Source organism: Coenobita brevimanus, chromosome 103 (assembly GCF_032717465.1).
Source record: "Coenobita brevimanus isolate Jiangsu-jjx chromosome 103, ASM3271746v2, whole genome shotgun sequence".
Taxonomy (NCBI): domain Eukaryota; kingdom Metazoa; phylum Arthropoda; class Malacostraca; order Decapoda; family Coenobitidae; genus Coenobita; species Coenobita brevimanus.
The window spans coordinates 6020172-6164350 of NC_137056.1; the positions used below are offsets into that span (position 1 = coordinate 6020172).

Genomic DNA, 144179 nt, shown 5'->3' on the forward strand with positions numbered 1-144179 from the left:
GAAATAAATGCAAAAGAATGACGGGAAGAACAGACGGAAGAAAAGAAGGAAGGAAGGATAGGGGATGGAGGCAAAGCGTGAAAGAGGAAGGAAGGAAGGAAGGGGTAGGAGATCCTGAAGTTGAGAGAGTAAGAACGAGAAAGGAGGAAGGATAAGAAGAGAGGAGGAGGAGAGGAAGAAGTAAGAAAAGGAAGAGGCGTAGAGGAAGAAGAGAGGAAAAGAAAGGAGAAGAAAAAAGGAAAGAGTAAAAGAAGATGCAAGAAGAGGAGGAAGGACGAGAATAAGAGGAGATAGAGAGGAATGTAAAACTAAAGAAGAGGAACAGAATGAAATTAATGAAGAAGAGTGAAAACCAGGTAAATCGAGAAGGCAGATTATGAGCAGGAGAGCAAACCTTAAAAAGAAAAATAAAGCAGGGAAAACGAGGCAGAAGATAATAATGGGGGGAAAAGAATGATAAATAAAAGTGAAGACCGTAGAAAAAGGAGGAAAAATGGTGAAGGAAAAATTAACAGGAGAATAATAATAAAGGATATAATAGAAATAATAGAATAAAGCAACGATAGATAGGAGAAAAATAAACACGGGAATAATAAGTAGGGAAGTAATAGAATAAGTAAAGCAACGATAGATAGAAAAATAAACAAGGGATAAGTGATGGGGGAATGAAATATAAAGGAAAACATTTATTGAGGAAGAAAAACCTTGTATACGTGGGAGTGTGGTAAGAGAGTGGTGAGATTAGCGTGGGAGGTGAGTCTCAAGGGCTCAGATGCGTAGGTAGGAAGAAGGGATTATCTGGGAGAGTGAGAAGGCTTGTATATGTGGGAGGTGAGAGAGAGTGGGAGTTATATGTGTGGGAGATTTGGTAGGAGGGATAGGGTATGGATGAGTATAAATGGGAGGGAACGTATATGGGAGAGAGGTAGGCGGGAGAGGTATTTATATGGGAGAGGATGTTTATAAATATTTGGGAGTGGTGGGTTAGATAGGAAGGATGGTTGTATGGGAGATGCACTTTGGTATGTGGGAGGGATGTGTGGGAGAAATATTGTATGTAAGTAATCCATATGTGGGCGAGATGGTTATGTGGGAGAGAAAAATTTTATGGGAAGTAATCTGTGTGGAAGAGGTAGATGGGAGTCAAGTGTGTGGGAAGGGTAGGTGATGTGGGAGAAAGTACACCAGAATGTGGGAGAAAGCATGTATGGGAGTTACCATTGTGTGGGAGAAGTGGGTTAGGTGGGAGGGGTAGTTACATAGATCAATGTCTATGGAGGAATGTGTATGTGGGAGTGGGAAAGTATGTGGGAGAGGGGAGGGAGACAGGAGGGAGCGAGGGAGGCATGTGGGAGAGGGGTAGGAGGGAGAGAGGTCAATGTGTGGGAGCGACCTTGGCTGACTAGGTTCATGAGATTTCCTGACTCATGACACTGCCTGACCTTCCCTTGCATCTGGTGAGAGAGAGAGAGAGAGAGAAAATGTAACCTGTAGTACACACACACACACACACACACACACACACACACACACACACACACACACACACACACACACACACACACACACACACACACACACATTAAGCAGATTGTGTATACCTTAAAGGAGACACCGTAGCCTAAGCACGGACTGTATACTTAAAGAAAAGAATAGTTTAGTCCCTTCAGCACGAGACGCCCTTTACCTTACTACGAATAAATAGAAAGAAGAAACAGAAAAAAGAAAGAAATAGAAAAAGAAAAATAGAAAAAAGGGAAAAATGGAGAAAAGAATTAGATAAAAGAAACAGAAGAACGTAAGAAATAGGAAAAAGAAAGAATTGGAAAAAAAGAGAAACGACAGAAATAGAAAAAGAAGGAGCTATACAAAAAAGAAAGAAAGAAATAGGGAAAAGAAATAGAAAAAAGAAGGAAAAGTAAAAAAAAAAAGAAAAATATAAAAAAGAGAACAATACGAAAAAGAAATATATAAAAAAGAAAGACCGAAAAAGGAAAGAGCAATAGAAAAAAGAAAGAGAACGAAATGGAATAAAATAAAAATTGATAAAAGATAGCAAGAAAATGAACAAAGAAAGAAATAGAAAAAAAGAAAGAAAAGTGAACGCAATAATAATGTTGGCCACTTCAGTATGGTGCCGCATTTTTTTAATTTTTGCTATTTTCAGACGATTTTGCTCAGCTGAAGGAGGATTTATCGCTCCCCCAGGCTGAATAAAACCGTCTGACAATATCAGGAACAAATTAGTAAAGACTGGAGTTGACTGACTGAATCCGGTGGCTTTTTTGTTTTATTTTATTTTTTTAGGGGAATATATTCAGCTTTGGAGGGACTTTTCGGCTTGGAAAGTTTAGATTTTCCCTTCATTAACTCCTTCAGTACCAGAGGCCTTTTGAAGTAGAAAAAAAATCGCCGGATGGAAGGGATAAAGTTGGGTTTTTGCATATCCAAGCTTTTAGATATTTATTTTTTTTATATATAAATATACGCTATATTTATACACATATATTTTCTGGATTATGTACTAGAGATGTGTAGAGATTTATTTTTATGTGTACTTCGAGATACATATACAATTTTACCTGGTATATTTACTTCAAGTTCTGATATTTATATGTACGTCCAGGTATATTCATTTTTTTTAATTCAAGATCTGATGTATACTACCGAGGAGATCAATTTTGGAAAGACGTGTCATATTGAAGGCTGAATAGAGAATATATTTTGACGCCTTTTTTATGTACGGAAGTTAAGATCTTATAGACACCCGGGGATTTTGTAATTTTGAGATTTATGTACTGCTTGCGGTTTTATATACACTGTCGGCACTTTGAGGGGGCGTGAGAATGGAGGTGATGAAGAGAGGTGAGATGAGACGGGTTATCAGATATTGTATTGGTGTGTGTGTGTGTGTGTGTGTGTGTGTGTGTGTGTGTGTGTGTGTGTGTGTGTGTGAGAGAGAGAGATTGTCTAGAAGTGTCTGTGAGTGAGGTGGAGGGGGGGAGGGAAAGGGGAAGACTGAAGATTAGATGAAAGGATGGGGTGAAGAGGCATATAAGTGAAGAGGATGTGAGTTGGATAGAGGTCGGCATGATAGCAGAGGGCAGAATTACAAGGAGGCGATTTGTTTGTGACTGTCTTTTCTGGTATTAAGGCGTCTTGCAATAGATATAGATAGATAGATGGAGGGGAAAGGTCTCTTGGGAGGTGTATTTATATGTAAATCTTAAACAGGTTTTTGTTAGACTAATTTTCAGCAATAAATTCATTATCAAATAGGTATAATTCTGAACCGTAATGGACCTATAATTACCGACGTTGGACCCTTAATTACTGATGTTGGACCTATAATTACCGATGTTGGACCTGTAATTACTGATGCTGGACTTACTGTATAATTACTGATGTTGGACCTATAATTACCGATGTTGGACCTATAATTCCTGATGTTGGACTTATAATTCCTGATGTTGGCCCTATAATTCCTGATGTTGGACCTATAATTCCTGATGTTGGATCTGTAATTACCGATGTTGGACCTATAATTACCGATGTTGGACCTATAATTCCTGATGTTGGCCCTATAATTCCTGATGTTGGACCTATAATTCCTGATGTTGGATCTGTAATTACCGATGTTGGACCTATAATTACCGATGTTGGACCTATAATTCCTGATGTTGGATCTGTAATTACCGATGTTGGACCTATAATTACCGATGTTGGCCCTATAATTCCTGATGTTGGCCCTATAATTCCTGATGTTGGACCTATAATTCCTGAAGTTGGATCTGTAATTACCGATGTTGGACCTATAATTACCGATGTTGGCCCTATAGTTCCTGATGTTGGCCCTATAATTCCTGATGTTGGACCTATAATTCCTGATGTTGGACCTGTAATTACCGATGTTTTTATGTTTTATGAAGACCATTTTTTTTTGCCGTAAACAGTAAATTGCAGCATCTTTACGGCTTAGAATTGAACTCATTTTTATTTAATTTTTTTTTTATTATTTCAGATTTAAGCTAAGAATAACTTCCTATTCTTTTATCTATTTCCTGAGATAACATGTATGTACGCGTAGATAGATAAATTACGGTAGTAGATAAAGAGATACGGTAATAGACTTGCTGTGGATCGATAGATGATAGGGCCAAGGTGGATAGATAGAATATAGAGTCAGGCTAAGCAGATAGATAATAAGAGTTGCTTTGGACAGACAGAAGATAGTGAAGATAAACAGATAGATAATAGAGTTGCTTTAGATAGATAGAAGATAGAGACAGAGGGTTAAAGAGTTACCCTTTCAGTACAATGACGTTTTTTTTTTGCTCCCGCTGCTCCCCGATAATTACATTCCGCTAAGGAGGCAACGCAAATGAAAGAAAGAAAAAATAAAAAAAACATGACCTTTAACCCTTTGACTGCGATGACGTCTTCTAATCTCTCTCTCTCTCTCTCTCTCTCTCTCTCTCTCTCTCTCTCTCTCTCTCTCTCTCTCAATGAAATCGCCTGGAGAAATACAAGGTAGTCCATATATAACCCTCCCCTTATACTGTTGGACGATTTCTTGTGTCCTGCATTACTTACTCATTTCCTGCACCCACTCCTGCAGACTGAGCCATCGCCACAATGCACAAAAACCAGGTGAGCCAGGTGGATCCCTAATCATGGACCACCTGTATTTAAGACGCTCTCTGGCCGACTTAACCCCTTCACTACGACGGAAGGAAATATTTAGTGTTATTGAAGGCTGTAACTATTTTCCCCCCCCCTTCGAAAAGTGCAAATATTAATAATATTTTGTCTGGATATGGCAGGGGTGGAATATAGAATGGATGATAAAGTAATATAGAATGTGTCATTAAGAAATATAGAATGCGTCATAAATATAGAATGCGTCGTAAAGAAATATAGAATGCGTGATAAGGAAATATAGAAAGTGTCGTAAAGAAATAAAGATTGCGTCGTAAAGAAATATAGAATGCATGATAAGAAAATATAGAATGCGTCATAAAGAAATATAGAATGTGTCGTATAGAAATATAGAATGCGTCGTAAAGAAATACAGAATGCGTCGTAAAGAAATACAGAATGCGTCAAAGAAATATAGAATGCGTCGTAAAGGAATATAGAATGCGTCGTAAAGAAATATAGAATGCGTGATAAAGAAATACAGAATGCGTTATTGAATTGAAAGTTTGGTGCCTTAAATCGTCCAAAGTTAGGATAAAAATAATGGTGACGTCAGAGAGAGAGAGAGAGAGAGAGTCGTCGCACCGAAGGGATCAAGGTGTGTGTTGTTGTCTGAGGGTTAACCTGTCCTGTCTTGATGTTTTTTTTTTTTTGTTTATTTATTTGTTTTTACGCGGGTTTGTTGTCCTTGAGGAGACGTGTGTGTGTGTGTGTGTGTGTGTGTGTGTGTGTGTGTGTGTGTGTGTGTATTACTATTGAGCATTGATTTTCGGATGAGGCATGGTGTGAAGGTGAGAGAGAGAGAGAGAGAGAGGGTGTATGACGTCAGCCATCACCCTGCGTCATACTGCCCATAGACGGTAAGGGGGGAAGATACGGGCGTAGAGAGAGAGAGAGAGAGGTCCTAAATGTTTAAAATGTTGCATAGTTATATTGTTTTGTGTAAGTGGTATGGTTGAAAAATACTGAGAGAGAGAGAGAGAGAGTAATGGAGAAAACAGAATAGGGAGAGGAGGCGAACTTGAGGGAAAGGGGGAATGGGAGAGGGAAAGGTTAGAGGAGAGGAGGGGAGAGAAGGGGAAAGAAGAAGGGAGGGGAGTGGGAAGGGGAAGGAAGGGAGTGGATAGGGAGGAGAGGGGAGGGAACAGAATAAGAAAAGGCTAATAGGGGAGGGGAGGGAAGTGAAGGAGAAGGGTAGACAGGAAAGGGGAGGGGAGGGGAGGGGAAGGGATGGGGAGCGAGAGGAATGAATAGGGGAGGCAGAGAAGTGGATGGGGAGGGGAGGGGAGGGGGAGAAGAAGAGGGAAGGGCAAATAGGTCATTTAGGGGACATGAGGCCCAGAACCGTAAAGGGGAGGGAAGGGAGAGAAGAAGGGAGGGGAAGGGAAGGGGGAGAAGAAGGGAGGGGAGGGAGAGAGGGGAAGAAAGTAGAGCGTAAAAGGAAAAAAAAAAGGAAATAGGAGAGGAGAGAAGGAAGGAATGGGAAAGGAGACAGTTTAGAGGAGGATGAGAAAGACAGGGAGGGGAGAAGAAAATAAAGGGAGGGTAGGGAAAAGGCGAGGGGGCAAGGGGAGGGGAGGGGGGAGTACTGGGAGGAAAGTAAATAAATAGGGGAGGAGAGAAAGACGTTAAAGGGAGTTTTTAAAGTAGTAGGATAGGGAAGGGAGGAAGTGGAAAAGGGAGGAGGGAGAGAGCATCAGAAATAAAAGGGAGTGAATGAAAGTGTATGGAAGTTAGGAAGGGAAAAGGGAATGGGGAGAGTTAAAGAGGAAGGGGAGAAAGGAATTTAGAAGAATAGGGAGGAAAGAAGAAAAAAGGGCGTAATAGTAGATTAGGGAGAGGGAAAGAGGAGTAAGAAAAAAAAAAAAAGGCGAGAGAAAGGGAGGAAGGAAGAGAGTAGGTAGGAAGAAGGGAGAAGGGAGGGAGAGGGGGAGGGGGAGGGCAGAAGGCAGTGTGGGGGTGAATAACCTCTTTCACTCAATGGCTTTTTTTTGGGGGGGGGGGGTCAGAACTATCAGACAATTTTATTTAACTCTCGAGAGGCCCCTAGTAGTGAAGAGCTGAAGTAGGAAGGGAGAGAGAATGAACGAAAGGGAGAGGAAGGAAATGGAAAAGAAAGAAGGGAATGGTAGAGGAGAGGAAAGAAATAGGAGAGAAGGAGAGGGAGGGAAGGAGGCAAAGGTAATCACAAAAGAGGAATTAAGGAAAGGGAGATTAGGATGGGAAGGGGATGAAGATGTAGAGAAAGGAAGAGGGGAGGGGAAGAGAAAGGATAGAGGAGGGAAAGGGAGTAGCCAAAGGAAGGAGGGCGATTGGCAGAGAAAAGAATTAAAAGAAAAAAATAGTTAAAGTTGTACAAAATGAAAGATGAAGTAAGGAAAGTAAGAAAAGAAACTGAGCACATGAAGAAATAAGAAGGAAAGGAAATGAATTAGAGAGAAATAAATAGGAAAGGAAGAAGAAAGGACGGAAGAAAGAACAGAGAAACAGAAGGTTGGAGGAAGTATAGAAGGATGGGATAGAAAAAGAACGGAGGAAGGAAGGAAAGGAAGGAGGAAAAGAAAAGGAAGAATGAATGAATGAAGAAACATGGAAGTACAGAAGTAATATTTAGAGGAGGAACGAAGGCAGGAAGCTAGGAAGGGAGGAAATGGGAAGGAAGAAAAAGGAATGGTTTGAAGCAGAAGTCGACAAAGAGTGACGTAGATGAAGAAGGAAGGTAATTAGTATAGGTAAGAAAGAAGAAATGATGGAGAAGGAAGGAAGGAGAATGTAGAGGGAATGCTGCTTGGAGACAGGGAGAGTCGGAGGAAAGTCAAGGAGAAAAGAGAAAGAGGAATGAAGGAAGGATGACAAGATATATATAGAATGAATGAGAGAATGTAAGAAGGACTGGCTAAGAGGAAAGGATGGAAGGTGAAAGCTTTAGAAAAGAGGGAAATGGATAATTGAATGAATGAACGAAAAATGGTCAAGAAAAGAGGAGGAGGGGGAGGAAGAAGAAGAAAAAGAAGAATGGAACAAGGAAGGAAGAATGAATGAATGGAAGAAGGGAGGAAAAAAGAAGGAAGTATGGATGAATGAATGAATGAATGAAGGAGGAGGACCCAGCATTACATCACTGGGAGGGGAGGGGGGAGGGGAGGAGAGGGGGAAAGGCGGGGGCAATGAACAGATGGGGAGGGGCCAGGAGAGAGAGGGGGAGGGGAGGGAATGGGAAGTGATAGGAGGGAGGAAAGGGAGAGAGGGAGGCGAAGGAAAAAAAGAGGAAGTAGAGAGGAAGGGGCATAGATAAGGGTAGGGAGAGAGAGGAAGGGGACACGAAAGAAAGAAAGAAAAGAGGATCAGATGGAGGAAAAGATAAAGAGGGAAATGAAAGAGGAAAGGAAGTAAGAGAATAGGAAAAAAGAGGAGCAGCAGCGAGGGGAAATAAGGAGAAAAGAGAGGGGGAAGGAAAAGGAGAGGAGTGGAGGAAGAAGGGGAAGCGACGAGAAATAGAAAAGGAAGGAAATACGGTAAAAAAAAAAAATGGTGTGGTGAGAAACAGAATTGTATAGATAAATGGGCATTGAGAACACAAGAAAAGGATCATATAAATAAAAGAATGAGGATCACATAAATAAAAGAATCACAAAAGAAGGGATAACATAAATAGGAAAGGATCAGATAATAAAAATCGCATAGAAAGAATAAATAATCACACAAATCGAAAAGGATCACATGAAAAAAAAAAGTTTCACGTAAATAGAAGAGGATCACATAAATAATCATACACATTTTTAGTGTAAATTTAGACTGCACTGAACCTCATTACCCATATAGAAGACCTAGTTATATAAGGTACACGTATAGTGGCTGCGCTGCGCCGACCCCTGCGCCTGCTAACACCCGATGGAACCGTGCCATTTTAGGTCCTCGATCCTGTCAGCACATTCTTACGTAAATTGGTCTGGTACAATTTAGTGCCAAAATCCGTTCGTCTCTCCAGAATTAATAAACACTTGAATGTGACATGATGGACGAAGGTGTATATCATCATCATCATCATCATCCAACTGTAAGTGATAATGTACCTCTGTCACCCTGTCATTTATGCATCTATTACTCCAACGATGAGAGAGACGGGAGAGACGATACTATTTCTGTAACTGACTCTACATTTCGGACATACCTCGCTCTCCTAGTTAGTATCGAAGCGCGAGCACTCTTGTTTTACACCTCACTCTCCTGGTCGGTAGCGAAACATGAGTACTGTGATTGATTTCGTTCAGCCCTGGAGCGGCCCTAACGACAGGTGTATAGGAAGTCAGCAGGAACGGAGGGACGTGGCAGGATTCGCTGTGTTGTTCAGGGCTCAGCAAGTGAAGGGAGGAAATGGGAAGGATGAATAAATAAACAAACAAACGAGTAAGTGAGTGAATGAAAGAATGAGTGAATGAGTGAGTGGGCAGGTGAATGAATAAGTTAATAACTAAATAAATAGGTAAATGGAGGAATGAATGAGGAGGAGGACTAGGAGAGAAGCATGACATCACTTACAAGAGCAACAGTGACAAGTAGAGAAGCCCTGGTGTCCCCCCTTCCAACACCACCCACTTCCAGACCTTTGCATGTCTGTGTGCATTTGCTTCTTCACTGCAACTAGTCCTTTGTAGTTTAGTGTAGAGAGCTTTGAAGGATTGGTAAAGTAAGGGAGGGGTAGGTGGAGTAAGGATGAGGAGGGTGAGATGAGAGGGGAACGGGGTAGGGGGGAGGATAGGGAACGGATTTAAAAGAAGAAAGGGAAAGCAAGGGGAATAAAGGGGAAGGAATGGTTAAAGAAGGGAAGGTTGGGGCAGTGATAAAGAGTGGGAGGGGGAGGGGGAGGGGCATTGATGAGCGGGAATAAGGGGGAGAGGCAGTAGTAGAGGGGAAAGGGGTGGGACAGTGATGAGAAGGGGAATGGGAAGATGCAGCGATGAGAGGGGGAAAGGGGGAGAGGGAGGGGCAATGATGAGAAGGGGAAGGAGGAGGTGCAGTGATGAGATGGGGAAGGGGAGGGGGCGTTGATGAGAAGGGGTAGGGGAGGGGGCAATGATGAGAGGGGGAAGGGGAGGGGCAGGATCCGGGGCGTCTTTATGGGGCAGTAAAATGTTTAAGGGAAAAGTACCGGGGTTACTCCACTTCAGGCTGGCGGGGCGGGGTATGGGGGACAAGGAGGGGCGGGGCAATATGAGGAGGGGGGCAGGGCGAGATGAAAAAAGGTGGGGCGGGGCAGGCGAGATGAGGAGTGGAGGGGTGGGGAGGGATGGGGTAGAATGAGATAGGGGAGAGCTACTGAGGGTGGTACGGGGCGGGGCGAGGCGGGGTGGGCGAATGGGACGAAAAAATGGGGCAGGGCGGGGCGGAGAGTAACCCCTTTAATCCGATGGCTATTTTATCCTTACTACCGCCAGACGATTTTATTCAGCTGACGGCGGAAGACCCCTCGTACTGAAGGGGTTAACTGGGGCGGGGCGTAGTAAGAGAGGGGGCGGGGCTGGCAATTGAGGGGCGGGGCAGGGGGAGGGTGGGGGGAGGGGTAACAATAGCAGCTAGAGACGTAAAGAAAACGGAGATCCGGTTGGGCTGGAGGAGGATGCGCCGCCTCTTCACTACGGTGACGTTTTGCTCTACTTCTTACAATTCTGTCTCAAACCTCTCTAATTCGAAAAAATAAATAAATGAAAATGCCCTGAGCTGAATGAAATCGTCTGAAGTAGAATTGTTAATATAAAACCTCCATTTCCTTTTTCATTTCAGACTTTCTCAGAAGGGTTTTATTCTTTCAAGACGGTTTTTATTCTCAAGACGGTTTTATTCTCAAGACGGTTTTATTTTCTCAAGACGGTTTTATTCTCAAGACGGTTTTATTTTTTCAAGACAGTTTTATTCTCAAGACGGTTTTGTTCAGCGTAGCCAGGCCTCGTGTTTAAAGGGTTAGTGAAGGCGGTCTGTAGCACCAAGTTGAGGGAAAGATAGATAGATAGATAGGTGGGTGGGGGCATGAATATAGATGGGTAGTAGATATAGATACAAAGTAGAATAATAAATAGATAAACAGGTTAGTGGATGAATATAGATGGGTAGTGCAGATAGATACATAGAGATAGATAGATATGTGGGTGGATGAATAGATAGGTGGGCAGTAGACATAGATACAGGAAATAGATGTATAATTAGATGGATGGGCCATTTTGGATATACAGTAGATAGACAGATAGATATATAGATAGATATAGATAGATAGATATTCGCACCACATACAAACACTTTCCTCACAGAGATGGGGTTAGGGCAGTGTGTAACGGGGTGGGGTGGGGTGGGGTGGGGCGTACTATAGATTGCTAACAGTGGGTGGGGCGGGATGAGGCCGACTATTCCTGACTAGGGAAGGAGCGGGGCGGGGCGGGGCGGGGCGGGACTACAAATTGGTAACCAGGGGCGGGGCGGGCCGTCAAGTGGGGCACTGCGTAAGGCGTAGCGAAGGAGTCGGATGGGGTGTATGTAGGGCAGGGCGGGGGGAGGGGAGGGGGAGATGGATGGATGGGTGAGGGAAGGGGGAGGGAGAGTGGATGGGGAGGGACGGTGGGAGGATTGGGGAGGGGATGAATGAATGAGGAAGGGGAGGGAGGGAGGAGAGGGAAGGGAAGGGGTGGGGAGAGAATGAATAACGAAGGGGAGGGGAGAGAGTGGAGGGAGATGGATGAAGAGAGAGAGAGAGAGGAAAGGAAGGAAGGAATGGAGGAGGAGGGATGGAGAGAAGGGAGGAGAGGAGGGAGGGAAAGGAGTGACTGAGTGAGGGAGAGGGGTGGGAGGGGAGGGAATGAATGAGGCAGGAATGGAGGAGGAATGTGGGAGGAAGGATGGATGGACCGGGAGGGGAGGGGAGGGGAGGGGAGGAGGCGAATGGATGAGGAAGGGAGGGAGGGGAAGGGGAGAGAGGGGAGGGAAGGATGGAGGGAAATTAATGAGGTAGGAGGAGGGAGGGAGAAGGGAGGGGAGAGGAGAGTGAAGGGAAGGAATAAGGAAGAGCGGACAAAATTAGGATGGAGAGAGAGAGAGAGAGAGAGAGAGAGAGAGAGAGAGAGAGAGAGAAGAGGTAAATAAAAAGAAGAGAGAGAAGGAGGAAGAGAAAAAACAGAGACAAGGCAGGATTGAACGAAGAGAAAACGAAAAAGTAGGAAGGAAGAAAGATAGAGATCGCCAAGATGGAAGGAAGTAAAACAAGAAAGTAAGGAAAGAAGGAAGGAAGTATGGATAGATGATGGATGGACGGAAGGGAAGAAAGGATGGTGATTGGATGGTATGGAATGATGGAAGGATGGATGGATGGATAGATAGATGTATGGATGGGTGGAGGGGTGGATGATTGAATGGATGGAAGGAAGGAAAGATGGATGGATGGATGGAAGGAAGGAAGGAAAGATGCAGCGGGGAATTAATGGATAGAAGAAAGATGAAGGAAAAAATATAGAAGAATGGGAAGAAGATAGGAAGAAAGATAAAGAAATGAAGAAAAGAATGAAGGAAAAAAGGGAACTGAGAATAGAAGGAAAGGGAGATTGAATAAGTAGACAGAAGGATGGAAAGAAGAAAGATGAGGAATGAAGGAAGATGAGAAAAACAGAAAAGAAGGAAGGAAAGGATACGAGAGTGAAGGAGGATGAAGGAGGGGAAGAAGAAAAGCTGAGGAAGGAATGAAGGAAGGGAGGAAGGAAGGGCGAATGGGATTTTGAAGAATGAGAAGCAGAAGAAAAAAAGGAAGGAAGGAGAGAGTAAGAAAAGAGAGGAAGAGCGATGATGAGAGGATTAGGGTGAGACAAGGGGGATAAATAAAGAATGAGGGAGGTGAGGGGAACGGAGAGAGAGAGAGAGAGAGTAAATTGTTGATTCCTCCCATTACTCATTCTCTCTTCTTTTATTCACCCTCATCACTCATTTCCCCCTCCCTCCCTCCCTCCCTCTCTCTCCCCCTTCCTTCGTCTCCCTTTTCTCCTCCCCAACTTTCCCATCACTCCTTCCTTCTCCCCTCTTTCTCTCTCCCTCCGCTCTTTCTCTTCTTTCCTGCTCACTGCATACCTCCCTCTCTCTCTCTCTCTCTCTCTCTCTCTCTCTCTCCACTTTCGTATCCTATCTTTGAACTCCCCCTTCCCCCTCTCCTCCCTACCTCTGCCTCTCTTTCCTTTCTCCATCCCTATCGCTTCTCCCTCCCACCCCAACTCTCCTTTCCCCTACACCAACACCCTCCCTTCCTCCACTACTCCTCCCCCTCTCACTTGGAATCCTACCTCTTCTCTCCTTCTCCCCTTCCACCTCCCATTCCCTCTCCCTTTCCATTTCCCTCCCCTCCCCTCCCCTCCCCTCCCCTCCCCTCCCCCTCTCTGTCTTCTTCCCTCTCTTCCCCTCGTCTCCCTAACTCTGCTTCTCCCTCTCCTTCCAACTCTCCCTTCACTTGCATCATGACTCCCCCTTCCTTCTTTCTCACCCTTCCCATTCCCTCCCTTCTTTCTCCTCTTCCTCCTTGTATCTGTCTTCCTCTCTTCCCCCTCTCCCTCATACTCTTCCCTCCTCTTCCGCCGTCCTTCACCTGAACAAGGCAACCAGTCCTCCCCCTCCCTCTCCATGATCTCCTCTCTCCCCATCTCCTCCCTCTGTCCCTCTCTTGCCGTATTCTTCCCTCCCCTCCCTTTCACGTCACATTTTACACTCTCCCTCCCCCCTCCCTCTCTCTCTCCTCCTCCCCTCCCCAATCCTTTTTCGCCTCCACAAAGTAACAAGCCTCCTCTCCCTTCCCTTCCCTCCCTCACTCCCTTTCTCCCCTCCTCCCTTCTTCCTCCCCTCTCCCCTCCTTCCTTTCTCTCCTCCTCCCCTCTCCCCCTCCTTTCACCTGCACATAGTAACCAACGTCTCCCCCCTCCCTTTCCTTCCCTTCCCTCCTTTTCCCTCCCCTTCCTTCCCCTCCCCATTCACGTCATATCCTGTGTGTGTGTGTGTGTGTGTGTGTGTGTGTGTGTGTGTGTGTGTGTGTGTGTGTGTGTGTGTGTGGAGACGGATGTAATTTTTATGAATGAACTCGTAAAACTCATTGTGATATTTTAGTGAATGAGGGACTGAGTCATTGTAGGCTAGTAGTGAATGGAGTAGGGGGGATGAATGTATGATTATTTATTTATTTATTTATATATCTGTATCTTTATTTATTTATTTATTTATGGTGTTGGTTTTTGGTGTTTATCTTTATTTTGTTATTTGTGTATGATTGGTTTGGGGTGTATGTATTGTAGTTATTATTATTATTATTATTATTATTATTTTTACTACTACTACTACTACTGCTACTACTACTACTACTACTGTTTTTTCTGTTGCACACGGCTTTGTGAATTATTATTATTAATAGTGGTACTGTATTAGTATTAGTATTATTACTACTACAACTACAACCACCACCACTACTACGACTACCACTACTACTACTACTACTCTTACTACTACTACTACAATTACAACTGCTACTATATTTTCTGTAGCACACGGCTTAGTGAATTACTATTATTATTATTATTATTATTTATTATTATTATTATTGGGGCGCTTAGTTCTCATCACCGTCATCATCATCATTATCCTCCTCCTCCTCCTCATTATTATTATTATTATTATTATTATTATTATTTATTCAGGTAGTTTCTCTTCGTATTTAAATCCCTTCAGGTATTGTGGCGTTGAAAGGTCGTGAACCGATTTACCTTTGTTGATACCTGCGCTCTTTGATGTCACCTGTGTATTTAGAGAGAGAGAGAGAGAGAGAGAGAGAGAATTTTTGTTTCGCATACGTCTGCTTTTGTTAATTTTCGTCGTTATTTCCCTCATGATAAGGTGTACCGTGAATTAATGTATGGTTTATTTGTATACTTCGTTTATTTGTATACTTATATGTGTATTTACGGTATACATCCTGAATCATACACATCATACATATATTCATGCTTTACTGCCTTTATTTCTTGCTAAAGGCGATGTGTTTTAGTGATATTTATTTTTTTAGATTTGTTTGGATTTGTTCGTAATTTGTCTTTATATTTCTAGTTCTGTTTAGTTTATATTATTTTTCTTATTTATTTATTTATTTATTCTATGTCGGTAAATGGCCTGGTTTTATGAAGGGAGTTGTTGATGTAAATATCTTTTAGGAGGTAGAATTATTATTATTATTATTATTTTTATTATTATTATTATTATTATATGATGATGATGATTATTATTATTAATTGATGATAGTAATATTGGTTGCAGTAGTAGTAGTAGTTGTAACAGTACGGTAGTAGTAGTAGTAGTAGTAGTTGTCTTCGTACCGTATATTATTTGTGTACTGTATATATTTCGTGTTTATATCTTTATATGTCACTTCGCCTTTTCACCTGTCAGTCACACATGAGATTAAAGTCTACAGGTGTTCAGCTCTCCCCTCTCTCTCTCTCTCTCTCTCTCTCTCTCTCTCTCTCTCGTGTGTTTTATCGTCCTTAATTGTTCTTGCCACTATCGGACTGTTTTATTCAGCATAGGCGAGCGCTGTAGTAGTGAAGGGGTTAACTAAGGCACAATTAGTCTCTCATTATCACACTACTCTCCTAGTCAGTCTCACTATATTTACATGGCAAGTCAACCTCATTCTATTTTATTTTTTTTTTTTTTTTTTTTTTTTTTTTTACACTAATGTAGGTGGTAGCGACCATCATCCACTCACTTGATGTTGTGCTGCCTACTTCTTCCTTCACCTTTATTTATTTATTTTTTTATTTATTTTATTTTTTTGTCGTCCCTCTCTTTTCCTATTTCTCCCATCCTTCCTGTCACTTTTTTTTTTTTTTTACTCTCCTTTCCTTTTCAGGTGGCTTTACATTGAGTGACAAACCAAATGGTTTCCTGTAAGCCAGGAAACCATTTATAGCGTTGGGTGGGAACCATATATCCAACCGATACGTGTTCCTCACGTGTCAGCAAGTGGATTGGAGGAGGATTAGTGCCCCTTCCCGTAAAACAACTAATAGTGCCCCTGCCCGTAAAACAACTAACTCAAAGAAACGACCACCCCTTATGGGATTATGGAGTCTGGCTGTAGAGAGGTTGACAATAATGTCAAGCTCGACATCACACCACACCACACTACACTACACTACACACCATACCGCACCACACCACACACTACACCACACCACACCACACCACACCACACCACACCACACCACACCACACCACATCGCATCGCATCATATTCTTCTGTCATCCAGCCATCGCCAGGCTATTATTTCCAGTAGTGAGTGAGTTATAGGAGCCAGAGTGCTAAATAATGCCATCTGCTATAATGTTATTCTCTCTTTTCAGGTAATATGTCATGCGGTGCGATGGGCTACAGGTGTAAGTACGAATTTCATCCCCATCCTTAGTCATTTACCTGTTTTGAAGGTTTGATGGTTGATATGGTTGATCAGTATCGGAAGAGTTTTTTTTTTTTTCCCTTGTCCCATGTTCCCTAGCTTTACGATTGGGGATTTCGTGACAGTGAGAGTTGCAGGTTGTATTGAAGGGGGAAAATTGGGACTGAAAATTGACGACTTGGCATTGGGGATCTGGTTGTAACATTGACAGTTGGAAGTTATATTGTAGGGGGAAGATTGGGACTAAAATTTGAGGACTTAACATTAATGATTGTCTGCATTAATAATTCTCGTATAGTTAATATGGGTTAATTCATTGTCAGGTTATCTATAGTTTTTCCTTTATTTTATTATTTATTTATTTATTTGTTTTCTTTTTTAGCTGATTAAGTATAGGAGTCTTAGAGTTAATTTCTTTTAACCCGTTAACTGCTCTATACAGCCTGGGCTGTTCCGAGTGCGACTGCTCAATACAGCCCTGGTTGCGCAAGTGAATTTCGAATATAGTGCCATGGTGGCCAAGGCCGACCCATACAAGCATGTTTGAGTCACCGAAATCGAAACCGAAACCGAAAAAGAAAATGAAAACCATACATTCCAATAGGGAAGCAGACACTTCGATGTTCATCCATGGCTTTACCAAGGTAAATACTGAGCTAATATTTCGTTACTATATACTTTGGCATGTGTTCTGTCAATTCCTAAGACAAAATTTGGCCTTTGGGAAATTTCATTTTTACCCCTATGTCTGCGCAACACGGACACCTCCAAAAAACCGCCATGTGCAGTTAACGGGTTAATCAATAAGGGAGATGAATTAATAAGTTTGAGATAAAAATTTAATTGTGTCACGAACTTGTGAAAAAATGTTTACAAGTTATATTTCTCTCCATCGTTACAGTGACGTAGTGTTTATTAGCGACCTCCTGACGATTGTATTCAGCTTAAAGACATACTGAAATAAAGGGAAGACGTATGGAAATAAAGTGTTAATAGAGACTGTTTTAGCGCCCTTCGTAATAAATAATAAATTTTCCTTTATCCATGAACAAAAGCGTCTTGTGGTAGAGAGAGAGAGAGAGAGAAAGAGACGAATTCATGTAGTTAAAATAATGGGGAAATAAATGGAGCTAGTCTTAGAAATTGCGGGAAAAGTAAGAAGGGTGTTGTGTAAAGAAATAGTGTGAAAATAAATTAGTTATGGAGAGTTGTGGATGATAAAGCAGTTATAAGGTTGTGGTAATAAGGGGTTCAGTTTAAAAGCAGGGAAAATAAAGGCAAAATAAACCAGTCTTGCTTTATTAAGTTGTGGAAAGAGAGGGAGATATAAATGAAGAAAATGTGTAAAAATAAGTGAGTTATGCTGAGGTATGGAGCGTAAAGCAGTTAGAAGTGTGTGGGAATAAAGAATTGTGTTCTAAAGATAAGAGAAAATAAAACAGTTATTTTTAGTTGTGGATATAAAGCAAATAAAGGATCGGGTGAGAAATAAATGGGTTGAAAATGGTGTTTAAATAATTCGCGTGAAAAATAAAGGAGGTAAATAAAGAGTTGTTTTTAAAGACCAGAGAAAATAAAGCAGTTATTTTTAGTTGTGGAAATAAAGGGATAAAAATAAAGGACCCGTGTGAGAAATAAGTGGGTTGAAAATGGCGTATAAGTTGCGTGAATAATAAAGGAGGTAAATAAAGAGTTGTTTTTAATGATCAGAGAAAGTAAAGCAATTATTTTTAGTTGTGGAAATAAAGAGATATTAAATAAAGGATCCGTGTGAGAAATAAATGGGTTGAAAATGGTGTATAAATAAGTCGCGTGAAAATAAAGGAAGTAAAAATAGTTATGTTAAGAAACTGCATGAAAAATAAAGTTAAGTTAATGGAGTTGTCAGAAAGATTAACAGTGAGAAATAAAGGAAAATAAAGGGCTTGTGTGAGAAATAACGGAGTACAAAGCAAAGGATGTTAAATAAAGAAATTGTGAGAAGGTAAGTTGAAAAAGAAGGAGTTAATAAACCAGTTACGTCAGAAGTAAAGCAGGTAGAAGTAAAGGGTATTAAATAAAGCAGTAAAAAAATAAGAGTTTGAATTAAAAGGTATACTGAGATGATTTGCTGAAAGTAAAGGAGGTGTATTTACATTTAGGGAAAATAAGTGAAATTGTCTAAAGAATCTATGTGAAAAATAAAGAAATAAAGAAAATAAAGAAAAAGTCGTGTAAAAGATAAATGGGTAAAAACTAGAGGGGGAAGGTAAAAAAAAAAAAGTATGGGAAGTAAGTTTTAATAATTAGTTGAATAAAGGAGTTGTTGGGGGAAATAAGGGAGTTTAAGATGTAAGGTGTTTAATAAAGGAGTTGTGAAAGAAATACAGGAGTTAAAAATAAAGACATAAACAATTTGTGTGGTGAATAAAGAGTGAATAATAAAGTGTGTAAAAGGAGTTGTGTGAAAATGAAGGAGTCGTGCAATAAATAAAGGAGTTAAAAATAAAGTGTCAGGAAGAATTTGTGTGATGAATAAAGAGTGAATATTAAAGTGAGTTTAGTAAAGAAAATGTGTGGAATATATGGGGGTAAAGTAGAGGTGTCGTGTGGTAAATAAAGGAATAAAAAAAGTTGTGTGAATAAAGGAACAAAATAAAAGAGGTGTATGATAAATAAAGATGCAAAATAAATGATCAATAAAAAATAAAGAGGTGTGAAAAATAAAGAATGAGAATAAAGATGTTGCGTGAAATATAAAGGAGTAAATTAAAGAGCTGCGTGTAAAATAAAGGAGTAGTGTGATAAATAAAGCGAGTTATATTTAGTGTTGGGCCTGTTTACCGGGGGCTTGAGTTTGCCTGTGAGGAATGATGGGAGTGGGAGTGACAGCTGAGTTAGTGGAGAGAGAGAGAGAGAGAGAGAAGGGGGTAGGCAGGTAGGGTGAAGCAGAGAGAGTAAGGGTAGATAGGTAGAGTGAAACAGGAGAGAGAGAGAGAGAGAGAGAGAGATTGGAGGGGGACGGGAGAGGAGAGTAGGGTGAAGGAGAGAGAGAGAGAGAGAGAGAGAGAAGGAATGGTAAAGAAGGAGAAAGAGAGATAAAGTGAAATTGAAGTGTTTTATATAGCTAGTGAAGTTGTATTGTTGCTGATAGAGTTAGATTCGGCACAAAGAGCACAAAGACGAGGAGGAGGAGGAGGAGAAGAAGAAGAATGAGTAAAAGAAGAAGAAAAAAAGGAAGAAGAAGAAACATGAAGAAGAAGAAGAGGAGGAGGAGGAAGAAGAAGAAGTAGAAGACCTATCAACACCTATCAGCAACGCGAGAGACAGCCAGGTAGACTACTCAACACCCATTCTTCCCTACAGCATTCCACACCTTTTGAGAAGAAGCACTGAAAATCACCTTGTATTCTTGACACTGGAAATATCATCAGTCTTTTTATTCCACGGCCTTACACGCCATTGGATCCTTCGTACAGACAGACGATTTTATTTTATACATAACCAGTAACGGTGAAGGGGTTAATAAGTCCCTCAGAGAAAATTATAATCTGTATTCAGTATAGTGGCCTGATTTTTTTCTTTTATTTTTTCATTTTTTTCCAGACGATTTTATTCAGCTTCAGTAGACATCTGTGGAGTGTTGGAAAATCCCTCCCAAGTGGAGTACAGTTCTGTGATGGTAGGAGGACGATAAATAATAATAATAATAATAATAATAATAATAATAATAATAATAATAAATGTTATAATATTGAAGGTTAAGTGGTAGGATGATGTCATCGGGCTGAAAGGGTTAATTAGATACTTCCTGAATATTGACCAGGTAATATTTAATAACACTTTGTAGTACTTGCCCACTATGTAATCCTGTAGGACCAGTTTGTATATACTAGACTACAGAATTTACATTTATAAACATTACATATGTATCGTTAATCCCCACTAAACTTGATATCGGTAAAATGTACACTATTACAAGTACTCATTTGCCTAACATTGCATATACTTACATACACATTAACCTTCACTCATGTACACTTGAGCACATGTACATAGCGACTTTATAACCACTTACCTTTGCTTGTAATATATATGAAAGCGTAGAGTCGGTAGTTAGTTAATAGGTTAGATTTGCTAGGCTGGTTAAAACTAGATATTGCTGTGTGTGTGTGTGTGTGAGAGAGAGAGAGAGAGAGAGAGAGAGAGAGAGAGAGAGAGAGGTGAAATAGGGAAAAGAGAGGTAGAAAAGGTAAGGAGAGCCAGGAGGTAGGGAGAGAAGGTAGGTTGAAGCAGGAGGGTGTTAGAGGTAAGGGGAGAGTGGCAGAATGGAGAGGGTAGTAAGAGAAGAGAGACAGTCGTAGGAGCGTGGTAGAGGGAGGTAGGGTGAGGCAGGAGAGAGGCAGATGGGGAAAACCGAGTGAGAAGGGAGAGACAGAGGAAGGCAGGGTGAGGCAGAGTGAGGAAAGGCCGAAGTGGAAGAAGAATGAGAGGCAGGCGAGGCAGGAGTTAGGTGAAGGGTGTGTAAGCTAGTGTATGTTGAGGCACGGTGAGGCAGCAAGGGGTGAGGCATTGTAAAGTTGCAAGGAGAGAGAGGCAGGATGAAGCAGCAGGGTTGATGCAGGGGTATGAGGCAAGGGTTGGGGAAGCAATGGGTGAAGTAGGGTGATGTAGGAAGGGGAGAGGCAGAAAGGGATATGGCAGTAAGGGTGAGGAGGCAAGGAATGAGGAAGCAAAGGGTGAGGCTGAGTGATGTGGGACAGGGTGAGGTGAGGCAGGGTGAGACAGAAGCAGGGTGAGGTGAAGCAGAGGCAGAGTGAAGAGAGGCAGGGACAGGATGAAGTGAGGCAGCGGCTGGGTGAGGTGAACCAGGGTGAGGAAGAGGTCAGGGTGAAGTGAAGCAGGCAGAGGCAGGGTGAGGTAGGCAAAGGCAGGATCAGAGAGAGGCAGGGTGAGGCAAGAAGAGGCAGAGGCAGGGTGAGGCAGCTTTAGGCAGGACAGTAGCGGGTCCTCTTGACTCTCCTTATAGATTTTGGAGTATTGGGGAGTGGGGGGAGGGAGGGAAGGGGGGGAGGATAGAGATGGAAGAAGGGAGGGAGGGGGAGGAGGAATGGAAAGGGAGGAGAGAGGTAGTGGAGGGGTGAAGGAGGGGAGGGAGGGAGTGAGGGAGGAAGATGGTGGAAAAAGGGAGATGGAAGGAGGAAGAAGAGGGATGGAGGGGGAGGAGAATGATAATGGAGGGGTGAATGTGAGGAGGGAAGGAGGGAGACTAAGACAGGAGGGAGAGATAGGAGGAAAGGAGAGAGAGGGTGAAGGAAAGAAGGGAGGGAAGTAGGATGAGGAGAGAGAGAAAAGAGGGAAGGGGAGAGGAGAGGGTATAGGGAATGGAAAGTGAAGGGAGGGAGGGAGAGAGAGGGAATAGAAGTGTGTGGAGGAGGAAAGATGGTAAATGAGAGAGAGAGAGAGAGAGAGAGAGAGAGAGAGAGAGAGCAGTTATATGAGGTAAGTAAAATTATGGTAAGGTCTGCTGAGTTAGATTAAGTTTTGTAGAGTAAAGTCGGTTTGTTTTTACCTTGAAATATTAAGTCCAGGTTGCTTGAAATCTGATGACCCTTAGTTATGAGGTAGGAATGAGTCTCCTTGGTTACTAGTCAAATCCACCATCCAGTCTGACTTCACTTGGCCAACCACGGAGCTGATAGGGGTTAAAGATCCTTGGTTAGAACGAATGGGCTGCAGGTTTGAGCCTTAGTTACCAGTCTCCTTGGTTACTAGTCAAATCCACCATTCAGTCTGACTACACTTGGCCATCCATTGAAGTGAAAGGGGTTCAAAGATCTTCGTCTGGATATAAGTTTGATTAGACGTAGGTAGGTTAGGCTAAGATAGATTTAGTTAGAAAAAGATGGGCTGTAGCAATTTTAGGTATGGTATGTTTGATTTAGGAAGGGTTAGGTAGAAAGTGAGGCAGGGTAGATTTAGTTATGGTAAAATGGGTTAAACGTAGGTAGGTTAGAGGAGGTCAGGGTTGATTTCTGTGCTTAAGTTTGTTTATATATAACAGTAGGAGAGTATAGTTAAATCTAGTTAGGAAAGATAGGATACTGTAGCATTTGTTAGTCTGCTGTAAATTAGCCTAGAATTTCCTCCTCAGAACGATGACATCTAGTTTCTTGCTACCTCCAGACGATTTTATTCTTAAAGACTTTGGTAACTGAAGGGCAAGATATTTCCTTCATTAACCTCTTCAGTACGAGGGACGATTTCTTGCTCTCGGAGTTTATCTTGGGAAAAAGCACATTACCTATCGTAAAATCAGCTTCCAAGAGATAAGGTGTGTTAAACCGACTCCGTGCCTTCTTTAACCCTGCACAGTTGTTGACTTCATTCACGGGTTTTATTCGCCCCTGTGTAGAGTATAATTCTCACATGTGGGGAGTCTCCCCATGTACAGCTCTTCTCAACAAGGTGGAGTCAGAGGCTTTTCATCTCATTAACTCTCTTCTTACTGGCTCCCTTCAACCTCTGCCTCGTCCCCGCACTGTTGCACCTTTAACTCTTTTCTGTCACTACTTCAGTGATCACTGCTCCTCAGAACTGTCTGCTTGCATCCCTCCACCACTACGGCGGGCGCGTAGCACCCGTCTAGCAACAAACTCTCATACCTTTTCTGTCCAGCTCTCTAATGCAAGAATTAACCGTTACTCCCAGTCCTTCATGCTTGCAACAGGTCAACTCTGGAACTGTCTCCCTGTGCCTGTATTTCGTACTGCCTATGATCTCTAGCCTTTCAAACGCAGTGTGTCCAGGCATTTCGAAATGAACGATCTTGTATTTAGCTGTCTGTTATCTTGTTTTTTGTTTTCTCCTGAAGGGAACAATTTGCAGGCTTCTGGCTCTTGGTTCCCTCTTCCTTACATTAAAAAAAAAAAAAAAATGTTAGCTGAAAATAAAGGCTTCTCGATCTGTAGGGGTTAATTGTGAAAAGTATGGAGAGAGAGAGAGTCGTGTAGAGCATGGTGTTTTGTGTGTGTGTGTATGTTTGTTTGTTGACTTATACCCACTGTTTGTTTGTCTGTGTGTCAAGCCTCTTCCAACCTCACCCCTTCACCCTCACCCTCATCCCCACCCTTCACCATACTCATCCCCCTCACCCCAACCCCGCCTCATCCCCACCCTTCACCATACTCATCCCCCTCACCCCAACCCCGCCTCATCCCCATCCCATTAGTTTTTCTACTCTTTTCCATCCCTTCCCATCTCCTGTCCCCTTCTCCTCTGACATCTTCCCTCTTTTCTACTTTCTCTCCTTCCCTCCCTCCATTTTCTCTCTTTCCCTCACCTCCTCATCCCTTGTCCTCTCTCCCCCTTTTTTTTTTTCCTTCCTCCCTTTTTCTCTTCCTGAATCATCTGGACTTTTTCTTTTTCTTTTCATATCTCTTCCATACCCTCCTTTCCACAACTTCTCTCGTCTTTCTTCTTCCCTTCTTCTTCACCACCCTTCTATTCCCTCCCTACTTCTCATTTCCTCCCGTAACCTTTTTCTCCTTATTTTTTCTCTTTTCCCTTCCCCTTCCTCCTCTGCCACAGTCCTATCCTTGTCTTTAACGCATAGGATAGTTTAGTTAATTACAACCCAGCATACAACAGACAGACTCAAAAGGACCGATAGATTTATGCCTGTTTGCTTTCCTTTATAGGCTCTTCCCTTTGTACTCACTTTGTACTCACTCATCTCCCCTCTAATTTTCCCCCTTTCCTCTCCCCTTTTTCTCCCTTTTTTTTCCCTCCCTTCCCCTACTCTTCCTCTCACCCTCTTTCCCCTCGTCTTGGCCTGACTCCTGCCTGCCCCCTCCTCCCCTCCCCCAACCCCATTTTTCGCACCTATCATACTTTTTTCGTCCCTTCCCCTCACTTCTTTCCCCTCTTTCATCTTGCGCTCCCCCTCTCACTCAGGTTCACATTTTCACACTCGCTCCCTTTTCACTTTCTTCCTTTACTTCTGCTCTCCCTTTCTTGTTTTCCCTCCCTTTATCCCCTCCCCTCCCTCTTTCTCTCTCTCCCTCCTCCTCCTCCTTCGCATCTTCACTCTTCCCCCTCCCCTCCCCTCCCCTCCCCTCCCCTCTTTCAGTTTCCCTTTTTCTTTCATCTGCCTTTCCCCTTTCCTCCTCTTTTCACTATTTTCCCTCCTCTTCTCCTCTCTTTCTTCTTTCTTTCCTCCTTTCTCTCACAGTTACTTTCCTCCTGTATATCCCCTTTCTCCTCTTGTGCTTCTCCTCTCTTTCCTTCTCCAATTCCCCCATCTTCCCTCCTTTACTTCCTTCTCTTCCCTATTTCTGCTCCGTCCTTCCTTCTCTACTTTCCTCTCTTCATCATCCAGCTTCCTATCTCTCATCTTGTACCCTCCCCTTTAGCATCCAGCAAACCCCCATGCCCCTTGTTCTTCCACCGCCCCCCCCCCTCTCTCTCTCTCTAAGAAGTGAGTAATGTCGGTATATATACACACACACACACATATATATATATATATATATATATATATATATATATATATATATATATATATATATATATATAGTTATAGTTATAGATAGATAGATATAGATATATACCGTACATATATATACGGTATTATATGTATATTATATATTATATATTTATGTGTGTATGTGTGTGTTCTGGCCTTGTTCATGTGCTAGTAACGAAGTGGCAGGTGTTTTAGTGTGTTATTTTGTTATTAATGCGTTGCGTCCTTGTGTTCTTACCCCGTTTTGCGTTCTGTGTGTGTTCGTGTTTTTCGTGTTCACGCTGGTGTGTGTGTGTGTGTGTGTGTGTGTGTGTGTGTGTGTGTGTTCAGTACTTTTTCTTCAACTTCTAATGATGTGACATTCTACTCTTGTTTTATCCTTGTTCATGTGTTCCGTTCTTCATCATATGTTATGCTGTTCATGTGTTCTCTCTGGGATGTCCGTGTCCGTGGGTGCATTAGTGAGGGGGTGCCTGGTGTTAGTGAGTTATCCCCTGCCTTGATTTATGGCTACTCTCTCTCTCTCTCTCTCTCTCTCACACACACACACACACACACACACACACACACACACACACACACACACACACACACACACACACACACACACACACACACACACACCCTTCTTACAACGTGTCTTTCCCTATACCCACACCTGTCACTTCCTACACTTACTCACACACACACACACACACACACACACACACACACACACACACACACACACACACACACACACACACACACACACACACACACACACACACACACACACACCTACCCTTCTTACAACGTGTCTTTCCCTATACCCACACCTGTCACTTCCTACACTTACTCCTCCCATCCCACACCCACACCTGTCCCACCCTCGCCACACCCACACCTGTCCCACCCTTCCTTCACCCACACCTGTCAGCCTCTTACCTTTTCTTCTCACCCGTCTCACCTTTCCCCTCATTAACTCACCATACCTGCCCTCTCACCTGGCTGACCCATCTTTTACCAACCCTCACTTTTCTCCTTCCTCTCCTACCTTCATCCATTCCTCCCTTGTTTTTTTCTTTCGTTTCACCCCCATTTTTTTTCCTCTCCTTTATTTTTCTTCCATTTTCCCCTCCCTTCCTCCCTCTTTCTCCCTCCCTTCTCACACTTGATTATGTTTTTACGGTAGAACTCCTATTATCTCCACTTCTTGCGGAAAACTTATAAATTGCCATCATTTCTTCCCCCATCACCTTCCTGTATTTCTTCAACCTTTCTATTCAGCTTATTTTCCCTTCTCCATTTCTTTCATCTCCTTTATCACTCATTTCTTTCCCCACTATGTCTTCCTCCCTCCTTGTCTTCCTCCCTCCTTGTCTTCCTCTCTCATCATTTGTGTCTCCCTATATCTGATTTTTCCTCATTTCCCCCTCCTTTCTTCCTTCCACTTTTCCTTCCTAGATTTTCGTTGTCCCATTTCTGTCTTCCTTCTCTTACCCTTTTCTTCTTCCCTCACCTGCCCCCCTTGCCTCCCCCTCACCTGTGTTTACCTATCTCCTCAGTGTTCCCTTCACAGTTTTATCCCCCTTTTTTCGTTCTCCCTACCTCACACCTTTCCCCTCCCTCTTCCTTCCTCTCTCCTCTACCCCCCCCCTCCCCTGCCCAGCCTTCCTCCCTTCGCCTGCTCCCTTTCTTCCCTCCCTTTCACTTGTCTCTTCAGTGTCTCATTATTTTCCTACCTGGTTTATCCGTTTTCCCTCCCCCCCTCCTCATCTACCGTCTTCCCCTCCCCCTCCCTATTTACTTGTCTCCTCACTGTCCTCGTACTTTCCCAAATCGTTTATCTGTTTCCCCTTCCTCTCCCTCTTCCCCATTGCCTTCCTCCCCACAGTTTCCCCTCTTCCCCCGCCACGCGTAAACCATGCGTACCTATTCCCTAGCCTGTCTGTTTTCCTGTCACTTACTGTCCCCTTTCCTTCACCTCTCATTTGTCCCATTCCCCGTCCCCGTCCCTGCCTGTACTCCATCCCTTCTGCCTATCCTACCCCCTCCCTGCACCAAGCCTCTTCCCCCGCAACCCCTCACCTTCCCATCTCCTTTATCTTTCTCATCCCCCTTCTCTCATCCTACCTCTGCCTCCTCCCCTCACCTCCTCACTCCCTCCTTAACCCCCCATTTCCCCATCTTAATTCATCCCTCTCAGCTTCCTCCTCTTTTCCCTTGCTTTACTATCCTTGTCGCAGAGTAGTTTCTTTAGTTAACAGCCTCGAAAGGACCAGTAGGACTGTTGCTATTTCGCTTTCCTTTGTACTACCTTGTTTTCCATCCTTCACTCCCCCCACCTCCTCTCACCTGTTCCCCCTCCCCATCTCCCCTGTCTGTCCTGAAACCCTTGCCACTTCTCTCCTGTGTACCCAGCCCCCTCCTCCAGTCCCTCCCCTCACTCCCCTCACCTCTACCCCCTCCCTCCCACCCACCTCTACCCCTTCCTCCACTTGGCTTGGGTGAAGTATGAAGTAAGTGTGGGGCGACAAGAGTAATTTATGGGGTCCCTGTGGAGGTGTCTACTGATGTGGAAGGAGCTGTGTTCTATTAATCTACCCCTCTTTATCTACTCATCTACCCCTCTTCTTGCCCTCTTCATCTTCCCCTCATTATCTACTCCACCCCTCTTCTTGCCCTCTTCATCTGCCCATCTTCTTGCACTCTTTCCTTCTTTTTACCCCTCTTCTCCCCTTCTGCATCTTGTATTTAACTCTTTATGCTTTGCTGTTTTTATTCCTTTCCCCGCTTTCCTTTTCCCCTCATTTCATCAGCCCCCTATCTTCTTCTGTCTACTTCTTCCCCTCTTTTCTTCATCATGTATATCCTAATTCTCTCCAGTGTGTTTTCCCTCATCCCACGTTTTCCCTTTTCCCCTCCTTCCTCGCTGTGTCATTTCCTCCTTTATTTATTTCCGCATTCTCGTCAGTTTATTTTTCATTACCCTCATCCTCCCCTCATCTCCTCTGTTTTCCCCTTTTCCCTCTTCTTTCCTGTCCCACCTGTTTTTCCTCCTCTTCGCGTCTTTCTCCTTCCTCTTCCATCCCTCCTTCTTCTTCCTCTTCTCCCACCCTCTTTCCTCTTCCCCTCATACCCTCCTCTTCTCTCTCTCCAGTTGAGAGTTTAAAGGTGAATAAAATGAAGTGGAAATAGGAAGAATAAATGTGCAATACGTCGCCGGATTGATGGGGTTAATTTGAGACAGATACAAATTAATACAAATACTAATAAATTGTAACTTTATTTATTTATTCATTTTTTTACATATAAGGAAGTGGTATTGTATGTTGCCTTGTTCCTCATTTTGTGATTCTCTCTCTCTCTCTCTCTCTCCCCACTTAATCTTCATCTTTCCTCCTCCTTTTCCTTTCTGTCTCCTTATTTCTCTCCAGCTCTCTTTCACTCTCCTTCCCCCCTTTTTTTCCCTCTTCCTTTTATCTCTCTCTTTCCTCATCTGTTTACATTCTTTCCCATCCTCCTTACTTATCCACCTTTCATCTGTTTTTTTCCTGTGTGTGTGTGTGTGTGTGTGTGTGTGTGTGTGTGTGTGTGTGTGTGTGTGTGTGTAAGGGAGGTGCGTGTGTACTTTTGTGTGTGTATATGATTATGTATATATGTAAAAAATGCCAGTGTATGCTTGCCGTGTAAACATTCGAAGAGCTGTGTGTACTGTGAAGCCAAACACACACACACACACACACACACACACACACACACACACACACACACACACACACACACACACACATGTACTCCCTCACTATGTACCCTCCACTCAACTTCACTCTTACTCTCATATTCTAATTTTCACTCATCTTTCACACTTGCATGCCATCGTTCATTCTTTTCCATGGCCTTATTCACATACTTTCACCCAGTATGTGCTTTCACTCATGCTTCGTTATTCACTCTTTCATGCTGTCACACTTTTTCCCAGTAGCCAAGCCCTCTCTCCACACTCTTCTCTGTACCCTCACACTCACTCTGCATGTACCCGTAACTCAGCATCACTCTTAATTTTTAGTGTGTAATGTTCACATATTTTTCCTTTCACTCATACTCTTTCACTCACCATTTCATGTTGTACTGTTCACTGTTTTTTTTTTTTTTTCACTCTTTATTGACTCATTAGATTGTCTTCTCCAATTTTCGCTCTTATATTTTCACTTTTTTTCACGTATAACATTTCTTTATTAAGCTCCTTCATTCATATCAAGCATTGTACGCTCATTCTTACGCTGCTATGTACACTCACGTTTATACTTTCGCTCTCGTAGTCTGCCACCTTCAAATACTAACGCTCATTACGCGAAATTACAATCAAGGAAATGGTTTTATAATTGCTGTCAGTTGTTTAATTGTTGTCAGTCGTTGGCGGTCACATGAAGCAAATCATCTCTTCTTCAACAGTATTATAAACATGTGGAACGCATTGCCTGGCAGTGTGACATGCTTTTATATAGTACGAGCACTTCAGAGCCGTTTTTACAAGTCCTTGGTTATACTTCGAGGTTAGATATGTTCTGTCCTCAATAATACTTTTCGTACATCAAAAAAATCTACTAAGCACGGAGACGCGATATATAAAATTCTACAAAGACACGAATAGCACAGCATATAAAATTCTACACGTCACGGAGGACTTAACATATAAAATTCTGGGAAGCACTGAGGACCCAACCTAAGAGGATCGTTATATACTTAATGCTGAGGATGTTACTCCCCCTGACACAGATGAAGACAGTGTACAGTGTTTTCCATCCATCCTTTCCTGTGAAGTTTCCCTGACAACTTTCCTGTGCTCCATGGTTGTCCTTCCTTTCCCTGTTCATTTCGGCTGGAGGGATTGGTTGGTCGTGGGGAGTGGTCTTGCTTTGCTGCCTTTATCTTTAGTTACCGTATAACCTTCTCTGTTTTTTCTGTCCTTACCTCTGACTCTATAGAATGGGTACGGTATCTTAGTTATAACCTGTCTTATGCTTCTCCATCCTAATCTTTGACTCAGTAGAATGAATAGGGCACCATAGTTATAACCTATCCAGGAACAAACAGCCCTGGGAGAACGAATTAGTCTTGTGCTCCTTGATTTTCTGTCCACCTTCCTGTTGCGTCTTTTTCCCCTTTTCAAATTAACTTCTGCGTAATCAGTATTTATTTAGTCATGCTGTAATTTTCACTCATTTTCATACTTGTTCAGTTTCATTCACTCCTTCACTCTCTCTCACATTATGTACTCTGATTTTCAAGCTGTCACTCTCACTCACTACGTACTCTGTCACTCTTCATTTGCTAGCCTTCACTCTCATTGTTTTTCTTCATTTTCAAGTCTTCATTCTTAGTCTTGTCCTGTAAATAATAATGGAAGGAAGAAAAAAGAGAGTGGAATGTAGAGGAGAGGGAGCGGAAGGAAAGAAAATGAGAAGGAAAGAAGGATGGTAAAGAAAAGGGAGAGGGAGAATCGACGGAAGAATTGATGGATAAATATGTAGGAAGATGGATAGCTAGAAGGAAGGAAGCTAGTAAGGAAAGAAATAGAGAGTAGATAAAAGTAGCATATGAAGGAAAGAAAGTTGGATGGATGGAAGGAAGGAAAGGATTCGTGGAAGGATGTATGGAGGGAGAGAAGGATGGAAGGAAAGGGGCAGGGATAGAAGAAAGAAGGAAAGACAAGTATGAACGAAGGGAGGAAGGACTGATCGACAAAGGGAAGAATGGATGGATGGATGGATGGAAGCACGGGTGGATAAATTGAGGAAAGAAGGAAGGAAGGAAGGAAACGCGAAAGATAAGAAGAGGGATGGTTAATAAATGGAAAAATGAATGAAGAAAAAGATGGAAGGAGAGTGGGGACGGGAAAATGAAAGAATGAAAGAAAAATAAAGAAGGAAGAAAGCAAGGATTACGGTACTGGTAAGGAGAAAGGGAGGCAAGAAGGGGGAAAAGGTGGATAGGTAAATAGATTAATGCCGGTAAATGGAAGAGGGAATATATGGAGGAAAAAGAACAGAAGAAAGGATAGACAGACAGATAGATAGATAGATAGATAGGTAGATGCATAGATAGATAGATGGATAGAGAAACTGAAGGAATACGGAAAAAAAAGGAACAGACAGAAGAATGAAAGGAAAAATACTTAAATAATGATGAATAGATAAAGAGGAGGAAGGAAGGAAGAAGGAAGGATGGAAGGAAGGAAGGAAGGAAAGGCCTATTTGCTTTAGTCTTAGGCCTTGTCACTTTAGGAACCCATATGCTACCCTGCCTCATTGGAGAGAGAGAGAGAGAGAGAGACAGAGACAGAGAGAGAGAGAATGAGGGAGAGGGGGGGAGGGAGAGGGAGGGAGGTTATTTAGGGGAAAATTAATGAGAAGGGGGGTATTTGGTGGAGAGAGAGAGAGAGAGAGAGAGAGAGAGAGCTAACTCGTACCCTACTCTTGGCTCCGCGCACACTACACCCACACCCAACACACACACAAACACACACACACACACGTAAAAGAAATTGAGCCCATTTTTCCTACAATTTCCTTACGATGGATTTTTACGTAGCGGAGGGGGGGGGGGATGTTGTCTGGAGGCAGCAAGAATTAAAAAAAAAAAAAAAACATGAACTCAGTGTTTTTTTTTAAATTATGAAGTGAATTATTATTGTCCTAAGCATCATATTAAGGGATCAGTTATTATTATTATTATTATTATTATTATTATTATTATTATTATTATTATTACTACTACTACTACTACTACTACTACTACTACTACTACTATTATTATTATTATTATTATTATTATTGAAAACTATCGAAATTTTAGAGAAGGTTTTAAAAGTCTTATTGGAACCAGTGTGTTTCTTGGTGGTTTGACTTTTTCGGAATATATGCACTAGACACCGTATTTGGTCACCATATCACCGTTTATAGCACCACACCACATCACACCACACTATACACCACACCACACTAAACCACACCACACCACATCACACCACACCACACAACACCACACCACACCACACCACACCACACCACACCACACCACAACACTACACCACACCACATCATTTCCACACTTTTATACCAGTGTAGGTGGTTACTCTATCACTGTACACCACACTTTTTTGCCAAACCATATAACACCGTATTTGCTCACCGTATCACCGTTTACAACACAGCGGCACACCATACTTATACTTCATTCATCCACCGTATAACACCGGATTTTGTCACCATCACAGCCTCACACCATACCGCACCACACCACACTTCATCTCCATACCACATAACACCATATTTTTGTCACTGTAAGCATCACACCATACCAGAAGACAGTTGTAGTGAAGATATTGACTGATACACAATAACTATCATACCAGCTCACAGTACTTCACCATAATACCATTTTACACCATACCATCCATCACCATACTCTCTCTCTCTCTCTCTCTCTCTCTCAATTTCCACCCCTCGTCCCCCCCCCCCAGTTTTAATTTTGGATAATTAGTTTGGAAAATTATCTATCGATTTTCGTGGTGAATTGATGAACTTTATCGATTTTAGTGGAGTATATTTGAATTCATCACTTTTATCATCACACCCTCCTTCTCTCTTTCCTTCCTTCCTTTTTCTTTCCTTCTTTCTTTCCTCCCTTCTTTCCTTCATTCATTCATTCATTCTTTTTTCTTTTTCCTTCATTCCTTCCATTTTTTCCTTTCCTTTCCTTCCTTCTTTCCATTTTTCTCCTCCCTTCCTTCCTTCGTTCTCCATTCATTCATTTATTCTTCCTCATTCTTCTTTCTTTCCCTATTTTTTCTTTCTTTCTTGACACCTTCCTTCCGGCTAAGCTTCTTTCTCTTTGTTTCATCCTTCATTTTCACTCCTTCACGCTCCTTTCAGCCCTCCTCACTTTTCCTCCTTCCCTTCTTCCTTCATTCTTTCGCCGTCCTTCCTTCCTCCCTCATCCCCTCCTTCCCTTCCCTTTTTTTTTCATAGTTCCTTCATACATTAATTCGCCCTTCATTCGTTCCTTCCTTACTTCATGTTTCCATTCCTCCTTCCTTCCTTCCTCCCTCCCTCCCTCCCTCCCTCCCTCCCTCCCTCCCTCCTTACTTCCTTCTCCTTCCGTCTTTTCATTCTGTTTTCTTTCATTACAACTTGTTTCTTCATTCATTCCCACTCTTTCCTCTCAGTCTTCCTTCCCTCCTTCCATCCTTCCTTTCTTCCTTTTTTCTTCCTTCCTTCCTTCCTTCCATCCTTCCTTTCTTCCTTTTTTCTTCCTTCCTTCCCTCCTTCCATCCTTCCTTTCTTCCTTTTTTCTTCCTTCCTTCCTTCACTTAGTTGTTCGTTTCATTCCTTCCTTCATTCTAAGTACTTTGTTTTATATCATTTTCTTTCCTTCCATCTTTTCTTAATTTGTACTTCCTTTCTCTCTCTTTTCTTCATTCCCTCCATCCTTCCTACTCCCGATTTTTTTCTTTCTCTTCCTTCCTTCTTCCCGTTTTCTTCCTTCCTGTATTTCCACTCTTTTCCATCTTCGTACCTCCCTCACTTCCTCTCCCTTCCTCCTACCTTCCCTCCCACTCCTTCCCTCTCCACACACCCTCAGTGTCCCTCCCTTTTCCTTCCCCTCGCTTTCAAAATCTTAACCTCCTCTCCCTTCCCCCCCTCTCCTCTCCTCTCCTCTCCTCTCCTTTCCTCTCCATTTCCTGCCCTTCTCTTCATTGTCATTCGTTTCCTCTTTTCTGTGTTTCATCCTCTTTCGTCTTCTCTTTTTCTTGCATCTCTCCTCTCCTCTCCTCTCCTCCTTTTCCTTTTCTCATCCTGTTCTTCCATTCCTCTTTCTCCTTTTTTTCCTCTTTACTCTTTATTCTTCCACCTCACTCCTTCCCGCCCCTCCCCTCTCCTCCCCTCGCTCCCTCCCTCCCTCCATCCTTCCTTATTATCCCCTCCCCTTTATGTATTGTCTTATCCCTCCTCCTCCTCCTCCTTCTCCTCCTCTTTATTACCTTTTCTCTCATCCCTCACTTTTTCTTTCGTTCCTCCCTACTTCTCTCTCTCTCTCTCTCTCTGTTTATCAGCTCATCTCATGTCTTTTCCGCTCCTCCGTTTCATTCCTTCTTTCCATTTCCCATCCCTCATTCTCCCCCCTCCCGCTCCCCCTCTTCCTCCCCCTCCCCCTTCCCCTCCCGCTCCCGCTCCCCCTCCTCCCCTCCCCCTCCCGCTCCCCCTCTTCCTCCCCCTCCCCCTTCCCCTCCCCCTCCCTCTCCCCCCCTCCCCCCTCCCCCTCCCCCTATGGCCCAGCTGTCACCAGAAATTAGTTAACATAATTGAGAATAATTCTTAACTTGTCCCTGTCAAGAGCTTGCCGTCCCTCCGCCTCCCCTCCCCCTTCATTGTGGCATTTACCCCACCCCACCACCTTATGTCTCTCTCTCTCTCTCTCTCTCTCTCTCTGCCATACGTTCTACCGTCATTCTATTTCCTCCCTCTCTTCGCTCTCCTTCCCACTTTTCCCTACCACTCTACTCCCTTATTCTACCTCCCCCCCTCCTCACCTTTCCCTCCTCCCTTCTTTCCTCCCTTCCTCATTCCTCCCGTCCTTTCTTCCTGCATTTCCATTATCATCATCCCCTCCCTCCCCTTTCACCCTCTTCAGTACCTCTACCCATCTCATACCTTTTTTCTCCTCCAAATTTCCTTCCTCCTTTATTTCTAGTTTTATCTCTCATTCCACTGTCCTTTTTCCTCCCTCTCCCCCCTCCCTCCCTCCCTCCCTCCCTCTACCTGCCTTCTTCCTCTCCCCATCTCCATCCTTCTCTCCTCTTCCCCACTCTTTCTTCCTACTTCCCATCCCTCTCTCCATACTCTGCCTTCATCCCTCCCATACCCTCCCTCTTCACACTTTCTTTCCATACATTCTCTCTCTCTCTCTCTCTCTCTCTCTCTCTCTCTCTCTCCTTGTATTCTCCTTCCCTCCTCCCCAACACCTCCCTCTCCCCACCCACATTCTCTCCCATCTCCCTCCCTTCCCCTCCGCCATACTCCCCAGGGGCGTGGTCTCTCAGTCAACGTCACAATTTTTCACTTCAGCGTGTGTGTGTGTGTGTGTGTGTGTGTGTGTGTGTGTGTGTGGATGGGTACAGAGCTATCCCCTTACCTCCCTCCTTATCTCCTCCTCTCCTCCTTGCTCTCCTATTTTCTTCCTCCCCATCTTCTCTCTCTCTCTCTCTCTCTCTCTCCTCTCTTTTACCTTCCCCTCATCCCTTCCCTCTTTTTGCCCCTTTCCCTTTCCTCTCCATTTCTCCTCTCTCCACCTCTCACACCTTCGTCTCTCTCCCCTCTCCTCCTCCTCCTCCTCCTCTCTTCTTGCCCCTCTCCTTTCCCTTCCCCACCCCTCCCTCTCCCCTCCCCTCCCCTCCCCTCCCTCTCCCCTCCCTTCCCCTCCCCTCCCCTCCCTTATGGTACGTCAGTCACGGTGTGCCTCTCATGGGAGCCCCACGTACCCTACCTAGGCCAAGTTACGCGCCAGTGTGTGTGTGTGTGTGTGTGTGTGTGTGTGTGTGTGGCGTCCATCTCTTCTTCATCTTCCCCGTACACTCTCCTCTTTCCCCTCTCGTTTTTCTTTTCCCTTTTTCGCCCCAATTCCCCATGCCCCTTTCTCCTTCCTCCCCTATCCTCTCCCCCACTTCCCTACTCCTCCCTCCTATATTCTCTCCCCCTCTCTCTCTCTCTCTCTCCCCTTCCCCTCCCCCACCCCTCACTTTGGTACGCTGTCACGGTGCACCTCTTACGAAAGCCTCTTGTACCGTATGCCAAGTTACGCCAAGGTTATTATTATTATTATTATTATTAGTTATTATTATTATTATCATTATTATTATTTAGTAGTAGTAAGTAGTAGTAGTAGTAGTAGTAGTAGTAGTAACGTTCAGCTGGTTGCTCCTAGACCATTGTTTGTTATTCAGCTAATGACTCAGTAATGTAACACCCCATAAATTATCACAAGAGGGGGGGGTGAGTCAGAGGGGAGGGGGAGTGCACCGGTGTTATCAGGGACCCGGGTTCGATCCTAAGACGTGATGTGGATTCTCTCTCTCTCTCTCTCTCTCTCTTTCAGTAAATTTCCTGCTCATCATTGCCCACAGCGAGAGGACGTGTTAAAAAGAGGTCGATTTTTTTTTTTTTTCTGTGACTGGACATAGAAATAATGGCCCGTTCTCGAGGCCTCAGAGTCCTCCAATATGCCAGGCATCTTCACATGTCACCACTGTAGCACCAATACCCACCGCCCATCTTGAATACATGCCAAGGCTGTCTCATTCGTCTTTATAAACTTTTCGTGTTGGAGGGGGTCGAGATAGACTTCGTTTACCCATCATTGTCAAAAGTCTCCCTTCAAAGACACACACACACACACACACACACACACACACACACACACACACACACACACACACACACACACACACACATACACACACACACACACAATCGTAAATATGTATCAAGAATAAAATAAATAATAATAATAATAATAATAATAATAATAATAATAATAATAAAAGTCACCAGAATAAGTGATGGTGTGGTGAGGGTGAAGGGACGTGGGTTCGATTCTGCGAAGAGGTGATGGGCAAATGATGGGCTTGATATTACGATTTTATGCCCACCGACACGCCAGAGCCTTTGACTGCAGGAGCCGTGTGTGTGTGTGTGTGTGTGTGTGTGTGTGTGTGTGTTTGTGTGTGTGTTTGAGGCTCTTGACGATTTATTTTATTTTATTTTTGGCTGAGATTGTAGAATTAAAATATATGAATCCGGTGACATTTTACTTTTATTATTATTATTATTATTATTATTATTATTATTATTCATTCTATCCCCAGGCGATTTTTTTTTATTCAGCTTGGGAGATACTTCACGAATAAAATAGTGAAGTGGTTACTCGAACAGAAGGGGTTAACTCTCTCTCTCTCTCTCTCTCTCTCTCTCTCTCTCTCTGGCTTTCAAGAACGGGCATTAAGTCGAAAATCCCAGCAGTTTTAAAGGTAATGGGGAGGTATTGTAGCTGGGTGAGATATGGTTCCCCCCCCCCTCTCTCTCTCTCTCTCTCTCTCTCTCTCTCTCTCTCCTTTTACTTTCCACTTCCTCACTTTGCTCCTCTCCCACTCTTCCTCATTCCGACCCCCCCCTCTCCATCTCTCCTTCTCCTTCCCTTTCTCTTTCCTCCCCCCCCCTCCCTTCCCCCATACAGCAGGGTACTGTATGGTAATGGTGGTTTATGGTAATGGTAGCGTTTGGTTAAAGAGGGGAGCAGGGGGATAGTTATGGCAGGGTGGGGAGGGGAGAAGAGGGCAGGGAGAGAGAGGCGGGGAGAGAAGGGAGTTAAGAACAAGTGAGACCAGGGGGGAGGAAGGAAGGCGAGGAGAAGTGAAAGGAAAGGGAGAGGAGGGGAGGGGAAAGGGAGAGAGAGTGGGAGAGGAAAAGGAGAGGGGGACGGTGGAAGGAGATGGAATGGGATAGGTGAGAAGGGAGGGGAGAGACTAAGAGGGGGAGAGGTTATAAGTAAAAACGGGAAGGAGGTGATGAGGGTGTAGGTATGGAGGGGGGAGGAGAGAGAAGAGGATAGGGGAAATGGTGTGGGATAGGGGAAGAGAGGGAGAGGGGAGGGGAGGGAAGGGGAGGGGTTGTAAGAAGAGAAAGAGGTTGGAGGGGGATGAGAGCTGAATGTTTGGGTAGAGAGGGAAAGTGAAAGGGGAGGAGAAAAAGGTACGGTAGGGGGAATATAAATACAAAGACAAAGGAATGCAAACAACAAACCTTATGGTCCATTTGAGGCTGCTTGTTACAGAGTAGACTGTGATTACCAGATCTGTTTCTACATGCTGATGGATAAGGATAGTAAAGCAAGAAGGCTTCCCCCGCCTCCAAACCCTTCTGTTAGAAGTGGCAGGAAAAAGTGAGAAGGACCACCATACAACATGGAAAAACTGGCTTGGAAATTTCATCGGAAAAACTGGAAAGAAAAAGTTACATTCTGTATCGTAATATTTTAACTATAAGCTACCGGTTTGAATGACCTGAAAGTGAACGTAATAAAGTAAAATGAGTAATCAGGTAAACAGATAACTAAGCCATGACGTTATGTACGGGTACGTTGTGTTGACGGGGCGTCTGTAGACACAGTGTGGAAATTACACTACGTAGATGTTCAGGAGTGGTGCGGCAGCCTTGACTGACGTTTTTAAGGTAGCAAGAGGGGAGAGGGTGAAAATAAGAAGGGAAATAGGAAGAGGAGGGGAGGATAAGGATATGAGAGAGGAGGGACGGGGAGGGTGTATGAGAGAAAGGGAAGGGGGATGGGAGATGAGGAAAAGGGAGGGGAAAGCATGTAGGGTGGAAGAGGAAGGGAGAGGCTAAATGTAAGGTGGGGAGGGGTAAGGAGGGAAGAAGGTAAGGGAAGGGTTTAGATAAGAGGGAAGGAGGGAGGATGGAGGAGGAAAGCAGAGGAAGGGAAAGGAGTGAGAAGTGCAAGGGGAAAGGAGAAGGGGAGGGGAGAGGAGGTGGAAGGGTTTAGGTTAGAGGGGAATGAGGAAGGAGAGAGAGAGAGGTGGGGAGGAGGGAGGGTAGGGAAGGGGAGAGTAGTGAGAGGGAGGATAATGGAGAAGGAGGGGAAGGGAAGGGGAGTGGGAGGAAAAGGGGGCGAAAGAATTTAGGTAAGCCTGAAGAATTACTAAACTGCTTCCCAGAACAGCGCACAGCAACCATCACCATTGGCACATCAACCCGTCCAGCCGTTCCCCTGTGAGGCGGTGATTCCCAGGGCAGTGTTTTATCATCAATCTCATTCATCACATTCACGCCTGATGCACCAGAGCCAGAGGGTAACCTGTGTATGGACATTTTCTGTACCGATGACACCACCCAGATAATCGTAACTAACTGTGCTATGACCGAAAATGGCTTCATAATGCAGCGGGAGGCACTCTGGCTAAACACATATGAAAGAACTTGGAAAATAAAAACGCATATAGATAAATTGACACTGGTAGCAGGAGCAATGAGAAAACCCGGTGACCTAATGATATAGAGAAACAGTGTATATATCACACCAGAAAAGCTGCAGATTCCTAGGCCAGACACTAACTTCCCAGGGAGTGATAGTTCAGGATAATAAACAATGAAACATCACAAGGAAGAACAGTCCTAATTGCCCTCATAAGATTCTGGCATTTCCCGGAGAAACTAAAACACTACATGGTAAAAATTATGATCCTGCCGATTTTATATAACTCCCCAATATCAACTCGCGTGAGACCCAGGACATGAAAGCTGAAACTACAGAGGGTAAGAAGGAAGCTCTGAAATTTGTCACATTCAGAGACACCCATACACTGAACACTCCAGACAGCAAGTTTATCTCATCAACACCCGCTTAAAGGGAGGCGGCAAGCAAGGTTGGGGAAAAGCCTGAAGAGGAGGAGGATATTGACTTCGCGTACAACAGCTGGGTAGAAGCACGAAGATGGCACGAAGATACATCACAGCTGGTTTCCCCGAAGCCTCAAAACACTGGAGGAACCCCCATCAGTTCGCGGATATACCAACTAACAAACAGCATACATTGTTTAGCTTCTCTTTAACACAAACAGTACCACACACACACACACACACACACACACACACACACACACACACACACACACACACACACACACACACACACACACAGGTCACCGGGGATACATAAATCAAGTTCCATACCTAAAACAAATACCATTACACACACACACACAGGTCACCGGGGATACAAGTGCCATACCTAAAACAAATACCATTCATCATTAACCTGCACAATACACCTGTACACTAGCTCTGTATTTGTTTCACTCCACTATCCCTTCATGCTGTACAGCCTCTTGTTTCACTTCCTTCTAAACCCATGTAAAAAAAAATAGAGAGGAAGGGGAGGAATGGGGAAAATGGATGGGTTTGAGACAGGGAAGACGGTGATGGGAGGGAGGGAAGGGGAGAGAACAGAGTGTGGAGTGGAGGACAGGAGGGGAGAGGGAGTGGGGGAGGGGAAAAGGTAAGAGAAGGGTTAGACAATAGAAGAAAGGAGGGAGGAATGGGGAAGGGTTAAGTTGAGAGAGTACGATGGCGTCTTTCTTGATCTGTTGTGGTTGTCGCTAGATGATTATTCTGTAGTAGTAGTAGTAGTGAAACCCCAGGCTCATCCATCCGAACGTGAAAGAGTGGACTGCAGGCCAAAGCTCCCCTTGTTTTCCACTCCACCATTCTCTTGTGGTGGGATAAGGATGGGGTTGTGGGGCGTTGGTAATACAGGGTAGCTCCACCGTCCCGGGATACCGATACCGCCAGGCGAAGGCGTTCCTGTTCAGCACCACCCTCGGGCCAGAAGGGTGTACTAAAAATGCGCAGTAGAAAAATAAATGATATATGAAACAGATAATAAAAAAGTGTATATGAAACAGAAAATAAAAAGTGCAATTTGATTTTAAAGATTAAAACTAATGGAAAAATTTACTTTGCGGAAATTGAAATTAAAATGCGCAGTAGAAAATGACGAAGCAGAAATTAACGATGTTAGATAATAATATACGGAAAAAAATATACAAAACAGAATAAGAAAGAATATGCGCCTAAGTCTTCAACAAAATACGCAGCAGAAAATTGCAGAATATTGCCAGTAAAAAAATGAAAATATAAGCAGTACAAATTCCAGCAGGATCCTTAAAAAAGTAGAACCTGGGCAACAGAAACTGGGAAAAAAAAAAAAAAAAGTAGCATGCAGCGAAAATGGAAGAAAATGCGCGGAAAAAAACAGAAAACATTAATGCACAGCTAAAAAAAAAATAAATGGAGGAACTAAATACGCAATGGAAAACAGAGAGCCTTAGAAACCAGACGAAGGTATTACAGAAGACGCAAATAAAGCACAGAGAAATACGCTAAAGAAAGAGCTATAAAAAAAAATAAATGGAACAGTCACCCCCTCCCATTTTCCACGGCATTATAACCCATTTTCTACTGCATTATAACCCCATTTTAATACGAGGGAAAAGGTCGTGGATGTGGACGAGAGAGAAAGAGTTGGTTCAGATGAGGTGGTATTGAGGAGGGTGGTTTATGTGATGGTCGGGGGGTTAGGGGATTCAAACCTTCGCTGGCTGTGAGAGGAGGCTGGCGGGAGCACTGTTTTAATGGTGTGTGTGTGTGTGTGTGTGTGTGTGTGTGTGTGTGTGTGTGTGTGTGTGTGTGTTTTACGTAGACCTAATGTATGTATATAGATATATGCCAGTACCTGTACATGTAATACTTATATAAACTCTTGACACACACACACACACACACACACACACACACACACACACACACACACACACACACACACACACACACACACACACACACATTCATCACTTGCAGTACTATTGATTGGATGTCTGGACGGATAGACAGATAAGTGGCCTGACCCAAACCACAGTGAAGTGGCACCTTTAGCGAAGGGAACGTCATTTAGTATAGGGAGAATAATCAGGTGTGAAGTATCATTTGGTATACTATCAGCCCATCATGTTGGCAGGCAGGCAACAGAAAGAAAGGAAGGAATAAAGGAAAGTAGGCAGGCAGGCAGGCAACAGAAGGAAGGAATGGAGGCAGGAAAGTAGGCAGACTGGTAAAAAGGCAGGCAGGCAAGCAGACAGGCAGGCAGGCAGGCAGGCGGTGTACCCTGGAGCCTCGCCTAGCTAATCTAGTAAGCGTGGTGGGTGTGAGGGTGGAAGAGGCAACTCCCTCACGGCAAACATTAATATTTTTAACACCCACACCGCGTAACTCGACCTTCCCACGCCCACACGTACACTACCTACGCCCACAGCCACACCCGTTCCAGGCACCTGCAGTACACACTTACACCTACACACACACACGTACTCCCCCACCTAAACCTGACTCGGCAACCACGCCCACGCCTACATTACACCTTTACTCACGCCCATACACATTACCTTCCCACTCCCACACATATCAACACCCATACCCATGACTCCACCCCACGCCCACACTCACACCCATGACTCCACACCCACGACTCCACGCCCACACCCACGCCCATGAATCCACACCCACGCCCCTGTAACTGTTTTTCACGCCTTTGTTGACGCCGAGGGGTTCTCTCATCTCCCTCCATGCCCATCCTTTCACTCAGTCTGCCATCTTTGTTTGTCTATAAGTAAACAAATAAGTAAACGATTTACTGTGAGACTGCAAACGCATTCGCAAAAGAAGTTGAACAAAAGAGAGTCAAAACTTAGATCTGTTCATTTTATGTTGCTCAGAGACATTGCATTTAAAAAACTGTAGGTCATAGGCAGAGGGAAAAGCAGCCCCAGTAAGATAGTTGAAGAGTTGAACAGTTGTGTATAAGAAAGACTGTATCTTGGTCAGCTTTTTCATTAGAGTTGGTCAAGAAAATGGCGAGAGTATGTACTGAGACGAGTACTGTGTTCCTGCCTTACTGGGGAAGGGATGTTGCCTGTGGAGACCTTTCATATTACGCTAAGTAAACTCTAACTGGTTGTTGTATAGGGTAGCATACCTGGGAAAGTCAAAGAAATACCCGAAATTCATCTGCGCACTCCTGATTCCTCATTTTCACCCTCATCCTCGTCCTCACCCTCACCCAGGCCCTTACTCATTCCCTCATCCACACCCACAATTTTTCTCACATCCCAGTTCCTATAACCGTAATTTCTCACGCCCACACCCTTATCTCCTTCCACACCCACGCCCTCACTTACACTCTTATTTACATTCTTACCCACTTCCCTATATGCACCCTCACCCACATCAACAGTACACCTTTCCCGACACCCACATTACACCCACGCCCACTCTCCTTACCCACACTTGCTCCTACATCATTCACGTCGACATCAATTTTGTACCCACCCCCACGTCAGTGAGACACACACACACACACACACACACACACACACACACACACACACACACACACACACACACACACACACACACACACACACACACACACACATCCTATCACGTTATCATCAACAAGGTTCTTCAGTCGGCTTAGAAATTATGGTCATCTCAAGGATCATCACTGACTTCCTTAGTAAAACGCGCAGTCCAAATCTTACGAGGGGAGCGGCGCCCTTTGATTTTTCTCACGTATTTCTTCACTTTATATTTTAGTCTGTAAGTCGGGAAGATATTTCCAAAGGCGAATAAAAATCGTCTGGAGAATATAACGGATTGTCAGCTCAGTGAAGGAGTAAGAGGACCCTGCCACTCTTTGTTGTGAAAAAGGAATCAAAGGCTGAGATCCTGTAAAACTTGTGCCTTCCAAACAAAAGTGAACAAACAAATCATTTTCAAGATCCGTTCATTTCGATGTGCCTAAACATTACTTTTAAAGGACTGGTGTTTATAAGCAATGAGAGAGAGAGAGAGAGAGAGAGAGAGAGAGAGAGAGAGAGAGTTCCAAAGTTGACCAGCTGTGTATGTGAAAGACTGAGAATACCGCCTGTTTTTTGCGCTGGAGAATTGGACAGAAAAGAAGTGAGTGTGTAGTTAGACGGGCAGTGAGTACTCTCTGTAATGGGAAAAGGAAGCAGGCATAGACGTCAGGTTGGGAAAAGATCAAAGTAGTAGCGATAGAAGAGAAAGAGGTTATACATTACGGCGATTAAATAAGGAAAGAAAGAAAGAAAGAAGGAAGGAAGAAAGGAAGGAAAGAAGGAAGAAGAACGTGGAGGAGGAGGAGGAGGAATGGCGTATCGTACTGAAGAGGTGAAAACTGTTGGCATGCTCACAAAGTCGACGGTGCCATTTGAAAGTGTGAGAGTGTGGGAATAATGCGGCTATTGACTTTGATGGCTCTTGTGCCGGAGTGGGTGTAGTGCCGAAGGGTCCCTGGGGGTGGTGTTGTCCCCCTTCCCATAACGTAGCCTGCTCTCTCTATACTCATTGTCGAGATATAGGTGGCTGTTGCTCTAATGCGGAGTTCTCGTATCCTACAGTACATAGTCTATATATAGGCTACTCAGTTTAAACTTAGAAGTGGTTGTATATTAAAACGCAGCGACTTTACTTGTTCTTCATAATGGCTACTGTGTATCGTATTTTCTGTGCCTTATACTCATTTGAAAGAAAATTGTGATTTCTTATACAGTGACCATTTTCTCTTCGTCGTGTGTGTGTCTTCTGAGCTTTGTACTGTTTCTTCAAACCAACTTTCATGATAAAGGTGGATGCTACTTTCATGTATGCAGTGAAACTAGTAACGTACTCTGTACTAAATTCCATGAAAAGTGTGGAAGTTGCATTATCTATCTATCTATCTGTCTGTTTATCTATCTGTCTATAGTGTTTCATATAAATACACCGCGACTGCATATTTTTTCTTGTTTCTTGTCTTTGTGTATGTACTCATTGCCACGATAAAGACAGTTCATGATTTTTTAAACGTAATGACCGAGCTGTTTTCCATATTTTCCACTTTGCGTGTCTAGAGTTTCATAAAGTTCATCTATACACAGTTGCAAGGCGAGGATGCTTTTTACTTCTGAGCTGGAGTCTTGCGAATTATGTACTGTTTCTCCGTATTCAGTTCAATGGTGGTTGATACCTGTAAATACAAGGACTGTACAAGTGCAGACAAGAATATCTCAACTTTTTTAACTCGTCATATTGTACCCCAGTAACGCAAAATTGGATAACAAGGTGTAATGTGGAAAATTAATCGTTCAGCAAGAATTCATATGATGTTTCTTGTGCTACCTGTAATACGGTCCATCATTTTCATTGCGCCAACTTCCTATCCCTTTCTAGCTTATATCGAATAATGCCCTTTTCATCATTGCACCCTTCTCCAGAACCCTCCCAGCGTACGTAATATGACTTTTTAATCACTGCGTCTCACAAACCAAAACCTGTTAAAACGCACATTAAAAAAATAGATAAATACAACCTTACATACTCTCTCCATTGTTTCAGTCTCCAGATCTCACCTGGCGTACCGAATATGTTGGCCTTTTTATAATTCCAGATTGGACATCGATATAATTCCTCAAGAGATTCTACCACAAACCAAAGGACCAAGAAAAAGTGTAGAATAAAATAATAAAATCTCCTGTGTACACCTTTCTTTGCTGCAACCTTCAACCCCTCCCAGTGTACCGCATATGACGGCCTTTTTATCATTGCAGGTAGGACGTGGCTCTAATTCCCCCACATCTTCTCCCTCTCCTCACGTCCACCGGTTACCTTATTTTCCCTGCTGATTGTCCGTGAACCGCTGGCGTCATCTGCCTCGCCCCGCCCCGCCCCCCGCCCCTTAGTCATTACGCCCACGTCCCGCCCTCACTGACGACGCCCTCATCTCTTCCCCAGCCCCCGCCCTCACTTTAATACGTTCTCCCTCACCCCGTGCCTTTCATATCCCCTTTCAGCTCCTCTCCCGGCTCCGGCTTTCACAAACTATGCCTCCCTTTCCCTGTTCATTTCCCTTCCCCTGCTCTCATTCACTATGCCCCCCTGTCCCTGTTGCATCCCCTGCCCCTATTCCCACTGTGCCCCCTTGTCCCAGTCCCTGCCCCTGCCCTCGCTCACTATCTCCCCTTGTCTTTGCCCCTACCTCCACCCCTACCAACGCATATTACGCCCCCTTATCCCTGCTTTTTCCCCTGCTTTCACGCTTATCCCTGCTCTCCCCTGCTATACCCCCAGCTCCCTACTCTCTCCCCTGCTATGCCCCCTTCACCCTGCTCTTTCCCCTGCTACTCCCCCTACTCCCTGCTCCTGATCCTGACCCTAGCCCCTGCCCCTTCCCATGCCCCTGCTCTCACTCACTACACAGTCCCCACCGACTCTGAAATTGGGTGTGGGTGATTACGAAATTGGCTGTGGGTACGGTACGGCGGGATTAGAACGAACTAGGGTGGAATCTTGTACAGTAGAATCATCACAGTTTGTAGCCTTCGTGTGTATTGTAGCGGTCGGGATGCACACGCCTTATACGTTCTAGCAGCTTTAGTTTTATTTTATTCGTGTATTTATATTTTTTTGTCATTTAATCTCTTTGAACGGAAGTCATTAGGTGTGTTAAAGGCATTCACTGGCGACCCGACCACCATGTTGAAAGTGAAAAAATTAATTAATATGCGTGGACTTGTATAATAAATAAATAAATAAATAACTTAGGTACGTGAGAAAAAGACTCTCTCTCTCTCTCTCTCTCTCTCTCTCTCTCTCTCGTCCACCACCCCTTTTGTCGTTATAATAATTGGCTGGAAAATGAGTGGAAAATACTATGTTGACAGGAATACACACAGGGTAGTCCGTATATTGCACATCACAGTTCTCGTGTTCTCTGAGTACGGCTTAATCAGCGTTGCTATTGCCTACCCTGGATCATTTACTGTTCCCCGTAACCAGTTTAATTCTTTACTCTCTCTCTCTCTCTCTCTCTCTCTCTCTCTCACTTGCGTCCACTGCTTGCATGGTTGGTTATTAATTTCACGAAGCAGCCTACCTGTCTTTGCTTCCCACACCAGCAGACTGAGCCGTCCCCATTGATGTATAGCATATTTATTGGCAGAGAGACACACGAGGAGGCCTGTTTTCACATTCTTCAGTCATATGTTTCGAAATGCAAGGGGCTGAGAAAGTTTGAATAATTTTTTGGTGAGCGCGCGTTGGAATATTGCTTTATTTTTCATTATTATTATTCTTATTATTATTATTATTATTATTATTATTATTTTCACGATGGCTCTGTTTATGGGAACTCAGTATCTGTTAATTTAGTATTGTTGTATTTTTGGCATTTTTACGTATATCTTAGGGTGATGTAATTCTTGGTATTTGCAACTTAAAATTGGTTTGATGAATTTCTTAATATTTTTTACTCGATTTTTAGGAGCTGCTGTGTGTGTGTGTGTGTGTGTGTGTGTGTGTGTGTGTGTGTGTGTGTGTGTGTGTGTGTGTGTGTGTGTGTTTAATCTTAATTGGTAAGTTATCTCTTTTGGGTAATTTATGCTGTATTTAACTTTTTTTTCATTGTACTTCTTATAATACCACTTATATGTTTACTGACCCCTGCTTACACGGTACCTCTGTTAACCTTTTTCCGATACCTACTGACAAATATATGGCCATCTACTTACGGGTACTTACATGTACTTACAGGGACGGAGAGCAGCGGGAGCCAGGGTGCGGCAGCTGAGTCTGATCCTACCCCAGGTAAGTAGGTCTTCAGTAGTGTTGTAAGTAGATCCTCGGTAGCGTAAGTACATTGGTAGGTAAGTATGAGGTGCATGACATAGTACCGACCCCTTAACTGCGATGTTTTTTTTTTTTTTTAATGTATTCTAACTATCTTCAGACGATTTTATTTAGCTCGTACTGGAGGAGTTGGATTAAGTCTCTGTTAACCCTTTCAGCCCGGGAGAGATTTCTGAAGCTGAGTAAAATCGTCTGGAGGTGTAGTGCACCCAGTTTAACTATACTCTTTTTGCTTTAACTTGGCCTAAGATTGCCAACTCTTCCTATTGAATGCTGACATGTAGCAATCTCTCTCTCTCTCTCTCTCTCTCTCTCTCTCTCTCTCTCTCTTACCACACTGTGTTGCTAGTCACGAAGAAGTGCTCTGGAAAGGATAAAGAGCTGTAGCATTGTATTTTCCTGCCGCTGACCTCCGTGAAATAAGGTGCAAAAATGGACGAAAATCTGGGCCAAGTTAAAGGAAAAAGAGCATAGGCGGAGATTTTAGTCCCTTGGCAACTTATTTAGGCACTACGGCGGCTCTACGTCCTTTCCGTAGCACTTCTTCGTGACTAGTATCGTAATCTAGTGCTAATCTCTCGCTCAGCGTTGATGATGGAGAGATGGCAGTTTGACGCCTGAAATGAACAGAGTAAAGTAAAAAAAATAAGTCACCTGATTGAAGGGGTTAGTAATGGTAGGTAGGCAGTCAGTAGTATTGTAAGTAGACAGATCTCCGGTCGGTAGGTTAGTCGGTATGTAGGTGCGTGATGTGCTATGTATGTTTTATGAAGTCCAGTGACTGAAGTGAGAAGCGTGGTATAATTTTCACATGGTAGGTAGGCTGTGAGTAGAATTGTAAGTAAGTAGACCCCCGATAGTGTAAGTAGGCTGGCTGGTAGGTAGGTAGGTAGGCTGTCAGTAGAATTGTAAGTAGGTAGACCCCCGATAGTGTAAGTAGGCTGGCGGGTGGGTAGGTAGGTAGGCTGTCAGTAGAATTGTAAGTAGGTAGACCCCCGATAGTGTAAGTAGGCTGGCTGGTAGGTAGGTAGGTAGGCTGTCAGTAGAAATGTAAGTAGGTAGACCCCCGATAGTGTAAGTAGGCTGGTTGGTAGGTAGGTAGGTAGGCTGTCAGTAGAATTGTAAGTAGGTAGACCCCCGATAGTGTAAGTAGGCTGGCTGGTAGGTAGGTAGGTAGGCTGTCAGTAGAATTGTAAGTAGGTAGACCCCCGATAGTGTAAGTAGGCTGGTAGGTAGGTAGGTGCTGGAGATGTTATGTAGGTTTTATCAGTGGAAGTGAGAAGGTGGTATCATTTGCACATCGTCTCGTCCCGTACAGCGTTCAGGGCGAGTCGGTGTGTCTGTCTGTCTCTGTGTCTGTCTGTCTATGTATGTATGTATATCGCGTGTCTGTCTGTTCGTTTGTCTGTGGACGTATGTGCGAGTGTGTATGTCTTTTTATGTATGTATGTATGTCTAGGGTTCGTGTGTCCGTCTGTCTCTGTATGTATGTATGTCTGTCTGTATGTGTATCTCGCTTGTCTGTCTGTCTGTCTGTCTTAAGGGAGCCAACAGATTTCAATAAAACTAGACCTGCAGACAGATTAACAAAACCCAATTTCCAGTAAATCCTCTTAATCCTGTAACGTTATTTTTTGTTATTTTTTTCTTCCTTCAGAGATTTATTCATTTCTAGTTCCTTGTTACCTTCTGCAGACGAATAATTATTTTTGTTGTTTTTTTATTTATATGTTGTTTTTGCTTGTTACTTGTAGACTGTTTTTTTAATTTATAGTGCCTTCAGACGATTTTATTCAGCTAAAGGGAGATTTTTCGAACTGGAGGGGTTAGATAGTCTTCATTAACTCCTTTACTACTAGAGGCCTCCCCTAGTGATGAATCGAATCGTCCGGTGGCAGCAGAATAAAATAGATATATAAATAAAACAATAAAATAGAATAAGACGTCTTGGTAGTGAAGGGGTTAAGAGGACGAACAGACAGACGGACAGACAGACAACCACAACAAAAAAAAACATTAACCCCTCCATTCCGGTGACTATTTATTTTTATTTTGCACCACCAGACGATTTTATTCAGCTTAGGAGAGAGATTTGGAACTGGAGGCGTTAGATATAGCCCTCCTGTACCCCTTCACTACGAGGTGGCTGCCGGAAGGGGAGTAAAATTGGTTGTAGGTAGGAAGAATAAAGCAATAAGGGGCGTCGTAGGATTGATATAGGGAAGAGTAGTGTCAGAAGAATATGTTTAGCACGTTTAATCCCGTGGTGTGTGTGTGTGTGTGTGTGTGTGTATAGACAGATTGATATGTACAGTAGAATTAGATAGATTGTAGTAGTAGTAGTAGTGGTAGTGGTAATAATGATGATGAGACTGCGTCATTAATTTATACTAACTAACAACAGCAACAGGTACTACTACTACTACCACTACTACTACTACTACTACTACTGCTACTACTACTACTACTACATCCTCACAGGTAGCGTTGCCCACTAACTAATAATAGATAATAATAATAATAATGATAATAATAATAATAATAATAATAATAACGATAACAGAGCAGCTCATTAACCTACACCATCATGTCCCTTGTCAATCACCACACATTCTTATCAGCGGTTATCTTTCATCATTCTCATTACATTTATTCTTCTTCATCTCCACACGATACTGCCGGCGGGGTTAGGGGTAAGGGGCGTGGCTGTGGAAGTGGTATGGATGGATGGTTGGATGAATGGATGGATAGATAGATAGATAGATAAATAGATGGGTGGATGGATGAGTAGGTAGATAGATGGATGAATGGATTGATTGATAGATAGATAGATGGATGGATGGATAGATAGGTAAATAAGAGGTAGATGGTGGATGGATGGATGGATATAGATAGATAGATAGGTGGATGGATGAAAGATGGATAGATACATAGATAGGTAGGTAGATAGATAGATGGATAGTGATAGTTTTATGCACGTTGAATTGATAGATAAAAAAAAATAGATACGTAAATTAATGGAAAGATAAATCGAATAGATAGCTAAGTAGACAGGTTTGATTAATGGATGGGAGGGGGGGATGGATGGTGGGAGGGAGAGAGAGAGGAGAAAAGGGATGGATGGGAGAGTGGAGGGAGGGGTAGGGATGGGGGAAAGGATGGAGGGAGAGGAAGCGGGATGGACAGAAGGAAGAAGAGAGAGAGAGAGTGCATACCAGTGGATTTGGTGTGTGGTAGTTAGTGTGTGGTAGGATGCAGTGAGTAGTTGGGCGTGGTGTAATGTGTGGTTGTGTTTTGTGTGTGGTAGGGTGTGTGGTGTTTGGTTGGATGTGGTTGTGGTAGAGTGCATTGTGGACAGGGAATGGTGTGTGGTAGGATATAGTGTGTGGTTGTGTATAGTTTGTGGTAGGGTGTGTGATAGAGTGTGTGGTGAAGCTTCCCCGTTTTCACCCCACGTTTGGTTGGCTCATCAACTGTGTGTGGAGGGAGGGTGGGATGGGAGGGGATGGTGGGATGGGTAGGCGAGGATTAGGATAGGGCATGATTGGGGGAAGGAGGGGAAGGGGTGAGAGGAAAGAGGAACTGAAGAGGAGTGGAACAGGGAAGCGACAGTACAAAGGGATACAAAGGAAAGTAAACAGCAAACGAAAAGCAGGTAGGACCCAAGATAAGAGGAAAGGGGTGTAAGGATAGGAGACAGAATGAGGGGTGGGGAGGGGGACAGGGAAGTTGGGGCGGGCAGGGGAAAGAAAGATGGGAAAGTAGTAAAGGGAGGAGGGGAGAAAGAAGAAGTGAGGGAAGAAATGTGGAGAATGGGATGGAGGAGGATAAGGGAGAGAGAGAATAGGCAGAAACAGAGGGTAGGGGAGGGAATGGGGAGAATAGAGAAGAGGGGAGAATTATGAGGGGGAGAGGGGAAGGGAAGGTTATTGGGTAGGGGAGGGGAAGTGAAAGAAAAAGAGCAGATGGGGAGGAAAGAGGCAATGGGGAGATGGATTTTGTGGGTTGGGGTAGGAATGGAAGTGGAGGGAAAGCTGGGTGTGGTCTGGTGTGGGTGTGATGAGGAAAATGTGACTGCAGGGGAGGGGGAGGGGATGGGGGGTGAGTGGTAGGGGGGTGGGTGAAGTCTGTGGGTTAGGATAGGTCATGGTTGAAAGCGAGGGGAAGGGCCTCAAAGACAGAGAGAGAGAGGAGGCAGGAAGGGAAGGGGGGAGGGGTAAAGTGGGGCTGTGGAAGGATGTGGTGTGGAAGGGGGCAGAGGGTTGAGTGGGTGAGGGATTGTGTGGAGACAAGTGTTATCGTTGTTAATAGTGGAATGGGAGGAAAAAAAGTGGGAGGGGAGGTAGTCGTGTGAGTATGGGAGAGAGTTTGAATGGGAGTGGTGTGAGTATGGGAAAGGAAAGAAGAGAGGGAAGAAGAGATGAGAGGGAGTAGTATTGTGGAACTGGTGTGAGTATGTGTGTAGATGGAGTAGTGTGTGTATGGGAGGGAGAGAGTGTGGAATGGTATGATGTGAGTGTGGTTGTAGAGATGGGGAGGAAGGAGGGAGGGGATAGTGTGGGGGTGAGAGATTCTGTTGCGAGGTTTGGAGTGGTGTGACTTTAGGTGTAGAGGGAAGAGTAGGAGAGTGTGTGGGTGTAGGAGAGTGTGTGGGTGTAGGAGAGTGTGTGGAATGGTGTTGGTGTGAGTTTGGTTGGTAGGGGAGTAGGAGGGAGTGGGGATATGAGAGAGGGTGTGAGTGGCTTGAGTGTGGGTGGGTGTGGAATAGTGTGTGTTAGTGTGGAAAGGAGTAGTGTGGGTGTGGATACGAGGGTGGAGGACTGAGGATTGGTGTGGGTGTGGATGTGGGGGTATAGGAAAGGGAAAGCGATGTGGCTATGGGTAATTGTGGAGAGAGAGAGAGAGAGAGATGACTATGTAGTTGTGTGTGTGTGTGTGTGTGTGTGTGTGTGTGTGTGTGTGTGTGTGTGTGTGAAGAAAGTGCTTGGCAATGGAAGAGTGCATCAAAAAATGAAGGAGTACGGATGTGCAAGGAGAGAGTGGAGTGGAGTGGTGTGAAAGTGGCAACGTGGAATGTGGATACCAGAATGTGGACGTGTTCTGGATGTGGAGTAGAAGATGTGGAATAAAAAACAAAGATAATATGGCGGATGCGACGGCGAATGTGGTAGAGAGAGAGAGAGAGAGAGAGAGAGAGAGAGTATTATGATGTGGAGAGAATTTTGCATTTTTTTTGAGCGGTTTTTAATTCTCTCTCAGACGATTTTATTCAGCTGAGAGGGAGTCATAGGAGGCGAGAGTGTTGATACGGTGTCCCTTTAGCCCCCTCATGGTCGGGAAAACTCGTAATGCCGTGTGGGATTTATGTCAGGCGATTTTTCTTCCCCCTGGAGTGAGCCATAGGAGCCCACTGAGGATGGAGTGTGTGGGTGTTGTGTTAATTGGAAGCATGAGTTTGAGTGTGTGTGTGTGTGTGTGTGTGTGTGTGTGTGTGTGTGTGTGTGTGAGAGAGAGAGAGAGAGAGAGAGAGAGAGAGAGAGAGGTGGATGGTAGGAGGAGTACTGGTAGGAATGTGGTAAAGTGCGGTGATTGTGGTATGTGGTAGTGGGTGGCTGTGTGTGTGTGTGTGTGTGTGTGTGTGTGTGTGTGTGTGTGTGTGTGTGTGTGTGAAGTGTTTAGTTAGGGTTGCAGTCGATGTGGTAGGTGGTTGTGGTGCGGTAGTAGCTGTGGTGTTTGTGTATGGTAGTGGTCTGTGGTATGAGCAAAGAAAATGTGTGGTAGTACTTGTGGTGTTTGGTAGACCAGTAGGTGCTTTGAGATATGTTAGTGGGTGACATGTATGGTAGACTCTATTGTGGTGTGGTGTGTGGTAGGTTTCACTGTGTTGTATGGTACCTGCGTCGTGGATGGTTGTATAGTTGTAATTTTAGTGGTAGTATAGAGTTTGATGTGAGGTAGTATGGTATGGTCGAATGCGTGTGGTAGGGTCTTGTGGTAGTTTGTGGTAGCTGGGTGTGGTGGTGCAGTTGTGTGTTAGGGACGAGTGTGGTATGGTGTTTGGTAGTTGTGTGTGGGTGTGTGGTTAGTGGTAGGGTCGGGTGTGGTAGTGTGTGGTCGCAGCGTGTAGGTGGTGGTGCAGTATTAGCAGTAGTATGGTGTTTGGTAGTGTGGTAGCTGCGTGTGGGTGGTGGTGGTGGTGGTGGTGGTGGTAGTGGTTGAGTAGTTGCAACAGTAGTCATCTCAGGTGGGGTCACTGATCTCACCGTGGTAGCTGGGGTCCATCCTGGTAGTTGTGGTAGTCTTGATGGTTGGTGTGGTTGGGATTGGGGTTTGGTGGTTGTGGTAGGTAATTGTGGTTGGTTAGGAGTTCACAGCCATTGCATTTGGTGGTTCTTGTGGTTGTGGTTACGTGGTGTGGTTGTGGTAGTGGTGTTTATGTAGTAGTTGTAGGGATTGTGGTAGTGAGGTAATCATTGTGGTAGTTATATTGTGTTTGTGGTGATTATTGTGGTAGTTATATAGAGACTGTGGTAGTTGTACAGCAGTTGTGGTCGTTATATAGTGTTTGTGGTAGTTGTACAGCAGTTTTGGTAGTTATAGCGATTGTGGTAGGCATTGTGGTAGTGGGCATTGGTGGTGTGATGTAGTTATTGTGGTAGTGGTTGTTTCTGAATTGTGGTTGCAGTTGTGGTTTCCTTCTTTAATAAGTGGTTGTTGTGGTAGTTTTTTTGGTAGTGGTTGTGGTTAATGTGATGATGACGGATGTGTGTGTGTGTGTGTGTGTGTGTGTGTTTTGTGTAGTGATAGTAGTTGTAATAGTAGTCGTGAGAAGTGGTGGTTGTGATGGTGGTAGCACAGAAATTTGGTAGTAGTGTAGTTGTGGTTGTGGTAATTGTGGTTGTGGTGGTAGTAATGATGTGAGTAGTAAGAGGTGCTGTATGTGTCAGTGAAGGTTGTATTTTTAGGAAGTAGTGGTAGTTGTGGTAGTAGTGAAAGAGGGTAGAAAATAGTGGTAGTGGTGGTGAATGAAGTGGTGGTAGTTGTGGTTGCAGTAGTGAAAGCGGTGGTAGTTGTAGTAGTAGTTGTGAATGAAGTGGTGATGGTTGTGGTAGTAGGTGTAGTAAGAGAGGTTGTGTAGTAGTGAGAGAGGTCAAGAATGGTGGTAGCTGTGATGGTGGTAGTTGTGGTAGCTGTAGTGGTAGAGGTAAGTGAATGGTGGTAGTTGTAGGTAGGCTAGTGAATGAAGTGGTGGTAGTTGTGGTTGTGGTAGTAGTAGTGAATGAGGTGGTGGTAATTGTGGTAGCAGAAGTGAGAGAGGTAAGAGTTGGTGGTAGTTGTGGTAGTGGGGATGAGAGTGGTAGCAGCAGCGGACCGAGGATGGTAGGACTGGTAGTGCAAGCGCTGGTGGAGGTCACAGTGGTTGTGGTAGTTGTGGTAGCGATAGTTGTTTAGTGGTGATGGTAGTCCTGGGTATTGTGGTGGTAGTGGTGTTTTAAGGGTGGTAGTTGTGGTAGTTGTTGGTGGTGTGGTAGTCGTTACAGTTATGATAGTGATAGAGTTGGTTGTTTTTGTGGTAGTTGTGGTTGTAGTGACTTTTGGTACCGTAATTATTGAAAGGGTGGTGGTAGTTTTAGTAGTTGTAATGGTGGTCGTTGTGGTAGTTATAGTAGTCACAGTGTTAGTGGTAGGTGCGGTAGGGAGCGTGATGGAAGCAGGATATGTGCATTTATAATTTTTGTGGTTTGGTTGCGATTGTGGTGGTACAGAGACGATTGTGGTTGTGGTGAGAATGATGATGGTAGTAGTAGTAGTAGTAGAAGTGGTGGTAGTAGTAGTAGATGGTGGTGGTGGTGGTGGTTAAATGATTGGTTGTATTGTTCACAGAGGAAGTAGTTGTGGTAGCTGTGCCGATTGTGGTAGCTGTGGTGATTGTGGTAGCTGTGGTTTATCTGTGGTAGCTTTAGTGGTTGTTTTTGTAGCTGTGGTTGTGGTCACTGTATTGGTGATTGCTGCAGTGATTGTGACACTGGTGATTGTGGTAGTTGTTGTGGTTGTGGTAGCTATGGTGGTTGTGTCAGATGGTAAATGTGGTGGTTTTAGTAGCTGGTAATTGTGGTAGTTGTGGTTGTGGTGGATGTGGTGAATGTGGTAATGGTGGGTTATATATGTACAGTAGATAGTAGCAATAATGGTAGTATTTGTCTCAGAGGTGGTTGTTGTGGTAGTTTTAGTCTTGTAGTCGTGATAGTAGTGATGATTGATGCATAGAGTCAATATAGTTTGTGCTTGTGGTTGTGGCGATTGTGGTAGTTGTGGTAGCAGCTGTGGTGGTTAAATGGAAGAGCTGTATGGTTTGTGTGTGGTGATTATGGTAGCTGTGGTAGTTATTCGTATGGAAGCCATAGCGGGTTGCGGTAGTAATGACTGGTAGTTGTGGTGATTGATAAGGTGTTAAAGCTGTGGTAGCTTTGGTGATTAATAAGGCTCAGCTGTGGTAGTTGTGGTAGATGATAAGGTGTTAAAGCGTAGTTGTGGTAGCTGTGGTGATTGATAAGGTGTTAAAGCTGTGGTAGTTGTAGTGATTAATAAGGCTCAGCTGTGGTAGTTGTGGTAGCTGTGGTTATTGATAAGGTTTTAAGCTGTAGTAGTTGTGGTAGCTGTGGTGATTGATAAGGTGTAAAGCTGTGGTAGTTGTGGCAATTAAGAAGGCTCAGCTGTGGTAGTTGTGGTAGCTGTGGTGATTGATAAGGTATAATAGTAATGGTTGTTGTGGTAACTGTGGTGGTAAATAATATACAATATAATGTGAGCTGTGATAGTTGTAATATTTGTGGTGAGATATACACAGACGTTAGAAATATTGAGTGGTATTATTTGTCGTAGTTGTGGTGATTGTGTTAGTAGCTGTAGGTATTGACTGGTAGTTGTGATTTAACTGTTAATTGTGGTAGTTGTGGTAACTGTGGTGAATGTTGAACCTGTAGTAGCTCTATTGGTTGTGGTAGTTATAGTAGCTGTGGTGATTGCGGTAGTTGTGTTGAGTGTGGTACCTGTGGTGATTGTGTTAATTGTCGTATTAGTGGTCTTGGTTTGGTGATTGTGGTAGCAGTGGTAGTTATGACTGGTAGCTGTATTGTCAGTTGTGATTGTGGTAGTTGTGGTTGTGATCTCATGGGTTGTAATTGTGGTGACTAGTAGCTGTGGTGATTGTGGTAGGTGGTTATGGGAGCTGTGGCTATAGTGGTAATTGATTTATGTAGCCTTGGTCATTTTGGTGCTTCATCGTGGTAGCTGTGGTGATTGTGGTAGTTGTGGTGGGCGTGTGATCGTGCGCCCGGCAGTGAAGTGACGGAAGGGTTGGATGCCTCACATACCTAGGCGGAGTTTTTGTGGAAGCCTCTCTCTCTCTCTCTCTCTCTCTCTCTCTCTCATAAGCACATCCAGTAGACAGTATTTTCTTTATTTTGTACTCTCTCTCTCTCTCTCTCTCTCTCTCTCTCTCTCTCTCATAAGCACATCCAGTAGACAGTATTTTCTTTATTTTGTACTGACGATTCTCTCTCTCTCTCTCTCATCGAATAGCCTAATGGAAACGAAATGGGTGGAGAGAGAGAGAGAGAGAGAGGAATTAAACGCGAGCAAAAGAAAATGATTGCCATTGTTAGTTGCTTTATATGATGTATACTGAGAGAGAGAGAGAGAGAGAGAGAGAGAGAGAGAGAGAGAGAGAATTGTCCTATCCCTCACACGGATGGTTAGAGAGAATGTGAGACAGAAGAGCGATAGGGTGAGAGAAAATTCACCTCTCTTTAACGCTCGCCGATTGAGGGAGAGAAAAAGTGAGCGAGTGAGAAAAAAGAGAGAGAGAGAGCTTATGGTTTTTCACTCACTCTTTCTCTTAATGGGATTTCCTGGTGCTGGAGAGGATAATAGTAGAGAGAATTATAATAGTAATAGTGTAGTAGTAGTAGTAGTAGTTGTAGTAGTGTTTTATTAATATTATTTTTATTATTATTATTATTATTATTATTATTATTATTATTACCTGGTATTATTATTACTACTACTACTACTACTACTACTGCTGCTACTACTACTACAACTACTACTACTACTACTGCTATTCTTATTGTTATTATTATTGTTATTATTATTATTATTTATAATATTGATATTGAAGTTAGTACTGTACCGTCTCAGTATTAACACACACACACACACACACACACACACACACACACACACACACACACACACACACACACACACCTTGTAGATGGCTTTCCTCTTAACTCCTTCAGTATCGTCATATTTTTCCAATTTTCATGTCAAAATTCATCGTGTTTTCCTCAGTTTATCAATTCGAAAAGAGGAAGAGAGTGACAGAAGAGAATGTTGATTTTTTATGATCCTTTTCCATTTTAAATGCTTCAGGAAATAGTGGAATCTGTTTATGTCTTTGTCTTCCTTTTTTCCATATTCCTTTTTTTTTTTTTTTTTTGTTAGTGTAGAGACTTCATTTTTATTTTATTTTTTTTCGGGTGGCTTTTTAAACAGGAGGGATGAATAGCCTTCACTTTATGAACTTTCTAACTCTGCCTAAAATTGCCATCTATCCCTCATTACTGTTCAGCTGTAGTAAGGGATGAACACTAGAATATGATGGTAGTCACGAATAAGTGCTAGAGAAAGGATGTAGAGCCATAGTATTATTGATAAGTGCTATAGAAAGGATGGAGAGCCATAGCATTATTAATAAGTGCCATAGAAAGGATGTAAAGCCATAGCATTATTAATAAATGCTGTAGAAAGGATGTGGAGCCATAGTATTATCTTTTTCTGCCACTGAGCTACCTGAAGTTCTAGACCAAGTTAAAAGGAGTATATATCACAACACGAGAACTCTTTGGTACGAGGTAAGATCATCTGTAGGAAGCAAGACTAAAACACAGAACACCCTCGGGATGAAGATGTTTGAATATTTTATAGTAGGTCTGATAATGCTTGAGTTTAGATAGTTTTATATATATATATATATATATATATATGGGCTATTTATTGTGTGTAATATTGAAAGGATTGTATATAAAGGTGATTTGAATATGAAATAGGTATTAGAGTGCTGTATATGGTATTATTATTATTATTATTATTATTAACGGTATGGGTCATGTTAATGATAGTAATAACATTACTGTAGTAGAAGCAGCAGCAGCAGTAGTAGTAATAGTAGTAGCAACATAACATGGTAATAATAGTAGTAGTAGTTGTAGTAGTAATAATAATAATAATATTAATAATAATTATTATTATTATTATTATTATTTCTGATTAATAGTCTAGTAATAGTAAATGATAGTAATAGTAATGAGAGTAATAGTAATAGTATGTTTGTGCAGGGTGTACGGTACTGGGCCAGACCACTCCAGCTGCACTCGTTACATATAACACAGTACACCCATATATAGCCTAGCCTACCTCTGCTCCCGGCCTACTGGTATTGGGGCTCCTACCACTACTACCACACCAGGGCTACCACTACTACCACACAGGGCTACCACAACTACCACTTCTGGGATACCACTGCTGCCACACCAGGGTTACCATTACTACCACACAAGGGTTACTACTTCTACCACACTAGGGCTACCACTACTACCACACTGGGGCTACCACTACTGCCACACCGGAGTTACCACTGTTACCACTCCAAGGCTACCGCTACTACCACACCAAGACTACCACTGCTACTACATACAGGCTACCATTACTACCACTTCTGGACTATCACTGCTACCACACCAGGGATACTAATAATACCACACCAAGGGTACCACTACCACAATACCAGGGCTACCACTACTACCACACCAAGGCTATCACAACAACCATATCAGGGCTACCACTACTACCACCCCAGGGCTACCACACAAGGACTGCCATAACTACCACACCAAGACTGCCACAGCTACCACACCAAGGCTACCACAACTACTACACCAAGGCTACCACAACTATCAGCCCTGGGCAACCACAACTATCACTCTAGGTCTACCACAACTACCACATCAGGGGTAACACCACTACCACACCAGGGCTACCACAAGTATCACATCGCATTACCATAACTCCATAACTACCACACCATGAATACCATAGCTACCACACGAGGGCTGCCACAACTACCACACCATCCATACCAGATCACCACAGCTACCACACCAGGGCAACCACTACTACCATATCAGGACCCTCACAGCTACCACTAAGACTACCACCACTACGATACCATTTCTATCACAACAACTACCATATCAGGGCTACCATAACCATTGCAGCCACCATACTACCTAACATTACCACAATACGTTTTTATGTCGCTACCAAACAACCATAACCACACCTACCACACTACCATGCAACCACTTTACACCAACCACACTACTATGCAGCCACTCTACACCAACCACACTACCATACAACCACTCAACATCTACCACACTACCATACAACCACTCAGCACCTACCACACTACCATACAACCACTACACCAACCACACTACCATACAACCACTCCGAACCTACCACACTACCATACGACCACACCCACCACTACCACAGTTGTTACCACTACCGTACCACAATATTTTTTTATGTAATTACCAAACCACAGCCAAACCATACAACCACACCTCACTACCACAACTATCGCTACTATAATATGGTACCGTTACTGCCATAATTATTTCTACCATACCTATCAGAAGCAGTCTGTACTACACACACACACACACACACACACACACACACACACACACACACACACACACACACACACACAACCTCATTCACACACTCCTACACCCACACACACTCCCACACTGTCTTACACACTCATTCACACACTTCCCATCTCTCTCTCTCTCTCTCTCTCTCTCTCTCTCTCTCTCTCTCTCTCTCTCTCTCTCCGTTAATTAAAAGAGGTAGGGTAGAGGTAGAGGCAGGGTAGAGGTAGAGACAGGGTAGAGGTAGAGGTAGAGGCAGAGGCAGGGTAGAGGTAGAGGTAGAGGCAGGGTGGAGGTAGAGGCAGGATAGAGGTAGAGGCAGGGTAGAGGTAGAGGTATGGTAGAGGTAGAGGCAGGGTAGAGGTAGGGGTAATGTAGAGGTGGGTAGAGGTAGAGGTAAAGGTAGGGGTGGGTAGAGGTAGACGCAGGGTAGAGGCAGAGTAGAGGTAGAAGATGTGAGAGGCTGGAATGCGTACCCAGTGCTGCTCATGGGAGGGAGGGAGGGAGAGAGAGGAGGGGGGGAGGGAAGGAGGAGGGAGCGAGGGGATAGGTGGTAGGGAGAAGATAGAGGACAGAAGGAGAGGGAGGGAGGTGAGGGAGGGAGAGAGAAGTTGAAGGGACGGGGTTGGAGGGAGGAGGGATGGGTAGTGGGGAAAGGGTGAAGGCGAGAGAGGGAGGGAGGGAGGGAGAGATGAGAGGCTGAAAGAAGAGGGAGGTAAGGAGGAGGAAGGAAAGGGTGGGATGGGGAGGAAAGGAAGGGAGAGAGGGAAGGGAGAAAGGGAGTGAATAGTGGAAGGAATGTAGAGGTATGGGAGAGAGGGAGGAAGGGAATGGAGGAGAAAAGAAAGGGGAGGAAGGAAAGAGGGAGGGAGTGGGTTTGGGAGGGAGGGAGGGAGGGTTCACTTACCTCCCCACGCCGGCATTCCGTCATCTCTCCCCCTCCCCTCCCCTCTCCTCCCCTCCCCTCCACCATTTACTCCGTCCTCTCCTCTCCCCTCCTCCTCCCTCTCCTCTCCCCTCCTCCTCCTCCCTCTCCTCTCCTCCTCCCTCTCCTCTCCCCTCCTCCTTCCTCTCCTCCAACTCTTCCTCCAGTCCTTATGTTTTCTCTTTCATCCTTTTCCTCGTATTTTTCTTACCTTTTTATTTTTCTTCCCTTCACCTCGTCGCTCCTTCCCTCTCATCTTTTCTTCCTTCTTGCCTACTCTTACCTCCTTCACTTCTCCCTCTCCCCCTTCATTTCCTCCCTTCCCATCTACTCCCTTCCACTCTCCTCTTCAGTTTTTCTCCCTTCTCTTCCCCTTTCTTTCCTTCTCTTCTTTTCCCTTCTTTCCTCTTCCCTTACCGTTACTTTCCTTCACCCCTGCCCTACCTAAGCCTACCCTACCCTACTGTATTCTACTGTACACACACACACACACACACACACACACACACACACACACACACACACACACACACACACACACACACAACTTTCGGTGTCATGTGGATGGAAAATAAGCCCCCTCGGATGACATTTAGGGTGGATGTGGATGGGTGTGGATGTGGAGCAGGAGGGCATAGGTGGGATGTTGGTAGTTGTGGTGGGTGTGGATGTTGGTAGTTGTGGTAGGTGTGGATGTTGGTAGTTATGGTAGGTGTGGTTGTAGGTAGTATGATGTGTTGATGTTGGTAATTGTAGTAGGTTTGGATGTTGGTAGTTGTGGTATGTGTGGATGCTGGTAGTTGTGGTAGGAGTGGATGTTGGTAGTTGTGGTAGGTGTGGATGTTGGGAGTTGTGGTAGGTGTGGATGTAGGTAGTATGATGTGTGGATGATGGTGGATGTGGTAGGTGTGGATGTAGGTAGTTCTGGTATGTGTGGATGTTGGTAGTTGTGGTTGGTGTGGATGTTGGTTGTTGTGGTAGGTGTGGATGTTGGTAGTTGTGGTAGGTGTGGATGTAGGTAGTATGATGTGTGGATGTTGGTAGGTGTGGATGATGGTGGATGTGGTAGGTGTGGATGATGGTGGATGTTGGTAGTTGTGGTAGGTGTGGATGTTGGTAGTCGTGGTTGGTGTGGATGTTGATAGATGTGGGTTTAAGTTATGGTGGGTAGTGCAACATGTGGTTATGGTGTGGGTAGGTGGAATGGTGGAAAGTAGAGAGTGTGTGGGGGTGAAGTTGGATGTGTATGTAGATGTGCATGAAGGTGGATTTACATGGTTAGAGTGTGGGTGGATAGTTATGGGTGTGGATGGGAGGTGGATGAAATGTGTGTGTGTGTGTGTGTGTGTGTGTGTGTGTGTGTAATTGTGGGGGTGGGTGCAGATATATGTGGGTGTAAGTGAATATATATTTAGATTATGGATGGGTGTGGGTGGATGTGAGGGGTGTGGGTAGGTGTGGGTGGATTGTGGATGGGTATAGCGTGTATTTGTGAGAGTGGATGTGAAAATGTGTGGGTGTCATCGAATATGCAAAGAGTGTGGGTAGGCGTGGGTGAGTGTGGAGTCAGGGTGTGGGTGGGTGTAGAGTGTGAGTGGGTGTAAATAGGGTGGGGGTAGGTAGGATGTGAGGTATGGGCGCTACTGAGAATGCGTTAACTCATTGTGAATATACGTCATATCATTGTGAGGACGCGGGTGAGAGAACATAGGGGTGGGGTGGATAGGGTGAGAGAGAACACAGGGATGGTGGATAGGGTGAGAGGACATAGGGGCCGGGTGGATAGGGTGAGAGGAGAACACAGGAGTGGGGTGGATAGGGTGAGAGGAGGACATAGGGGCCGGGTGGATAGGGTGAGAGGAGGACACAGGGGTGGGGTGGATAGGGTGAGAGGAGGACATAGGGGTGGGGTGGATAGGGTAAGAGGAGGACATAGGGGTGGATAGGGTAAGAGGAGGACATAGGGGTGGGGTGGATAGGGTGAGAGGAGGACATAGGGGTGGGGTGGATAGGGTGAGAGGAGGACATAGGGGTGGGGTGGATAGGGTGAGAGGAGGACATAGGGGTGGGGTGGATAGGGTGAGAGGAGGACATAGGGGTGGGGTGGATAGGGTGAGAGGAGGACATAGGGGTGGGGTGGATAGGGTGCGAGGAGGACATAGGGGTGGGGTGGATAGGGTGAGAGGACATTGGGGTGGGGTGGATAGGGTGAGAGGAGGACATAGGGGTGGGGTGGATAGGGTGAGAGGAGGACATAGGGGTGGGGTGGATAGGGTGCGAGGAGGACATAGGGGTGGGGTGGATAGGGTGAGAGGACATTGGGGTGGGGTGGATAGGGTGAGAGGAGGACATAGGGGTGGGGTGGGTAGGGTGAGAGGAGGACATAGGGGTGGGGTGGGTAGGGTGAGAGGAGGACACAGGGGTGGGGTGGGTAGGGTGAGAGGAGGACATAGGGGTGGGGTGGATAGGGTGGGTAGAAGGATTGAGTTATTTTTTTTTTCATTATCGTTTTGTTTCATTTTCTTTAGTTTTGTTTAGGATTAGTTAGTTTTCGTTAAATGAAATTAGGTTTAGCTTGGAATGGGTGTGGTAGGAGTGTGTGTGTGTGTGTGTGTGTGTGTGTGTGTGTGTGTGTGTGTGTGAGAGAGAGAGAGAGAGAGAGAGAGAGAGAGAGAGAGAGAGAGAGAGAGAGTCAGGCAATAGAAAGATAAATTACTTCTTGGCTTTGATGAGATATGGATTAATGGATGGATGTTGGAGAGATTGAATGCTTTAATGAATGAGTGGATGGGTGGATGGATGGCAGGATGGTTGAGTAGATGGGGGTTTGAGAGGCTGTGTATTGGTGGATGGTTGGATGGATGATTATGTTAGTGGATAAATGGGTGAACAAGTAGATGGGTAAGTGGATGGTTGAGCGTGTGCATGGATGGATGGATGAATTAATGTGAGTGCTAAGTGAATAGGTGATCTGATGGATATTAAAGTGTCTTGGAGATTTTTTCTGCATTTTAGACAGTCCAATCCCTGAGGTCTAGTATTTATTGTGAAACGAACTGACGGTAATATGGTCTGCTGTTGGTGTGGGTTACAGGACAGATGGGTGAATTGGTGAGTGTTATACGTTCTGTTCACGTGGCTGATGAGACGAGTGAGTAATGAAAATGGGTGAATTAGTTAGATGGATGAATGGAAGATATTGTGTTGTTTGGGTGGATGGCTTGGTGAGAATAAGTGGTTAGGTGGATGGGTGGATGAAAATACTTGGATGGATGGATGAATGGAAGAATATTGTTGTTTGAATGAATGAAAGAAAATACTGGTTTGGTCGGTTGGATGGAATAAAATAGTTGTTTGAATGGTTGGAGGGATCAAGAAAACAGTCGTTTGGATGGAATACAAGTGTGGATAATGAATAGAAGTAGTGGTTTGTGTAGTTAGTGAGGTTCATAATAACTTTAATGTATAGATCTGTGAGCATGTTGCAGTCTATCCATCCAGCCGATCAGTGTAATCCATCTCAGTCATCCCAAATCCGTGTAATCCATCCCAATCCTTTCCTTACTTCACAAAAAAGAAAAAAAAAAATCTTCCCTGCGCATGATCACAAAAAGCATAAGGAAGGTGTTGTAAGGCCTTTTATCCTAATCGATTTGTACGTCTGTTTCACTCTTATGTCCGCGCCGATAGCATCTGTACAGTCGGGATCAAAATTGGTGTCCTCTCCTGCTTTCCTCCCCCTGCACTTCGAAAATCGTTGTGGTGACATCGCAGCAACCAACACTGATGACTTCACTAGACTTCAGGTTGATGTCATAAGCGGCGTAGGCTCCAGGTCCACCACACTCAAGTTTCGAAGTCCGTGGAGAAAGAGTGGCGGGAGAAGGTACGAGACTTTTGATGCCGACTGTACTTATGGGCGGTGGCATAGTGTGTGGATCTCGAAATGGTCTGGTAATGGGTGTATGTGGGTGGGTTTAGGCGTATTTCAGAATTGTTGTGTCATTGGGTGTATTTGGGTGGGTTTAGGCGTATTTCGGAAGAGCTCATTACGTGTATTTGTGTGGGTTTAGGTGTATTTCAGATCGTTGGGTCATTGGGTGTATTTGGATGGGCTTAGGCGTATTTCGGAAGAGTTGAAGTGTCATTGGGTGTATTTGGGTTAGATTTGAGTTATTTTGTGTTCGTGAATTTTGATGAAAGTCAAATATTCGAAATGGTCTGGTTTGGGGTGTATGTGGGTGGGTTTAGGCGTAGACAAGGCGAGTGGTTGAGTCACTGAGTGTATTTGTGTGAATTTGGTTATATCTTTTTGGTGGATATTGATGAACTTGGATTATTTATTTATTGATTATTTGTTTATGTTCAAAGTTAAACTGCGTTGCCTTGGGTAGATGCGGGTGAGTTTGATCTTATTCCAGGTGTTTTATTTTTTAATGTGTACTTCAGTGCGTATTAGTTCATATTTTAATGTTTTTGAGTGAGTTTGTGATTATTTCGAGAGAGAGAGAGAGAGAGAGAGAGAGAGTAGATAAGGGGAGGGCGGGAGGTCAAAGGTTAGGTTATATGGTAAGTAACACACCCTACCTCACAGTGAGAACTCCATGCCTAACACCCAAACATACCCCAGCTCACCCATATCAAGTGAGAATCGTAGCGTCTCTCTCTCTGTCTCTGTCTCTCTCTCTCTCTCTCTCTCTCTCACTTTTTTCGTTTCGTTATATTTTACGTACTGTACAGAAGCAAGATCATCTACCGTATATCCAAGCACAATCATACTCTTCGATATTTTTTTCTAGTATGCACAAATCAACTCGAGTGCACCCATGTTCTTTATCGATCTCTGAATATGCCCCAGATCCACTAATCTTCAACATTATTATTATTATTAGTAGTAGTAGTAGTAGAAGTAGTAGTATTTTTTTGATCACGTCCAATGTAACCCAGTTCTGTTATAGTTATTGAAGACTGGATAAGATCGTTTGGTGGCCACAGGAATAGGAATGAAGAAGGCGTCATGATATTGAAAGGCATAGGAGTATATAGCTGTCTTCCTCTTCAGCCTTTAGTGTCTCTTTATGTAACCAGAAAGCATCAGAGAGTGCATACTTCGGCCAACGTCAACAAAACTTAAGACTTACAGCCGTAATTCCTTCCTCACTCTGCCCTAGGGTGGGAAAGGAGGCCCGGATGATAATGATGATGATGATGATTCCTCTTTCGTACGGTACCAGAGGAATACTTTTACGGCCTCACATAATTTATTCTGGGGTCTTTGTCCACCCAATTACGCAAAACAGAGGGCGCATACCTCCAGATCCAGGTCCACCTTAAAATTTAATCAACTCATCCTTGGCCCACTGCTCACCTGTCCACTGGATTTCATTGCAACCTGATAACAACGCTTTTGAAATATCTTGTTAATAAATAGACACCATAAACTAGTCTTAATATTTGGTACAGCTCAGCAGTCAAGGCGGAGAAGTGACTGTTTTACGCCTACTTAAAGTGAACAGAATATAGTTGTTGTTGTACAGTAGCATATTGTTTTTGTCATGTGTGAGTTTGAGCACATTACACGTTTTATACTTTTTCCTAATCCATTTTTTTTTATTTGCTGACACAGCAAATAGAGGTCAGTTTATATTTAGTCGAATATGACCTCGCCCTTTACGCCTCTGACCCCGGGGCGCAGAGGTCAGGTGAAGGTCAAACACGTGTCGGTTACCAGTAGGCATTTCACACGGCCTGAGATTTTTTCTCTCTCTCTCTACCGGATTTCTTCGTTGACCTTTTAGCCGGAGAACTTTTTTATTCTTTACTCTTTTAGCCAGAGAACGTTTTTATTATTTTTGCCAGAGAACGTTTTTAGTTGTACCTTTTCAGCCAAAGAACGTTTTTATTCTTTATCCTTTTAGCAAGAGAACGTTATTTTTTACTCATTTAGCCAGGGAACTTTTTTATTTTTATCTTCTTATCCAGAGAACTTTTTTTTTTTTTTAACCCTTTTAGCCGGAGAACGTTTTTATACTTTACCTTTTTAGCCAGAGAATGTTTTTATTTTTTACCCTTTTGGCCAGAGAACGTTTTTACTTACTCTTTTAGCTAGTCAACATTTTTGTACTGTACCCTTTTAGCCAGTGAACGTTTTTTTTTTTTCCTTCACTCTTTTGGCCAGAGAACGTTTTTTTCTTTACACTTTTAGCCAGAGAACGTTTTTAAAATAAAGTGACTATTCTCATACGATTATATTCAACTTAGATTTCTTTCTTGCACATAGCCTTAGTTAATCCCTTCACTATTATGCTTTTTTATTTTCATTTTTTCGTCCTGTTATAAATACTGTCAAAGCGATTTTATTTTATTATCCTAGCCACTCTTCCCCCTGGGCAGGTTAGATGAAGCCTTGCCAAATCCCTTGAGTGCCAGAGATGAATAAAATAGGCGCATGAAATCGTCTAGTGGTAGCTTGATTGTTATGAAAAAGACGTCTTGGCAGTGAAGAGATGATAGTACGGTATTATTTTGGCCATCGGAGCTCAGCGACTCCACCTGTGTTCTTGCAGCCCCACGATCTTACGGGAAAAGAAAGTACAGTATGCAACACAAATAGTTACTTGTTGATTTTTTACCAACAAAAAGTGAACAGAACAGAGGAAACATACCAATTTGGGAGTATTTAAGTAAACCACCTTGGCGCCCGCGGCATTGTGTTTACTGACTTGCCTACCGGATGTGTCAGTGCATCAAATATACTGAGATGTACGGCATTAAAAAATCGCAAATAACACAGCTAGAGGTATAGGAAACCCGACGATCTAACCTACCTTGCCCTGCCTACCTATCCAGACCAACTGAACCGAACTTAACGTACCATATCATACCACACCATACCATACCATACCATTCCATATCATACCATAGCAAGGAGGCTTCGTCCCCCAGACCTCACGTGATTTTACCCCCTAGGATTGCCTCTAGACCTCACCTTGGAAACCTTCAGTACCTATCAAGCCAAAATTCCGTCTCAGTTGTAACCTAATTTAATCCATATAACTCAAGCTAATATGTTGGTAAGGTACTTGCGCATTGCACCAAGAGTAAAGTGTTCGTTAGGAGAGTTTGGCAGCAAGCGTAGGTCAAGGTGATAATTTTACTGAAGAAAAGGTGCGTGAGAGGTAATTATTCGTCACGTATTTCAGAAGTTTAATGTTAAAAATGCTCAGTGTGTGTGGTACTCTATGAAACAGCTAATAATATGTGAAAGTCAAATTACAATAGGAAATTTGGAAGACCCGAGTCCCTATGATAAAAAAAAAAAAATAGAATATATGTTAGTATAGACTGATTTCCATTTTATTATTTTTTATTATTTATTGTGCTGTTTATTGTTTCTCAGCCCAGGTTCACAATATTTCAGTGGGGTGGGTAAGACATAATATTTTAGATACACACCATATATTATCGCAGTTTCAGTCCCCCATCCCATCATTTCTCGTCAGGTCTATGTCCAGAGTCGAGCATGTGTAAGGAGGACAAATAGATAAATAGATAAAATATATAAATACGAATGATACGTGGATGAAATTTATAAACATCTGTGAGTACCCCCCCCCTCTCTCTCTCTCTCTCTCTCTCTCTCTCTCTCCAAATTATAGATAGATAAATAAATATACAAATACGAATGAGCCAGATGAATAAGTAAAATATAAAAATACGTGAATAACTAATTTTTTTTTCTCTCTCCCCCACCAGGCATATCCGGGTCGTGGGGTGGCGTGGGTGTGGGCGGGGCGGTGGTGGCGGGGCGGGGCGCGGGTGTGGTGCTGCCGTGCCCCCTCACCACGCCCCCACCCCCGCCCCTGCCCCGTCACCTCACCCGCCACAACGTAACCTGGATGAGGAACAATGTATCCGTGTTGGGACGCCGACACATCCTCACCCAAGACGGTCACCTCAACATTACTAAGGTGGGGTAAATTAAGTTAGGTTAGTTTAGGTTAAGTTGGTTTGGGTTAAGTTAGATTTATTATGGTTAAGTTTGGTTTGTTAAGGTTAAGTTAGGTTAAGTTTGGTTTGGTTAGGTTAAGTTTCAGGCAGGATTGCTAACCCCTTTGGCATCAGGACGTCGTTTTTAAGATATTACCAGCAGACGATTTTATTCAGCCTAGGAGAACACCTGTTAGCGAAGGGATTAATAAAGTCAATATCTTTACTCTCCAGGCGAATAAAATATTTCAGTGGTTGTAGAATTAAATCAGAAGACGTAATTGTCATGAAGGGGTTAAATTACACTGCCTAATAGCAAAATGGTAGATGCAGTTTTTGGCCACGTGGAGAGGATGGACAGTAAGAGGTTGACTTGGAGAGTGTATGTGAGTTAGATAGATGGAAGGAGGGGGAGGAGGAGACCGAGGATTAGATGAGGGATAGAGTAGGGAGGTATATGATAGGAGGCAGCCTGTTACGGAGGACAGGGTGACGGGATTAAGGCGTCTGGAGATAGTATAGATATATAGATAGATGATTACGGCGTCTGGAGATAGAAGATTTATGTGGGCCGTCAACTTTGGCTCCGGCACATCATAAGTCTTCATAAATAAGGACAGTGTAGAAGTACCGTATGATTCCTTGTGTGGTACCCTACTTACATCGCTCACAAACACCCGATAGTCAACTCAGTAGCATCCATTCATATTTCCCGGCTTAATCAGTGCCTCTAGTCTCGGTGGGAGGCGGTGACGGGTAGGCGCATGAGCGAACTTCGAATATGGAAGATAAACAGAAATGATGTGGCGCGTATTTTGTGATTCGTGGACCTTCGTAGTTTGTGAAGTTGATTAGAATATCCGTAATGGAGCTGCGGTGGTCTGGTGGTTACTTCGTCTTGCGTTCCGCGTCTCTTCATGTCCAGGGTTCGATTCTCAGACCGTGGCGTACATTTAACTTCCATTTATTTTATTTATTTTTTATTTTATTTTATTTTTTTTTAAGCTTATGGAAGATTTTTTTTTGTAGTGAAGGGACTGTTGAACGCTGCGTCTAACCTCTCCGGTAGGAATATTCTCTGTCGTAATGGGATCAAAATCGCCTGGAAATCGCAAACCCAAAACAAAGAATACGTCACGGGATTGAAGGAGGTAACATGTGTGTTGATAGTGTGTCCTTCATGTGCATGTTGGTGTAAGTACCCTGTCGGACCCATGGCACACTCTGACACACACCAACCATGCCATTCCAACATATCCACTTCAGCATCATTTTTAGTACAGACACCCTTCCCCATTCCAACTTCCTTGGCATAGATAGACGGACAGATAGGTAGATAAACAGGTAGATAGATAGATAAGTAGATAGATAGGTAGATTAATAGCATGTGGAAGGATTTATTTCGGCAACTAATCTCACGTCGAGGAGGAAATCCAGTCTTGCAGTGGATTTCACGTGGAGAGTTGCAGTTACAACGAAAATATTAGCTTAAGGAAATTATGTAACCTATACCCAGTCTGCTTTAACCTGGCGAAGATCCCTAACCCCTTTTGGCTCAGTTGATGGCCAGGTGTAGTCAGATTGGAGGGTTGATCTGGCTAGTAACCAAGGAGACTCATCCCTACCTCATAACAAAGGCTTATCAAATGTCACACAACTGCGACTTAGTGTTCAGGTTTTAGGAGTGGTCCAGTTCTGTTAGGCGAAAACAAAGCGAGTGTAGTAGTGTTAATGAAGGGAGATGAAGGGAAGTGATGGGTGGTGAAGGGAGATAATGAGAGGTAATGATAGGTGAAGGGAGGCGATGGAAGATAAAGGAAGTGATGGGAGGTGAAGAGGTGATGGGAAGTGAAGGGAGACGATGGAAGGTGATGGGAAGTGAAGGGAGGTGATGGAAGGTGATGGGAGGTGAAGGGAGGTGATGGGGGAGACGATGGAAGGTGATGGGAAGTGAAGGAAGGTGAAGGGAGGTGATGGAAGGTGAAGGGAGGTGATGGGAGGTCAGGGGTTGGATTGTTGAGCGAGGTGTCTAGAGCTGTGTGTGTCACCCTACACTCATTACCATACATATTAGTTTGTGTTGACACCACCCTTCTCTCACCCTTACTCATCCTGTCTCTCACCCTCACCACCCCCTCCTCCTCCCCCCCCTAGATCCCCTCTTTCCTCCCTCTCTTCTCCCCAGTCTTCTCTCCCTCCATCCCCAGTTTTCTCTCCCTCCCTCCCTCCACCCCAGTCTTCTCCCCATCTCTTCCTCCCTCCCTTCGTTTCCTTCTTCCCTCCCTCCCTCCATTCCCACTTGTCTTTCCTTCTCTCCTTGCCCCCCTCCATTCCTTCCTTCTTTCCTTCTCTCCTTGCCTCCCTCCCTTCCTTCCTTCCTTTTTGCCTCATTCCCTCCTTCCCTTCCTTCTCTCCCTCCCTCCCTTCCCCCCAGTCCTCTCACCTTGCCTCACCTTTTTATCCTCCTCCTCTCAGCCTAACTCCATCACTAATTATTTAACACTTCCTTACCCTTTTGCTTAACCTCTTGTGACCGATGACGTTGTTTTTAGTTTTATTCTTGCTACCGCCAGACGATTTCATTCAGCTGAAGGAAAGAAGCTGATTGTGAAAGGGACTACTGGGCACTCTAACCCCACCATTACAATTTTTTTTTCAGTTAACAAAATCGTCTGGAGATAGAAAGGATATACCCAAAATCGTCTGGAGATAATAAGGATAAACGCAAAAAAATCGTCTGAATATAAGGATAAGCAAAATCGTCTGGAGATAGTAAAGATAAACCCCAAATCGTCTGGAGATAGGAAGGATAAACGCAAAAAACCGTCTAAAAATAACGATAAATAAAATCGTCTGGAGATAAGAACGATGAACTCACAAAAAATCGTCTGGAGATGGGAAGAATAAGCTCAAGAAATACGGCATTGGAGCTGTTCAACCCGAGGACGTTTTAAAAAATTTATTGCACACAACCAGACGATTTTCTTCAGCTGAGGAGAGCACCCTACTATACCCTTTTTACACTAACCCTCCTCATCACGCAAAACATAATTCATCTCACCCGTTTCATTATTTTTTTCTGACGTACACCCCCGCATTTCTCCCCTTTCTTCTTTGCCTACACACCTACTGTACATATCTAGCCTACGCAACCCCTATCCATATCCCCTATCCACTCAGCTCCATCCACATACCGACATAGTCCCATCCACTTTTTTTTTTTCCTTTCCTTTTGACCTATGGAATAAAAGGACGTTTGTTTATAATTTATTCTTGCAATCCCCAGACGATTTATATTGTTTAGGATTTTTTTTAATACAGGATGGGTTAGGTATTGCCTTCACGAATCCGTTCACTAGGAGAGGAAGTTCCGAAACTGAACAGAATAGACTAGAGAAGCCAAGAGTTAATATTAATAATAATGATAATAATAATAATAATAATAATAATAATGATAATAATAATAATTAGTTGATGGAAGGCGTTAACAGCTTCATTCAGTTCCTCAGAGAATATTTCGCTCCACTCACTATCCATCCCACATTCGTATCCACTGCGTCCACATCCCCATTCCCACTCTAGCCAATTCCTCTCACCACTCCACATACTGGCCCATCCACTCACATCTTCCTCCCTCCCCGCACAGATTTTCCTCCCTCCACTTCGTAAAAAAAAATTTCCTCGCCACTCACCTTGCATATTCACTCTGTCCACATATCCCCTTCTCCTTCACTCCTTTCCACTTCCCCACAGACAGGCCCATCCACTCTCCTCATCTTTCCTCTACTTCCCTCCAGTAAATAATTATATAAGAAAATAAAATGAAGTTTAATTCAGTAAAGAAATATTCCACTTCACCTACCATCCCATTATATTCCACTTCCCTTTTGTATCCATATTATCCACATCCTGATCCTCACTCCACCCCCTTTCCTTACCTGTGTGTGTGTGTGTGTGTGTGTGTGTGTGTGTGTGTGTGTATATATATATATATATATATATATATATGCCATCCCATTGTTTTCCACTCCTTTATATCCACACTATTCACGTCTTTATCCCCACTCCACCTACATCCACCGACTCACACACATTGCCCTATCCACTCCCTCTTCATCCTTCTAACAGTTCCTTCCGCTTCTTCAGAGAATATTCCCGTACACTAATTAACCATCCCACTCTCCTTCCCTATCCACTGTATCCACATCCTTATCCTCACTCCACCCAACACCCTAAAACTCCACCGGCACAATTACCCCAGATTGATGCATGGAGGCCTCGAAAGTCACCCATGATTAAGAAACCTAAAAAAAAAAAAAAAAAAAAAAAAATGAAAAAAGCCCCCCCCCCCTCCCTCCCCAAAGCTGGCGGTGCGGTGGAGTTTGTGATTGATGGATGTGGCTGGTTTATGTGGATGAATGGACGGTTCCGCAAGTTCCGCTCTCCCTCTCGGGCTCTCAGGCTGTTTATGCACCCCCCCCCGCCCCCGCCCGCGCAGAAGAGGCGCGAAGAAAGTGGGGCAGATTGAAGAGGTATTTCTGCATCTTCGCCATGCACTGATTCGGTATCCACGATTTTGCACAAGCCACGTCCGCGAATTCACTCTCACATCTGTCTGTCTATATTTGTCTATTTATCTGCCTCTATCTGCCTGTTTCTTACCTAATGCCGCATCTTGTGAAGGGTAGTCCTGACTGATTGAAGGTGTGCAGGTGTGACTTTGCCATGCACAGATTCGGTATTCGCGGTTTAATTTGCCATGCACAGGTTCGGTATTCGCGGTTTAGCTACCAATCACGTTCCCTAAATTTGAACTGGACCACAGCGTTGCAGATTGCCTTCCTAACGAGTTTTAATTCACAGGGGAAAACAGTACATTCGGGCAATATTTTATGTTAAGAGATTACCTTTTTCATATTTATTTCCACAATGGCTGCCAATCACATTTTAATAATTTCAAACCAGGTGACGAGTTTACCAAATGGTTTGACCATTTTTGCTCTCAGAATAAACAGTGGTTTTTGTTTTCACCACACCTGCGTAAATAGCAACCTGTTTTAACCCTATACTGCGATGGTATATTTTAGCTTATTATTATTATTATTATTATTATTATTGCGACAACTACTACTGTTATTATTTTTCTACAGACACCTTTACTTTCTCATACATCTTTCTCATGAGGGACATTCCCTTCCTAATTTCTGCTTGGCGAGAGGAGGAATGGTTAGTTCTGGCAATAAGGTCTGGTCCTGCACTGAACATGGGACTGATTGATATTGTCTGCGGATACAGTTGCAGATTCCAGTGATGCTGCAGATGATGCTAATGACCGCCTGTTTGTTGCCATTGTGTTATAACTGCCAGTAATGTTGTTGGTACCTGATACTGTTGATATTACTTATTCTTGTCGATGTATAAGATCGTCAAGTGTTAGCCAGTGTGAAACTCCCCAAGATATAAAGTTTGGGTTGAGGTGTTTGGGAGGTTTTCAATCGGCGAGTAATATCACCTGGCCTTACCTGGATTAAAATAGACAAGGTGTTCTCTGAGGTTTGATGGTTAATATTACTAATGCTGGTGATGATGATGCCATCGGTCTATTTATACAGGTATTGCTTAGGATCCCATTGCTTCCTCGGGCGATCCCATGCTAGGATTTGAACAAGGAGGGAGGATTTTTTAATATATTAATGACCCAGATGTTTTGATGCCGTTGTACCACACTGATTAACTCTTTCGCGTGCCTGCGACTCACTCACAAATGAATAAAATCGTCTGAAGTCAGCTGGAAGAGTGTACAGTATTAGAAATGCCTTGAGAGGATAAATGGTTTTAGTCTTAACTCTTCCAGGCTGCTGACTCACTCTCAAACCAGATTTGATAATATTGTATGTTAAAATAGAACGCTAGATTTGGTCCGACTGTGAGAGGGCTAATTCAAATGGTTGTGCTGACTCTACTGAGGTTAATTCTAAATGGTTGTGCTGACTCTATTGACTCTACTGACACCCTGTATACCCCCCAGGTGATCCGGCGTAAGGGTGTGAGTGACGAGGGTGAGTATCGGTGCCTGGTGACCACCCCTGCCGGAGTCCTCATCAGCCCCCCCGTCACCCTCAGAATAGCCAGTGAGTATGTGTGTGTGTGTGTGTGTGTGTGTGTGTGTGTGTGTGTGTGTGATCTTCACTAGGTGTCACTTGTTCGTGTCGCTCGTTGATGTTGATTATTCAGTCGATGTCTCTCATTGACGCATTTCTCTCACACGAAAGAGAGAGAGAGAGAGAGAGAGAGAGAGAGAGAGAGAGAGAGAGAGAGAGAGAGAGAGATTTCTGAAAGTTGGATTATTGTAAATTTAGTCAGTCTGGTTTTAATGAAGTTCTGAGTTGAGTTAGAGCGAGAGAGAGAGCAAGGGGGAGAGAGATTGTGTGGGAAAGAGTAAAAGAAGCGTAAGTGAGGGAGGGGTCTGCAGTTGGTTTTGGTGTAACTTAAATTGTTTTCTCTGCCCTGCCCTGCCCTGCCCTGCCCTGCTCCCTCTTGTCCTCCCCTGCCTTGCCGTGCGCTGCCCTACCATATCATGTCCTGTCCTGTCTTACCATACCCTGTTCTACCTTGCCATGCCCTACCTTATCCTGTCCTGTCCTACCTTTCCCTGTCCTGCCCCGCCCCGCTTCGCCCCGCCCCGCTATTACCTGCCCTGCCCTGCCCTGCCCTCCCTAACGTATCATCCCTTGTACTGCCCTATCCTGTTTTGCCCTGCCCTGTCCTGTCCTGTCCTGCCGTACCGTGCCCTCCCATGCCCTGCCTTGGCCTACTTTGCCTAACTTAATCTCGTCTTGTCATGGCACACAAAATACAGTTAAATTTACTGGGGTCCTTTTCAGTCTCTCTTATTTAGTACTGTGTGGGATGAGGGCTGGAGGGTTAGAGTAAGGGCAGGAGTAAGGGCTAAAGGGCTGGACGGAGGGCTAGAGTGAGATATAAGAGGGTGAAGTGGGGGCGGGGAGGCAAGAGCAAGGTTTAAAAGGTGGGAGTGACGGCAGAAGTAAAGTTTAAGGAAAAATAAGTGGTGGGCTTGAGTAAGGGTAGAGTTAGAGTGAGAGCAGAAGTAAGGGTCGAAGAGGTAGAGTGAGGATTAGACTGAGGGCTGGAGAACTAGTGTGAGGTTTAAGAGGTTGGAGTCGCTGGTAGGGTAGGGTAAACAGACCAAGAGTAAGATACAGGTAACTGAAGTAAGGGCAGGAATAATGTGAGCTTAAGGGCTAGAGAGGTCCATAGAAGCAAGAGTAATGTTCAGAGAGCTAAAGTAAGGGCAGAAGTAAGAGCTAAAGGGCCAAGAGTAAGGGTTAAGGGGTAAAGTAAGGGCAGGAGTAAGAAGTTAAAGGCTAAGGTAAGGGTTGAATTGGCTAGTGAGGGCTAGAGTAAGGTTCAAACAGCTAAGTAAGGACGTGAGCAAGAGCTTAGAGGCCACGAGTAAGGGTTAAAGGGGTTAGTGAGTGAAGGCAGGAGGGCTCAGGCTAGATCCACAATTCCCTTAGGTTCACAAACTCAATTGGCGCCGCAGCGACGGTAGCAGCTGGGCCGGGGAATTAACTAACACCAGCCTCCTCCCTCCAGCCCTCCCGCCCTGCCCGCGCTTCCCGACCCTCCACTGTCTTCACCTCTCGTCTGTGCTTTGGAGGGGGAACATGATTTGGATTTTTTTTTTTTTTTCGTTTAGTTCCCCGATTTACATTTTGTTCCATTTTTTCATGTTCTGGTCACGTCCCACTAAATAAGTATGTAGTGTTTATTAATTTACATTTCATTTTGGTTATCGCTAAACGATATTGTTATTTTATTGCTAACGCCGGATTTAATAGGTAACGAACTTCTCCCAGTGAACGCGTAGTCTAAAATGATACCGGTATCATTGGTGTGGGATACTTGATTTTGACATTATCGATTGTGAACTGATAATTTTCGTTTTTTTTTTTTTTTTTTTTTTTTTTTTTTTTTTCCACAATGTTCACATTTCTTTGAATTGTTGTGTTCCTGAGCATCCTGACTTTTTCCCGGCCTTATCTTAACATGCCTTAGAGCAGGTATTCTTAAAAGTAGTGCCTTGATACTCCCAGGGGGTATCGAAATAGGTTCTTGGGGGTATACCACTGAGCTGTATAATAGCATAGTGGGGTATACAGAGGGGCATCCTGGAGAGAGAGAGAGAGAGAGAGAGCGATTTCGTGTATGGTAACCATGATTTGTTTCCAGTTAGTCCTGTGTTTCAGCTGTTTGTTCATAGCCATTCTCTTTTCTCCTTTTTACATGAAATTGAAAGTGAGAGGAGTAATAAAATTAGAGAGGGGACATCAGGTAGACTTGGAGTTGAAATTGGGAGTACTGGGGTAAAAAAATATTAAGAACTACTGCCTTAGAGTCTGCGTCTGTATCTTCTGTATGTTAACAAAGTATCTCTTGAATCCCTGACACGATTTGGATCAAAGTTAATATATACATTGTGTGTGGATCTGGGATTAAGTGATTCGAATAAAATGCACATCATTGTAAGGTCAAAGTTCGTGACTCCCAGTTCCAGTTTGGTTTAATCCGGGTACATAAATATGGTGTGGGAAATGATTCTGACTCGAAGGTCAGGGTCAAGAGTTCTGGCGCGGTGTCAGTGTGGTCTCGCGCACTTTTTATCTAGTTGTGCCACTGTTTGACTCTATCTCCACTAACCTAACGTAATAACTAGCCAGGGTATCCCGTTAGATTGTTACATTGCTTGGTAATAGGTTCCTAGACAGGTTTTTAGCAGGGCTCCTCTCTCATAACACTTGTATGGAAGGTGTTACGGGAAGGTTGTGGAAACTGGGATGGTGCCAGTGATGAATGGTGAAGGGTGGAGTGCTTCGAATTTTATGTATGCAGATGATGCTCTGTTGCTTGCTTATAGTGAACAGGGTTTTTCACATAGATCAAAGAGTGGTGTGGTTTAAGAGTGAAATGTTGGATGTTGAGTGTGATAACTCCCATTGTGCTAAGTTGATAAATGGAGAGGCTTGAATTGGTGAGAGTACTTTGACATTAAGAGAAAAAGAGAGGTAATTGTGTAAAGGATGTGGAGATCAGAGTAGTTCGCAGAAAAATAGCCGATGCTAGGAAAATCTTGATATGAAAGAGGATTGAGTGTGGATGTTGTAAATGGATTGTATTATGCTCTTTTTACCTTAACTTGGCCCAGATTTTCGTCATTTAATTCAGTGCAAAATGTGATAATGATATGGCTCTACATCCTTTCCATAGCACTTCTTGACTAGCATCATATTCCAGTTTTAGTTTGTTGTTGGAACTCAGCATCTCCCCATAAAATATAAAAGGCCACCCCTTATGGGAGTATGGTGTCTGGCTAGAGATAGATGTGTGTGTGTGTGTGTGTGGTGATGGTTTTGCATGTAAGGTGGAGCCAGAATTTTGAAGGCTTGTGATGTTTAATGTTTTAATTGCAGTGCTTTAATCTGGTAATTTGTTTTATGTTCCTGGATCATACCTTACCTCCTCTTTCTGGTGAGAATAGGGTTGGGATAATAATGATGAGTGTGTTCTTTGTCCCGTATTATAACTTGATCTAAAATTGCCATCTCTCCATCTTGAGTGCTGAGCTGGAACGGTAGATTAACATTAGAATGCAGTCCAGGTCTGAGAAAAGTACTGCCATATCCTATTTCTGTTATAGTTTATAAAGGCTCCAACATGCTTATTTGTATTGGCCATGGTCACCTAATGGTGGCTCTCCATGCTCAGTCTCTGGCAGCCTCCCTCTTCAGCCACTTATCCATGAAGTCACTCTCTCTGACCTCATCCCATGTCTTTATTAGTCTGCCTTTTGCAACCCTACCCCTAATGTTCACACTTCTCACCTTCTGCTATGGACACAGTATTTTCATCTGCCCACGTGAAATAAGCTGCAAAAGAGTAAAAGTCTGGGCAAAGTTAAGGTGGAAAAAACTATATCTGTCATCATTATCCCCAGTTTAGCCTTTCAGTAGAAGCTCCTACATTAACCCAAGAGTCAGCATTCTCTTCTAAATGATCTGAGATGTTTGTAACTTTTTGTATAGCTCCTTATTTTGTTTTATTCTTGCCATCATCACAAAGTTGTATTTTACTTAAGGGAGACACCATGTAGTGAAGGGGTCACAGGCATCTCTGTTAACCCATCCAGTACAATGGTGACTTTTATATATCACCATGGAGAGGGACAGCTTCATGACCAGCCGGTGAAGCTGCTTGGTTTTACAAATATTCTTCAATCCCTTTGCTGTTCCTTGAAAAGAGGATGGTGGACTGCGGAATAAGGACTGCTGTCCACCACCACCACTACTATATTTCACTGTAGCCACCACCATAGTGAAGGGATTAAGGACTTCACCAAAGCACTGGTGTGTTGGAGGAGGTGAAGGTCATGTGATGGGTGAACTTTTGATTGTATGATGAGTGGGTAGATCATGGCTGCAGCAGGACACAGTCTGAGGATTTGAATTTAGTTAAAACAGCCATTTGCTACTGACTACTCTTCCACAGCAGCCACTGATTTCTTCTAAAACACACCTACTACTACCAGCATACCTGTTGCAATGGACTGAGAGTATCTGAGCTGGTCTAATATTAGTGTCCACATGGTGACATGAGGGGCTATGGTGCCTTCAACTGGTGCATGGTAGGACTGTGAACATTAGGGAATGAACTGTTTAAAATGTTCCTAGAGATATGAGGGAGGGGGATTGAATTGAAGGTAGTAACCCTTTTATAAAGGATCTTGGATTTAGCACAGACATTTTTACTTAACAGTGTTTCTTCATTGTGACTTTAGTTACCGGACAAATCCAGATATCCCTGAAATGTTAGATAATGTCCAGGTGGAATTTAATTCAGTGTCATAAAGTTGTGTATATAATAATAATAATAATTTCCTTTGCAACCCTGTTGATATATCATAGTGCTGATTAACTAAGTGGTGGATGAGTAGAGAATGTGCTCACATTGGCTTCAGAAATTATCATGTGTTATGTCTTATTTTGTTCCTCTCTTGTTTCAGGTACTATATAATGATACTGCATTATTTTGTGTTAAGTAGTCATGACAACACAAGATCAGAAGGAGGTTTCCTTAGCCTACCTACCCTTAGTACTCTCACCAGCCTTTTAGTCATTTTCAGTACTTGATCAGATGTTTCTTTTTCTCTGTTTTAGGCCTGGGTAAGAACTTTGTGTTGTCGCCCTCCAACAATGTGAGTGTGGTGGCTGGCGAGCCTTTCAGACTCTCGTGCCAAATAAACTCCCAGCCGCCGCCCACCCTCGCCTGGACGCGCGACCAGCTACCTCTACCTCAACACGACAGGTAATAAAAATAATAATGATTAAAAAATAACAGCTAGCCCCATAGTACTGTCATGGAGAAATAGGGGCTAAAAGCTTGGCTTTCATAGTCCAGTACATTTAAAGATAGCTGACAATGGCAGATTTAGAAAAATACTTTGAGGGAGTCATTATTCTGCTGTGGATATCTGCAGGAGTAGATGAGACTGAGAGGGCAAAAGAAGGAGTTTGCATTGTTTTATGCAAGAGATGGAAGAAGAATATAAGAGAGTATGGATCAGTTGGCTTAAGGATTGTGTGGGTAAGAGTGAAAGTAGGACTACAAATGTGGGCGATTGCGTGTGTTTTATGTGCCAGTGCATGATCGTGCAAGTAGAGTGAAAAAAGAATTATTGGCAAATGTGGAAGCATGCTTGGAAAAGTTTGAAAGGAATGAGAGAGTGTTTTTGATTGGAGATATGAATGGAAAAGTGAGGGAATGTAAAGGTGGATGGAGTAAAGAAGAGAGAAGCCTGTACTTACACAGGAAAAATCATCCATTAAATTACCACTTTGCCAGGAATCGAACCCGGGGCTCTCAGGTGAGAGCCAGGCAGCATACCACTACACCACGTGAGGCAACTTTACCTGGTCGTGGTGTAGTGGTATGGTGCCCAGCTCTCACCTGAGAGTCCCGGGTTCGATTCCAGGCATAGTGGTAATCTATTGGATGGATGGGTGGATTGAGTAGTTGGTGAGTGGGGTGTGCCTGCAGAAGTGGATGAGAATGACAGTGCTCTAGTGGACATTTGTGCTGGTAGGAGGTTGGTGATAGCCAATACCCTCATCAGATGCAAGATGATACACAGGTATACGTGGTGATTTATTTGAAGGGTGGGTGGTGAACTGCACAAACGGAAGACAGTGATTGATTATGTGTGTATGGATGACAGAAAGAGAAGATGTGTAGTGGATGCAAGAGCATACAGGGGTTGAGGTAGTAGACTTTCTGACCACCATGTTGTGTTGTTGAAAGTCAAGGTTCAAATGCAACAGAGGAATAGAAGGAAGAACAGGAAGAAATAATCCATACAAGGAGGGTAGAATGGTTGCAAGAAGATAGAAAAAAGGCAGAATAGAAGAGAGAAGTGGAGGAGTGATTCGGTAAATATGTTTTTGAGCAGATCGGGGAGGTGGATGGTGTGTGCAAGATATTCACAGAAGAAATCTGTGCATCACGTGAGATGGTGTGTGGGGTGAAGAGAAGATGAAAGGGAGTGCAAGGAACAGCATGGAGGAATGAAGAGATGAGACCAGCTGTGGCACAGAGAAGAAAGCATATAGGATGGGAAGCAGAGGTGTGGAGGAGATTGAGAGACAGAAGAGAGAGCTATATATAGCGAGGAAGAGAGAGGTGAAAAGTAAGAGTAAGAATAGAGTAGATTAGGAATTTGGTAGGCATTTGAGTGTAAAGTGGAGGGAATGTAAGAAAATGCTGTGGAAAGAGATAAAGAGAGGTAGACAGGGTGATAAGAAGTTAGTCAGGGAGCGAAAGATAAAAATGGTAGATTGCTAGTGGAGAAGGGAGGAAAAGTGAGCAGATGGAGGGAACATGTTCAGGAACTGTTAAACATAGATAATGACAGTGATGTGAAAATAAGTGGCTGGGGAATTGCTGGGAGAAGGAGGGAGGTGAGAAGAGAGGAAGAAATCATTAGGATGGAAGTAGTGGAAGCAATGAAGAAAGTCAAAATGGGGAAAGCCCTGGGAATTGATGTAGTGTGTGGTGAAATGCTGAAGAATGGGGGAGAGATAGTAGTAGAATTGATGTGGAAGACATGCAGATTGGCTTGGGAGGAAGGTAGAGTCCTGGAGGATTGGAAGTCAGGTATGATCATTCCCCTGAACAAAGGAAAAGGGGAAAAAGAAGTGTGAGGTAATCATAGGGGCATTTGTCTTCTTAGTGTAATAGGAAAAATTTATGGTAGGATAATTATTGACAGAGTTAGGGAAATAACAGAACAATTGGTTGGTGAAGAACAGGGAGGTTATAGGAAGGGAAGAGGTTGTGTATATCAGAATTCATTCTTAGATCTTTAGTGGAAAAGTTTCTAGAGGAGGAAAAGAAGTTGTATGTGGCCCTCATGGATTTGGAGAAAGCATATGACAGTGGACAGAAAAGGAATGTGGAAAATATTAAGAATATATGGATTAAAAGGGAAGTTGTTGAATGCCATGAAGGGTATGTATGAGGGGGCTAAGGCTGCAGTGCGTGTGGGTAACGAATTGGGTGAATATTTCTGTATGAATGTTGGATTCAAGCAGGGCAGTGTCATGTCTCCATGGTTGTTCAGTCTGTATATGGATGAGGTTATAAAAGAGATATGAAGTAGGGCAGTGGATGTTGGAATGGCTTTAATGAGAGAGGGCAACATTTGGAAACTGCTTGTACTGTTGTTTACAGATGATACTGTATTGTTAAGTGAACACAAAGGGGAACTGCAGGTGTTGGTGAATGAGTTTGGAAGAATGTTTAAGAAATGGAATCAAAAGGTGAATGTTGGGAAGAATAAAGTTGTGGTCTTCGAGAGAAGTGAAGTCACTGGACGCACAGTGAGGTTGGATGGTGAGGAAATGGAAAATGTGAGTGTATTTAAGAATGTGGGTGGTGTGATGAGTAAGGATGGAAGTTTGGAGGGGTAATTGCTTGAAAGGGTACAGCAGGGAAGAAAGGTTACTGGTTCTTTGAAAGCAGTGATAGAAAACAGGGAAGTGAGCATGGAAGTAAAAAAAGTCACTGCATGACAGTATTGTGATACCAGCTTTAATGTATGGAAGTGAAACTTGGACCTTGTTGGAAGGACATATGGCTAGAATGAGAGCAGTGGAAATGAGTTATTTTGGAGGAGCCTGTGAAGTTACATGGAGAGAGAGACTGACAAATAAGGAAGTGAAGGAGCGTTGTGGTGTGGATGTGGATGTGATAGAAAGCGTTAGAAGTACAGTGAGGTGGTTTGACCATATGGAGAGGATGGAGAGCAAGAGACTAATGAGGAGAGTATATACTGTATGAATGAGGTGGAGGGGGGGAGAGGGAGAGGGAAACCAAGGATGAGGTGGAGGGAAGGAGTGAAGAGGTATATGAGAGAGAGGGGTGTGAGTTGGGAGCAGGGCAGTGTAATGGCGGTGGACCAGTATGGGTTTTCTGGCATTAGATAGATAGATTTGCTAAGGTTGATGATGATGATGAAATTTATATTCATACTGTTTATGATAAAATTTATAATTAGTATTAATATTATACTTATATACATACAGCATCTAATCCTTTGTTGCCCCATGAGGAGCGTAGGAGACCGGGGCTAGGTATGTTGGGCCTGATATTTAAGATGAGAGTGACCAGCCTCACTCATCTGTGAGTGGCATTAAGTGAGCACTAAACCCCAACCACCCATGGATATAAACCGACACAGGCTTAGTCCGGTTGGAGCGCCTTAATAACTCACTAAACCAGCAGGTGCCCTAGGTTGGTTATATTGTTACCACCCAGCATAGTAAATGGTTTCCTGGCTTGCAGGAAACCATTTGGCTTGTCACTCAGTGTAGAGTCACCTGTAGACAGAGGAAAGAAAGAAGGACATAAGATGAAGGATAGAAAGAAGGAAGGAATGAAGATATGAAAGGCAGCCAGGTGAGAGCTGCACTACACCGAGTGAGTGGATGGTGAGCGTCCCCACCTACTACAAATTATTATTATTATTATTATTGTTCTTGTTCTTGTTGTTGTTGTGTTTATTATTAAGAATAAGCGTTTTTTTGGGGAGACATGTGCCCCTGTGAATCTGTCACTGATGACACACTTACATCCCTTGATGGCATTGCATGATTGAAAAACCTCTAGTTACCTTTTGGGGATCAAACCAATCAAAACTATCACTCCAACTTAAACCTATGAAGACCATCACTCCAACTGGAGATTTCCTAACCACTAAGCCATTGGGCACCTTAGCTTTCCTATCCTCCCTAGTTTAACCCTTTCATCTTGAGGATGTCCTTAATACAGTATTTTATTTCACCGGATGATTTTATTTAGTTTAAGAGAGACATTTTAACTGGAGGAATTAGAGAAAGCTTTCATTAACCCCATCTTTATGAGAGGTCTTTCATAAGGTCAGCAAAATTAGCAAGAGCAAGCTATAATAAGATGTCATTGCAGTGAAAGGGTTTATCTGAAAAGAGATGATTTGGTACAAAAATTTATTGGCTGTCTTTCACAGTTTTGTTTGGACTTGCAGTTATACAGGTTTATTTCATTGGACAGCAGGATCCAAATTAACTTATTTCTGCCGTTATGTATTTGCTTGTCCTTTGTGTATTAATCATTTGATTGTGACTTTAAAAGTTTCTGAGTCCATACAGTATTTAGTGTCTGATTAAGTATTTCCTGTAATGAGAATATTTAGTACAATGTTACGTACGTATCTAATTTTTATTCATGTGGTGTTTTGCAGTTGTTTATTTTATTTACATCAGTTTAAATTTAGTTTATGAGTTGGTCCAATTTAACAGATATTGATATGGATTTTGTTTTTTAAAGAAATCATTCCATAGGCTCAGGATTTTATTCATCTATGTATTTTTTTGTGTATGAATGTTAACATCACTGTAAATGTTGCATAATGCAGTACAGTACAGTAGATTCATATAAGTTAATACAGTAATTAAATATTTGTAGTGTCTACTGAGAACTGTCATCTCTTCCATAGAGGCAGTAACTGTGGGTGTGTTATGGCTTCATCTTAATTTCTCATAACAGTTCTTTCACCTACTGTACACAGTTTATAGTTTGGAAGTTTCTCAGACATAACTGTTTAACCTGTTGACAAAAGCCAGATAAGATTTTCTTAATAGAGTACTTTATAACAACTGAAATTGATGATAATACTCTTGTTATCATGGCCTTCTTTCAGAACTGCCTATGTGATAAATAATCAGAAATCTGAAACCTGGCTCACCATCTATGCACTCGATGTAGTGCTGCTTTCGGGTTACTGCCCTTTCCTATCTTCCTTCCTCTTTTGTCTTTCTTTCCTTCACTCTTTCCTCTTCCTTCTGGCTACAAGTGACTTTGCAGTGAGTGACAAGCCAAATGGTTTCCTGTGCACCAGGAAACCATTTACTAAGCTGGGTGGTAACTATGTAACAAAATTATGGCACCTGGTGGTTTAGTGGGTAATTAAGGCACTCCAATTGGATTGAACCGGTGCAGGTTTATACCCAAGGGGTGGTTGGGGTTTTCTGCTCATATAATGCCACTCAGGGATGAGTGGGGTTGGTCATTCTCATCTTAAATGTCAGGATCAACTTGCCCAGCCCTGTGCTCCTACACTTCTCATGGGGCAAAATAGGATTAGATAATGAATGATTGAATGAAAATTGGAAACCTAGCAGAGTTACCAAAACACAACATTAGGGTAATATTACAAATGCAGTACTGTAGTTGATAAGTGTTGGCACAGGCAGCAATAAAAGGATTATTACGCTAGTATTATGAAGCATGACAAAAAGAGTTACACTATCAAGAAATGTATGTTTTACTTCATAATCATAAACAGTACAATAATATTGCAATATTGTCATTCATTGAAGTAAAGCCATTAATTATCATCCTTAAATGGCAGTGACTTAAAATTAACATACATGCTGAAGCATATAGAGAAATGTATTACGTATGTCTGATGTAGCCAGTCTTTTGAATAATGATGCATCTATGTAAGATCATGCAGTCAGCCCTCAGAGTAGTGCTGTGCTGTAGTTAAAGGGGAGAGTTTTCTTTTCATTCACCAGGTATCATTGCCTGTTCTTAGAAACAGTGTCCATTTTTGTACAGTGTAGTAAATGGTTCTCTATATATAGCTGCAGTAAATCTTCGTTATAAGCTGCCTTTATGGACACAGACCTTGGTATTAAGCCCGAGTAAATCATAGAAAAATTTCTTAAAGATTCATTGCTTCCTAAACAGCTCATTTGCTAGTTGGGCCAATTTACTTTACCATCTGCATGAAGAATGCTGTGATATTTTGGAACACATTGCTGGCTTATGTTGAACTCTGCCTTGTGAAGTGATATTAACCCAGTATTTGATATAAATAAAAGTGCTTATGCAATCATGCCTTCTCATATTCGCAGGTACACAATCCCATTCTCAGGAGTGCTTCACATTTCCGAAGTACAGAGGACTGACTCCGGCATGTACAGGTGAGGCATCAGTTAATTTGCTTTGAAATGATTTAGCTTGTGATTTTTGTAATTGGCTTTTGTTCAGTTTAATTGCAACATTTACTTGACTTGAGAAAACCAAAACGCTGTGCATTATGAGGTAGTTGTGCTGAGCTTTTAATCTTTTCCCTAGATTGCTGTGAGAATAGTTTATTTCTTTGGTGTACATTTTTTTTTTTTTTTTTTTTTTTTTTTTTATACATTGCCATTAGTGTTTTGGGTTACCTTTACAGTTATGAAGACTAAAATACCAAAGGCTGACCTAGTGAAATGTGTGTGAGTTTTACAACTAAAGCTAAATCATTGCATCCAAAGATGCTTACTACCACGTAATGTCGGCCATGCCAAGACCCAAGATGGAGTGGAGCAACAGTAAAACCAACAATGTGTCAATAATTTTTATTCTGATGTACGAGACACTAATTGATGCCCATCCTTACTTGGTGTATCAGAACGTACTCAGGTGTCCTTGTTGCTTGGGCAGTATTTGCAGTGTATATTTATGTGTACAGTATTTGTATTGCATCCAGACATAAGCTTTGCTAGCTAGGGGATGATCATTCTTTTAAAATGGAAGAAGTAGGAAATTCCCTGACTGCATTCTGGTCCAGGCAGACATCACAGGTTCACAGTCTACAGGCAACATCTCATGATCATCTCAATGGAAAGCAACATAGAGGTTGAACACAACCAGAAGAGAAAACTTCTGAGCAGGAATTTAGTTTTAGTACTGTACTAGAACATTGCAGAATATTTTTAAAGCAGTCTCAGTTTTTATGTATTGAAAATGTATAGTGCATGTGTTTATGAACTCTGCCAGTAAAATTGTTCTCATCAGATTTTCATTTCCCCTAATGAGTGATATCACATAAGCAATTACAGTACTCAGCAGTTCAGAGAATTGGATATAACAAAATATTAACATCCTGATTACCACCATAAAACCAGTAATTCTTAACCTCATTATCACTGCTCTGCATATATATATATATATATATATATATATATATATATATATATATATATATATATATATACACAGTATATGCTGGTATATATACAGTATATATACCATATACATAGGGCACAGCTGTGAACACACCCATGTTAAACCCACTGATCTTATGATATGCTAAAAATCAGTGGTTTGCCCTGGGTCATTTAGGTGATTCTCATTCTTGCGCCTACACACTTCCATAAAGTGTGGTACAGTATTTAAATAAGAAGCCAACTGTACTTCTTTAATGCATGGTAGAAGAAGCCAAAGGTCAGAAGCCTGCAAGGTTGTTATGTCCAAGAAAAAAATAAAGTAAAAGAGAGTCAGATTTAAGTTCCAGTAATTTTGACTTGTCTGGACACATTCCATTTAAAAGACTGGATCAGTGAGGTGGGTAAATCATCTATCTCTGGCTCTCAGTGACCATAGTGTACAGACTTTCTCTTTCTGAAGTTTGTTGCCCTTCATGTTCCAGGTAGACAATGCATTAATTGGCTTTTGCATTTATTTTAACATATCTCATACTTCAGGTGCCAGGCAATTAATGAGCTGGCTGGGAAGAAGCGTCACAGTGGAGGTGTTTGGGTGACAGTGCTGGAGGAGGGGGAGGGGGAGGCGTACAAACCCCCACGTTTCCTCACCCCTGCTGAACCAGTCAGAGTGGCTCAGGGACAAGAAGCGTTCCTCGAGTGTTTGGCAGCTGGAAAACCCCGCCCCACCATTTCTTGGCAACGAAAATGTGAGTTAGAAATAGAAATTGTACTTGATAAGGAAAAGCTACAGTAGAATGTAGAAGCCCAGTGTTGTTGCTTTGTAACTCATTGTATTATAATTTAGGTTTAGCTTTGGTGAAGGTAATGTTTGAGATATTGGGAGTGTGTAATGCAGAAACTGCTGAAGCTAGCTTAGATAATGTATTCCCACTGAATTAATAAGGTATGGTAGTTCTGTAGAAGAAGCATTCACCTTCCAGCGAATGAAGATATAGCTGAATACTCCTTCAGAGTGTACAGCAGCTCAGCCATCTTCCTCAAATACATATCCAGTCATAATACTGTGTACTCATTAACCACAAATAGCAGCACAATACCTGCAACAGAAGTCATGCAATCAACACCTAAACCAACACAATCCCTGCAACAGAAGTCATATTGGAGTAACATAACATACATGACAGTAGATTTAAAGCTTTTACTGAAACAGCAGTGTCTGTCACCATGTTGGATGCAATTCCTGCTGACTAAACACTGAAAGGGACAGCTTTAGATATTCTGTGACTTTACTTAACTACACAGCCAAGTACACATCCAGTCATAACATAGTAAATACCTAAAATGGCACAGTACAGTACCTGCAGTAGAAATCGAATAATATACAGTACTGTAACACAAGATTCATCTGAAATTAGGAACCCTTAAATAAATTTTTACAATTGTCTGCCACATCTCATTAAGAGCCGATAATCTTGATGTGGACCCTGGAATCAGCAGGCCACCAGAAGGGTCAGTGTCATATGGAAGTTTGTATCAAGCACTTCTTACAGACAGGAAAACTCTTCTGTATGGGTATTTCTTCATGTAGAGGGTTCATATAAGAGGGAAAACTCGTATTTATTGTAAAAAATGGTGTAAAGTTGTTAAATTCATATTAGCGAATTACTGGATACTGGTAGTATGGATAAAGAGGGTTTCCTGTATTCTATTCCAGCTAATGCCAGGTATTTCTATGCAGCTGAGAGTAATTTATAAGAGCTTGAGAGTGTTAAGACTGTCACCATTAACCCTATCATAATAAAGATGACTCTAGTATTTTATTTAATCTAATTCCAGGTTATTTTATTTTGCTCAGTCATAGCAGCCTGATTGTTACAATCAGTTCTGTAACAATATTTTTTTTCTTTTGACAGTGAATGGAAGCGAGGGTGATGGTTGGGAAACAGTGCGAGGTGGCAGCAGGGGCATAATGTTGGTTGGAAGCAGCTTGCATATTGCATCTGCCCAACGCAACAGCGCTGGACGTTATGTCTGCACTGCCTCCTCTTTTAACCCAGCCACCAAGAAAGAGGTCACCATTTCTCAGGTAGGTAACTGACTGGATATTATGATACTTTAGCATGGTTAATTGTCAGTTAAAGCTGTTTCTGTTGAAGTTGTTTCACTAATATGTTGCAGGTGAATTCACACTTACGAGTGTCTTTGTGCATCTAATCCCGTCAGTCGTGAACCAGAAGCATGTTCACCTGAAGTCGTTTCACTTAACCCCTTACTTGCGGCTTTGTATTTCTCTGTCATTTCCCTGATGTGCAAAAAACAGCACTTATTTGACTTTTTCAAAATTATTAAATAACATTTCAGAATGGTGCAAAAACATCCAGAGTAACATGTTTTGGCCTATGAAAAGTCATAGTTTTCCATACAAATACCCTGATTTTTTTCTTCCACCCCCTTGAGATAAACACTCAGAGCTACAAAATCACAGACTTCAGACTGTCCAAACTGAGCATACATTATCAAAGAATGGAAGAGAATCATGCACAGTATTATAATATGCAAAAACATTTTAATGTTATAGAAGCCTTGTGAATTTTTTCTTCATATGATAAATCTTACAAGCCCTTATCACCCATGCCATATTTGCTGTAAGTGCGGGAAAAGACTGATTCCCAGGACGACGGCTGCGGTTCCCTGAAAGGTCGTCTTGGGACGATGGCTGCTTTTAAGGGATTAAAGTAGTGTTTCACCAGTACTCATCAAAAACTTCAAGAGAGGACTGACTCTAGTCTCATACTACTATACTAACCCAGAAATTACTATCAGATTTATATTAGTTTTGCACGGTGGCTTTTGGGTTGATTCAAATATCTGCTTGAACTTCATGTACAGCATTATTAAGTTATTCCCCTATGGTGAAAATTAGTAACTTGTTGGATATTAATTTTTTTGACATTTGCAAATGACTGCATTAACGTGGAATTTACATTTACTGTCTAATTGTATGTTGCTTATTGATGAAGTATTTACTAGAAATTCATTTATGCAAGCATCTTGACATTTCTTTCTTATATTGTAAAAATACTGACTAGCAGATTCTTTCCAGGTCATTAGTAGTACAGTATACAGCACAGTATTTTAAAAACCTTGTCAACAATGTCTTGTGTGACTCATTCCCCCTGTAGGAACTAGAACTAGACGTGCTGATTCCCCCCGAGATCTTTGACCCGCTGGAGCCCTTAGATACCCTACTGGCCAAAACCGCGCGGCTCAACTGCTCAGTGTCTGGCCGGCCTCCTCCGCATGTCACATGGTACAAGAATGGCCGGCCTGTCAACATCAAACGTCGCATTATACAAACAGCATGGAACCAGCTCATCTTCACCAACACCATAACCTCAGACACGGGAATGTATCAGTGTCTTGCCATCAATGACGCCGGATATGCGTGAGTTGTCATGTTTCTCGATTTGTCCTTACTTGAATGGGCGTCAGTAGAGGGAGTGCCTTATCACTAGAAGATCTGTATGATTCAGTGAATTGCTGGGGGGGGGGGGGAATCGCCATCATCATCATTCTGACCTCCTTTCCTACCCTAGGGCAGGGTGAGGAGTAGCATATTCCAGACAGCCCAAGTTTGCCCAGTTCAACGGGCCACACTTCCATTCACCCGTCATTCAAGCCCCTGGAATCCTGGCTCCATCTGACATGCAAAATACTTTCACCACATTCTGTAGCTTCACGTAAACATATCCGATAGAGTTAGTCCGAATGCTGTCATGTTAAAAAGGGGTGCCAAATCCCTGGTCATGCACTTCTTCGCTGAAAGGTCATCCAGCCAGCTTGATCTCATGTCAGTCCCCTAGCCTCACCGACTTCCATACCTCTCTCCCGCAAACACTTGTCCACCATATCCCTCCACCTTCTCCTTGGCCTACCTCGCCTCCTTCCTCCTTCAAATATGCTCAGATATACCTTTTTCGCTACTCTGTTGTTATCCATTCTCTCCACGTGACCATACCATCTCGGCACACTCCCTTTGATTCTGGTGTCCACAGATTTCCTCGCTCTGCATCTTTCATGAATCATAATACTGTACAGTATTTCGTATGCTATCCATTCTCGGTACTCCATGTACATTCCTCAGCACTTCCATCTCCACTGCTCCTACTCATGACTTTTCATTTTCATGCCACACCATTGTCTCACATCTGTATATTAACGTTGGCAGTAACCCTCCTTTATGTAAGCCTCGTGCAGCTTCAGCACTGAAGCCTCTGTTTCTTCTCAAGGCCTTCATAGCACCAGCTACTTTCCTTCCTTATGCCACTCTACTTTTCACTTCTTTTGCACATTTTCCTTTCTTTTCCATCACTGTACCCAGGTATTTGAGCTCTCTTACCAATTCCAGTCTCTCTCCATTCACTGTAACACTGCACTGGGAGTCACCTTCTCTCTTAATAACCATCTCTTTACTCTTTTCTACATTACTCTCAAGGTATGATGCTCACAGACATCAGCAGAACTCTACACTAGTCTGTCAAATTCTTGTATGGTATTAGCAAGTAGCACTGCACCATCAGCATACAACAAATTTGAGATATTCCATCCATCACCATTCAATACCAACTCCATCCCTCTCTCCATTACTCATGTTTTTACTTCTCCTAACACCCCACCCATATATATATTGAACATCCATGGGGACATCACACAGTCTTGTCGCATGCCAACACTGATCGTGAACCATTCACTTTGATGCCCATTTACCCTTACACATGCCTCACCACTATCATAAAAACTCTTGACGGCGCCTAGCAGCTTACCATCTACACTGCTTATGTGCGAGACCATCTACAGTCCTTCTCTGTCTACTTTTTCATGTGCTTTTTCCAGATCCATGAATGCCATAATCACTTCATAGTCCTTCTCACAAGCCATCTCCACTATCTGTCTCACTGCAAATATTTGATCCACACATCCTCTGCCACTCCTGAAGCCACCCTATTTATCACTCACTAGGACTTCTGATAACTCTCATACTTTCTCTGTAGTAATTCTTCCACATACCTTCTCTACAACACTCAATAAACATATGGCACAATAGTTCTTGTTCTCACTTTGATTACCTTTATCTTTGTACGGGGGTATAATCACATCCGTTTTCCACTCCCCTGACACAGTTTTACCCATCCATGCCTTCATACATATCTCAAACAAGCACTTCATTCTGCCGTTTCCACTACACTTAATCATCTCTGCATACATCACGTCAACCCCAGCTGCTTTCCCATTTTTCAGCCACCTCACAGTGTTCTTCACCTGTGCAAGTGTCACGTTTCATGGCACAGCATTCCTTCTCTGCACACCCCCAAAACCAGTCATGTTTACAGTCACTGTGCTCTCTCTATTCCCATTCATCAAGCTTCCAAAATATTCTTTCCACCTGGTCCTTGCTTCACCCCCATGGGTTAATAATCTACCACTTAGGCTACATCCTTCACACTTTCACATTTCTTTCCACTGTTACTTCTACATTTTTGCACCTCTTTCCAGAATAATTTCCCATTATCAGAGCAATATGCTTTCACATTTCTTGTATTCTTTCAATACGAGAAGTGCATTAAGTATAATTAGTGTAGTAGTTTGATATATACAGCACAGTAATTCAGAATTTAAATACAGTACAGGCATACCCCACTATACAATCAACCGCTATACAATACCCAGCCATAGCAATGTAAAAAGATTAATACCCCTACCTGCTTATCGATGGCCAGTCCCTGGTTATCTGATCGTTTTTTTTCCAATGTTCTTTTTTTTTTTTTTTTTTTTTAACCGATTTTGATGATATTCTAGACTTAAATCTTGTGTTTAGGTTGATTTATAAACTATATTAAGACTTAGATTAATGTGTTTTAGTCATAGGTTGGGTGAACACTGTCATTTTTAGGTACAGTTTACCAAGTTTGATTTTTGTCCAGACTTATTTTTGATGATTTTCAGATATTATTCTTGAGTTTAGGTGAGTTACAAACTGCTTTTAGGCTTAGTTTATCCTGTTTTAAAGCTATTTGGGGTTTCAGGTGAACTAGAAACTTGTTTTTGGACTCATTTGGGTGGATTTTGGACTTGGTTTGGGGGGGGGGGAGTATCCCAAGGCTCTCTAGTACATCCCTATACTTTCTGTGTTATAATGTCCCTGATTAATGATACCCCGGCTCAACTATGGGTTTTCCCAAGCACATCCCATCATTATAATAAGGATGGCCTGTACTGTATTATGAATACCCCTGTATAGTGAATTGTATTCTGAATACTACTACTTGGTAGTGCAGGGTTGTGGAGTTGGAGGCGTGAAGTCATCTGTTTTTGGTTGGAGTCAGAGATGGAGTATGAGTCTTCAAGATTTCCACGACTCTGACTCTGAGTTTTTTGGCTCTGAAATAGTATCAGTCATATAATTTTCAATGCTGTACTTTATCCAGTTTATTTTGCAACCATATAAAATGGTTTATTTGTTATTATGCAAGCATTATAAGTAGAGAATTTAAAATAAAAAGGCATGAGAATTGCAGCTATCAAAATTCATGAATTTTATTCATTTATGTGCTTCATGTCCATGTGCCATATTATTAGTATAGTATATACTTAAGTCGAAGTTGGAGTCGTACTTGTAAAATTTCTCGAGTCGGAGTTGGAGTGGTTGTCGGGAAATATTACCTCCAACTCCACAACCCTGCAGTAGTGTATATAAATTTGCTGCCTCTGTTCTGAAGCTTATGTTCACTAGTTGTTCCAGAACCATCCTGTTCTTGTGCTGCAGTTACATGCCTTCAAGCTTAAGTTCAAAGATGAATTATTACTATGAGAAAATAGAGAGGAGAGGCCAGATAATGGTGAGATTGCTTAGAACCATAGTAATCAAGGGACAAATAACTTCAGTGTTCCACTTATACTGAACACTTTCACCTCTGACACAGGTCGAGTTGGGCCCCGATGGTGGTGAACTCATCCAAGAACCACCCTGACCCACCCCAGAACCTGCGTCACGTGGTGCTGTCCTCAACCTCAGTTCTGCTCACCTGGGACCCTGTTTACACTCCCACGGACAAGATCAAAGCCTACTCCATCCATTACTTTGAGTCCGGTGAGTTGAGATGATGTCTTATTCTGGTCCCATTAATTGACAGGTAAAACACCATAGTTTACATTCTCATAGTCTTAACATACCTATAGTTATAATTTAAATGTGATTAGTAATTTAAGCCAACTTTATACACCATAGTTCACTGTCTTCAGTGGTTGGCTGTTGGATTGATTGTGTTGTAATACTGTATATTCAGGGATTCTTCAGCAGTCTAAATAGAACCTTTATTTTTGCAGAGACTACTGGGATTGGACGGCAGGCAGTGTCTCAAAACGCATCACACCTCTTGGAGAAGCTGAAGCCCAACACTAACTACACTGCATTTGTTCGGGCTTACAACAGCTACGCCTCTGATCAGTCTGAAAGTCTGATGTTCAGCACACCCGAGGATGGTAAATAATTGTAACTGAATTTGCAGAATGCTTTTACAATCAAGCGAAGGATGGATAGATTACTTCATATCATACTGTTTATAAAGGCTCCAAAATGCTTGCCTGTGTCGGTCTTGGTCACTTACTGGCGGCTGTCCATGCTGCTCAATCTCTGGCAGCCTCCCTATTCAGTCCCTTATCCCTGAGGTCACACTCTATAACTTCGCCCCAGCTCATTTTCAGTCTGCCTCTTGCAACTCTACCCCCAGCATTCACACCTTTTACCTTCCACACCCAGTTCTCATCCTTCGTCCTCTCAACGTAACCAAACCATCTCAGTCTACCTCTCCTCATCACAACAACAATACATTCCAGTCCCTCCTTCCTCTCAACTCTTCAGTTGTAGTCCCTGTGCCCCCAGGCGTCACGTTCAGTGACACTACACATCCATTTAATCATCGTCATTTTTTTTTTATGTGTGAGCTTACAAATTTCCTCTTTCTTTGCTGCCCATGTCTCATTAATATACAGCATTGCACTCCTAATTATTAATGCATACAAAAATTCCATAGCATGGAGGGAGACCCCTATCAGTGTTAGGAGATGCAACAGCTCCCTGAAATTCCTCCAGCCACTTCATATCATAGCCACAGAGCTAGTTCCAGCCTCACCTCCAGTACATAACATGCCTCCCAGATAACAAAACTCCTCCTCACGCTCAAGAGACTCTCCAGCAAGATCAGTTCTTTCATGCCTGACAGTCTCTACATGTTCTCTTGGACACACCGCACACACAAAATCAGCATTTTTGGTGTCTACCTCCGATACCACTATATCTCTGAAGACACCCACTTATCACCAACACTACACAAGGTGGAGTTACTTCCCACACCCTTATGGTAATTTGCACATGACCACACTCTCTCTGCTTTGACAGTGCTGCCACCAGCCCTAGATTTCATCACACACTTTTATCCTCATCTGCTTTCAAACCCTTGTGCCCCATATTGTCTCTCCATTTCCTAAATATTTTCTTCTCCTCCCATTCATTCTCTGCAGTCAACACCAATTTATCACCATACAGCATCTCCCATGGGAGTCCATTTCTGAAGTCACATGAGAGAGCTTCAAGCACCATGACAAACAATAAGGGACTCAAAACTGACTCCTGATGCATGCCAATATTCACAGACAACTCATCATTCAAATCTCTTTTCAGTCTCTTGGGTGTGAGCACCCACATACACAGCCATCACCACTCTAACCAACCACTCCTTGACCCCAGGCTTTCTCATTGTCCACTTCACCACCTCCCTAGGAACTCTGTCAAAGGCCTTCTCCAAATCAACAAAAACAAAGTTCATCCATCCATCCATCATCCAGTCCTACATTACCCCATGAGGAGCATAGAAGCCCTGGGCTAGGCATTTGGTCCCAGCATTTAAGATGAGAGTGACCAGCCTCACTCATCCCTGAGTGGCATTACATGAGCAATTAACCCCAATCACCCCTTGGATGTAAACCTTCACCGGCTCAATCCGATTGGAGCACAATAATTACCCACTAAACCACCAGGTGCCAAAATTTGGTTATATGGTTACCATCCAGTGTAGTAAATGGTTTCCTGGTGTACAGGAAACCATTTGGCTTGTCACTCAGTGTAGAGTCACCCAAAGGCTGAAGGAAGGTGAAAGTTTGAAGGAAAGAAAGAAAGAAGAGGGAGTGTAAAGTCACCCGTAGGCAGAAGGACAAGGAAAAAATAAAGGAAAGAAAGACTATAGCTCCTTTTTCTTTCCTATACATTTTTCCTGAAGCTGTTGGACAGTGAATATGGCATGAGTGGTCCCCTTGCCTGGCATTAACCAAAACTCTATTTCATCATTATTCACTCTTGCCCTTATACTAACATCTAGGGCTCTCTCCATTACCTTCATTATCTGGTCCAAAAGTTTTATGCCTCAGTAATTTCCCCTTTCCAGGGCATCATCACCCTTCTTCTTATACACATTTACGATCACACTGTTCAGCCAGTCATCTGGGACAGCTCACTCATATATAATCAAATTTATCAAATCAGTAACTATACTGACTCCTATACCTCTTGAGGTCTTAACATCTCAGCAGTCAATTCAAACACACCCGCCTCTGTCCCCAGCTGCATTCTGCCTTTTGCCCTGCTCACAGTAGCAGCATCAATCAAAGGCCAGGGGCCAAAATGAGAATTATGTACAATATACTGTATAATGCTTTGGTGAAATGTAAAGATGGTTCTCAGTTCACTTGGCTTATTGGAAGCCTTTTATTGCACATGGAATACAGGAAAGTAGTAGATTTATATTGCCCTCTCCCCATCTTAAATGGTGATCTATAATGAGATTAAAATATGATGATTAATCATGGAAAAGTGCTGCAGAAAGGATGTAGAGCTAAAAGATTGTATTATTCTGTCATTAGCTAAGAAAAATGCAGTAGCTGCCATAGGAAGAAAATTTCTGCAAGGTGATTGAATTATAGTTGGTAAAGTAAGTCTTTGCTGCATGTCAGGGATGTATTCCTAAATATCACAACATTTTTCATGCAGCCAGTTCAGCAAATATGGGGGAACTGTCAAAGTAGCTTTTTTGGCAGCAGTGGAACATTAATTGCCAATATTTTTATAATGTACCTGAGAATTTCTTGCAAAAAAATAGATATATATAAAAAGGGCAGCATTTAACAAGAACTAATGGCATTATTACAGTGCCTGTGGGAGCACCAAGCATCCAGCTGACACCCACTTCCCCAACGGTGCTATTGGTGACCTGGAACAGCCTCCCTCCTGACCAAGCTCGGGGCACCATTGTGGGCTACAAGATTCACTGGAGGAAGCCCAAGGACCCATATTATCATGTCATTGAGGTGGGTTGTGATTGGAGGTGGTGTGTAATTTACCTCATCAACTCAAGGACCCACATGAATAGCCATTGAGGTGGGTCATGATTGGAGTTGATGTAGTGTAGATTTGTCACTTCATTCTGATTACCATTTTGTTTGTTGAGAATGCTGTACACATTTTCTTCACACTGGATTAGATGATGAATGAATGAATTATCTTAATGAGTACAGTATTATAGTTGTCAAATTGTTATACCATTAGGTTCAAAAGTATTGTTTACCAGTACCCTTTAAGTCAGATCTCATTTCTTTTGAGCCAAACCACCCTGCCTGCTCACACTGACAAACCTTATAGGTCTCAGCGGATGTACATGAATTCAGCATTAAAGAGTTGCATCCAAATAAAAAATATGAAGTGCAAGTTCTGGCTGGCACCCGGGCAGGATACCCAACCAAGAATGATTGGCCCTGGACCCGCTTTCGGATGCCCAGTCTTAGCCAAAGAAATGTACCACTACCACCAATTGTTACACTGCGGGTTGTCAACGGAACAGCAGAGGATGCCAGTAATGGGTTGTCTATTAAGGTTAGATATGTATAATATTGTTCATGTTGATTACATTATTTTTATATACAGTATTTCTACCCTTAGAAAAAGTAAAATTGTGCAACTATAGTTAATTTAACATCTTTTAATCTTTTTCTGGGTATTGGAAGATGGTACACTTTGCTTTGGAAAGTCCTCATAAACTGAAGGGGCTAAAAATAACAATTATTTTGCTTTATTAGGCCTTTCAGCATGAACACACACATTTTTTTCTCTCTCTAACACCTGATGCTTTTTTTTCACTTAGAAAATACCGAAGAGTTCAACAGCACTTTCATGACCAAGTATAAATTACAGCCATTTTAGAGATGCTGTTACTGATATGCTGAACAAAACCCTCTATACTGTACCATCCTTCCGAGTTGTGTCTACTTACAACATCTTTCCGTCTCTTCCTTAACCAGATAACTTGGAAGCTTCCCCCCGAGAACAAGGCTAAGGTGGAGGGTTATGTTCTGAAGCACCGCCGGCAGGACGGCATTTGGAACGGACCCATCAAGCTACGTCCCTCTGAATCCTCCTATACTCTCTCTGGACTCGGTAGTTGGCCCCTTGAATCCCTATGGTGTCCATTTTAATTTGACTTTGCTGCTACCAGATTATTTTATTCAAGGGCCTCTTGTATTGAAAGGGCTTATGAAAGGCTATATCTAATCCCTCCATTTTGAAGAGTCTGTCTTATATTGAATAAAAATTTGAAAAAATGGCAAGTATAAAAATTAATGACATCCCAGCCTCAGAGAGTTAAAGTTTTATTTTTCTAAAGATGTGGCCAGCCAACATATGTTGTATTTGTAGAAATGAAATTGAATTAACACTGTCACTGAGTGTATAGAAGCCTTCATGAACAGCAATTCATTATGAGTTGCCCTTTTTTATATTTGTTTTCCATAGTCCACAGTGAATTTAGAAAAAGATACCTATTGGGGTACCCTGTCTACTGGTACTTCTAAAATAGATTGTCACTTTCCCTAATTTTTATCACCATTTGTGTGAAGTAGTGTGTGGTAATTTGGAGTACATTCCAAACTTTTAATGAGGACTCCATGTACTGGGTTTTTAGGGAACAGATAAAATTACCTCTTATTGAGTAGTTTGTAGCCTTCATGTACTGTACCGATATGATGTTGTGGTCGGAAGCTTCATTAACAATGTGTTGCTATCATATTGTATCTGAAAGGACTCTTATCATTAAGCGTTAGGCTCTTAACCCATTCACTATGAATACTATCTATCTATCTATAGCCAGTTGCCATAATCCTGTAAGGGATGGCTGTTTGTCTTTGAGTTAGTTTTATGGGGAGGGTCACTAACCCTCCACCAACCCACTTGTTGACATGTAGGGAACACGTGTGGGTTGGTTATATGGTTACCACCCAGCATTGCAAATGGTTTTCTGGTTTACTGGATACTATTAGACTTGTCACTCACTGTAAAGCCACCTGAAGAGGGAAGATTGTGGTAGGTGGGGGCACTCACCATCCACTCACTCAGTGTAGTGCTGCTCTCGGGTGCCTGTCTTTTCCTCCCTTCCTTCTTCCCTTTCTTCCTTCTCTGTCTTTCTTTCCTTTATTCTTTCCTCTTCCTTCTGTCTACAGGTGACTCTACTCTGAGTGACAAGCCAAATGGTTTCCTGTACACCAGGAGACCATTTACTAGGTAGTAGCCATATAACCAAATTATGGCACTTGGTGGTTTAGTGGGTAATCAGGGCGCTGCAATGGGATTGAGCCGGTGCAGTTTTATATCCAAGGGATGGTTGGGGTTTATTGTTCATGTAATGCCACTCCGGGATGAGTTAGGCTGGTCACTCACATCTTAAATGTCAGGACCAACTTGCCTAGCCCCAGGCTCCTATGCTCCTCATGGGGCAACACTGGATTAGATAGTGATGATGATGATGGCAGGAAAGATGTAGAAATAGAATGATAAAGGTGAAGGAAGAAGTAGGCAGCACTACCTCAAATGAGTGGAAGATGATTGCCATCACCAACCACTGCAAATACCGTTTATATTATTATACAGTCAAGTTGCTTAAGGCGCAGCTAATTGGTTCTTGACCACGCCCGTGTCATAGAAAACCATGCCATAGAAAGAACTAAACCTATGGAGCATCTGTGGTACGGTGGTAGTGTGCGTTTCGTACGCTGGTGAGCGCGGGTTCGCCTCCCGCCAGAGTTGTAAAAACTTTGATAAAACGTTCACCAAACCACTTACTACTTTGGTGGACACAAGGGGTGCTGTGGTTGAACCAGTGTCGCATACTAGTATGCCTGCACCCAGTCAGCTTAAGGCGGGCCGATTACACTTGGTTCACAGACTACACACACATCCATAGCCACTATAACACTACAATCACACTCACAAGCACTTCTCACTCTACATACAGTCTCTACCAGACAGCCTAAGCCACTGGGTAGAGATACATTGGCTGTATTGTCCCTGCTTCGGTAGGGATAGGCCGGTCCTGCAGTGGACCTCAATGGCTGATGATGATGATGATGATGGAAAAAATGGTATTTGGTTCTGGACGTTTGCCCAAAGTCCCCCTTTTCACTCCACTTTTCCCCATTTTTCCCCACTTTGCACACGCACACGATCAAGCAAACAGTCAGTGCATGTATTACGCGTAACAATAGGCACAAAAAACGGGAGGGTGATAAGCCTTGTGTCTACTTGGGCAATACCACGTGCTGCAGATCGAGCGGAAAAAAGCTCAGCCAAGTAGACCGCGATCAGCTGACTGACCAAAACATTAAAGATGGCGGAGGTTGCCTGGTCAAGCGCTGATTGAAGAAGTTTATGTGATAAAATTTGTATGCTCAAGTGTCAACAAAACTCGCATGTAACACATTCATAATCATTCTTATATACATGATGATGATGATGGGAGGCATTATATTTCGTATTAGCTCAGAGATAGGTGCTTCGTCACTAACCCGTTCATAGTGGTTTTACGAACAGACCTATAAACTAGTCACAATATCCAAAGAATCTTTAATGTTTCATTACTTAACACAATGAATTTGGTGAAGTTTAACCTCCTCATAAGAGAGAAAAAAGTCCACAGTTGGAGATGAAGTGGTCACCATCTTCTTTGTTTACAAACAGGGGAGCATGCCGACCACCAGGGGAATTTGCCTGTGCGTTTCAAACCTTGCCGAGCCCGCGCCATAGGTATTTTTTGCATGTGGTTCGTTTTGGGGGGGTCAGCACCTTGCTGTATCATAGAAAACCGTGCCATAGAAGCACGCGCCTTAGGCAACTTGACTGTTTTACAGTACTGTTTATTCTTTCTACCACCAGATAATTGTATTCAGCTTAGGAGAGATTTTTCTTATGAGTGGGATTAGAATCAAATGAAATAGAATGAAATGGTGCGTGCTTCCTTTTACGGGATCATGTTGAGATTGGACATGTTACAACTGATGATTTGTGTGAGCTGAAAGCTAATTCAAGTGCCAGAACCAGCTGATTACTTCCCACCAACTGAAAAGGATGTAACCCATGTCCTCACAATGAAGAGATGATGTAGAATCTTGGAATCCTTAATACACTAGACTATTTCAGACATCAGATTAATGTTGTAATGAATCACAAACAGATGTAAGTGAGGAAAAGTTGTCAGTTTATCACCAGTTTCATAATGGAATACTTTAAGAGACACAACTTTGAATGAGAACTAATTATATCTGCATCAACAGAGGCAGCATGGTATGAGGTTCAGGTGAAGGCATACAGCACTGATGGGGATGGGGGTGCCACGGAGCAGATGATCCACACCCTCCCTCCTAACCCAGACACCACCATCCCTCCCAGTACAGCTTGGAATATTTACCAGGTAGCTTTGATAATCCTCATTCCGTCCGTAGTTGGGAGTTGATGATGATGATGATGATAAGTAAATTTGTATACTTAGTGGCAAGTATTGTATTTTAGGTTGAAACATTGGTTAAGATGATGATGATGATGAAGTTGAATTATTTTTAAAGCCTAGTGGCAAACATTTGTTTTAGGTTGATGCATTAGTTTAAGATGCTGCTGCAGCTACTGATGATGATAATTTTGTACACATTAGTAATACACCATCAAATAATAGATGGTGGGGGATGTGGTGGTGATGATGATGATAGTGATGATAATTTATACTGTAATCAGTTGTAAACAACTATTATGTTATAGGTTGAGGCAGACCCACTGACCCAAACTAGTGTGCACCTCTCCTGGCGTCTGGTGGAGGGGCAGGGTGGGGCCAATTACTACACCATCAAGTATCGGCAAGTGATGCTTGAGGGCAACAATGTTCAGGAAACATTTGTTCGCAGGTAAGACATGCATACTGTATGCAGAGAAAGGGAGAGATCATGTATTGTTAAGCTAACACAGTAAAAACTCTTATGTTGGAAAGGGACACCATCACATTTAAAGAAGCATCCCATAGCTCCCTTCTCATTCCCTGAAAAGAGGATGCTGGACTGAGGGAAAACAGCAGCTACTTGTGTGCAGTCCACTAGGTTCACGTTCAGATGAGCGTGAGGCAACAACAACAGTAACATTACCAACAGCGACTGTCTCTCCATAACACTATTTTTTTACACACAGTATTACACCGCAAGTACTGGTAACATTTGCATAACAATTTATGCATCTCCAGTTACTGGGTGATTTATCTAGCTTCTTCAGTTTGAAAAGTTTTCTATTGGTAAATACAGTTGTCTTGAGGTAGCAAAAATAAACGAAAAGTGCATCATCAGATTGAAGTGGTTAACATATTCTCACCTCCCCTTGCAGTGACACCCCTGAGATTGAGATCACTGGTCTCAAACCATTCAGTACGTATGAGTTCAGCGTACGAGCCCATGAATCAGAGAAGACGTATGGCCCTTACAGCCCCACAGTCAAAGCTGTCACCATGGGCAGCCGTAAGTATTGTTATTTTTAGGGAAATGATTTACGGGGAACTTACAGAACATTTCCTGTGTATCTGTGTTTAGTCAGATGTCTTAATCCTGGAGAGTATAGTCTTGATTGTGTTGCCCTGTCCTCTATCGCACACCAGTCTCAGTCATATAACACTCCATTCTGTCTTTCCTCTTATCCTTGTTCATCTTCTCACACTCTCTCTTTTCTCCACACTGACATACACTCTCATAGTCATTCTCATTGTTTATAAAGAGTAGCATGTAAACTTTATGGTTATTGATATTTGTCCATACCTTTTGGAAGCCTGTGAGACTCTCTGACGAATGACATCACATGTTCTCTGGAGAAAACAAGAAAAAATATCAGCTCCAGCTTAGTAAGAACACTTTCTAGCATAGCAGCACACACTCTCATGTACACCTACACCTTGTTCTTGGGCTATCTGCTGGAATCGATAAGTCTTTTATTAAGTACAGTATCACTCATAGTCCATTCATGTAACATAGTAAAATAACACTCTTAGTCCTTTCATGTAACTTGGTAACATATCACTCTTAATCCTTTCATGTAGCATAATCCAGTCAAGGCAACATATTCCATTCAGGCCAGTTAGAGAACAGTTTGTAATTTAGGTTTTCTGCAGTACTTTCTGTAGTTGTTCTTAACTTCCTCTTGTATTACTTGGGTGGTATATTGTAATCCACTTTGAAGTGCAAAACATGTAAGACAGTTAGAGTGCTACCAAAGCAAAGCAACTGTCTCTGATGCCAGCAGTTATTATAATACAGCTTGTTATGTTGGTGAATTGTGGGAAGGCAATTTATAGTTTGAAAAACAAAATTTTCAGGTGCAGAAACAAATATACTTACCTACAAGTGATCAATGTTTACTGCTAAGTGAAATTACCAAAAGCTGCACGACATAAAATTAATTGACAACCCATACAACTTCCAAGTAAATTTCACAAAGCTAGCAAGTGGTCAGTTTAATCAATCCTTTCCAGTTCCATCAGCTCCAGATGTATTCAAGTATGAGCCTACGGATGCCTCAACAATCTGTTTGAAATGGGACAAGCCAGCAGATGCCAGCCGGCACATCAAAAAGTATGAGATTTTGTTTTCTCTGGACAAGGATGCACCGTTATCCCAATGGGAGGTACATGAGGTCGATGGAGAACTTGACTCGGATTTTGTGAGTATTGAGAGATGTCATGAGATACTTCCCCCCCTCCCATAGTAAAAAAAAAAAAAAAAAAAAAAAAAAAGTGTGGGGAGATATTTTGAGGTGTGTTGCTTTGTAAGTTTAGCTGTAAAGTTATATCATAATTTTTAATCTTGAGCCCAAGGGCATAGGGTTTCTCAGGAAATGTGTTTAAGAAGATACCCTGATTGTACAGTTAAGCCATAACTTCCCCAGAGCTATCGTACCTGTATGTATTGTATAATATTTATTGGATATTTCCACAGATACAAGTGTGCCTGAGTAATACTTTGCATCATTTACTTCAGTATGAGAGCAGTTAATAAATGATTAATATATTTTCTTAATGCTGTAAAGATTTATAATTCACATCAACTCTTGAATTCTCAAAGTGGACTTCTTCTCAAGGTGCTGTGTATTGGCAGTAAATAATAAATGCCAGGCATTCAGAGTGACCCTTTTTTACTTTGTGAACAGATCATGTGGCATTTATGAATTTTGATGGTAGAGAAAAGATTGTGAATAAAGTGGAATAGTTGGAGTGATTAGTTATGTCATTGGGGATATTGGTGAATAATAATTTGCTTATAGTGTTGAATTTGTCAATAGTTTTCTTGTGATGGATGAAACATTATGACACTCTCATATACCATTTCTACATCTTTCCATCCATCATTCAGTCTTTTATTACTGAATCAGGAGTGCAGGAACTCTGGGGCAAGGTTATTATGCTATAATGCCTGATTTGTACTTCAGGTTGGTGGTCTGGTATCGAACACGGAGTACTGGTTCCGGATACGAGGGTGTACGATGCTGGGGTGTGGAGCAGCCCATGAACCCATCAAAGTAATCATCCCTGCCATACTGCACTCAGCCCCAAGCCTCTCCACTCAGAACCTCTGTGAGTGTGTCCATGTGTATATCACTCTGATTACTGGCAGTCTTCATTATGAGCCAGCAGTACAGTAAAATGATTTCTTCTGCTACCGTCTTGAGTTTGAATGATGTTGGTAGGCCCCCCCACCCCCCCCTTTTTTTTTTTTTTTACACAGTAATCTTTTGCACGTAAAGGCAGTTGATGATGAACCTGTATTGACCTTTTATCTATGTCAATCAATCAATCAATCATTTCCTGTGGCACCCTCGGGGATGCATAGGGCCTCGATGAACTCACACCACCACATCCTATCTTGTGCTAACTCCTCAAGATCTCCCCAACACTCATCTCCAGCTTCCTGTCTCATTGTCCTCACCCACGTCTCTTTTGGCCTTCCTCTACCCTACCAAGTGCCACCCACCCTGGTGTACCTCGTACTATTCCCTGTCTCCTATACACATGTCCTAGCCACTTCCATCGTGAGAATCTAACATATTCATCGATCGGCTGCACTCCCGTTATTTCTCTAATTCTACTATTTGGTATCCTTTCCCACCACTTAACTCCTAATATTCTTCTAAGTGCTTTATTTTCAAACACCAAAAATTTATTTTCCATAGTCACTGTGCTGTACCAAGACTCGTGTCCATAAATTAAGATACTCCTAACCATTACCTTATAAAGTTTGATTTTTGTATGCACAGAAAAACTGTTATTATTCCAAATATTTTTAAGCATTCCCATTGCCTGATTAGCCTTCTTTAACCTTTCCTCGAATTCAAAGTTCAAAGAACCATCCTTGGCTAAATAAGTACCTAAATATTTAAACCTATCAACTTGCTTTACAACCATACCTCCAATTACACATTCCTGCGCATTTTCTATATTCATATTGATTATTTCAGTTTTTCCACAATTAATAACCAAACCCACCTTGCGACCTTCAGTCACCAAACAGTCCAACACTCTCTGCATCTCTTCTGGCCCATCACAAATCAAAACTATATCATCTGCATAATCTAAATCCAAAAGTTTCCTGTTTTATCTATGTAGGCTACAGTTACTAACACTTGGAAAAGACAGACAGTCATAGCCCATTCACACAAGTGCTGGGTTGCTTTTGGCAGATGATTCAGTGTTTGAAGGTCATCCATATTTTCAGGAGAAGGAACAGCATAAACATTATGAATGCATAATCTTTATCCATCCATCCATTATCCAATCCTGTGTTGCCCCATGAGGAGGTTGGAGCCCGGGGCTAGGCAAATTGGTCCTGACATTAAAGATGAGAGTAACCAGCCTCACTCATCCCTGAGTGGCATTATGTAAGCAGTAAACCCCAACTACCCCTTGGATATAAAACTGTACAGGCTCAATCTGATTGGAGCACCTTAATTACCCACTAAACTGCGTGTGCTGTAATTTGGGTATATGGTTACCACTCACCATAGTACTGTATATGGTTTCCTGGTGTCCCTCAGTGAAGAGTCACCCATAAACAGAAGAAAGAGGAAAGAAAGACAGTTTGCTAATTAATTTATATTGACATCAACAGTAACGACAAGACTGCTAATTTGACGTGCTTAAGAATAAGTGGAAAAAAAAGTTTATTATCCAGCAAATTTCTATATCATACAAGCTTTTCATCGGAGAAACATTTTTTACCAAGCAAGCGATAGGAGAAAATTGTGGTATTATAAGTGGCTTAGGATAATTTGTTATAAAGTTATTAATTTTGCACATTACTTCATAGTATCCTCTTGTATATTATTGATGCAGACTACGTCGATATTGTAACGATATACTGTAAATACAGTCAGTCCTTCCCTAACGTGGTTTGCTGTAGTGCAATATTGCTCTAATGCGGCACGATTTTACAGAAGGAAATAAACATTGTAACACTGGCACTGTTAGCGTAACGCTTAAATATGAACCGGGCAGGCTGTGATGTGGTGTGAGTCATGCAGCCTTATGATACATACTTGACGTTATCGCCTGCCAATCATGCTGTGCCTTTCTCGCTGTCCTAGCCACCCAACCAATCAGGACCCTCCCACCTCCCTCCTGCCTCCCGCATTCCCCTCTCGGCCCACTCCTACCCTCATTATCCTCCTCAGCCTCCCTCATGTTCTCCCCCTTTACCTCATCTCCAACAGTTTGTGTCTGCGCTTCTCCTTACATAAGGTACAATAAATAAAAAAGTTCTGTTGGCCTAATATTTTTTTTATAACTATATTAATGCTTTTAGGAGGTTTAAATTGGGGGGTATAAATAAATTTTGCACCACAAGGGGGGAAAAAGTGGACTTTGGGCAGGGATGCAGAAAGAAATAGGGGTTTTCAAGAGTCTGTCTAACACGATATTTGCCTAATGCGAGGTCGGTGCAGAAGCAAATACAGGTACCTGCAGTAGGGGAGGACTGACTGTAATATGCAAGAGGTATGTATTGCCACATTAGGAGTGCAGAGGTATTTCAAGTTGATGGTCTGAATGTTAAGATGTGGGAAATAAATTGATAAAGGAAGAGGTGCTGTGAAGAATCTTATGCCACCTAGAATAGGGGCTGCTGGTTCCAGCATCATCCCCAGTTTGTGATATTGCCTAAGCTGAGAAAAGATGCAGAGTGCAATGTCTTTGAAAGTATATGGGTCTCATATAGTAACCATGAAAGTATATGGGTCTCATATAGTAACCAACAGGGAGCCTGTATGCAAGGTGTAGCAGTCATTCAGGCGCACCCATTTCTTCCACCAGCATTTTATGAACAGGGCAAATGAACCAGGTACTGAAAATATGAATGAAAGTGTTTCCTTCCTATACAAGATTTTACTGTGTGATAGCATACACAATGCAAGTCGCTATTAGACCAACAAAATCCACGTGAAGTGTTGGCAGTTAGGGCTTACCCATCATCTTTCATCCCTTTTCCCATAACCTACCTCTGATCACTAGCTTTACCCCTCCTCCTCAACCCCACATTCTCTTTTTATTCTCACCCAGCCCTCTCTCACCACCAGTTCCCATTACCTCCCCTGCCCCCCCTCACTTTGCACTTACTGTGTATAGGGACTGAGACATTGCTTCTGTTTCATGTATCTGCAAGTGTATTGTACTCTCGTAAACTTTCATCCAGCACTCTGCATTTTACTTGTATCATAAGACATATTAATTAGAGCAGTGTAACCTAGTCGTTTTCTCTGTTTCAGGAAATGGAAGACAACCAACCAACCAACTAAACACACACACACACATGCACACACACACACTCACAGTACAGTGCACTATAGTGCAGTACAGTACAGCACAGTACTCTGATCATTAATCTTTGCAGCACCCATTTTTATGGGATTTACTCACATGGCCCTTCCCTACCTCTCACCACAATGCCAGCTCATCCCACCCATTTCTTTCTCTCCCACACCAATTTCTTTATCTCCAGACAGTTTCATTCATAGAGGATGTTTTGAAATGAACCTTCTCTGCACACAAGCAACTAATCCCATAGCACCCATTTTCACAGGATACAGTTTCTTGCATCACCCTAATGCCCACCAGATGTCCAGCATATCCCACCTATTACTGTACTTTGCTCATCACTCCCACTTGGCTGGTTGTAGGAGTCATATGATTGACGAGCGCACTTATTCAGTAATGTCTTTGTTTGAGCTTAAGGATTTTTATTTTATGGTGGTATTACCAGGGAATGTGGGAAGGATATCATAGTTGGAAGTGTAGTGGAAGTATTTGTATATGACTGCCATGGTTTCTGTAGGTATTATTGAAAGTTATGTTTGACATCAGAGAAATAGGGTTTAGAGTTTGTCATGTGAATTCAGAGTCTATTAATGTACTTTATCCTTCCAGATGTGATATGTGGGTCAGTGGGGATGGTGTTTGTAGTGCTGCTGGTGTTGGTGTGTGTTTACGTGGCAAAATTCCGCAATGTATCCCCCCAACCGCACATTCTGGCCTGCAACGGCAATGGGCACATCAACAGCAAGCAAGGGGGCGGGCCAGGGGGAGCGATGGGGGGCCGGAGGGGAATGCGGGGAGGTCAGGCAGAGGGGGAGGGGCAGGAGATGGATGTGTACGTACCCATGCTGACTCAGATACCCCCTGATTTCAAGTCGCCACCGCTTGACACAAAGGTACGCAGCTTAATTAGAATGAATTTCAACTATCCTTTATTATGTATGGCACAACAGTGTATTTATATATGACATCATAAAAACACTGCCAGGGATGAAGGGTGGTCTCCTGTTTTTAAGTTGATCAGGACTACAGTAGCCTAGCCTTGGGCCCTCGTACACTCTGAAAGGGGTAAAAAGGATATGCTGTTTTTTTTTGCCTTTTTGCCACTTTGTTTGAGAAAGGTTGATTAGATAAAGGTAATATTCTTTAGGTATGGTACTTAGATGAATGATGGTGATGAATGGTATTAGTGGCAGGCTTAGACACATTTTTGCAAGCCAAGCCAGTAGACCAGTGTTAATGCTTGTTCAGTTTTTTTTTAGGGCATAGAATGGTAGAAAAAAAAATCATTGTACTCATCATAAGTGGATAAAAAATACAGAAGAACTAGAACTCACCCCACTCCTCCTATTTTATATTAACTCCTTCATCTCAATGACATCACATTTATTTTATTTCTTCTACATACAGACTACTTTATTCAAGCTAAATTTTTTTTTTTTCCCCGGAGATGGTTCCTCATCCTCATCCACTGTTCAGCACCATTGTTACTGTATCTCCTAAACTGAATAAAGTGAAGAGGTAGCATTTAAAAAAAAAAAAAAAAAAAAAAAAAAAAAAGGCAACTACTAGCTAGATGAGTTAATGAAGGATTTTGATACCAGCTACCTAGCACTTGGATTACCGTACTGTTTAAGTAGTTCCATAGTTCCTGTAAAGCATTAGGAGGGGCTTAAAGAATTGGAACTTCCTTCTTTCTGATACATTGGTCAAAAGAGGTAAAGCAGCTATGTTGTGTGTCGCCCTGGTCCATATACTGTATTCATTGGATAATGAGTTAGGTTATGATGATGACGATGATGTTCTGTAATGCTGTTTAATACACGAAGATATACTATGGAACCTGCTAGATCCAGATCTTATATGTATAAAGAATTTTTGTACTGTTAATGCCTGTGTTAACAAAGCACTCTTAGCATCTCTGTATAGGAGCATGTATTACAATGTAGTTCATGTGGTACTGTATCTAGTAAGACTTTTAGTTAGATTAGTTTAATATAAGGTAATGTTTCATTAAAATTTAATGCCAGTAACTCATGCTGCCAGCACACTTTTCATAGTAGTGAAATAAGTTTTTAGATACACAACTTTTATGTAGCGATACATGAGTGAACTTTTTAAAGTTCTTAATGATAATTCATTCAGACACAGTTTTGTTTATCAAGAACTGTAGTACAGTTCTGTCACTGCTTCATTGTAAATACAGTATATTTTTGTTACAGTAACGAGATTTTTATTACAGTACAGTAAACCCGTGTCTTTTGTGGGGATTTTGTTACATGGACACCCGTAAGAAACAAATATCTTGACGTGAAGACAGTTTGTGGCCACCCCCTCCGGGATTAAGGCTTCTGGCTGTTGACAGAGAGAGTGATAGGTAGAAAGTTATTCTGTGTGTATGGTAAGATAATGAAGTCTAATTTATGTCTGTGTGTGCATCAGGGGGGTTACCCGGATAGCTGGGTGAACGGATTGAACAACCCACGGTGCAATGGGTTCATTCCCACGAGAGACCACATACCCCTACGCCATACCCAGGCTCAGGTATGTGTCTTGTCTCACATGTGGTGCTCTTGCCAGTTAAAGGTCTGTCATATCTGCTGCTTTTCTCTCCTTGGACTTGAAAGATAGAACTGCATTCTAGGTAGCACTTTTTACCTTGTGAGTTATTCTGTATATTACACCTCAGTATCCGGTATCCCATTGTATGTTATTGATATGAACAGGGTCAATATTAAAACAGTTCTTTATACTGTAAATAACATAAGGGAGGGAATGTTAAGCTGTTTTACTGTGCAAAATAAATTGCAAAGAAAAACATGCTATGAAGTCTAAATTGCCTAGAATATGACACTTAGTCTCATGGTTCCTAAGCAAACCATACTGAAAACACTGATCTGTGGCCAGATATAGTAATCTGTGTTGCTTGACATGAATTTGCCAGATTGATTTTCAATGTACAGTGAGAGAGAAGCAGGGTGGAGACAGGACTTGCTTAATGTACAGTCAGTAGGGGATGGTTGCTTGGGAAAGATGGAGGATAGAAAGTGACCAGTTATTAATCCTTTTTATCCAATGATGTCTTCTTGACAGTAATCAGTCCATCATATGGTGATTTTTTTTTTTCCCTAGTTCATGGGAGATCTCTTACAATGAGTTAGTGAAGGGTGTTTGTAACATCTCAGAATTGACATATCTCATAAGCTGAACGAAATTGTCTGGAGATTACAAATATATTTAAAAGACATCTTTGGGTTGAAGGAGTTAAAGGTAAAGGTAAGTAAAATTAGAGATTTGTGAACCAGTTTATTATCAAATCATTACATTGCCTTCATGTACTGTGTGGTTGGCAAGTACAGTACTGTTCTGTACCTTGAAAGGTAGCTGATAATTAATGGTGTACTGACAGGTGAAATCATGATTAGTTAATGCCAGTTCAGCAACTTTCCCTCTTAGGTTGCTTCACATACAGTTTGTGAAGATTAAGAGATCAGTAACAGTGTTTAGTAGAGCTGAAAAGCTGTCAGGATTAAAAATCCATTGACTTGTTCAGCACTGTATGATTTCAGCTGTAGAAACCCATCTGCTGATACATATCGTACAATATTCACCTTAGTGAGTTTTTGTATGATAGGGATAATCCAGTTGTATTGTTGCAGCATGTACAGTGCCTTGAATTTACTGTATGATGTAGTGAGTGACCAGTATTTACTGTGTGATTAGTGAGTGACCAGCATTTACTCTGTGATTTAGTGAGTGACCAGTATTTACTCTGTGATTTAGTGAGTGACCAGATTACTGTATTTACAGATGACATAGAACATAGAAATCACCACTGGCTGTTACAGTAATATCCCTTTAGTTTATCCTTTAGTAGGCTTAGAGATCAGTTTGCTAGCAGAATGGCCAGAGTACTGTACTGTTATAGAACAATATTCTGCGGAACACATATGACTAGTACAGGGATCCCTTGGTCATAGCAGTTATTGTTATCACTGTGAGATGAAAATCTGCACTCCATTCATTATAGTCCATTTTACGGCTAAAAAACGTTGCTATCGTGCACCTGAGCTGGTTTCTGCCAACAGTGATGCTGCAGCTTCTGTGGTTTCTGATGACTTTGAGGAATTTAGAGATTAAGTCCTGCTCAAGGTGTTAATCCCAGGTGGTGGACACCACTAACTCTCCACCCCCTAGCCTCAGAACCCCTTACCGTAGCTCAAGCCCATCTCATGTCTCTGTGGTGATGTTTCTTCCCTATTATGCCCTTTTCATCGTTTTCTGTTAACCTAACCATGCATATATGTTTCTTGTACCTACCATAACCGTATATATTTATTTAGTGGGTCTAAATTATCGTAAAAGGGAAAACTTGTGCTTGTACTTGGGGTACTTGACACCAGGTAGGATGAATCCCATAGGTTCTGTGTATTTGTTATCATACACCATGTTCAGTTACCAGTTGTGCAGAATAACCAGGGGATCAGTGTAAAGCATACTTTGCTACATTTCAGTACCCTTAAATAGTGTAAATGTAATTTCAGGTTACACTTCCTTATTACACATGAGCATCTCTAAAATACCATACAGTAATGAAATGTGCTGTACTTTCAAATTAATATTATTATGGAGAAGCCTGGGTTGGATGAAATGTTGGAATATTAAGAGGATGCAGGAAAGGCTGTGTTTACAGTATTACAGTACTAGTACATAATACCTGTAATGTATCAGCTGGTACTTTATAATAAACACTATAGGTTATATTTCTTGAGCAAAACTGTTAAAGGATAATTTTTTCAGAACTATGTGTCCATTTTCCAGGGAGAGTATGAGGGAGAGATTGAGGGTCTAGTGGAGTGTGGAGTTAATGGGGCTACAAAACCCCCCTCTAGCCCTCTCCAGAACCACGTGGAGGGAGCTGAGGGTGGTACTTGGAGGGCGGGGCGGGGAGGGGCCAGAGTCTCCCCGCCCCCACAGTCTTTGTCACCACACCAGCACCATGTTAGCGACAACCACAGTGCGACAGAGGGAGCTGCCGATGTCACCAACCTAACCACATTGAGTACTGATAGCGAGGGGGCACTGGCGGCAACTGGGGGGAGTGGTGGTTGTCAAAAGGGACCACCACCTGCCTCCCCTGACTCCCGGCCACCCCCCACCACGGTGCAGTAGCCGTCGGATGCCAACCAAGCTGCCGGCGACAGTGATGCGGGTATTCATACGTATACAAGGCCTGACCCACCTGCCTCGCGCGGACATAAGCTTGTGCCTTGACCATAGTGTACAAATGTTGTCAGTGAGGGCACCTGTTGTCACTGTAGGTACCTGTTGATTTTGGGCACCTGATTTTACTTGGTACCTATCATCACCAGGTACCTGTTGCCACTAGAGGTGCCTGTTGTCACTGTTGGTACCTGTTGTCACTGTAGGTACCTGTAACCATCGCAAGTTGGCAGTGTGGGTACCTCTTGTCAGCGGGCGTACCTTTCAAGTGTGGGTACTTCTGAATATCGCAAGTTTGTCAGCCTGGGTACCTGTGGCATCGGATGTGGTCAGTGTGGGTACCTGCAACCATCAGATATTGTCAGCACGTGGGTTACTCTTCAGCGTGTGGGTACTCACGAGCGGGTCTGGGTCAGGCACCATCGTAGCCACTAACAGCTGCTAGTTGTTGTTAGGCGTTTACAGCATAAGCATTGTGGATAATCTCTCAGTCACCGTACACTTCACTAACCGAGGCTGATCGATACCAGTACAAAGTAATAGTTTTTTTCAGTGATTTTGTTTTGCCTTTTTCAATTCATTTTATTGGGATTCAAGAGTAATTTTCCCCATTTTTTTCATTATTATTATTATTGTTTTTATTTTTATTATTATCATTATTATTATTTATTATTATTATTATTATTATTATTATTATTGTTATTATTATTACTATCAACTGTGAGAGCTGTCGGGCCCCCACCCCACCACCACAGCCCCAAAGACCGCTCTCACATCCTCACCATGGGCCAGCGTTTTAAAACCTGAAGTGCCAGACATCTGCCCAGCTCAATGGACAGACATGAAGTGGATGAGTGTTATGTACAAGACAGTTAATACAGCCTTCACATTGTCAGAGTACAACCGTCTCGTCTGTCGAAGTGTTTGATTTCATTGTGCTGGGCCATCACCTGCCACAAAGGTTTTAAAATTCATCCCTTCCTCACAACCTCAGTGTTCCGCCATATTTGTATCAGGGACGGTAATCTCTTTTCACCTCTTTTGATAAGACTGTAATAACGACCTTTAATTGTGACGTTGTTCAATTTGCTGTTTTTTATATACGGTAACAAAAGTAGCACAGTATGATGAGAGTATAATGGGTTTATTAATACTTTTCGCGGAAGAATCAACTTTAGGCAGCAGTCGTGTTGTATGATGTTTTCTGTGTATTGCTGTTTAAATCATTGCAGTCTTGACATCAGGGAGATTCATACCAAGAGCATCCAGATACAGACAGCTGTTCTGTACTGCAAGATCACATTTTAGCGCTTGCACCATTGCAGAAGCTACCTGAAACATTTTTACAGTAATTAGTCCCTCTCAGTGGGTGAAGGATCAAGCTTGCAAACATTTCACTTGCAGTTTAATTTTATATTGTTTAAAGTTGTTGTAGTGAAGCTGATTATGCCAGTGCAGTTTATGGAAGTAGTTTTTTATTTTATACTTATTTCAGTTGTTGCACCACAGCCCACATTGAATACACTTATTAGCTTACTTGTCAGTCAGTTCATATTTCTAGAATATATAATCTTTACATATAATGACTTACCATAATACTGCTTCCAATAGTGATTCCCTTTTACATCTGCATAGATATATATGCCTCATTATTTCACATTCTTTTTACCCATGTTTACTGTTTCATGCATTCATGTGTCTCTCCTGCACTCATTTTCCTCCTACTGCTGAATGCATCATCTCATTGTTTTGATCTTCCTACTCCTTTAGTATCACTCACAATACTTTTGAGCTCACACCTGTTCTGTAACTGAGCTTGCATTTTCAACTGGAGTGGTATTTGCATTGGAACTGTTAGTTCATTTACTCTGTTTGTTTCTGTTTTTTTGTTTTTTTTTCACCATAATTTCTCTTGACTCTTAAAGCTCAAACATTTAATTGTTGAATAATGTTTATTACCCACGTAGGCTAAACGACATTGGTATCGCATATTGTTTTATACATTTGTAAATACATATATTATTTATTACAGTTCTTGGAATGATTGGCTGAATATACTACTGGCCATATGTTAACATGAAACATAGAAGTGCTTAGTGGACACCATTTCATATTGTGTAGTTATTTATTTCCTGTGGTTGCTGTTTCAGTTGAAATAACCGGATAAAGAAATTATGGTTTATGAGTGTAGCTTAGTGTGTTGATGTGAAATGCTTGAATGAACCAGTTTGATCCTTCCCCCACCTCACACATTGCATTCCATACCAACTTCTGATAAGTGGTGCTGTGGTACTCGCCCTAATTGCTGCCGCACTGTCACCGGATGCCCCACAGAGAACAGGCCTGACATCGTGGTAGCACAAAAGAATCTGCTGTGCTGTCATATTGCTGAAGCTTAACTGGATAGTACCATAAGTGGTTTCTAGCAATATTCCAGTGACAAAGAAAATCCCAACCACAAGTAAAGTCATGATTACATATTGTACCCTACATCTCTGTCTTTGGTGCTGCATGCATGGATGGTAGTTATATTCAAGATCCTGATTTCAAACTGCAAAGTCTGTGGCGATGACCTGCGTGGCAGCAGTTTTGAAGAGTGCAAATGTTTTCTTCCTCTCAATGACAAACCTCCTAGTACCAGACCAGGACTTCCAATAGACCCTAGACTCCCAGGGCAGAATTTTCACAACCCATTTGGCTGATCCAACCCATCCTGATGACCTAAGTACTCGCCAGATGAAACCACATAACACTTTGGGTATCTCATAATTTTCCATAGTATCTGCATTTCATGGTTTTACACAGGTCATTATTAAAAAAAAAAAAAAAAAAAAAAATACTGGTAGTTATTATAGTGGAAGTGTGAGGTTGCCAGGATAGATGAAAAGCTGACTTATGGTTGTGAAATCATTGCCTCCCCAGTGCCCAATCAGCTCACCCAGTAGACCGAAGACTTATGGCCATTCCCTCGTTTGCTGAGTCTCGTTTGAGCCTCGACAGCTGGATACAAATAGAGCTGTTAACTAGTGACAGATTTTGTTAACGGTTCAGAATTTTTTATACCTGTTAGGTGTCCACATGTGCTAATTTGCCTTATGAAACTGTTCAAAGGGTTTGCGGTAACTTTTTAGACTTTGAGGGTGAGCTGGAGCCTGCGGTTGATAAAAGGGGTCAGGAGTAAAGGTCAGATAGAGAGGTGGGGATTGGGGTCATAGGGGTCGATCTGGGGTCTAAGGAAGCAGTATGGGAGGTTAAGTTGGGGGTTAGAGCCAAATGAAGAGGTGGTACAGTATCTGGGGACACTGAAGGATGTGGGGATTTAACTGAAGGGTTGAGAATTTGGGAGCTCGTATGGGGATCAGTTAGTTGTTTTGGGGATTTGGGGGGTTTAAGCAAGGGTGGTTTGGGGTTGTGGGGTGATCATACTGGGATTATAAGGTCAGCCTTGGGTCTTGGGGTTGGTCTGGGGTCTCTGGGTTGAACTGAGGTTAAGGGGTCAGCCTTGGGTCCTGGGGTTGGTCTGGAGTCTTCTGGTCGAACTGGGGCATTAGGTCGGCCATGGGTCTTAGGGTCGGCCTTGGGTCTTAGGGTCGGCCTTGGATCTTAGGGTCGGTCTGGAGTCTTCTGGTCGAACTGGGGCATTGGATTGGCCTTGGGTCTTGAGGTCGGTCTGGGGTCTTGGGGTCGGTCAGCCTGGTTGCTCTCCTGGGGCATCTTGTGAACCGGGAGAGAGAGAGAGAATCATACATAAGACTTATTTTAATATTTAGTACAAAGCATATTCCATTTACTAATTATTATATACATACACCAGTTAACTCCATCTCCCTATGTAAAAACGTAGGAAATGACTGAAAACAATCTCAGTGCTTTTCTCATCCAATCTGCATTTCGGTCAGATTGTCACGTTAATCTCACCCGTGCGTCACTCTGGTCAGGCAAGCCACCGCTCTCAATCCCGCAACGTCTTTTTCGGGGCCTTGTATCAAAGTCCGAAAACCTAGGGTGTGGGGATGGGGGGGAGGGGCAAATCAGTGGTAGGGTAAGGGGTTGAAAGGCAGAAGTTGTTTTTGTTTTTGGCTGCGCAAGAGCGGAAGGTTGGCTGGGCAGAGTGACGCGAACCCCCTTCCTCCCAAGTAAGAAACATAGCTCAGGCTTTTACCTCAGTTAACGTGTGGAGCCCCAGTTCAATGACAGCGTGCGGAGATACCCAATATACGTATTTGTTGCCCACTGATGAATATTTTGTGTTTTTTTATTATTTTATTATCATTATTATTATTATTATTATTGTTTTTGCTGCTAAGTTTACTTTTGTTTAGCAGAAAGGGTGCCAATGTTAGCGGCTCAGGTGAGGGATACTCTGCACTCTCCCTCCAGCGTTGTCTACCTGCTGACCTAATGAAAAATTTTGTACTGTATAGGCTCCAGTTGTGTATGTTTATGCAGTATTTATGTATGTGTGTATATACCTCACCATCTTTTACCATTAGTCTCTCAACAAGCTATCTTCATTTCACACTAACGCATTTTTTTTTTTTTTTAGGAAGTTTGCAGATTTTGAAGTAGTTTTTACCAATTATGAGGGGTTTGCAAATTTTGAAGAAGTGACACCAGGCTGGAGGGAGCAGATGCAGAGGAACAACCCTGCTTCATGCACATGATTTCTACCTCATGAATGGAGGGCCCAGTTTGAGGCGAAGGGACCTTGTATGTGTCGCCCGTTGACAAGCGAGGAACTGGAGGAAAGGCACCGCGGTTTTGTTTTCTCAGGGAGCTCATTGTACAAACACTACATTCCGCTGTGCCTTTCCCCCCGCCCCCTTCTGCAAAAAAAAAAAACCCTTCAGTAAAGCAAAAAAGCCCTTTCAATAGCTGCCCTTAATTCCCCTCCTCATTCCCTTTTTCCCCCAGATCCTTGCCTTCTTTCTGTCATTCCTTCCTGTCTGCACATATACCTTTCACCCTAAGTGTGTTCTGTTTCTCCTCTACGCTTCATCCTCTACATAATTTATATTCTTGTATGCCATCATTCCTACTATTGTACCTTCCAAACCCTTTTTTTTTTTTCCACTGGTGTTTCCATGTTAATTTCCAATTTCCATCCAGATGCTAATTCCCTGTCTGCCAGATGCATTCCTAACTATTTCCAGATCCTTATTCCATTCTCTGTCATTCCTTTATTCCCTTCAACCTTGGTATCCCATCCCTGTGAAATGATTTGTCTTACCTTAAAAATTTAAAAGTATTTCTTCACAATAAATCCATCTGCTAGATTGTCTTATCTTTCCAGTGCTTAATAATTCCAGAGTAACTTCATATTTATTAGTAATTAGTACACCTCTACTACTAAACCTGATCCTTCCCTTTCCTTCTTTTAATCCAATCGAGATGATTATGTCAGTCAGCTTCACCATCTTACATCCCTTTCCTTCTGTCCCAGTACTCTTCTCCTCAACTTTATTTATTTTTTTTATTTTTTTTCACATCTAACTTGCTCCCAAATCCTGGTAACCTTTCACTTTGCTTTTAACCTCCTTAACTGGTTTGGCCTGAGGATATGTTTTGTATTTTATTCTTGCTCCTTCCAGATGATTTTATTGAACTTAGGATAGGCCTCTCATACCGATGGAGTTTATTAAGGTTATATTTAACCCTTCCAGTCCAAAAAGTTTGTCCTAAGCTGAATAAAATTATCAGGAGATTGCACAAATGATATGAAGAAAGATATCCCCTGGCTCAGTGGATTGATCATGCCATAACTATTCTTAACTCCTTTTCTAGTTCTACCACACCCTGGTAACCCATTCCTGACTCCAACCCTAACTCTACCAAACACTGCTAACCTTTCTCTTAACTCTTCTGCAACCTGTACTATCTCCCAGGCATAACCTTGTCTTATCCTTTCAAAACCACATTTTAATCTTTCCTAAGTGCACCCCAACTTGTAATTTATAAACCCCACCTTAGCTGTGCATAACATCACATAAGCTCCCTTTCCTAACTTCACCTCAGCCTCTCATATTCTCACCTTAGCCCCTCATAGTCTCCTCAGCCTATCATAACCTCAACTTATCCTCACTAAGCCTCACCTCAGCCTCCCATAATCTCACCTCAGCCTTTCATGTCTCCCTTTTGCCTTGCATAACCCTACCACAGCCTTTCATAACACCATCTGAACCTCTTCACCTTGACGTTTCATAACTCCACCTCAATCTATTATAACCCCATTGTGACCTAACATAAATCCATGTCATCCTCTTATAATTCCTAACCTCACCTCAACCTCTCATAACCTCACTTCAGCCTCTCATAACCCTACCTCATCCTGTCCTAAATCCATCTTAACCTCTCGTAATTCCACCTTAACCTCTCCTAACCCCCATCAGACTCATAACTCCAGCTCTTCCCTCTGTCTCAGCCATCTTTCCTAACTCAGCTATAACCTCAGTGTTAACCATACAGCCTATCATTTCCCACAGCTGTAATGCTACCACAGCCCAATCTCAGCTATAACCACCCTCCTTAACCCTAACCATACAACCTACCATAACCTCAACCGTAACCCCACCACAACCCCCCATATGCCATAGTTTTTAAGCAGTTCCTGTCGCTACCTCCAGACAGCCCATGTTTAAACCCACCCAGCCACCAAGAATAGAAAAAAAAAGCAAAGTTTTATCTTTTTTTGTCGACTGTCTCTGCCCTGTATTTTTGTACCGCTGCCCTGTTAGAGAATTTCTTTGTAATTAATGATAGATCTTGTGTTATTTGTTTTCATGACTATTTGTTTGTGTATCACTTTTTTTAATTCATTGTCATTATTATTATTATTCCTAATATCATGCTACCTCGTTCTTTTGTATGATTATTAGCATCGCATCTCCCCCCTCCTCCCGTGTGCTGCATGTGTATGATAGCTCAAGACGATAGGAAAAAAAAGTATAAACAGTGCTCCTCTGACACTCCCTCATCCTCAGCCAAGAGCGTATTAACACAGCTACTTCATGATAACCAGTCATTATTTTGTGTGTAGGGTTTTTATCATGTATATCACGTTTTAATATGACCCCCTGCCATTACCACATACCACAAGGCCCAGCAGGCTGTCTTTGGCTGTCTCACGTGCCCCACTACGTTTCCCCCTCTTGGTCAAATCGAGGTGTGAATCCGATTTGCTCGCAGAAAGGACAGCCTCTTGTGTCTTGGGCAGGTAATGTAACAAGATTTAGGGGAATTGTCAATAAGACTCCTATTCTATTACAACATAGGGTGTAAGCCTTCTTAAACAATTCAGAGTGTTTGTGAATTACTCCAGCCAGTTGGGGTTGGATCCCTTATCCTACAATGCCCCTTCATTTATAGTAGATTTTAAGGTATCGTACAAGTTAACATGTACACAGGGTTGGAATACATTTTGTACAATAATTTAATGTATTGAGAAATGTCTTGTGCTCATTTCTATTTGTAAATATTGTAGTGACACTACTTAACATGTACAAGGTAGTGGAAGTTATTGGCTTATGTAGAAGTGAGCTAAAGTTAAGCCTGTTATTTGCATATTATTGATTGACTACAGTATGGCTAAAGCACAACAGAGTAACAGTTCTCAGCACCATCTTGGTAAGGGAGGAACCCACAACATGTGCCGTGCTCACAAGTCCGAGGCAGGGCTGTGGGCGTGATTCGTTTTCTCCCATCGGATTAAAGAAAATGAGTTCCTGGGTTAACCGAGCTGAATAATCTCTGCCAGTGAAGATGGAATCAGACCCTTAAAAAAAAAGAGCGGACCCGGCAAAGGAAATGTACGAAGCGAAAGACAAAACCTGGAACAATACTCCTTACCTTGGGCATCTCTCCGACTGAGATGCTCGCTGCCAACACCAAGTCTGATTATCAATGTACAAATCTATTCGGAGGTGCTAAAGTCAAGTGCTCAGTAGGTAGGCTTATGTCAGGTAGCCTAGTCTATCCTCCCACCTGGTTCACCTCCTACAGCTACATTTGGTCCACCCTTCATTCATTTTTTGGTTTACTAGAGTGAGAGAGAAACAAACTGCTCGGCCCAGTGTCGGTCTGCTATGTATTTAGTCAGATGCTCCTCCTCCTCCTGCCCTCCCCCAATCTTCCATCGCCTCCATTCAAATCAGCCGTACAATTGTTGGTGCCGACGTGCTCAAGCGTCAATTTGTGTCGGCCGGCGGCTAGAGTTGTGTAGAGTCCAGTTCATCGGTCAAGTTCCTGCAGATTTCCTAAATGCCATTCATTGTGGATAGACTCTGTAGAATCCCTGAAGTCTTTCTTTTGGTGTAGGCAGTTTGAAGATATGATAAAAGTCCTTCACTGTGCAGTAGATAGACTGTACAGTAAACTCTCAGTTATCTGTCGTCACAACATCCGGCCCAACGCAGTATCCTGTGCTGCTGGCTCGGCTCTATTAAAGCAATATCCGGCAAAATTATGCAATATCTGGCACCAAAACAGGACGTAACGGGCAGTTCTATGCAATATCTGGCGTTGAGGTGTATCAACCGGCTCGTAAACGGTAGCCAACCGGCGCTGTATTACAGTAGTACTGTACTGTATCATTACTTTATTGTATTTTATGCTTAATTTTCATGTTAACTCATGGGAAAGATTTTAGGATAGAGGTTCGAGACGGATAGTAACGCAATATCCGGCTCGACGCCGAATATTGAGCCAATGGGAGGTACTATGCAATATCTGGCATTTTACTTTAACCGGCGTAGGGCTTGGCTGCATTACGCCGGATAATTGAATATACTGTATAGGATTCTGCAGAGTCGTTTTTCAATGCTTCCTCATGGTCATACTTTTGTAACAAGTACACCTGCAGTTTGCCCTTAACCGTCAGCCTGGGACTCCCACCCTCAGCCGTCTGGTCCGACCGAACCTGATTACCTGGAACCCCACCTGAACCTCTGACCTAAAATATTTGATCGCTGGTCCCACCACCCCTTCCATTACCAAGCCACTCATACCGCATTCTACAGCGTTGCCATACATTTATAAGATCCCTGTCATTATAGTTTTATGATCAAGGCACAATTGGCCTCTTCAACACATTTGAGCTGAGATTATTGTGGTCATAGCTAAAGAGGCATTATGTTTTTAGGTTATGTTTCTAACTACAGGTAGAGAAGTCTGAATGTAATCTTGTCTGTTTTGTTAGGTAAGAAATGTTGATACCCTGTATGTAAATTATAAGAATCCTGTACTAATCAACGCAACTTGAACATCTGTCCATCGATGTAAGAAATGAGCACACTGAAGAAAAAAATAACAGAGCTATTGTAACTTGTGTGTGGTATAGTAGCTTATGTGTGTAAGCCGCCTGTGGTGTGAGAATCGGTGGACCATATATGCAAGCTTTTCAGCAGTTTTTTAGTGGACAGAAATGGGCATGTACCCTTTATTGGCTTCCTCTCAGATGGTCAAGAGTAAATTGAGAATGGTTAGCTATTTCAAGGTAGTTTATGGCCTTGTTGAATGCATAGGGAAAGATGCCCTTTGTCAAACCTCAATGCAACAGCTGAAAATGTGATTGTTGTGTACAGGCCCACTCTTGAAGCATAAGATTCAAACACCAAAGGTAAAAATACTTTAAGAGATCTGATGTTACGTGTATGGCGCTTCTGTGTTGTGACAAGATCAACGATTGGTGAGCCATGCTAAAAGTCAAATGACCTCCCAGCACTAACATGGGAAAAAACATCTGATTCAATCCTTATGTACCAAGATAACATGGAAGACAATCTGTGATCTTGTGATAAAAAGTTAGTGCCAGTCTGAAACTCTTGTGTAATAATACTTAACTGCATAGCTCAGGTTGTCAGTGTTTTGGTTGTCATTGACAGGTTTTGGTATATTATCACTGTTACAGATGAGAGAAGCATCATCAAGAGGAACAACAACAACAACAACAGCTGACTAGGAATAATTTCTCATATAGATGAAATTTTGAGAAATTAGGGGGTTTGTCACATTCCCTTTACATCTCACGTAGGCAAAATTAATGAAATACTAGAAGTTTCTATTACTTTCTTTGCAATTCACATAGGCAAAGTTAATGAAGTGTTGGAAGTTTGTATTTTACTTCCTTTGCAACTCAGCATAGGCGAGGTCCTTCTGTAGTGACTAGGGTAATGAGGGAGAGGTGGGGTGGTAGGTGTGCTAGTCACCAAACCTGTGGAAGTTGTCTCCAGATATTAACACATTCAGCCTGGAGATGTATTTTTCAAGTATGTTCTTCCTACTACTGGACTGTTTTAATGAGCTTTGGATAGGCTTTTCAGACTGATGGGGTTAGGTGTAGCCTTCAACTCTTTCAGTATTTGAGATCCTTCATAAGCTTAATCAAATTGGGTGGTAGGTGCAAGAATGAACTTTTAATAAATACATCACCTGGGTTCAAGGAGTTATAAGGCAAGTATGGAACCAAGATTATTTCTGTTGTTAACCCTTCCCATCATCTGCATGGAGTTCTGTTCTCAGTTGGAGGGGAGGGGGGTGATAGGGGTGGTGGTGTCTGGAGAGTCTGTAGTATAAGAGGTTGAATAACTGTCATTTTGGTTCCAGATTGGCTTTACTTGCCAAAGTTTGTATGGCAGTGTGTAGCTAAATGTTTGTAAGCTGGTTTAGGCAGCAGAGGAACAGATGGGACCTAGTCTAATATTATATTCTTACAAGCATTTAGAAACATGATGAATTGGATGATTATGTATAGTTTCAACCCAGAATGTCCTCAGTGTTCAGTCTCTTTTACCATGAGCTCTCTCTTAATGTCAGGTGTACATCTCAGTTGCTTACCTACTTGATGAGCCTAATTTGACTTCCACAAAGCTGTTGAATAACCTTAGATTTTAACTTATCAGTTTTCCATAGAAAGCAGGGGACAAATTGCAGCAGATAATTTTAATTATATACCTTACCCTACCTCGTAGGTGATGTCTTGACTTGCGACCTCAGTAAACACAACAGTTTTTTGTAATTTATTAAATTAATTTGTCGTGTGTGTGTGTGTTGGTATGAAACTGGCCCTATATAGTGATTGCAATAATGAAAGGTATATGATGAATGAAGCAGCAACTGTGGCCATGGATATTTTAATGATGTATCCCATGTGCATGCAAGCAGGTTTAAAGTTTTATAGCTGATTACATCTCTGATCATTACTGACTTTGCTGGTAAGGACATCACTGTATTTGATATTTTTTTCATAGCTATAAAAGTCAGATAAATTAGTCTTTTTGTAAAAAATTGGATGATGGTAGATACAAGGCAGTGTTGTGTGAAGAGCAGCTCAACCCTGCCAGCATCTAACTCAATTAGAGTACATATGTCAGGTTATTTTTGTACCAGAAAACTATAGCCTCCTCACTCATTCTCTTGGTTTTATTTTATAATTTTCTTAACTAATGTCAAGTGTTTGTGTCGAACACTTCCAATAGTTCCTGCCCCTCCTGAACTGTAGTGAGGAGCAGCCAAGCAGTACCTGCAGCCAAACAGGTATATATATATATACATACATATGGATTTATTTATATATATATACTTCCGAACCTGTGAAACTCCATTCCGGTGATACTTTATTTGTTCCTAATGATGATCGTCCCAGTAAATGCTCATTCTTGGAAAGTGTGAGGAGGCTGAGGCGTCTTGCACATGGAGATACAGCAAACTGTTGGTCCCACCATGAACAGTCACTTGTCAAACTAACCATGGTTTACTTTTTAATGATGTACAAAATTCCTGTTGTCAGTCAACACTTATAAAATACAGCATACAAAAATTCTTGTATCCTGTCTACATTTCACCAAAAGAAAGGTTCCATTGGGATGAACAAGTTTTGTCTGTAAAATTTATAATTAATACAAAAATCTTTGGTTATGATGCAAACCTTGCCTAAGGCTTCCAGGCAACAGCTGCAGTGGTGACTTCTCAGTACAGTTGGACAAAAAAAATATTTCGACATTTAAAGCTTGGAGCCAAAAGAAAATGCCAACATATTCAATTAGAGCCTCGCCAAGTTCCTGAGTGTTTGCTGATGAGTGCTTCGTGAGTCGGTTGTTCACGAAAATGCTCAGGCTCACTTGGGGAATGTCGTGATATTTTTTGTTTTTGCTGACTGTATGTGGCCTCAGTATAGCATCATATCCATCAGAACACAAATTATTTGTACTGTGTTATATAATGCATCATTGCCTAGACTCTTTCAGACTGTTCCCAAAAAGATGATTAAAAATAAATTACCATTACAACTGAAAGTTCAATACCCTGTGTCTTTAATACACAAGCACAAAATTTTATCTTCATTTATTATATTTAGTGAAACTTTATGAACATCTGATATGCATTGTACGAAAAGTCCACAAGCAAGATGCAGTAGAGTACAGTCTAGTAGGAGTTCTTAAGAACAACTTCGTCTTATAATCCAGTTCTGTCCGAAGGCAATTCTGGTAAGGCGTAATTTTTGTCATTTAGAAATTCCGACATTTTGGACAACTTCATGTGCTGAACAGATTATTGATACAGTTACTTAATCAAGGCACAGGGTGTTCGTAGGCTGGAAAACAAGACAATGGATTTGATGAACATTGGGTATTTCAGTTTGGTAATTTTCTTTATTTTTTTCACTTCAAGGAACAGCATGGTGGAATGAAAAGGTGAGGCAAGCTGTGGCACAAAAGAAAGCATAAAGTGAATGGATGGGAAACAGAGGCATGGAGGAAGTTGAGAGATGGAAGAGAGAGTTATATGTAGAGAGAAAGAGAGAGGTGTAAAGATTAGTAAGAGAAAGAGGAGAGTTGATGAGGAAGTTGGAAGGAATTTGAGTGTAAAGTGGAGGGAATATAAGCAAATGTTCTGGAAGGAGGTAAAGAGAGTTAGACAGGGTGATAAAGAAGTAAGTAGGGGAGTAAAAGATAAAAATGGTTGATTGGTAGTGGAGAAGGAAGAAAAAATGAGCAGATGTAGAGAATGCATTAAGGAACTGTTAAACATAGAGAATGAAAGTAATTCAAGTATAAGTGACTGGGGAATGGCTGGGAGAAGAGGGTGGTGAGAAGGGAGGAAGAGTCAGTAGTATAGAAGTAGTGGAAGCAATGAAGTCAAAATTGGGAAAACCCCAAGAACTGATGTGGGTGTGTGGTGAAATGATAAAGCATTGGAAATCAGGTATAATTCTTCCCCTGTACAAAGGAAAAGGGGGAAAAGTAGTGTGTTGTAATCATAGGGGCATTTGTCTTCTTAGTGTAATAGGGGAAGTATATGGCAGGATACTTATTGGCAGAGTTAGGCAAATAACAGAAGAATTAGTTGGAGAAGAAGAGGGAGGTTTTAGGAAGGGAAGAGGTTGTGTAGATCAGATATTTATCCTTAGGCCTTTAGCGGAAAAGTTTCTAGAGAAGGGAAAGACGTTGTATGCAGCCTCCATGGATTTGGAGAAAGCTTATGACTGAGTGGATAGACAAGGAATGTAGAAAATATTAAGAATATATGAAGTAAATGGGAAGTTGCTGAATGCAGTGAAGAGTATGTATGAGGGTGTTAAGGCAGCAGTGCAGGTGGATAGTGACCTGAGTGAACTTTTATATCTGAATGTTGGATTGAAATGTATGTATCATGTGACCATGGCTGTTCAGTCTGTAAATGGATGGCATTATAAAAGAAGTACAAGGATGTTGGAACAGCCCTAATGAGAGAGGACAGCATTTGGAAACATCCTGCAGTGTTGTTTGCAGATGATACTGTATTGTTAAGTGAAGACAAAGGGGAACTGCAAGGCTTGGTGAACGAGTTTGGGAGAGTGTGTAAGAAACGGAATCTAAAGGTATCCGTAAGGAAGAGTAAAGTTATAGTTTTTGAGAGAAATGAAGTCACTGAATGTACAGTATGGTTGGATGATGAGGAAATAGAAATGTGAGTGCATTTAACTACTTGGGTAGTGTGATGAGTTAGGATGGAAGCTTGGAGGATTAAGTGCTTGAAAGGGTACAACAAGGAAGAAAGGTTGTTGGTTCTTTAAAAACAGTGATAAGAAATTGGGAAGTGAGCATGGAAGTAAAAAAGTCACTGCATGGTAGTATTGTGATACCAACTCTAACATAGAGAAGTGAAGCTTGGACCTTGTTGGAAGGACTCAAGTCAAGAGTGAGAGCAGTGGAAATGAGTTGTTTGAAGGAGCATGTGGAGATACGTGGAAAGACAGACTGACAGATGAGGAAGTGAAGGAGCAGTGTGGAGTGGATGTGGATGTGAAAGAAAGCGTTAGGAGAAATATATTGAGGGGTATGGCTATGTGGATGGATGGAGAGCGAGAAACTAACAAGGAGAATGTATGTGAGTGAGATGGAGAGGGGGAGAGGGAGGAGGGGGCTGAGGATTAGATGAGGGATGGAGTGGAGAGGTATATGAGAGAGGGGGGTGTGAGCTGGGCAGGGGGCCAATGAAATGGCGGAGGATAGGGCAGCTTGGAGGCGATTTATTTGTGGCCACCCCTTATGGGACGTCTGGCAATAGATATACAGAGTACTTACTGTTGATTATTGGTATTTATTTACATTGTAAACATGATGTTACTGAGTCAAGAGTACAGTATGCTGGAAGCTACTGAAAGTAAGCACTAATTTTATAGTGTAGACAATATTGGTTAATTGTGTTCACTAAATTGAGTTTACCACCATCATCAGGATGTGTTACTCCACTTCATGAAAAAGTCCATACCAACATACTTTTTATAAATTATGTTAGCTGTTGACTGTTGGTATGTTTCATCCTAGCCTGGAAAATTAATGTACTTCATCCCTCCATCTGTTTTTTTGTGTACATCTTCCTCTTAAATCAATTCAGTGCTTTATGTTGTCTTTTTATATGTTGTACTTTGTTATGAAGTTCACTGAAAATTCCAGAAAAACTAGCAGTGGAAGTTTCCCTATTTTATAGAACAGAGCTTATGTGGAAAAAGTTGAGCATTTTTAAACATTTTGTTTAGCTGTGAAGTCCAGAATAAATTACAGAAAACATGCATACAAAAGTTTCCCCCATTTTACAGTACAGTACCAGTTATATTAAAAGAAAAAATGTGATAAAACACATCCTTGACTTGTAAAGAAGTCTACCTGTATTCTGTCTTTGGTTGACTACTGTTTTTTTTGTAGCTGTCCACTGCTACCTGTTCTGCAGAAGAGTGACACCTGTGACTATGTAGTGTGTGTGTATATATATATATGGGTAATAGATGGGGGCGCTCACCATCCACTCACTTTAAGCAGTGCTGCTCTCAGATGCCTGCCTTTTCCTCTCTTCCTTCATTCCTTCCTCTTTTGTCTTTCTTTCCTTCATTATTTCCTCTTCCTTCTGTCTGTGGGCGACTCTACACTGAGTAACAAGCCAAATGGTTTCCTGTACACCAGGAAACCATTTGCCTTGCTGGGTGGTAACCATATAACCAAATTATGGCACCTGGTTGTGTAATGGGTAATTAAGGCTCTCCAGTCGGATTGAGCTGGTACAGGCTTACATCCAAGGAGTGGTTGGGGTTTGTTGCTTACATGATGCCACTCAGGGATGAGTAAGGCTGGTCACACTCTTCTTAAATTTCAGGACCATCTTGCCTAGCCCCAGGCTTTTATGCTCTTCATAAGGCAGCACTGCATTAGATGATGAATGGTGATTGAATATACAGTATATATATATATATATATATATATATATATATATATATATATATATATATATACTGTATATTGATTGATTGTAGTGATGATCTTTTATCAGTGGTTTATTTACTGAAGACCAAAAACATTTAAAGAAATCTGTATGAAGAAAATATACATCACAAGAGGGAAAGCAGTCCCCTAATTATTGATGGGCATGAAACACCTGTGGTTATTAGACTTGATCGTCATACGTCCCACATTACATAGTGCTCTCAGTAATGATACAGAGAAGTCTCTTGATGTAGTGCTGTCATAAGTGACTCTACATCAAGTGACATCCTAAATGGTTTCTTGTAGCCCAGGAATCCATGTACTACGGTGGGTGGTTATCATATATTCAGTACATTAATCAAACAGATGCCTTGTGCGCAATTGTGTTAAGGCGCTAAGGCAATGTTGCTATGGTTGGCCTTTATGGCTAACATAATGACTGGGACAACCAACTGGTCACTGTTGCCTTAAATGTCAGGACCGAGGACAGAGTAGCCTTGGCCAGGGCCCTTACACTCCAGATTGGGCAATAAAGGATTGGATAAGGATGTGGACAGATAGACAGATAGTAGTGCATTATATTCCAGTTAATGCCAAATATTTCAGGAGAATGGAACCAACCACACCCAGAGGGTTAAAACTGTGGGGACAAAAATGCATTTCTGAGTTCCATCCATGGAAGAGCTGTATGTAAAATGTGGTTATCTGGTACGCCATATTACAGAAGTATTCTGCAATATGGAGAGGCCAAACATGCTCATCCCTTGCCATGGGTTTCACAATTGATTCCCAATACTGTACCTTTGTAGTCTATTAGTTTTAGGTTGTATGCTCAATTGTGTGACAGCAAAGTGCAAATGTACTACAGAACAAAGTCTCAGATCTGAAAATCTAGTTTCCAAACTATATGTCCATGCAGTAAGGGGGTCATGATATCGCCTGTCCTTCCACAGCAGGTGTTATTCAAAGAATATTCCCCTTGTGGACATGCTTAAGAATACATAGTAAATTACTTATACAAGCTACTTCATTGTATTAACTGTTTCTGTAGATTGTTTATTACCTTATTTTCTCATTAATGATTGTACATTCCAAAATATTCCATTTTTCATAAAGCCTTTGAATCCAAACATTTCAGATTTGAGGTGTAGTACTGTATTTTCTTGTGGCTAATGTAATGGTACAGGTGGGGACAGATGCCATTGGGCATTTAGCCAAGGTGTTCATCTCTGTATCTTAGGCCTGTAAGCCTGTGGGAGGTGGTTATTCACTCACTTGTGGGATACAAGGCCATTGCATCTTCCAGGTTACCATTGTTACCTCCCCTAGATACTTTTTTTTTTTTTTTTTTTTTTTTTTTTTTTTGAGAGCTGCACACAGCAGGATTTGAACCCTGCACTGCCAAGCCAGCAGCTTTATAGCTAGCAACACTAACCACTTTGGAATTGCGGTGCAAGATAATTGTACTATAGTTAGAGAAACCCACGGTAGCAAAAACGTTAAACCCTTGTCTTGATCAACATATTGGGCAGGAATTAAGAACTTTGTACAGTATTCAAGCTAATGTCAGATTTTATTTAGCCTAAGCAGAACCACCACAGTCAGTGGGTTAAAAGTTGCATTACACAGAGGAAAACAAGTCCCCTGCTATATGTTAATTCTTAACCACATTATGATGGCAGACCTGGTGACTCCACTATCTAATGTGTCATGCCAGCTGATCAGCTGCAGACATTACATAAATCATCCAGATTCTGGGCTTTATGTACTCAGTTTAAACCATTGTGCACCTGTCATATTCTAAGTTAGTTTATTCTTGCCACCTCCAGATTACTTTACTCAGTTCAGGAAGGCTCATTAATGTTGCAGGGGTTAATGAAAACGTAATCCAATATCTGCAGTTCCTGAACAGTTTTCCCTAAACTGAATAAAATGGTTGATAGATTAAAATGACTTATTGTTAGCTAAGTTGACATTATCACAGAAGTTACAAATATGGGCTGTCATTCTACCATAAAAAGAACTTCCAAACCTTTTCAGTAATTACAAGGTATTGTCCTTTAATAATAAGGTAGGCTAAAGGTGGGGCAGACACCATGAAACACTTTGCCGTGATGGTATCTCAATAACCTAGGCCTTTGAACCTGTGATGGGTTATCCGGCAACGCTCATTGCCTTACTGACCAACCAAATGAAGTCAAATGGGGCCAGTTCACCATACAAGACTTCGAACCCTGGTGCTAATGAGCTGGCACCTTCAGTAACCATTTGGCAGAATAAAAAAAAAAAATGCAGCTAGGGTGAAAAAAATAAGTCAGGACTAGAGGAGAAGAGGATATAGAACCTGTCGCCATTACTACGAATATCTCGACTATTTATTCCTGCTAGATCCATATGGTTCCCTCCACCAGCACCGGCACCATTCTTAGGATATTGAGAATTTTTAAATTCACTTCGACTCTAGGACGTCATTTAAATTACAGTTATTATATTACTGCCATCCCCAGACGATTATTGGAGGAACCCTTTGAAACAGTGTTTAACAGATGGTCATGGTTGATCTCCAATTTGAAAATCTGTAGCCGAGTAAAATCGACAGGAGACTGCCAAAATAAGATTAAAAAAAAAAAAAAATGAACTAAAAAAACAAAAAAAAAGTGCTCCTGGGAGATTTAGATAGGGCAACTGGCGCGTCGTATGTTTTACGGTCACCTAATAAGCAAGAAGAAGAATGCGGAGCTGCAGAGTGTGACAGACCTCGTGTTGTCGGTGTCTTCGCAACTCGATATTCCGTAAATCTAGGGAAACTGACAAAGCAGGTATCAGTGGAGCTGTAACTGTCGATTCTCGTGTAATTATGGTATACCATGGATTTCGTGGCAAAAATGAACGTATTGGGCATCCTGCAGAGAGGACTGTGCGTGTTGTGCTTTTCCGCCGCTTCGCCGCTCCTGCACCTACATAGTGTACTCACAGGTAAGTACACTATTACATTGGTCGTGCCTCACCACAGTCTCCAGCACTCATGCCTCACATCCTGTCATTTAAAATTAGACTTTGCTATTACCTTGTCACCATTACCCCCCAGAACTTATCACCAGCGCTACAGCCGTAATACCTTTTCACCATCTCACGGTTCTGACCAGGCTTGATCGTTCCTGCAGACTGTTTCCAAACGTCACTTCACATCGCCCTTTCTCCATCGTTCCAACCTTCCCCCCCCCCGTTCCACTTTAAATTTTCATCTCCCATCATCACGCTGTTTTTATTTCACCATTCCATGTGTTGCCCTCCCTAACGACAGAGTTTGCTCTGCTCCTGTACTCTCTCCCCATTGTTGTCTGCTAAATTTACCAGCAGCATCTGTTGATATGGTATGATAACATTGCAAGAGAATTCACCCGTGATCCATCATCATTATTATCAGTCATAATTGTTTAAGTACCATATGGCCTGTTGTATGAAAAAAAAAATATGTAGGGTAATGGGTGAATCAAATCAAGCATAGTTTAGTGATGGTAGGCATTGTGTGCAGAAACTTCCCTGCTGTATAGAGATGCCACAGTAGGCCTATGGCTGGAGAATATTAGTACCGTATAAGTGGAGAACAGTTACGGAGTACTGTATGTTATATGCAGTGTCTGTCTACGAGTATATGGTCCTTAGCTATAAAAAATAGTGTGGAATGTTCCAGGCCCATCGTGGTCATAAGGGCCATGTCTCACGAGAGGTATTTCTGGCAACCTTACCCTGCAACTTAGGTCTAAGCGATTATTTCGAGGTTTCTGGTGCCTTTTTCTTGATGACTGAAGGGTTGGGTTGTTGATGTTTCAGTTGCCACGGTTTGTGACTGTCAAAGGAGAATAATTAATAGTCCTGATGCGTTCACGTTTCTCGGATAAATCAATAATGGCATTTAAATAAAGTATTTTTAACATTATATGGCATTTAAATAAAGGATATTTAAAATTAGCCTTATTTAAGAGAAAAAGAAAAACAGAGGGTTCATAAGACAACAAATTCTTTGATATGTAGACATTTAGATTTTTATGTTCATGACAATGTGCACGCTCGACGGCAGTGGTGGTCGCAGCGAAGTTTTGGATTTACATTTCTACATCCGTTGCATCTGAGCTAATGACAGCTTTTGCATTTGTTTTATAATTCATGATGGACACATACATCGCTTGTATTGAAACGTTTGATGAGTTCCAGGTTTCACTTGCATTGATTATGAAACGCTGCCCAACGTAGCTTTATAGTGATGTCCGTATTTCAGGAAACTGGTATGGAGTATGTGTTGTAAATGGATATTCGTTAATGAATGTATCAGAGCTGAACCGAGACAGTGCCTTAACGCATACTCTATTATGTCTCAGTTTATTAATAGCAATGGTCATGGTCAGGACCGGATTTACCAATAGGCCAGGTAGGCATTGGCCTAGGGCCCACCGGTATCTGGGAGCCCACTGAAACTAATTTGTCGCGCGGTGTCCCAGCGTATAACCTTGTTTCTAGTGTACACCGAGTATTTCATCATATATTCACAGCCATAAGGGCCCCAATACAGGTATAGGGCCCGGAGTATAGGGCTCGTGTACAATAAGTATAGGCCCGCAGTTTGGCCTGAGGCCACACAAGTAGGTAAATCCGGCCCTGGTCATGGTCTCTTTATGCACAATATCTACAGTCATTGTTAAGGTGCATTTCAGAAAACACTCTACCAATAACATCGCTTAAAAAATGCTGAAGTGAAAGACGCGCCGTGTTACGACCAAGGCTCAGAATGTTTTCTGCAGCAGCACTGTGCCTCGTTTCAGCGTGTCAAATCCCAGTTTTGAGTGTGCACACACACACACACACACACACACACACACACACACACACACACACACACAACTAAAACCATGCTGGTATATACATGTGCCGGGAATGTCGTTTTGGACCCTTTTTCGTGGTTCTCACATGGGAGTTTTTTTTTTTTTTTTTTTTTTAATGTTCACAAGCTTACTGGTTTCATTTTCTGTTTGCTGTGTATTTGTGACCATTAATACAGATAGATAAAATGCCCTTTTGCTATTTTCCGACTTTGGTTTTAGTTGCTCTTTTATGAACCACTTAAGCATGAAATTTGGGTCCTATACGTTAGGTAGCGCGCTCGCAGATACAAAGGCTCTAGCAGTAATAGTAATAATAATAATAATAATAATAATAATAATAAATAGATTGATAGGTGTTAAGTAAATAGCTAGTAATTGTTAGATACTTTATTGTGGCCAACGCTGGACTTGTAATTACTGAGGTGAGTGAATATTGACAGGGGGTTAACCTTTGACGATTTGAGGTGGTAACTCGTGGGAAATTACTGTTTAACCCCTTCAGTCCGATGACACTTGTAATTTTGTTCTCAGGTACTATCAGATAACTTTATTCATCTTAGCGTAACCCCTCCAGGTCGATAAGTCTCTCCTGAGCTGTATAAATCGTCTCTGTGTTGCAAGGATTGTTTGCCTTCCTTTGTACTCCTTTGAAAAACAATATACGTCATCGGGTGGAAGGGTTAAGCTAGTAATAGTAAACAGAGGAAAGTGATGTTGAGATACTACAGTACTCTGAGCAGAATTACCTGAGACTATTATCTACTTGAATTTCATTGATATTTTATGTCTTATTTGTCGGCCGAACTGTAATGGCGCCCAACTTGATACGTAATAGCAGATTGTCTGATGACGTGGCCCTCATCAGTTGGGGAGGTAAAATTTTTTGAAGCTAATTATTACCTGACTCGAAGGTAAGAGAATTCACTCATATTTAGTTGTTTTTCATATGGTATTCATTTATTACCCTGAAGGAATGTGAAGAGTTGGAACTTGTACCGGAGATAGGGAATCAGTATATTTTAATAATTTTTACGTAGACCTATTAAACCATCCTTCAGTAACAGCTTAAAACAGGGAAAATCTTGTGTTAATAAATTTTGTTTTAATAAGGAACCATAATAACTTTCACATTACTCTGCTGTAGGCAACATCTGAAGAAGGCATGATTACTTAGAAAGCTAGCTACAGCCGATTTTATAGAATTGGCGAGATATAATTTGATCCATCGTTTGAACAGACAGTCGATAAAATTATTCCTAAATAGTTCTGGAGATTTCGTATGTTTATCTAATAACTGCTAATCCCAATTTTCACTTCGAAATTTTACAAGAAAGTTTGTTTACCGTTATCCTTGGTTAATTCTTAAAAATGACACTGACACCACTATGGTGCGCGAATTAATTTTTGTTCTACATGTAACAAGCCATACACCCAGGCAGCATTTTTTTTTTTTTTTTCGCTGTTTATTCACTCCATTATCGTATTCATATCTAATGTTTTATTTTAAGAATTAACAAACGTAACAGGATATTACTTCAGTTATTAGGGTATGTATCTTACGTTTCACACGATTAAGGAAAATAAGGATGTGGTATTTTAGGTATTCTGCCTCATTTTCAGGTGGACAGAATGATCATGATAAATACGCGTTAGGGAGGTAGGGTCGTTGAAACCTCCTACCAGATTGGGTTGATCGTGGACGCTGGCGATTTCTGTGGCAGTTAAAGTAGGCTACCTGGTGTTCGAAAAGAATGGCTGCGCAAGTCTTCACCCGCTGTTCAGGGGTTAAAGCTCGTCGACTGGTCTTCTATATATAGCCGTTAATAATGTGTGGCCTGTGCGGGAGGCTGAATACGATTAACAGCAAAATGATTTGAACTTTTCGACTGCAAGAATTTCACTCGAATGTAACAAAATCGTTTTCTCTCTCTCTCTCTCTCGCTCCCTCTATATATATTTTACGCGTACGACTCTGGGCAAATGCTACAGGGCCTATTTCTCGGGGACAGTGACCTATCCCAAGGTCCAGTAGTCCTCCTACACCTCATGTCACCACTTCGGCGCTAACACCCACCATCCATATTGAATACATGCTAGGGCTGTCTCATACAGGACTGGTGTATTGGTATTAGCGGGGGTATTTTTACATGGCGGCGGGTCATCAGGTAGATCAGCTTTTTAGAAAATTCAAATCCTTGAACTGTTCCTTGCCCCAGCCGGGATTCGATCCTGGGTCCATTAGGACTGCAGGCCGCCTCTCTTCCGATCCAGTCACCGCCTCCCCCAGACTAAATACATCTAGGTGGACCAGTAGTAGATAAATTTTACTTTTGAAGCCTTTGATTGCAAGAATTTCTCTCAGCAGAACAGTGTCTTCCAGTATTAACACGAACAAAATACTCAAAAGCACCAATCGCAGCAGAGGTGTTGCTTGCAGATGTGGTCACGTCTTCATGGTGGTGACATCGTTGACATCTTGAAATTTGCAGCTGTAACACAAGAGTACTCCATTTTATCATGAGATAGATACAGCAGTACGCAGACCATCCTTACTTTAAGTTTCTTTGCAGACTTTGAGGTACTGAAAATTCTTGCCAAACGCCTTGGCGACGGTCCGGTGAAGCTAAAGAGAGAAATGAGAAACAAAAGGTCCCGTAATATTAACCGAAGTATATTGAAACGAATGATGCATGCATATCTTGATAATAGTCGTCCAAAATTCGTTATTTTTTACAAGTTATGGTATTGGAAAAATATCGTTTTTAGTCTACTATTGTAATTCTAGGACAAGCACTGGTGGTGCAGATAGTAGGGAAGTAAATTTCTCCAGTATTAAGAGTCCCAGGCTCCCGTTTTCTAAAGAGGCCTCTCGCGTTGCCGGATGCTGCTGGAGTTGACGAAAAGGAACCGAAAAGGGGATGAGGGACCTGCTTGTTCATCTTAAGGTTATAAATTTGGCAACCTAACCGCCGCGCCGTCTGTTTGTGGTTTGCAGGGCCGATTGGAAAAGCAACTACCGGTACCCGAGGCCCCCACGCAAAGAAGTGGCGCCCACATAACAGAGAGAATGCTAATTTCAGAAATGTCATGATCCTTAAGCAGAATGAAAACCAGACTACTGAGTGTACTCTATAGGCCAGGTGTTGCTTAGAATTGCATTGTGTATTGTTGTTCTTTGCTAACAGTAGTTTGCAGGGCCTCTACAAGTTGCTGGACTCCAGGACCCCTATAAATCTCTCTCTCTCTCTCTCTCTCTCTCTCTCTCTCTCTCTCTCTCTCTTCGGTGCTGTAAATCACCTCGTAACTCCAAAGATCCGGGGGCAGGAAAAGAGATGGAACTGGGACTTATTTCTCCCGTGGTTCATGTCCTGGAAATTATAGATATTAGATTTGCTGATGATCTGAGGTACGATTATAAACTTTCTGACACTGGGACTCAGGGTTAGGGTGACATTTTTTTATATCATCTTACTCCAGACGATTTATTCAACTTAGGAAAGAGCTCTCGAACTAAGGGTTAACGAAGGCTCAATTTTACCCCTAAGCCTCAAAGTGTCCCCTGAGCTGAATAAAATCGTCAGGGGTAGTAAGAATACAGTTAAAAGCGTCACATGTTAAAGGTTAGTCAGCTATCTAATTATGTTGGTAGAAAATGGAATTGTAATATCATTTTCACAGTTTTAGTTACTTATCGGAATGTGTTTATGTATGTATATGTATGTATGTATGTGTGTTTGTGTGTATGTATGTATGTGTGTTTATGTATGTATGTATGTATGTATTTTGTGCTTGGCATGCAGGCGACCGACAAGGAAATCGTTTTTAGGAGAAATAGAATAATATTTATTATTGTTAGTCAACCATGGTGGGTGATAGCCGTGGAGTTTTGGAGAGAGAGAGAGAGAGAGAGAGAGAGAGAGAGAGAGAGAGAGAGAAAGAGAGAGATTGACAAAGCAGGAAAAGATACCTGAACGAGGTAGATAAACATAGATCTGACAAGGAATGAGAAGATACTAATTACTAGGTAGAGAGAGAGATTGATAGATAAAAACAGCAGGGAGGAGGAGGGATAAGAGGTAAGGAGATAGTCACGTGACTAGGAGTTTTTTTTTTTTCTCTCTCTCTCTCTCTCTCTCTCTCTCTCTCTCTCTCTCTCTCTCTCTCATCCTTTTTACTTTTCTTTCCTGTCTTCCATTTTCATTCTGGCTGTCCATTCTCTCTCTCTCTCTCTCTCTCTCTCTCTCTCCTCGCCATCGTACCACCAATGACGTCACACCCCGGCAACCAATCATCGACCAGAACACCATTGAGGGTTGCCAGAGAGTACTTTCTCCTTTTTTGGGAATAGGCCTACCTGCCCTCCGTTTTTTGTAACCATCTTTTTTCTTTTATTTTTTTCGGAGTACTCATTGACTGCTTGTTTTTTTTTTTTTTTTTGGGGGGGGTGTTATGGTGTGTAGGTGTATTTTGTTTAATGTTTTCATTTTTTTTTGTAGATTTTCGTTTTGCCCGTTATGCCTATAGGATCACACACACACACACACACACACACACACACACACACACACACACACACACACACACACACACACACACATTCCATCTTCGCTCATGAATGTATGCATGAGCGGCCGACCCCACCAAATGTTACACACACACACACACACACACACACACACACACACACACACACTGCTGTTCGTGTGTGTGTGTGTGTGTGTGTGTGTGTGTGTGTGTGGTTAAGGATGTTGGAGAGAGAGGGAGAGAGAGAGAGATGTTACGTGTGGCGAGGTATGTAATGTGTGCATAAGCATGTGTATTCAAGGACTGTGTAAAGACGATGAGAGGAGGGTGGGAGGGGGAGAGCAGCTTACCACCAAAGTCCCCCCAGAGCCACAAATAGCGTCGAACCTGTCTTGTTTTGGTTCCCCTCCCCATCTCTCCCCCTACATCATACCCCACCTTATCCCCCCTCATTCGCGTATTCCCAGTCCTCCCTTGTCCCCACTTCCACCTCCTCCATATCCCCCACCCCTCCTCCAGCACCATTCTTCTCTACCTCCATCCCGGCCTCTTATCTCTCCCTCACCTCTGCTTCTCCTCACCTCTCCCCACTCCCTCTTGCTTCATTTCCACCCCTCTAACCTGCCTTCACCCCGACTTCTCACCTCTCTGATACCTTCCTCCTCTCCCCCTTCCTCAGCTTACTTATCTCCCTCTCATCTTCACCCAGCTTAATCTCTCCTTCCCCATTTACCTTATCCCTCACCTCCATCTTTCGTTTATTTACATCTGTCCTCACCTCCACTCCTCCCACGTCTCCTCTCTCCTCTCCATATTCCCCTCCTCGTTGCATTGCCATTCCTTACCCCTCCCCCCCATCCCCATCTCTTTCACTATTCCCAACTTATTCCACTATGCATCTCCCTCTTCTCCATCACCCTCTCACTTTTTCCCTACTCTCATATGCTTCCATCACCCCCTCCCCCTATCCTCCCAGCCCTACATTTACTTGCATCATCTCTTTCCCATTGATTGTCACCCCCTCCCTCCTTCATTTCACCCCTGGTTCTTATTTCCTTCGTCCCTTTCATCCCTTTCTTCCTTCACTCCTTCCTCCCATCCTTATCCCCAGCTGCCCAACACTCATCTGCCTTCACTCTTCTTCCTCTCTCACCCCATCGCCCTTCATCAGCTGAATAAGTTGAAGTCATCTCGGCCTTAACAGTGTAGGCTCGAAAAGCAGAGACTTTAAGACAGATCATGGTAGTAGGTGGTATGGTGTAGGTTTTGCTTGTGTTGGCACCATGCAGAAGAAGGCTTAGGTTCATGCCTTTCAACTACATGAGTATATTTAAGGTAGAGTATCGGATTCTACCAAGTCTCAGTTTTCCCCATAATACTCGTACAATATGAAACAGTTGATGTACGGTATAGTCTTCATTGTACTGCCGGGCGAATAGGAACAAAGGGCGGAGGACAAACTACCGGTATCATAGTCTGTCCTTCCAAATCGATCTCGGGTTCTTCCAATTGCAAACAGGACTATCTCATGCACAATTGCGCATTCCTTTCCCCCCCTTTCACCGCAAGACGTTAGATTGAGAGCGTCGACCCCACAGTTTCAGTGACGGTGAGGCTTGAACATACGCCCCGAGTGTGAGGCAGGTGCTGTTCCTAGTGACCCGTCCGCTGAGTTGCCTTCCTTTGTTGCTACGCCTCCTCCTACCCATCCTGCTTATTTGGTCAGTCGCTGGGAGAGGGGGATGGGGAGAGAGTCTGATTGCTGGGTGGGTGGTAGGAGGAGAGAGTGGATGGGTGGGTATTTGGGGAGAAAGCCTGGTGGGTGGGTGGGAGGGGAGAGAGCTTGGTGAATGGCGAGGTCGGTAGGGTGGGTGGGTGGAAAGAGAACCTGATGGGTGGATGGGTAAAGAGAGAGCATAGGGAGTGGATATGGTGGTTGGAAAGAGAAAACATACAGTAGTGGGCCGGGAGAAAGAGCTTAGTAGCTGTATGGGTGGATGTGGTGGGTGGAAGGAATAGTGGGTGGTTGGGTGGGTGGACGTGATGGGTGGAGAGAGAGCCTAGTGTGTGTGTGTGTGGGCTAGAGTCACTTGACCCACACAGGCACCAGGGCTTTATTTATTTCCCCACTCGAATCCCCAGAGTGCCTCAGTGACGTGAGCGATACTAAGTGGAGGAGAGAGAGAGAGGAGATATTTTGTGGCTCGTCCAGAATAGTGTGGCTTTATCTTTTGTCGTCTTATGTCCAGTATCATTAATATTATTTCAGAATTATATATATATATATATATATATATATATATATATATATATATATATATATAGTAAAATCAAACTGTGTAGGCTATGTGTCTGTCTGTGCATTTGATCGTTTCTTTATCGAGAACGGTAGAAGATATCGACTAATTCTTTTTGCATTAGGTCGGAATATGTCCAGGGATTGCCCCCCCCCAAAAAAAAAAAAAAAAAAAAAACTAAATGGCGATTGCGCGCGACGGACGGCACGAAATTGCTGGAAATCGTGTCATGTGAAAAATGTCTGTCCGTGAGTTTGTTCGTTTCTTTCACGAGAACGGTAATAGATATCGACCTAATTCTTTTTGCATTAGGTCGGGGTAAATCCAGGGAGTGTCAGAAAAATACCAACCAATTATTTTTGCAATCGCGCGTGACGCGACGGTACGAAATTATCGGAAATCGCGGCACGAAAGTATGCGAATCCCCCCCTTTTTTATTTTTCGATCTTTTTTAAAGAAGTGGTCATTGTTGGCGCAGTAACCGTATGGAAACAAGATATGGTGTTTACGAACGTTCTGTGATAAATATATATATATATATATATATATATATATATATATATATATATATATATATATATATATATATATATATATATATGGAGCCTCTGTGGTACAGTGTTAAAGTGTGCGTTTTTGGACACTGAAGAACGAGGCTTCGCGCCCCGCCAGGGTAATAAACTTTGGGAGCGTTCTTCTGGCCACGTACTGCTTTGGCGGACATCAGGGGTGCTATGGTTGAACCTGTGTCGAATACTATAAAGTATGATTGCACCCAGTCAGCTTGCGCGAGCCGATTACACTTGGTTCACAGACTGCACACATCCAGAGCCACTTCAACACAACAATTACACTTAAAAGCACTTCTCATCCTACGTGCAATCTCTACTAGACAGTCTAAGCCACTTGGTAGAGATACATTGGCTGTATCGTTCCTACTTCGGTGGGGATAGGCCGGTCCTGCAGTGGACACTCAAACGGCTGATGACGATGACGATATATATATATATATATATATATATATATATTGTGTGTGTGTGTGTGTGTGTGTGTGTGTGTGTGTGTGTGTGTGAAAGAGAGAGAGAGAGAGTTAATTAGAGAGGGAATATCGTGATGTAGAGTAAATTATAAATTAGCTTTTTCTTCCAGCATCGCGTGCAGAGAATAAAAACGTTAATTAAAGACAGCAGTATATACAACTTTTGCTGTTTGAAGTACCATAAATTACGTGTTGAATATAGCCTTTTTTTTTTTTTTTTTTAAATTCTATTATACGGTATGTCTGGAATCAGAAGTATTATTTAACAGCACCATAGGAGAATATTATAGACTTGTCGAGTTTACGTTTTTCATTATTTTAGTGTTGTGTGTAGATAATATAAATAGTTATAAAACGGTAGTGTGCATTGTTACACTTAGGTTTATATGATTTTTTTTTTGCCGGTATCGCAATTTAAGTCGAAAATGGACAAGTTTTTCTAGTGTCGTAGTTTTCCCTGCTTATTAAATTTTCCCTCGGACGGTATATATCGTAATTTACGTTGAGAATATACCAGACAACATTTTTATTTTATTTAGTATTTTAAATTATGCCAAACGCAAAAAATTTTCATGACAACATTGGAAGGATTGTTGGTTGCTTGTCGAGACATGAAGGCTTACGGTATTTTATTCTTTTTTCGTTTTGTATATTCAGATTAAAAGATGTCCACATAATATGCCAGGGATAATATTATAGGCTTATTGAGAAACTAAGCAAGTAATACTGTACTGTATATTGTAGTTACTGTATATATGTCTTTTAATACCGGCTGTTGGGAAAGTACAATAATTCACTCTCTCTCTCTCTCTCTCTCTCTCTCTCTCTCTCTCTCTCTCTCCTGTGACTGGTACAAAATGGTTCTATTCAGCATTGGGGACACCTCGTAGTGAAGGCGCCAGACCATCTGTTCTACAAGGAAGTGCATCCATAGTTCGTTCACTTTAACTTGGCGGAGATTTTCGTCCTTTTGCAGTCCACATTTCTCTACGCTCATTGACAGAAGAAGGCAGTGTGGCTCTACCATCGTTTTCATAGCTCTTCTTCGTGACTAGCATCATATATTTGTTATTCTCGATTTAGCCCAGCATTCAAGATTATATCGTGTTTTACGCCTATCCTACTTTACTCTTGTCTGGTTTAAAATTGCGATCTCGACATCTTGAATGCTGAGTTGTTATAATAGATTAACACTTGAATATTTTGCTAGTCACGAAGAAGTGCTACGAGAAAGGATGTAGAGTCGCAGTATTTCCTTTTTCCCCGACTGACCCTCGTGAAATAAGTTGCAAAAAGACGAAAATCTGAGCCAGGTTAAGATGAAAAGGGTACAGTAATTGAATAGCTTGGCGAGGAAAAACAATGTAAGATCGATTAATACTAGAATATAATGCTAGTCACGAGGAAGTGCTGCAGAAGGGATGAATGTATGGACTAAGCAAAACATTGTAAGGTCGAAGCATCCAGTGTTTACGGAGGCGATGGGGTGAACACACTCCAGTCACGTGGGTAGAAACTGGTTCTAATCTACCCTCCTGAATCTACCCCCTCCCCTCCATGCTGGCGCCAGAGAGAGAGAGAGAGAGAGAGAGAGAGTGTTGCTGAGAGTCGAGTTATATTTGGCCCACAAGGCAGTGTGTGTAATGTATCGGTGTGTATGGGAGATTAAGATAAGAAGAATGAATAGCTGGTCGTATGGTGGTGGTGGTGTGGTGAGGCTGTGGTGGTAGTGTGGTGAAACCGTTGTTAGGGTGTGATGAGAATTTGGTGAGTGTTTGGTGAAAGTTTGATGATGTGCGGTGGTATGGTGATAATGTTGCTTTAGCGTTATGAGGATGTGGTGATAGTTTGGTGGTAGTGTGGTGGTATGGTGATAGTGTAATGAGGAGGTGGTGTTTGTTTGGAGAAA

General features: G+C 42.4%; 1 protein-coding gene across 1 annotated transcript; it reads left to right on the forward strand.

Moving 5' to 3' along the window:
- The first annotated feature begins 45482 nt into the window (after positions 1–45482).
- On the forward strand, positions 45483–113748 carry LOC145415577 (protogenin B-like). The gene is made up of 22 exons (XM_080284798.1): positions 45483–45615; positions 46923–46976; positions 68484–68698; positions 74746–74848; positions 79952–80099; positions 86246–86314; positions 87863–88071; positions 89239–89411; positions 90508–90770; positions 94306–94472; positions 94709–94864; positions 97584–97741; positions 98073–98303; positions 98729–98864; positions 102029–102165; positions 102507–102649; positions 103116–103246; positions 104251–104438; positions 105204–105348; positions 109189–109472; positions 111019–111120; positions 113398–113748. Exons 1-22 carry the CDS (start codon positions 45483–45485, stop codon positions 113746–113748), a joined length of 3696 nt encoding a protein of 1231 aa, XP_080140924.1.
- The last annotated feature ends 30431 nt before the right edge of the window (positions 113749–144179 follow it).

Bases quoted from the DNA above. Each gene is read 5' to 3' on its own strand.
- LOC145415577 (XM_080284798.1), top strand. From the start codon at position 45,483: ATGCCCCCTTCACCCTGCTCTTTCCCCTGCTACTCCCCCTACTCCCTG. The intron at 104,439-105,203 runs GTGAGTATTGAG...TTTGTACTTCAG, and splicing joins GAGAACTTGACTCGGATTTT to GTTGGTGGTCTGGTATCGAA. The intron at 105,349-109,188 runs GTGAGTGTGTCC...TTATCCTTCCAG, and splicing joins CCTCTCCACTCAGAACCTCT to ATGTGATATGTGGGTCAGTG.